We start from the raw sequence: 144,179 nt of genomic DNA, 5'->3' as shown, positions 1-144,179 counted from the left end.
TGTTAATATGCGTGAGTTGACCACAGAAATGTCTAAAGACAACATAATTCTTTTCTGTTGTAAATATTTAGAATACACTAATTGTCACCCACCACGGTGTGATTTCAGATAAACTGACTAAAAGATTTCATTACCTTTACTTCTTCAGTGTGTGTGTATGTGCGTGTGTGAGTGAGAGTATTAAAGTGAACTTTGCATAATCTTCATAGTCTTTTATGCATAATCACCTCTGTATACTTCTCATCCCTCCACCCATAAGACTTTTCTCTCCTCCCTTAAATCTGTCTCTCTACACTCATTCTACTTATATGTAAATCTATATTTTATATGAAAAAGGAAACACATAATACTGTGTTTCTAAGTCAGACTTATGTTATTTTACAAGATGATCTCTAATTCCATCTACTTTCTTGTGATAGTTTTCATTACATTCTTCCTTACAACTGGATGAAATATTATTATGTGACTTTTGATCTAATTGTCTATTGGGTACCTAACCTTGTTTCATATCTTGACTATTTGGAAACTTACATTTTCTTTAAAGTTGATCATAGATATATGACAGCCATATTCCTGAAAAGGTACATTATTTAGTCTCTACCCGTTTTTCTCATTGAATAGCTTCATCTTGAAGTTAAGAAAATTGAATTTGAGACTAATGACCTATTTTTAGAAATCTTTAAGAGACAATAAATAGCATGCATGGTGATAATGGAAATCTATTGTGTAACCCAGCATCTCAACTAAGATTATTAACGTTTTGGCCAACAAAATACGCATAAACAAAGATAACCTTGGGAAAAATCAGTCAATATGGCCACCCTTTTCAAAACCAAATGAAAATGAAACAGCACATCTTCGGAAGAATAGGAATATTGTGTCTTAAAATATAACCATGCACTTTTAATGTAAAATGGACAAATAAATATAAAAAAATAGCTAGCAGCCAAATGAGCATAGGCACAAAGACCAAGCTGCACAAGTCCAACTGCCACTCATACGTCAGCTTACTTTAATGACTCTTAATATAAAAAAATTACTGATGTGTCCTGAGGATTTCATGGACTCAGCAAGTATGCTGGACAATGTAACTAGCTGGGATTCCTGCTCTGAATTGTTCTCTGTTGGATTTCTAACTCCAATCATACCTATAATCATTTTTTTCTTCTTCCCTTTAAGGATTTGTCTCTATTTTGTGATCCATCCAAATAGAGAACTCAAGAGTTTCAATATTAGCACAAACTAGCAAGCATATAGAAAGCAAACTTGCAAATATTCACATACTCTCTCTCTCTCTCTCTCTCTCTCTCTCTCTCTCTCTCTCTCTCACACACACACACACACACACACACACGCACACACACATTGTTACCTACACATTCACTTATACCCCCACACAATCATACACAAACTATTTCAATCTCACACTGACATAATCCATCATGCATATGATCTCATAAAACGTAAACTCAAGCACTCACATAATTATATCCATTATACTATCATGCATATATGCACACATATACACACACTCACACATGCTACAGATACACATTCACACTCATGCATACCTTTATTTGCTTCCTGAAGAGCAGATAGTCAGAGAAGAACAGAAGGAATTGACAGATAAATACAAAAAAAGAACTAGATAAGAATGCAAAGCAAGACTTTAGTCATATCACTTACCATGCATTCTTGCTCAGCTGCCTCATAGAATAATGACTCAAAGAGTCATTGCAACAAGCTAATGAGACTAAGCGTATTATGATATCCCATCAACTACACACAGAAAAAGAATTTGTTCATATTAACTATTAACAGTATTGCATCACAGTTCTGAGAACAACTTAAAACCTGATCCTTATTGACAGTCCTCTGTTTATTTTCAATGTTAGCCAACTTTTCTTTTTTCTCTCTCTACTGTCTCCACACTTTTCTTTCACTTGCTCATACTAAGAAGAAGATGGGGGAGGGGACTCATTTTGAGCATTTCTATCTTTCTTATCCATGTTAAGAAATCAAATGTTGAAATTTCTCTATCTCCTTCTTGTTTCTCATTGAGAAGAAGGGTGATATAAAAATTTGGAAGAACTTGATCAAATGTGCAGGCAGAACTCCATCGCAGTCTAGCAGCAGAGGAGTTTGAAAAGGTCTCTTTTTCCAAGTTATGCAATCGCATATCCTTTCTAAATAATATCCCCAAATTTATGGGCCAGGAATACTCTAATTTTTAAAGTCAGCTTAGTCTATGAATTGAAATAAAGAATAAAAATGGATCTAAATGTCAACATATTTTTCTGGGTGTTTCTATGAAATTTGAAATGAAGAAGCTGATTTCTACCTACTACTTGGAGATGCTGCTATTGACACTAAAATTGACAATGGAGGGTCTTTGAAATTCTGATCAATGTACTAACACAAAGAATATAGTAATAGTAGTACATATTCACACAAACAAATGAATGTGTTTATGGATACTGTGTCTATCCAAATTCATGCAGGGCACCATATATTTATATTTTGAGGGGTGGTTCATTGATGTGTCTGTATTTTGGGAGGGACTCAAGTGATTCAAATTGTATCTAAATTTGTGCGTGGTCCTACACTCCAGATTAAATACCTTGGCCAAAATAACTTTTAAAATGGCAATAATTTGTTCTAGTACTTGCAGAACCTTGGCAAATGCTATACAGAAGAGTGTCTGAGCTGAATATCTATATTTACAGAAATATTTGAATGCACAATGTGAACGTTTGATTGTTGATAATTAAAACAGACTTTATGATCACAGTCAAAAGTCACAGTGACCTACTGTAATCCGCTCTAGCAATCCATAGTGTCCCAAACAATCAGTGTTCACAACCCAGGCCCAGTCTCTGGAAATACATTCCTTCTGTGGATCAAGTTTCAGGTGTTAGATAGCAGCACACTTAATGTTTTTAACCCAGTGTCCCTGAATTTAAATGCTAGCTCTGCCCCTTTGATAGCTGTGAGATGTAAATAAACAACAACACAGTTGAATGAGGATTGTAAATCCTGAGATCCTCATTCCTGATACCTATCAATAATTCTTTAAAATAATACTTAAAATACTTTAAAACTATAAATAATATTTCAAACATTACAGCACCTCAATCTCATTCTAAAAGTTCAGTAAGTGAAGGTTTTTTAAAAAATATTTTGTATTTAGTGAGTGAGGGTGTGTGTGTGTGTGTGTGTGTGTGTTATGTGTCCATATATATATGCACTTATGTGAGGGTGCCAACAGAGGCCAGAAGAGGATGCCTCACTGGACCTGTGATCTGGACCAAGGTAGATACCAGAAAACAAACTCAGGTCCTCAGGAAAAGCAGCAGTCACTCTTAACCACTGAACCATCTTGCTAGCCCTGAAAAATGCTTTTAAAATAAGCTGCTAAATTCTTAGCTAACTCTCAAAGCACTGCGGTGTGCAATTAAAAATTTAAATGTAAATATATAGTGGAACATATATTAATACATCTAGAGTTTCCCTCTCAATTTCCTTGAGGGAAAATATACAATAATTTTCTGCTACATTACGCAAAACATCCAGCTATTGATTTAGGCAGGAGAGGTCAAGGCAGGCTGTGCTGGCTAGATTTATGTAACTTGACAGAAGATAGAATCATTAAAAAGGAGAGAACCCCAATTTAGAAAATGTTCTGGCAATGGGGCATTTTTTTCTTAATTAGTGATTGATGGGAAGGACCCAGCACATTATGAGTGGTGGCTTCTCTGGGTTGGTGGTCCTGGGTTCTGTATGAAAGCAGGCAGAGCAAGCCATAGGGAGCAAACCAGTAAACCCGCTCTCCATGGCCTCCCTGTTTGAGTGTCTGTCCTGGCTTCCTGCACTGATGGACTCCAATATGGAAGTGTGAATCAGATAAACCCTTTCCTCCGCACCTTCATTTTAGTCATCACAGCAATAGAAACATAACTAAGACATAGTCCTAAAGAATTACGCAGAATAAATCTATGAATCAAAGTTGAATAGAATAATACAGATGCATGGGAAAGTTATGGAAACTACAGGTCAGAAGCTAGAGAGGTGGTGCGGAGAAAGATGGTCGTACATGTGTAGGAGACATTTTCATGTCACATCCCATACCCAGATCTGTGAGCTGATGCAGTTGCTCATAACTTTCCCCTCCTCTTTTCTTTTTCAGGCCCTACCACATTGGGTAGGTCCTAGGACACCATGTTAGGCCGTCAATGTGGAGAAGCATCCCTAATCTGCTTTGCTTAACTTACAACCTTGTTCAGAATCCTTTCTTTTGTCTCTTGATATGATGCAGTCCTATGGAATTCATCACCTCTAAAGGCACTAATTTCACTTCATTTTCTGGCTACACAGTCAATTTTGAGTATCAGTGCTATAGAGATTACTGCCTTAGTCAAGGTTTTATATAAGTAAGATACAAGTTTGAATTTCAAAATCATATGTGACAAAACAGAGGAGGACATATTGTACAAATACGGTAAGTATAATATCTGATCTAATCAAAACATGTCATACTGACTGTGGTACTTGGTAGATAAATTTATACAATTTTAATGTATTTAGAAAATAAAAACAGTTCAAATCAGATGCGTTAGTTTTATTCTGTTGGGGGGTGGGGTGCAAAGGATAGCTTCATTTAATCATTCAAAAATGTAGACATATGTCAAAATATATCAGCTAAGCGCAGATGCTCCTGCTGGTTATCCTGGCCCTCAAAGCTGGGACTGAAAAGCACCCTAAGTTCAAACCCAGCCTGGGTTACAGAGTGAAGCTGAACACTTTTTAAACTTTCCATTCATCATTTTAAAATGACTATGTTATATTAATCATTTGTATTGTTGAGATTCTCACTATTGATATATCCAAAGTAATTCGCAGGAGAGTCTTGAATGAATACCTACACTCTCAAGTTCATTGTTACACTATTTATAATCATGGCACTCCAGTATCCATGAGTATTGATGGATAATGAAAATCAGATATGTATACAGATCAAATGCTATGATGTAAAAAGCAAAATATGTCCTGTGTTAGTGAGCTTCTGTCATTAGCTTTGTGCAGTGGCAGTATCATAGCCAATGAGGTTTATCTGAGGCGTCATTGTTGCTAATCGAAGACTTTTCCCAGCCACTGTCATTATACCGAAATAGTTAAGATGATAAACACGGAAGCTTGCTTTATGTGGATCATGGCTTTAGAAGTTCAAGTATATGATTAAAGATGTTTAAAACTTTAAGTCAGTTGATGGACAGCCCATGATGTATCGAGTCCATGGCATAATAAAATTGCTTTCTATCATGAAATAGAAAGTAAAAAAAAGGCACAATGACTCTAGGGGACATAATCCTAGTAACTTAAGGACCACTTTCCAGACCTCACTTCTAAACCCCAATAGCATCAGTGTGGAGACCAGGCGTCTGATACACAGCCCTTGGGAGAACATATATTTTCCAAACTATGGTTCCAACATCTATATGGATAACCCTAGATACCATTGCACTAAGCAAAATAACTCCTGTATAGAAATACAAATATTATATCATTTTTCCTAGATACAGAATTATAGATTCTGTTGTAAGGGATTAGAAAAAGTGTGGTGTGTTGGTAAAAGGTAACACAATTATAGTTAGAAAGAATAAAGTATCAATAGGTTTATTGTACCAACAAGAGGACGATAACTAATTATAATATAGTATCCTTTTAAAATTATAAAGAGTGGGTGTGACTTGCATTTGTCACAAAACATGATAATTATGTGAGGGAATGCATTTGTTAATTAATTAAATTTATTAACCATATGTCTACTTCATGTTGATAAAGTTAAAAATATACTGAGCTGTCTGTAAATTCTCTCTAATTTGAAGAGTTATTTATTGCCAACAGTGCTATATCTTTAATAAAAGGTCTTTAAAACACACAGGGAATTATATGTATTTCCAGGTATTTTCCAACAGTATATTTATTGTGTTAAAGAAAGTTTCTAGACAGCTAGCATTTATTATAATAAGATTTTCCCTAGATGGTAAAGTCAGAAGCTTGACTACAGGAAATGAATTATTAACCAGTTACTGTGTATTTGTTGAGGTATTACGCATACCTTCCCCATCTGTCATTTCATATACCTATGTCTTACCTGTAGAGCAAACTTTGCTTTTATCAAACTCAGCTGGGGATTATTATATCAGTTTTAATGCCTCTAAAACTATACAAAGTGTGAATTTATATCACGAGTGGAAAATCTGAGAATTGAGGACATTTTCCATGTGGCAGTCTCATAAAACTATCACATTTAACAAACAACTTGAATTCAAGAGAAATTTTCAGAAATCTTTTGAGCACATTTGCAGCCTTAGGAGGAAGTGCTAATATGGAATCTGTCTGTTCTGCTGCAGCTGCTTGATTTATGAAAGCATAAACAACTGTGACTCATTCTGAGGAAGTCATAATTACCATATGGAGTACTAAATGTACAGACACTTCATAAGGACCCAAGCAATGGCTTAAATTATAGCCATTATGCCATGCCCACTCCCAAATCCTACTTTAATCCCCACTGCAGGAAAACATTAACTCCACTCAATACTTTTCACTATCAATTTCACTGCATCTTAAGAATACATATATATATCATATATCCAGACACCTAATAAAATAGTTAAGTAAAAGCTGACTCACTAGGGACAATTTAAGTGACTGTTCCCTCAAGTGTTTGATAATGATAGTGTCCCATGTCACTCTTGGTTCTATGTTGTGCTGCCAAGTAAGAATGCTATGAGATTGCTTTTAGGAGTGGCTTTTGATGACTCTACAATGGACTGAATAGGCAAGCAATATGTTGTGATCAAGACATTTGAATGAAACCATAACAAGCATTGTCATCCTAAAAGAAAAGAGAGCTTTGGAAACAGAGATGGAATCGTAAAATGAATACAAGGAAAAACAAAGGAAAGAGAGATTGTGTTAAAACTTCCTATCACAGAAGAGCAATGGGGGAGGGCCATATTGTATATACAGAGCAAAATTAATGATGTGATAAAAAATCAACCATCTAAGTTAGATTCTTTAGGAGAATATTAGAGACATATTTTGCAAGACATTCTGATATGTATCTGTTGATTAGATTCTTTTTGCAATTATACCTATAAATGCATATTCATGGTTTAGGCAACTTTTTTGAATAAATGTATTTAACATGTTTCTGGCTAAATGTTTAGTGTGAAAGGCTCAACACGGTTCATTATTCTGTGACACAAATTATCCTATTTTCTCTGTAATCTATCTGCATAAGGTCAATTGGCATTCTCTATTAGAAATTATTATAGGGCTGAACTCAAAGCAAGGCTAAGTGAATCACAAAAGGGGGAAACCCAGTTTCAGAAAACCCAAATACTGTCCAGGTATCCAGGTGGTCCTCAAGTGCCTGTGAACACTGCTTCTTCCAGTTGGCATGAACATCTGTTCCACAATGAAAGGCTGTGAAGAAAATGACACAAGTGGTAGGCACTGACATAGTCAGGAGAAAGGAAATGATTTATTTTATATTAAAAATTGTTACTGTTGCCAAAATAAAAGCACAACTTGAATATGCCTCTGTATGACTTATATAACATATGTGTGTTTAAGAGAAAGATTGTATATTTTTATTAAATCATAACACAAAAATACAGGGCTCTGAAAATCTAATTAGCACAATGAAGAAAAACAGGAGACCTATAAAAACTACACTCTGAAATATGAGTCAGATTCTACCAAGAATTTAGAATTAGAGGAGAACTCTCCCCTCAAAAAAAGAATATATTTACTAAATTGTTCATTTCTCAGCTACAATGTATGAGAAAGCTGACCAGCATTTATGAATTTTAAATTAAACAAAAAATCATTGGAGACTATGAATATTATAAATTATCTGCATAATAATTTAAGAAACTAATGGTTAAATTAGAAAATAGATTATGTAGCTGAAACTGACTACATTTCAGCATTTCCAATAGGTTCATGGAATATAAAAATAATCCACCTGTGAGTTGATTCTCTGTTCTGCCTATTGTGATCAGTGCTTCTTGAATATGGAAGAGAAGATATTACTTCAAATTACTGATTTATTTTCTTTTGAGTCTATACTTGTATTCCTATGGACATGGGATCATGCCTCATTCATATGTTGGTATTTTAACTTTTAAGTAATTTCCACATCTCTGGGCCAACTAGCATTTTTATGAAATAGACAGGTTTCCTATGGAGCATGTATATCTTTTATGCTTGAGGGAAGTCATTCCAATATGGGTGAAATAGTAATTGGAAAAGCCTTCAGCTCTTCAATGACCCTACTGTGTCAGCCCGTAGGCCAGTACTGTGAGACCAGCCTGCTGTCAAAATGGCGAGGAGGTCCAATATATGAGCAGTATTTAAGAGCTTGAAGCTACAATGACTTCCTATTATGGGGTTTTAGTACTTATCCTCCTCAAGGAGACTGGAGAGAGTCTGAAGCTCAATTCTCTTTTCTTCCTCCAAGAACAAAATATTTTTCTCTGCAATGTGTTGTTTGGAATGTGTTGAAGGATTATGTAGATAGTGTAAAACTGTCATCAAGTGAGGGATGGGGTTGCCATCCCACAGTCACAACTCTGACCCATAATTGTTCCTGTCTGAAAGAATTACAGGGATGGAAATGGAGAGAGGCCTGAGGAAAAGAAGGTCCGGTGACAGACCCAAAGTGGGATCCAGATCAAGGGGAGGTCCTAAGACCTGACACTATTAGGGAGGCTATGGAGCACTCACAAAAATGGACCTAGCATGACCGCACTCCTGAAGATCCAACAAGCAGCTGAAAGAGTCAGAGTCAGATATTTGCACCCAGCCAATGGACAGAAACTGCTGATCCCTGTGGTTGATTTAGGGCAAAGCTGAAAGAAGCTGAAGAGGAAGGCAGCCCTGTAAGAGGATCACCAGTCTCAATTAACCTGAGATGTCTCAGATTCTGGAATACCAACCAGGCAGCATACACCAACTAATATGAGGCCCCCAACACATATACAGCAGAGGACTACCAGGTCTGGATTTGGTCAGAGAAGATGCTCCTAATCCTCAAGAGACTGGAGGCTCCAGGGAGTTTAGAGGTCTGGTGGGGTGGGGGTGGGAGGTGGGGGCATCCTTGTTGCGACAGGGGGATGGGGAAGAGGTATGGGATGTGGTATGGGAGTGGGCCTGGAAGGGAATAAGATCTGGAGTTTTTTTTTTTTTTTAATGTCTTATTTTCTTGTTTATCCTTCTGTTAGTGTGATAGCTTATCTTTTATGGTAAGTTCTAATAATGGGACTTTTCTTGTGTAGTTACATAACTGATTCTGGGACAGATATGTGCTAGAGAGGTCTACTCTATCATCTTGCTGGCATCTGTGATCTGAAAACTGACCTTTGGATACATAATAAACTACAGGTATGAGCCAGTCCCACCCCATTTTTCACATGTGAAATATTCCATGTGCAAGAAAGCTAAAGTAGCTTTTTTTTAATTAGATATTTTCTTTATTTATATTTCAAATTTTATCCCCTTTCCTCATTTCCCCTCTGAACCCCCCCATCCCATCACCCCTCCCCCTGCTCACTAACCCACCCACTCCCATTTCCCTGTCCTGGCATTCCCCTACACTGGGGCCCTTCACAAGACCAAGGGCCTGTCCTCTCATTGATGTCCCACAAGGTCATCCTCTGCTACATATGCAGCTGGAGCCATGAGTCCCATCATGTGTACTCTTTGGTTGGTGGTTTAGTCCCTGGGAGCTCTGGGGGTACTAGTTGGTTCATATTGTTGTTCCTCCTATGAAGCTGCAAACCCCTCAGCTCCTTGGGTCCAAAGTAGCTTTTCTAAGCCATGGCACTTAAAGTGACCAAGAAGGAAGTCAATTTAGAGGATTCTGGTGATAGCAAGCAGAGAATTTTCTTTATAACAGTGTAAGAAATGAAAATATGTTATGAAAAAGGTGACTGACATCATGATCCTAGAATGAGAAACTAGCTCAAAATTTGGGCCTGGCAAGCAGGAGAAGGCAGCACAAAGCACCTGAAATTTGAGGGAAACATTGAAATCAATGGCACATCGGAGCATATCAAAAGAAAACCAAACAGGGAGTTACAATTGACTCCTCTCGGTGAATGAAAGAAACATAAAGGGTTAACAGGTAGCTGAAAGAAACATGTTGGATAAGTTATCTTATGTATCTCACGAAAAAAATTATCAGTAAGGAACAGAATGCGTTAGAAAGTCATTTTGTTCTTTGAAGGCCTCACTTTGATGTTCAAAAACATTGAAAGAAATGAGAAGTGAACAGAATGCTCAAGACAAAATATTAAAATTATCATTCCTTAGGTATGGTAAAACATCAAAATTATCATTCCTTAGTTATTGATATTGTAAAACATATTAAAATCATCATTTTTAATTATTGATACAGTAAAACACTAAACAAAAATCTTAGTTATCACGAACAGGACTGTCCAGATGATTTAGTGGAAGAGGTACTAATCTGGATGCCTGATGAGCTGAGTTCTAATCCGGAAACTCACATAGTGGAAGGAGAGACCAATAATTACACAAGTTATTGATTTATCTCTCATATGTGCCATGGCACACTGTAAAGGAGTTTTAATACAGCAACATAGCTGCTCTGGCAAGGGATCACATCCAAAGACCTAGGTCTCTATGATCCAGATAGAATGACATACACATTTAATCCCTCAGGTTGAAATAAAGGCATGCCTTTAGTATACACCTTTAAATTCCAAATAATGAAAGTAAAGTTAGTTTGTAGAAGGAAGTAGCCATGTTTGAAAATGACATCCAATTGAGGCAAAAAAAAAAAAAAAAAAGTGATGAATCAGAATGAGTCAGAGAGAGAATACTCCCAACTCTAAGAAGAACAGCAGAGGAAAGAAAGGTAACTTAACAGAGTAACAGAGAGAGGGGGAAGGGGAGGAGGAAAGGGAGGGAGACAGACAGAAAGACAGACAGAAAGACAGAGAGACAGGAACAAAGACAGACATACAGACAGACAGGAGTGGGGGGGCGCGGTTACAGAGACAGGTTGCAGATAAAGACAGAACAAGCTAAATAATGAGAAAAAGCCAGGAAATTAGAACAGATTGCCTGAGTTAGTTTGAGGCCAAGCAGAGCAATTCAGTCAGAAAGCCAAGAGAAGCCAGTTTGAATCAGTTCATCCTGGAGAGGAGTTTGAGCCAGAACATGAATTGAAGCAACTAGCCAGAGTTTGTAAAGAGCTAGTAAGAGTGTGTTTATTCAGCAGTAAACCTCCGAGACAACAATTGCATCTGGCAAATAAAAATTACACTTACAGCACACAAGTGTATAAATTAATTATTAATTAGATAAAGAGATAAATGTTCAAAATAAAGTCTTAATTATAATATTTTTAAGATGAGATGTTCTGAATCATTCTGAAGTCCATTCTTCTCCAAGCTACCTGGTATCCCATGGACACCTCTCCTACAGTACCTGTTCTAAGATGTTATAAGTCATGTTACACACAGAGACCCTGTGTCCAACTTTCCTTATAAATTGTTATCACCGTGTAAAGCTTGTAGTTACTATCTCACATTATAAAAATAAATTAAACTTTAAGACACTATTATAATAGTAGTACTAATAGCACTATTATACAGTATGTGTGACATACACTGTCATGAGATGTCATATAGAAAGATGCGAGAACAAGTGTTTTCCAGTGTGAAATAGCAGAAATAAGGTTGTCAGAATTGATGCAATTACTTCCAAGGTAAGGAAAACAACTGTAAACCAGATTTTTCTAATGAAAATTACCAGTTGGCAAGGCAAAGCTCAGGAAGACAGGAGGTTGCTAATATATTAAGCATTCATTCAATGTCTGGTAGTAATTAAGAAAATAAACAGGATCCTGAGGCAAATTAGCATCACCAGTTAAACTTTCCCCCAAACTCATTTATACATAAAACTAGTGCTGCCGCATCTAGAAAATGATTCACAAAAAGGGTGCCAAGTATTCCTGATATTGTCAAATGACAGAAAATAAAACAAACTAACAGAAAACAAAAACAAAACAAAACAAAAAACAATATTAAAACAACAGATGGGTGAAAGATGTGAGCCTGGTACCAAAAGAGAACTAATTCTAAATTTTGTCACAATTTTAAGCAAAAATAGATAAATCAATCAATCAATCAATCAATCAATCGATAGATAGATAGACTTTTGAAAAAGATTGAAACTTGTTTCAAAGTTTAAAGAGTACAATTACCTTCTAAACGTATTTTTAAGGTAAATGGCTATTTATAAATATGGGCTGTAACAGAAATCCAAATTATTATATTTAAACTATAAGCATTCAAAAAATTAAATGTAATGTAAAGATGCTGTTTAGAAACACATTTGAATGCTGTTTTGATTGTAGTATGTACAATGTAATAAAAATTCTTTTATGTAAGTTATAAAAGGGGTGAATTATAAAGCTCATTAGTAACTCTTTTAAATTGAGGAAACATTTATCTATACAAGTCATATTTCCTCCAGAGCAATAGTCAAGTTTTGTTTTAATCTGCGTGCCATAAAATTTATTGTGCACTGAATTTTTTCTACAGATCTAACCAACAGAGAAAGAAGGGTACAATTCAAATACTAAGTAAGCATGGAAAGGTGTTCTATCTCCCACCACAGCATCACGCATCCTCCTCCCAAAGACACAGGCATGCACTGTCAAGAAAGTATGCTCAAAACCAGGAACATTTTTATGTGTTTTTCAAAGTGTTCTATTAAAATCAAAGAACCAGAAAGGGAGAATAAAAATTTTCCAGTCAACATTTTCAATATGATGTTTGTTCAACAAATAAACAGTGAGGTCATACTAGGTAAGCAACTGAGGTGGGGGCAGGTGGTGCATCATCCTATTCAGGGTATCGAATCGTAAAGCAAGTAGGAGATGTGCCTTCTTAGAGTCTGTTCTAGGCTGGAGATCCCAAAAACAAGCACTCATATACTACAACATATTATACTATGTGGCTGTGTTCACTGACACAAAGAGCCTTAAATGCTGTGCCAAAGGAACTGGAGTTTAATGTATGGGCAGTTTTACAACAGTAAAGTGACTGCCTCCAGGATATAGTCTTAAACCCTAAGTAAAATGAAGTGCAAGGAATGGGGCTGGTTATTTGAGGAACTTGACATTGGAAGACCAGTTACAAAACATCACTGAAACGATGTACAATAAACAAGATTCTCTGAAGTGCTTGGCTCTGGAAATGAGAAAGTTTTTTCAAGAAAGTTTGAAGAGCTTACTAGTGCTATTGTCAAATGAATGATGAAGAATTGACCTGCGTAAGAAGTTATGAGGTTCTCAAGTTGATATAGAGGAAATATCAAAGAAAAAATGCTCAGTTTGCCTGAAAAAAAGTTAATATTTCACTGAGAAGGTACTTGCAGAGGTTTTAGTTACAACTCTAATATTAATCGCGATAATAGGGGAGCAAATATGAAAAATGTATATATTTAAGGAATTGGAGCAAAAGCTATTAAGGCAAGGCAAAAAGCTAAAGAGCATCAAGTATTCCCGCATGCAATAAAGGCGTTGAAAAATAAATAAACTGAATCAGATATTTTGAGGAAGAAAAGTATTCAAATAAAATCAGCAGCCTCCAATTACGAACCCTACATTCCTATAACATTTATGACATTTATTCATTCAAAACTTGTCTTGCATCTGCTTTATTTTGTTGATTTTAATAAAAATCCCAATAGTTTGATTTTTGCCAAAAAGACTCAGGAGCCAGATGCTGGGGTAAGACACTGCTAGCTCAGAGAGACAGAGAAAACACCCAACAGACATTCCTCTACAGCCCATGTATCAAAAGGATACAAGGATGCCAAGGGAGATGCCAAGCTCTCCTTCTCAAAAAAAAAAAAAAAACTCCAATTAAATGTCCCTTCCTTCTACTTCCTGTCATCCAGTGGCTTGCTCTTGGCCTATGGTAGACTTTATTTAATCCTGCTTACAATAAACAGAAAGCTCTTGAATTAAAGATGTCGTGGTTTGAATTTGCTTAGTCCATGGGGAGTGGTACTATTAGGATGTGTGGCCTTGTTGGAATAGGTGTGGCCTGGTTGGTTGAAGTGTATCACTGACAGACCCTTCTCCTGGCTGCCTGAGGAAGACAGTCTTCTCCTGGTTCCCTTTGGAACAAGATAAGATGTAGAACACTCTCCATGGCCTCTTCATGCCTTCCAAACCAATATCACCTTGGTGATTCTTGCACATTAACAAGTACAGCTGCAGCACAAGGTACAACCTGGGCTATCTCCGGAACACAGCTTCTTTGTGCTCTCAGAAAACACTTTCCACTGAGATTTTACCTCAGTGGTGCTGGTCTCTTCTTAATCACTGCTAATTTCTTAGATCTAGCTAACCAGCATTAATTTTCCCAGTAGTTCCTTCTATTTTTGAATCTAAATCCAGAGCCACATGGTCAAAGCTGCTAAGTTCTGCTGTTGCTGGAGCTGAGACATGCTGCCCTTGTTCTATTATATTATCATCAGCTTTCTACTTTCCAGCTCCTTCACTGCCTAAGCTTAGCTGTAGACTTCTGTGTGGTGCATGCCTAATATGCAGAATCATCAGTAAACCAGGCCCTAGTCTTCTCTTTCTCAGTCAACTGATTATAGAGAACACCGCACGAGCTTGGGTGCATGCTTGGGAGCAGATGGCTTTATAACAAGAATAGGCATTTGGACAACTTCTTCATGTAATTTGTGCTTTCAGGTCCTGTTTGGGTCTGATCACATATATACCGCTTCTATTTGATAACAGACTGCTACTGAGCACATCCTACTTTATGACTTGGAGGATCTGAAAACACCCAGCTCATGATGGGTGTTCAGATCGCATGGGAACTTGGTATCCTCTTGTCAAATGGTCAGATTCCACTAAGACCAAGAGCAGGTCAAGAGCTGTTTTTCAATGGGAGAGTAGTTGTTTGCAGTTGTTTCACAGCAGCCTGGATCTACACAAAGCTAGCAGCTTTCTAAGTCACTTTGTAAATGGGCCTGAGCAACACACCCAAGTGAGGAATGTGTTTTCTCCAGTCCAAAAAGACCCAATAAATGATGTGATTGTTTTTTGCTTGTGGGAGGGGCCAGGTGCAATAACTCATCTTTCACCTTAGAAGGAATGTTTCTGAATGCCCCACACCATTGGACTCCTAAGAATTTTACTTGGTTAGACGGTCCTTGAATTTTGGTTGGATTTATTTCCCATCCTCTGATACATATATGTGTCACCAATGAGTCCGAAGCAGTTGCTATCTCTCCTCATTTGGTTCAATCAGCATAATGTCATCGATATAGTGTTCCAATGTGATATTTCATGGAAGAGACAAACAATCAAAAGCCATTCTAGTTAAGTTATGACACAGGGCAAGAGAGTTAAAATATCCTTGATGCAAAACTGTAAAGGTATACTGCTAGCCTTGCCACCTGAAAGCAAATTGCTTCTGGAGGTCCTTATGGACAGGTACTGAGAAAAAAGCATTTGATAGAGCAATAGCTGCATATCAGGTGCCAGGAGATGTGTTAATTTGCTCAAGTAATGAAACTACATCTGGTACAGCAGCTGCAATCAGAGTTACGACCTGATTTAGTTTTCAATAGTCAACTCTCATTCTCCATGATCCATCTGTCTTCTGCACTGGCCAGGTAGGAGAGTGAAAGGGAGATGATGTGGTGGGAGCTACCACCCATGCATCTTTCAAGTCCTTGATGATTGCACTAACTTCTGCCATTCCTCCAGAAATATGATACTATTTTTCATTCTCTATTTTCTTTGGCAGAGACAATACTAAAGGTTTCAATTTAGCCTTTCCAACCATAAATCTCCTCACTCCACTGGCCAAGGAACCAATGTTAAGAATTCTGCTAACTTCTAAGTGTATCTATCATAATTATACATTCTCGAACTGGAAAAATAACCATAGGATGAGTTCAAGGACCTACTGAGCCTATTCTGAGTCAGACATCACCCAAAACTCCATTAACAACCTGGCTTCCATAAGCCCCTACTTTAACTGGAAGCCACAATGTTTCTAAGGATATCCCAGAATCAGCATCAGTTCAGAACTAATATCCAATAAATCTTCAAAATTGTGACTATTTCCTTTCTCCCAATGTACAGTTACCCTTGAAAAAGCCCATAGGTATGGAAGAACTGGAGAAAAACTAACAGCAAAACATTTGGCTTAGTTTCTTTTGATGTGAAGAGACAACATGAACAAGGAAAATCTTATAAAGACAACATTTAATTTGTGCTAGCTTACAAGTTCAGAGGTTAAGTCCACTATCATTTAGGCAGGAAGCATGGAAGTGTCAAGGTAGGCATGGCACTGGAGAAGAAGCTGAGAGTTCTACATCTTGTCCCAAAGAGAACCAGGAGAAGACTGTCTTCCAGGAGGAAGGTCACTCAGTGATACATTTCCTCCAACAAGGCCACACCCATACCAACAGGACCACACCTCCTTATAGTGCCACTTCCCATGAGCAAGCATATTTAAACCACCACAGTGGTTAAGGCTGAGCCACATCACAACTAGAAACAGGTTTCTCCAATAAATATCAAAATCTCAAGGTTCACAGTATGATCAAACATGCTACAACATAATTTCCCTAAACAAAATTTTTTACCTTGGTCTCACCATAAGTTACTGACAGGGTAATATCTCACCCATTTTAGTAAGCAACACTTTACTTACAGTCTACTCTATGCTTCAAAAGTCTCTTGAGAAAATTGCCCTGTGTTTAGGAGACAAACTGACCTGCAGTAATCACTGAATAATCATGAGGGTTAAAACAGAATAGGTGCCCTGCAGGTCGCTGGTAGTGGCGGGTGGGGATAAGCTTGTTCTGCCTACAGGGATATGACTATGACTGACCATGACCTTTATGTTGCCTCCTGGGACTCCATTTTTCTCTCTTTTCTCCTCTGGAAGGTGACCTTCTGTCTTTCTTCTAATATATTCTTCTTCTTCCTCCCCCCACTTCCTCCTCCTCCTCTGCCTTTCCCTCTCACCTCCTCTTCCCATTTATCTTTTCCTCCCTCCACCTGCTCACCCGAAGCCCCTAGGTGCATCCAACCTCTCACACCAAACAAGGATGGGACCCCAGGGTGGAGGGAGGTTCCCTCATGCTATCTCCACACCTGTGCCCGCCTCTTCCCCCTCGAGGTTCCTTCGGGGGAGGGAGGGGCAGTAGTGGGGGTTAACACCCCCCAAAACCTCTGTCTTCCATTTTCTGGTACTCCCTCTCATCCATGTCCCTCTTCCCACCTCAAATCCCCAAATTCTGGCCTCTTTCAAGGGCCCGTTCTCCCCCTTGGACAGATTGGGGGGGGGGGGGAGTGGAGCAGGGGAGGTCGCCAGAAAACCGCCCATCCCACTTCCTTTATTAGGGGAGGAGGGCGAGGTAGCACAGTGTTAACACACACGGAACCAGAACGGCCCCGGGGTGGGGGGAGGGGGCAGGGGAGGGACGGGGGCTTTTAGTTTGCATCTTAGGTGGGAGGGGGTTGGGAGAACAGCAGCAGTTATAACCTGTCTTTACGCAGCGATTTTTAATGAGTCTGGGGGAGGGGGGAGGGAAGCAATAAGGGTGGGGAACCGGTGGGGTGGGGGGCCTGGCTCTGTTATTTACCATGTATCATATGTAAATATCAATAAACTTTATTTCAAACAAACAAACAAACAAAAAAAACAAAAAACAAAAAAAAAAACAGAATGTAATTGTATGGTAGGGTGAGAAGTGCTCAGTGATAAAAAGCCAAAGCATAGAACCCACATGGTAGGGAGACACTATTCCCACAAGTTGTTCTCTGACCTTCACACCCATACCATGGCATGCACACACATAGACACAAACACACAAATAAATGAATAAATAAATAAATGTGAAAAGATTTAGGGAATGATATTGGTGTTAGGGATTATAGGGGAGTAAGAAGGAAAGAGGTTTGGGAAACAATAAAAAGTTAGACTAAGGAGTCTAACTGAAGTATACACGAGTCTTCTGGACCACATGAAGATTTGATTCTTATTATTCCTAGTACTAGAGAGCGTTGTTAAGCTTGGTGTAGTGTTTAAGGTCTCTGATCCCAGTACTTAGGGGCTGAAGCAAGAGGACAGTGAGTTCCAGGCCTGTCCTGATCACTTAGTGAGTTTCAGGCTAAATTGAATTTCTTGTCTCAACAGCATGTGTAGGCTTTGGGGTAGGGGTAGAGAATCAGAAAGAAGAAAGACAGGGCAAGGGAGTTGGGGCTTTAAAAATAATCTCATTGGTCTGCTCAAATGTTATAGTAAAGGAATCAGAGCCATGAGACTGCTCAGGGGGGCTGGTGGTTTTCTCACAGACAGCTGAATGTGGATCTGCAGAACCTACCTAAAAACCAGGTATAGATATTATAATCTCAGGGCTTGGGAAGAGGAGGGTGAAGACGAACAGATACTGCGTCTCCCTGGCCAGTGAGTCTAGCCAAAATGTTTAATTACAAACTCGGTAATAGACCCTATCTCAAAAGCAAGCTAAGAAGCTAGTGGTGTTTGATGGTTGCTGAGGGAGTGCAAGGCAGTTTTCTTAGGATTTAACTCCTGACAAGCTGCCTGTGTTCCAGCGGATGGACCCACACAAATGCACATACCAAGGCACTAAGAAGAGTCAGCGGCTTTCAAAAGGAATACAGGAAGCTAGAAAACAAAAGTGGTGCAAAGTATAGGATTTGGAGAGAAAGGAGTCAGGGGTAAAATTTTAAAAAATAAAATAAAATAAAGTGTTTTACTTGTATAAGAAATTTTCAAATGTAAATAAGTAAACTAATTTTTAGAAAGGTAGAAATTTACAGAGGAAGACACAGATACCAATTCTCTTGCCTCTACATAATAAACACTCATGTTCATGTGTATATGCTGCACACAAGCACACCCAAATGTGTGCAGACACACACTTATACTACACACACACACACATACACACACACACCATATCATTAGAATCCACACATGCTTAAGGTGTTCATCATTATGTATGGCCACTTTATCTTCATTTCACAATATATTTTCTGGTCCAGAATTTTATTTCATAGAAGTATCAGTTTAAAAAGTCAAAAGTTCCTTTAAATATTACCCATGTCTTTAATATAAGTTGTTACTCTGAAGCCTTTAGCTAATGAAAATCTACACATAGTAATTTTGAAATCCTACCAAAAAGATCTATGCCAATATATGCAACATATTCTTACAGGTTACCCAAGCTATATTTAATAAAAATGTAAATGCCATAAAGGTTTCTAATAATTCTGCTTAATTAAAATTTTACCCTTGTATAATGAATTATGAGGAAATATTCCCTTATTTCTTCTGACCCACACCAAACTCCATGGCTTTCTCCTCACCTCTACCTCGATCTTACTTATTAATAAATTATTTGTATTTCTGACAAGGTAAATTAAAACCAACATCTTATGTTTTTCTGCCCTCCTTTTCACCCTTAACCTGGACTTGGCAACCTGACAGTTGGAAGTGAGAGGAATGATGTCAGCTCTTCTCTGAGCTTTCAGTCCCTTCCTTTCAATTTCCTCTCATGCTGCACTCATCTTCAGTTACTTTCCTTGGCTCGTGAGAGAAAGTAACCAGCATGATGGGACAAATGAGGCTTGCAAAGGGTTGAACCTTCAACCCTTTAAGCCAACACTTGAGCTCCTAAGGTGAATTTCAGAACAGCTCAGGGAATTCCAGGGCTGAGTACCAGATTTTAAAGTAATCAGGAAAGGTGATATCTTGATGTTGTCTTTTGGTTGTTTACTATCTTCATTGAGTTAATCACATTTTCACTTCCCGGGTCTACTGTGATGACTGAAGTGTTGTGTTTCTTAAGTTGCGACATCCACCTGTGGCAGGTTTAATGCTAACTTGAAGCTCTTCTACAACATTTGTAATTCTCAGGATATTTTAAATTCGTCTGAATGTTATAACTTCTGTGCACATGTCCTTAAAAACTATTATATCCTTGAAGTGAAGAGCTGTTCTTCACAGGGGATGCTCTCTGCATGACTGTGCTGACTTTGCTTTTGAGCTGTGGCTTTGGCATGCTTTGACCTTTGTCCTCTTTCTCTTTGCTCTTAAGGAGAACATAGCTCATTCCTGGCCTCCCTTTCCATATGGATTCTGTGAGGGAAAATGATTCTTCCAGGAGAAATGTTTTATTCAGTACCAAAATCATCTTAAAAATTGCTTGTTGATTTAATTACAAAGTTGTGACACTTGCTTCCTGACCGTATTTCTCCCTCTCAGCACGCCTGTTGCCCATTCTGCATGATTCCTTAGAGGATGATCCTCTACATTCCATCAATTTGATTATGTTTTCTTCTGCATGTTGTTATTAGAATATCGAATGTTCTGTGTGATGTGAATGTCCACATATTTAGTTCTATTATTAGTTAATTAAGAGGTTTATAGAATGTTTTTGATCATATTACCCCATCTGACACAACTCTTCTCAAATTCAGTCCCCTTTCCCTAACCACCTAACTTGGTGTTTTGGTTTTGGCATTGGGTTTGGGGGATTGTTTGTTTGTTTGTTTGTTTGAACACTTCAAGACCAATTGGGGTGTGGTCTTTTTGATCTTCTACTACAGAGTAGTGAATTTGCCAGGGTCTATACTCTTAGAGAAACTATTCTTTTTCTGACAAATACTATTTGGTGATCGCTTCATGTCTGGGAGTAGGATTGTGTTGCAACTCTGTGCTGGGATTTGCTCTATCTTGGGTTTACCCAGGTTTTCTGCATGCTCTATTCAGGAGAAGTTTCCTTGCAGGCATGAACCACCTCTGGCTCTTACACTCTTTCCACCCTTCTTCTATTATAATGTGAGCCTTGGGAGTGAATGTGTAGTATACCTGTTTTCTTAGGGTTGAGCATTCTTCAGACTCTTACATTTAACTAATCCCATTTGCTTCTTGTCAGTTAATTCACATTGGCTGAATAGAATTGAGTTGTCCTTGGCCACTACTCGTCAAAAATTCTTGGCCACGACTGCCAACCACAGCCTCTGTGAATGTTCTAGAAGTAAACCAGAATTATCATGTTAACAGGTTTTTCATAGTTTATTCATTTCTTTCTTTTCCACCCTCTTCTTTCTCATTTCCCAGAACTAACTCTCTCTCTCTCCCTCTCCAACAAACATACCACACACACACACACACACACACACACATATACACACACACCACACACACTGTTATTTCAAAGTACATTACATCAAAGCAGACCCAAATGATATGTTGAGGATTGTATATACTAAAGACATCTACACTTTCTACTTTGTGAAAACCCAAGGATAGTCACTATAGGATAAATCATTCTAAAATTGAGAGCTTTTGGACATATGTGCTAGAAGCACAAAATAGTCTTTATCATCAATGCCTTGAATTCTATTTTCTTCCTTGTCCCCTGGTAAGACAGTAAAAGTAAACATAAAACAACAGTTACACCTCTGATCCATAATTGTTCTTGTCTAGAAGAATTACAGGGATGGAAATGGAAAGGAGCCTGAGGAAAAGAAGGTCCAGCCACAGGCCCAAAGTGGGATCCAGCTCAAGGGGAGGTCCCAAGGCCTGACACAATTACTGAGTGCTCACAAAAAGTGATCCATCATGACTGCCCTCCAAAAAACTCAACAGGCAACTGAAAGAGTCAGATGCAGATATTTTCACTCAACCACATCCCCTTTCAACTTTTCCTAATGGCCCATCTCTGGTTTTTTGTGGCATTCACCAATCCAGAGAAACACCCTAATAGCCACCACAATTGGCAGGTACTCAAAGTGCCCAACAGCAACCAAAGACCAGAACACCTACCCAGTAAAGATGAAATCAGATGTTTGTACCAAGGAACACTTCAAATGTCATAAGCCCAGATCTAGCACAAAAAGATAAACATGGACAGTCAAGACATATGCTTCCTGCAGAAGCTTGCAACCCTACTGTAACACTCCCTGAGAAATGCAACTTAGATAAAGCACAGAACAAAAATAGCAATTAAGACTATGTTTGAAGACCTTAAGGATATCAATAACAGCTTTAATAAAGATCATGAAAACATGATTAGAAGAAACAAACAATTGTAAGAAATAAAAAACAATTCAAAACATGGAAGTAAAATTTAACAAAAAATTAGGGAAGGTGCTTTTGCTCCTATGAACAAGTTCTCACCCACAGAACTCTAAGCAGACTCATAAGCTCATACACAAACACACAGACATGCTCACACACACACACACACACATACACACACACAGGCACACAGAAGTACAAGAGGGCTATCTGGGAACTGATTAGGAGTGGAGAAGGACAAGAGAGGGAAATGATAATTAACATAATATGATACATTGTATACACATATAAGATATTCTAGTGAGAAAAATTATGTGCCCTGCTTAGGATTACAATTATTGTGATGAAACACCATGGCCAAAAGCAGCTTGGGGAAGAAAGGATTCATTTGGCTTGTACTTGTACAACACAGTTAATCATCAAAGAAGTCAAACACAGCAGCAACTTGGAAGCAGCAGCTGATGCTCAGACCATGGAGGGGTGCTGCTTACTAGCTTGCTCCCCATGACTTGTTCAGCCTGCTTTCTTGTAGAATCCAGATCACCAAGCCAGCAATGGAAGCATCTACAATGGACTGGGCCTTCCTCAATTAAACACTAAGAAAATGCTCTACTGGCTTGAACTCAGCCTAAATTTGTGGAGGCATTTCGTCAATCAAGGTCCCCTCGTCTCAGATGAATATAACTTGTGTCAAGGTGACACAAATCTAACCAGAATGTTGTACAATTAATTTATGTTAACAAAAGTACTAAAATTTGTGTCTTCTGAGATTACTTGTATAAATGTTTGCTTCATATAAGTTACTAGTCATTTTACCAGCATGCAATTTTATCTAATTGTTCTGGTTCTTTGTTTTTGTTTTTGTTTTTGTTTTTGTTTTTTTGTTTTTACCATTTATAATGTCAGAACTGTGCTGTCCCACTGGAAATTCAGGAACATATGAATTAAAATTTATTTTGATTGCATAAATATATTATCATTTTATATACCTTATTATCCACATTTTTAATAGATGCCTTAACAAATATTGCACTTTAACTTTTCCAGGCCCCAAAATGAAAAGGAAGAAATAACAATATCTGTGATTTACCATGTGTAATGGCTATTCCTGATTGTCAACTTAACTATATCTGGAATGGACTACAATCCAGAATTGGAGGGCACACCAGTGATCCAGATCTTGAGGATGGAAGACACAAGTTTCTGACCTGGATCTTGGGATGGAGATCTTGAGGATAGTGGCCATGAAAAGTTTAGGCCCAGGCAAGATAGGACAGGACTTTAATCCCAGGAGACTGAGGTAAGAAGATCTCTGAGTTCAAGGTACATACCTTTAATCTGGTCCAATCCTTCTGCTGGAAACCAACATTAGGTCATTGGAGAAAAGAAGGTTCACTCTTCTCACCTTACTTGCATTTACTTGCCAACACATCATGTTGGAACTTACTGCTATAGAAGACCAACTGAAACAACTAGCCTCATGGGACTGAATAACTAATAGATTTTGGATTTCCCATCCACAGCTGCCTATTGTTGGCTTAGTTGGACTACAGACTGTAAGTTATCAGAATAATTCCCTTAATACATAGAGACATTACATACCTTGTGTGATTCTAGAGAACCCTAATACACTGAGTAGCCGCTGTGCGTTACAAACAGTTCGTAGGATGTCACATACTGTAGCTCATTTCACTCCACTAATAGACTCACGAAGATGGTTGCCATTTAATCCAACACTGGAGGCTCAAGTTTACACAGCCTTCCAAAAGTTATACCAGCCCTAGATAGCACAGTCATATTTCTAAAACCAAAGCAAAGATCTCCCACACATACCCTGCCTTTTATGTTCTTTGTTATATGACAAAAGGAATTTTTAAATCTAATTCTGTTTTAATTAGAATTTTATGTATGGGAATCTGTATTTACATCATTTTTACCCCTCAGTCTTCTCCACAAATCTTCTGACGTCTCCTCACAACTCCCTCTTAAGTTCATAACATCGTCTATTATCTCAAAATCATTATTGCTTCATACATAGATAAAGATACCTACAGAGTCCATTTAGCGTTACTCGTGTGTACATGTGTTTAGGGTTTACCAATAGGGACTGGATAATCTATCATCAGCTCATTCCTAGAGAAAGTGGATTCCTCTTCTCCTCAGCCATTGCCTGTAGGTTTCCATCTAGGGAATGACTTCAGGATTCTTGAATGGCTCCTTGAGGTTTCCCATTACCAGTGCTTCCATCATTTGGTTTTTACATTTCAACATTTCTGTAGTCTTTCTGAACAGTTCATATATAAACACACACACACACATGCATGCACACATGTGCACACACACACACTCAGGATACTACTACATGAACAATTTGACTTTAGTAATACTGTCATCTCTCGACACAAACTTGCTGCCCAGAAATATGAATATGTGGAACCTGTTCTTCTATCTGGTGCTCCACAATCTGTATCTTTTTATATTGGACATATATAAGTACTTCTCGATCAGTATTCTCTTTGTTGCCTAGATGCTGACATCATTGCTGCAGAGAGATATATATAAGCTAGAAAGCAATCAGGCTAATTGATACTGACAGTCAATTAGTGTTTCAAAAGGACTGACTTGTTGCTTTACACATAGAGCACATGAAAGATTCTAGTCTGTTGTTATTTTGTTCAGAGCTATATATGTTGTGGGATGGATTCTTCAGGAACTAAGCAAGTTTCTCACTGGATGCTAAATGGAATGGTTGCGTTATGGGAAACAATGTTATGATGTCATTTGAACCTGTTAGCTTGCCCATTCTAAAACTTCAGACCCACTCTTTCTAGAGCTTCAGACTAAACACACTCTGGCTCTGTTCAGGTCAAAAGTCTTCTAATCTCTGTGTTATGCTGATCCAACCTCCAACTGTCAGCTCAAATCACTTCCAAAAGGCTAGTTCTATTTGTGATTAATTAAAATTTCTTCCTGATTGCATACAGTTCTTTTAAATGTATAATCCCTTTATTGTGTAGCGAATTGAGAATATGGTCTTAAATTAAAAACAAATATTCATGTGGGTCTCTTGATATAATGCAAGTCACAAATTTCAGTAAAAAATAAATTTAAATATATAAAACATTTTGATTTTTTTGCGTGAGCATCTATCTGAGTGTCATTACCAAGAATTTATAGCTGATGTGTCTATCATTGTATAAGATTTGAGTGAGATGGAAATGTTTTATATCAATACAATGTATATAATTTTACCCAAACATATTTTAGTTTTGAAACAATTCAAGATGACAAAACTTTTCCTTTTTAGACTAAGAGGTTGAAAACTGTATGAATTTTCATTTGGGCTGATACATGATTAAATATAAAATAGTTTTATATGTTAGACTTTCTATATAATTTTATTTCAATTGACTACATGATCATGTTTTGTATTTGTATATGAAGTATACAAAATAGGATTTTTTTGTTCTTTTATTCATTTTCTGCCTACTATGAAAAGACCTGTGTTATGTTTGTTAGAGCCTATAACACAGTTCTTAAGTAGGGAAGAAGTTGTGAAACAGCTATCCTTTACAAAATAAGTTTGGCTATTCTCAAAATTAATTGCTGAGAATAATGAATTCAGCAGAAGACCTAAAGTCGAGCACATTTTTGAGCCCCTGTATGAAGGATACTGAGGAAAGAGGTGACAAAGAAAATAAACAAAGAAAAGACAAGAAGGAAAAAGAGATGAGGAAGAGAATCAAAGGGGGAGAAAGTTCCCAAGGTTAGTGAAAAGGGATATCTACAAAGCTGTCAGAGGGTCTCTGCTTCAAGATACATTACTGGTGGTGATGGATCTAAAGGTGCGGAAGGGCAGGGTAGGACCTTCAGGAAGTGCTCAAGTAGTCACACCCTGGGTGTTGCCATTGGTCTGGGTTGGACTTAGTATGATTCGAGAAAATGACACAGGAGACATTTCTTGGTAAGACAGATGGAAACAGAGCAACAATGTAAATAAATGGAAACAGGGTTCTTTCCTTGACAGAACTTTAGCCCACCTAATGTCAGTTGTACTAAAGGGTTCAGCTTAGTACATCTGTTAAAAAGAACAGTAGCAGAGAACACTGTATTTAGTCCATTTTTTTTTTTGTGGTGGTAAATACATTTCAATCTCAAAAGAGATTTATTTAACTTTTATTCTGGGAGTTAAAAGAAATCACACTGGCCCCACTAGGAGATGTTGAGTTTCCCCTCACATCACAATGGCAATACCATATGCAAAATTACAAAGAGACAAGAATCAGAGGAGTGACTAATGGGCCTAGCTCATGCTTTGGAAAAATGCTTTCTTGATAACTGTCTTAGTCAGGGTTACTATTCCTGCACAAACATCATGACCAAGAAGCAAGTTGGGGAGGAAAGGGTTTTTTCAGCTTACAATTCCATACTGCTGTTTATCACCAAGGAAGTCAGGACTGGAACTCAAACAGGTCAGAAAGCAGGAGCTGATGCAGAGGCCATGGAGGGATGTTCTTTACTGGCTTGCTTCCCCTGGCTTGCTCAGCCTGCTCTCTTATAGAACCAAGACTACCAGCCCAGAGATGGTCCCACACACAAGGGGCCTTTCCCTCTTGATCACTAATTGTGAAAATGCCTTACAGTTGTATCTCATGGAGGCATTTCCTCAACTGAAGCTCCTTTCTTTGGGATAACTCCAGCTGTGTCAAGTTGACACAAAACTAGCCAGTACAATTGACACCTTGTCAACTTGACACAAGAACACATCACTAGTAAGCCTCAACCCTTACATTCTTATTCATCCCCAAGGTCTAAATAACTTTAAACGTCCCACAGTCTTTACATATTCTCAAATTTTCAATCTCTTTAAGATATCCATCTCTTTTAAAATCCAAAGACTTTTTACAATTTAAAAGTCTCTTAACTGTGGGCTCCACTAAAATAGTTTCTTCCTTCAAGAGGGAAAATATCTGGGCACAGTCACAATCAAAGGCAAAAATCAATCTCCAACCGTCCAATGTCTGGGATCCAACTCACAATCTTCTGGGCTCCTCCAAGGGCTTGGGTCATTTCTCCAGCCATGCCCTTTGTAGCACAAGCATCATCCTCTAGGCTCCAGATCCCTTTACTCCACTGCTGCTGCTACTCTTTGTGGTCATCTCATGGTACTGGCATCTCCAAAACACTGCATGATCCCTTCAGTCCTGGGCCCCAATTGCAACTGAGGCTACACCTTCACCAATGGCCTTCCATGGCCTCTCACAGTGCTGAGCCTCAGCTACTCTACGTGAGCCCTTCATGCCTTCAAAACTAGTACCACCTGGGTGACCCTTACACATTACCAAGTCCCGCTGCAGCAGAAGTACAACCTTGGCTATCTCTGGAACACAGCCTCTTTGTGCTTTCAGAAAACACTTCCCAGAAGATGTCACCTCAATGATGCTGGTCTCTTCTTAATCACTGCTAATTTCTTATCTCCAGCTAACCAGCATCAATAGTCCCAGTAATGCAAAATTTTTGCTTTAGTAGTTCTGGTATCTTGTTAATCACAGCTGATTATTCAGCCCCAGCTAACCAGAACTACAGAATCTTCACAATCAAAACAGCAATGGCCTTGAAAAGAGTCTTTAATTTTCCCTCTGAAATTTCACAAGCCAGACCTCCATCTTCTGCATTGTTCTCAACATTATCTTCCAAGCTCCTACACATCATCTGACAGAGCTCCTAACAACGAATGGATCTTCAAGCCCAAAGTTCCAAAGTCCTTCCACAGTACTCCCCGAAACATGGTCAGGTTGTCACAGAAATGCCCCACTATACTGGTACCAATTTGTCTTAGTCAGGGTTTCTATTCCTGCACAAACATCATGACCAAGAAGCAAGTTGGGGAGGAAAGGGTTTTTTCAGCTTACAATTCCAGTATTGCTGTTTATCACCAAGGAAGTCAGGACTGGAACTCAAACAGGTCAGGAAGCAGGAGCTGATGCAGAGGCAATGGAGGGATGTTACTTACTGGCTTGCTTCCCCTGGCTTGCTCAGCCTTGTCTCTTATAGAACCAAGACTACCAGCCCAGAGATGGTCCCACCCACAAGGGGCCTTCCCCCCTTGATCACTAATTGAGAAAATACCTTACAGTTGTATCTCATAGAGGAATTTCCTCAACTGAAGCTCCTTTCTCTGTGATAACTCCAGCTGTGTCAAGTTGACACAAAACTAGCCAGTACAATAACTAAACAGAATTATATTGCAAGGACAGTGTTTTCAATGAGACAATTCTTTCCCATTGCCATATATGCCCACAATTCTCACCAATTTGTAACATCACCATGCTGAGGACCAAGCTCCTCACACTACAACTGTAGCAATCTTTCATCCCTAGTCTGTGGTCTAGTCCTTCATTCTTCATCATCCCTCAGGGAATTATGTGAAGTCTGATCATCCTGACCTGTCTTGAGGAAGAATCCTACTAGGTTGATTTAGTCAGAATGTCACTTACCACTTCTCATTTTATACATAAAAAATAATCATCATGAAGCTGAAAGAATGGCTCAGTAGCTAAGAGCACTTGTTCTTTCAGAAGACCCAAGTTCAGTGCCTAGTATCCACATCGGGCAGCTCACAACCAACTGTAACTCCAGATCCAATGGATCTGATACTCTTTGGCTGTACACCATCTGCACACATGGGATGCATAATCATATACTTATGCACACATACATAAAATTAAAACATAATTCTAAGGAAATAACTATTAAACTGAGTAGTACTTGAAAGTGTTGTCAATGAGTTATAAAGAAATAAAGCATTGTTTATTGTATTGTATATATTTTTAAACATCAGAATTTGGGGGTACTTTACTTGGTGGCTTAGGTTTCTTCAGGGAAATGGACTTTTTACTAATCATTTTATTTACTTACATTTCAAACGCTGCCCCCCTTCCCTGTCCACAAACACCCCTCCATCCTCTCCCCTCTCCCCTTTGCTTCTAAAAGGGTACTCCCCAACCCCTCCTACTGCTGCCTCACCCCTCTTACATCCCCCTTTACTGGGGCAACAACAGGACCAAGAGCCTCACATCATATTGATGTCAGATACAGCAGTCTTCTGCTACATATGTAGTGAAATCCATGGACCTACCCCTGTATACTCTTTGGTTGGTGGTTTAGTCCCTAGGAGCTCTGTGGGGTTCAGTTAGTTCATAGCAACTTTATTCATAATAGCCAGATCTGGAACAACCCAGATATCTCTCAACTAAAGAATGGATACAGAAAATGGATCTATATAATGGAATACTATACCGCTATTAAAAATAAGTACATCATGAATTTTGCAGGCAAATGGATGGAACTGGAAAAAAATGTGAATGAGATAATCCTGACCCAAAAAGACATGCATGGTATATACTCACTAAAAAGTAGATATTAGCCATAAAGTATAGAATACCCATGATACATCCCACAGACACAAAGAAGTTAAACAAGAAGGAATGCCCAAGCAAGGATGCTTGCATAACACTTAGAAGGGGAAACAAAATAGTCATAGTAGACAGAATGAGAGGGGAAACTGGAGGAAAGAGAGGAGGGGAAGGAAAATGAGGAGGCAGGATCAGATACAATGAGAGACAGGAGAGAGGCACAGTTGGCCAGGAGAATGAATGGAAATCTGCAGCTGCCTGGCACGAGGAGAGAAGAGAATCTATAGGAAGTCCCAGATATCCATGATAGTGAAGACTATTAGGAGTCAATTCAAGTGACCTTAGCCAAGATGCCCAACAGTAAGGACATGAAACCTGAAAAGGTCACCTCCTGTAGCCAGACAGGACCTCAGGTGGAAGGATAGAGACACAAACCTACTCACTAAACTTTCAACCTAAAATTTATCCTGTCTAAAAGAAATGCAGAGATGGAACGGAGACTTAGGCCAACCAATAAATGCCCAAACTTGAATCCCATCCCATGGGCAAACACCAATCCTGACATTATTAATGATACTCTTTTATGCTTGCAGACAGGAGCCTAGCATAACCGTCCTCTGGGAGGTTCTACCCAGCAATGGACTGAAACAGAAGCAGATACCAACAACCAAACACTTTACCAAGGTCAGAGACACATTTGGAAGAGTTGGGGAAAAGACTGAAGGCCCAGAAGCAGACAGAAACCCCAAAGGAAGACTAACAGTGTCAACAAACCTGGACCCCTGGGAGCTCTCAGAATCTGAGCCACCAACCAAAGAACATACAAGGGGTGGAAGGAGGCCTCTGAGCACATATGTAACAGACAAGAAGTTCAGTGTTCATGGCTTCCCTATCTGGCCTCAGTGGGAGAGGATGTGCCTAATCTGGCACAGACTTGATGTGCCAGGGAGGGAGGATACCCAAGGAGGGGCATCCTCTCAGAGGAGAAGGGGAGGGAATGGGGAGAGGGGATCAGTATGGGAGGGACTTGGAGGGGGCACAGCATCTGGGTTGTAAATAAATAAATAAATAAATAAATAAATAAATAAGTAAGTAAATATCATTTTAATATGTTATATAAAATTTCTGAGATTTTCTTTGCCTCAATTCTCTTCCTTCTCCTTTCTAAGAAGGAAATTACTGAATTTGAGTTTTCCATCTTTAATTCCTCCATGTTCCTTTTCAATCCTTATCTTTGATTCAGTTCCTAAAATTACACTCTCCACCCCTACTACTTCCAGTGACCAAAGGCTTGAGTGATTCCAGAAAGAGATAAATGTCTGAATTTTTTCAACGCGATAGAGAAGAAATCCTACTGAATAAACACATTCGTTTGACTCATAAAGTTGTCATCAATTTTAAACCATATCCATAAAGCTGAGATTTCCCAGCATCTCCAAGATGTTCCATATACCTCAACATTATAAAATTTATGTAGCCAACTGCACAAGAAATGTCCTTCTCCAACACAAACACTCGACCATGCTCCCTATCTTACTCTTGTCATAACACTTGTCATTTATGGGCATCCTCCACATGGAGCTGAATTTAATCAATTAGAAAACTTAGCTAATTTTAGAAAGCAACTCATGTGTAAGGAGACTGATCCAAGTAATTTATTCTCTACCTGCATGGCTGTTAAAAGTATGAAATATTGAAATTGTTTTCTGAGGATATAGCTCAATTGGTAGAGTGTTTACCAGTACAATATAAAATCTGGTGTGGTGATCTTAGTGTTTCAGAGCTGCAAGCAAGCAGGTTGAATAGATGAGTTTGAGAATAGTCTGAGTTACTTAAGACAGTGCCTAAAACAAACAAACAAAAATCATGAAATCCTAGAATTTGAACATTTCTTCTTTTGCAGAACTCACTTTGTGTACTACAAAATACCATCAGCAAATAATAAAACTACATGCCCTGCTCTTGATTCTACCTCAATAGAGAGCCTTTCCTCTCAACAATATTCTCCCGCACCACTTCAATCTTGCACAATGTTCCTCTACATGTTCAAATTTTCATTATATTCACAGTCTGAACTCAGAGTTACATTCAGAACATCAACTTAGAATCCAAGCCTGGAAGTGAACTGGAAGTTCAAGAAGGAACTCCCAAAGAGCTCACCAACCTATCTATCAACCACTACTCCCTGAAATGTCATGCAAGAATCCCAAACACAAAGTTCAATTAAAAACTTCAATTACTTTCCTCCCTGCCTATCTGTTCAACTATTATAAGTTCTGCCATGCAGATCTAGGATCAAGCAGAATCTCAGTCCTAGAAAAATGAGTGTCTCCAAGACTAAAAACAACGCATCATTCAGCCTGAAATATTGGGAGAACAGAAAAAAACAAAGCAAAACAAAGATCAAATATCTATACTAAGAAACACCACAAACATCCTAATTTCACATGTCTGGATCCCATTGCAAAATAATAACAACAACAACAACAACAACAATAATAATAATAATAATAATAATAATAATAATAATAATAATAATAATAAATAAAACCAGAGAGAAAACCAAAACATAACAAAACAAAACCAAAACCAAACAACAAAAACACGAACAACCAAGACAGTATGCCTCCGGCAGAAACCAGCAGGAACACTTACTATAATAAATACTGAGAAGAGGCAACTCAACTGAAGCACAAGACAGGGACTTCAAAAACTGCAATTATAAATATTCAAAGAATTTAAGGAGGATATGAATGAAGACCACAAAAACACAAATAGATGAATGATGTAAAAAAAAAAGTTCAGGATAGAAAATGTAGTTTAACAAATAGAGTCAATAAATAAAAGCTAACTGAAATTAACTCAGAATTAAAGCCTCACTCAGAGGGTTGGATAAAATAGAAGGAAAAACATCAGGTCTTGAAGACAAGGAGAGAAATGGATCACTACACCAACAAAAAAATGTTAAACCTAAAATTCAAGAACAAAACATTCAGAAAAGCTGGACTACTAAGAAAAGACCAAACAAACAATTAATAGGTGCAGAGGGAAGAGAAGACCCTAAGTCAACTGTAGAGGAAATATTGTAACAAAATCATATAATAAAAAATTTCCCAGTGTAAAAGATGTAATGCCTTTCAGTGTGCAAGACCCATACAGAACACCAAACAAACAGGATCCCAAAGAAATGCTCTGTGATACATTATAAATGAAATACTAAATTGACCAGACAAAGAAAGTATATTAAAATTGACAAGAGAAAATAACCAAGTCATATATAAAGACAGGTTCATTAGAATACTACCAGAAGTTCAGCTGGGATTCTGAAAGCCAGAAGGCCCTAGACAATGTTCCCTAAATGCTGAAAGACCACAGATGCCAGCCCACACTACTATATGCAGCAAAACTATCAGTAGCAACCAAAACATATTTCATGATAAAAATAATTAATAAATTTATGCCCACCAATCCAATTCAACAAAGGCACTAGGAAGAAACTGTCAAGACCCAGGCATAAATCTAAGCACCTATAAAGATTTAATTGTTTGGTTTTTTTTTTAAAGATTTATTTATTTATTTTAAGCATACAAGTACACTGTAGCTGTTTTCAGACACACCAGAAGAGGGCATCTGATTCCATTACAGATGGTTGTGAGCCACCATGTGGTTGCTGGGATTTGAACTCAGGACCTCTGGAGGAGCAGTCAGTGCTCTTACCTGCTGAGCCATCTCTCCAACCTTAATTGTTGATAAAGAAGCAAGGAATACACACTGAAAAAAAAAAAAAAAAGACAGAATCTTCAACAAATGGTGCTGGTCAAGCCACAAGGCTGCGTGTGACAGAATACAAATAGATCCGTACATATCACCCTGCACAAAGTTCAACCCCAAAAGGATCAAAGAACTCAATATAAAACAAAACACACTCAATCTGATAGAAGAAAAAAATGGAGAAAATGGAGACTTTCTCTTGGGCTCAGGAAAAGACATTTTGACCAAAACGCGGATAGCTTAGACACTAAGACCAACAATAAATGAATGGGATGTTATAAAACTGAAAAGCTCCTCAGTGGCAAAAACCACCGCAACCCACACAAAGTAGCAGTCTAAAGAATGGGAAAGATTTTTACCAACTACATGTCGGAAAGAGGATGAATATCCAAATATATATAAAGAACGTAAAAACTAGATGCAAGAAAACAAAGAAACAAAACCATTAAAAATAAGATACAGACCTAAAGAATTCTCAAAAGAGTAAAGACGGATGGCTAAGAAACACTTAGATAAATGTTCAGCATTCTTAACCATCAGAGAAAAGAAAATGGAAACTACTTTGAGATTTAATTTTACACCCATCAGAATGGCTAAACTCAATAACACAAGTGACAGCTCATTCTGTCAAGGATACAGGGTAGTAGGGGAAATATTTATCCATTGCTGGTGGAAGTGCAAACTTGTGCAGCCACTATGGAAATCAGTATGGCCATTTCTCAAGAAGATGGAAATTAATCTATCTCAAGAACTAGTGGGGCTGGAGGGATGGCTCAGAGGTTAAGAGCACTAACTGCTATTCTGAAGATCTTGAGTTCAAATCCCAGCAATCACATGGTGGCTCACAACCATCGGTAATGAGATGTGACGCCCTCTTCTGGAGTTTCTGAACACAGCTACAGTGTACTTACATATGATAAATAAATAAATCTTTAAAAAAAAGAACTAGTTATATCACTCTTGGGCACATCCTAATAACAGATCCTAGAGACACTTGCTCTACCACATTTATTACTACATAGCCTGGGTTGGTCATATATGACTTTAATCCTAGCACTCAGGAGGCAGAAGCAGGTGGAATTTTACCCAAGCACAACTCTTTAGAGCTACAAAAACAGTTTGCCATGTAGATATGCATGACAAATGTGAGAGTAACCAGTCACTTTTTAAGGCAGATTTAAAGCCTGCTCCATCATATGGGACATACTTTAAGAACTTGAGACTAGATAGCTCATAGGCCCCAGGAGAAAAGACATTACAAGTATTCTACAAAATGTATACACCAATAAAATGACTTCTAAAAATATATTGTTATGCCCATAGATCAGTACATCACTCTACCCTCTTCTTGCTGTAGGTGGCAGTCAACACAGAAACCCAGAACTGGACAATATGTAGAGTGAGAGATTTTTAATGTTAAGCCCTAATGAGATGTCTAACACACCCTACCCTTCAATACTCAGGGGTTCTATGCAAGTAAAGATACAGAATGATTCTAAGAGCTAGGGGTGGTGAGTAACTTCAATGAAACATTTTTTTAAACACAAGGAAGTTGAATTTATGAACTCAGAGGAACTATTGCATTAGGCACAACTCCTGTACAAGCTCAAGCTCAACCAGTTCCCAGTACCAATGAGGAAAGTGGGCAATATCCCTACCCACCCCTCATCAAAAAGCTCTTTACAAATGATAAATGCTGAGAGGAAAGGGAAAAACAGCTATCTTCAGTGGAATGACACTGGGTATGTCAACCACACATCAGGGCAGGTCCTATCCTCAGGATCAGCTACAAAGTAAAGTAGGACTCATTGGTTGGTTGGTTGGTTGATTGGTTAGTTGGTTGGTTGGTTTGAGGTGTGGTTGTTTTGCTTTATTTTGTTTTAGCAGAGAGAAAAGACACGTATTTGGGTTGGTAGGAAGATGAAGGCAGATCTAGGAGGCACTAGGGGAAAAAAACAAATATGATCAGGATAAGTTGTGTCACTTTCCCAAAGAATGATTTAAAAACAAAAGTGAAATGAGAAAAGGAAATTTAAATAGGGTTAGAGAGATGTCTCAGTGGTTACTGACACTCTCTTCTAGAGGACCTAAGTCTACTTACAGGCACCCACAATTTAGTGTCTCACACTAGACTGTAACTCCAGCTTCAGGAAATTCAAGCCTCTGGCTTCTGAAGGCACTTGTACTGATATGCAGAAACTCACACCCAGACATAGACAATAAGTAGGTTTGAAAACTGAATAATACAATCAAGAGTTATGAGAAATACGATCATTTTTTCTTTCCTTTACTTACTGAAGACTTTGTGATGATGTATGTAAATTTCTTCTCCTCATCCTGTAGCAAAACTTAAAGCAGTGTAGCTATAATGAATTGACTCATATGGAAATCATTTTAAAATTTTACCTAACTTATCTAATATCACTATACAAATTTGTAAAGCAACCCAGAAAGATTTGAATTCTAAGTCTCTGTGCTTAGGGAATGAGTAAGTAAATAAAACTAAAATACAATTACACATTTGTTTCTCCAGCATGCCAGTTTATATTGATTAATACAACTTCACAATAAAATTCATAGAAAAATAAGTATTTACAAACAAATGCTCCAAATCAATACATGAGTTATTTTTGACTCATGTCCTTGACCTAGAAACTTTACTCCCCACTCCTCCCCACCCCCAGCAGTTCATAAGCTTTAAATACAAAGATCTCTGGATCCAAAAATGTCAAAAGATTATTTTTGTATGTTGGAAAATTCGATCCATGCCTCTTAAAAATGTAGAACTTGTTTGCCTCTAATGCTGAGCTCATTTTGGAATGGCTTCGTGTTAGCTACAAATAACCGTGTTTCCCCCTAGCAACCAGGCTCTGTTTGAGCACAAGCTTTTTAAGACTTTCTTTCACTGACTTTCCCCCTCCTTCTTTGCACCCACCAAAAACCCTGGCATCACAATTTTAGGAAGGGGGGATGGAAATGAGCAAGGGGATGATGAGAGTGGAGAAAGAGAGGGAGGGAGAAACTTTCAAAATCAGATAGTGCAGTGTTCAATGGATGAAAAGCACGTACATTCTCTCACTTGCTTAATATGTATGCTTAGGAATGATGTCATCACTAAGCTACAAGTTTACTGGGTATAAAGACATTGACCGTCTTGTCCTTGTGTTCGTTTTCTGTATATAAAGAGAAAAAAGAGGAGAAGATTGAGAATGAACCACCTGTAAGTCTCTTGTCAATATGTTGCTACAGCAATCAAAATTCTTGGAATCTAAAAAAAAAAAAAAAAAAAAGACAGTCTCTGCTCCACACTTTGTCTCCATATTTCCTCCTATGAGTATTTTGTTCACCCTTCTAAGAAACCCTGAAGCAGCTACATTTTGGTCTTCCTTCTTCTTGGTCTTTGCATGGTCTGTGAATTGAATCTTGGGTATTCTGAACTTTTGGGCTAATTTCCACTTATCAGTGAGTATATACCATGTGTGTTCTTTTGTGACTGAATTATCTCACTCCGGATAATATTTTCTAGTTCCATCCATTTGCCTACAAATTTCATGAAGTCATTGTTTTTAATAGCTGAATAGTATTCCACTGTGTAAATGTACCACATTTTCTGTATCCATTCCTCTGTTGAGAGACATCTGGGTTGTTTCCAGCTATTATAAATATGGCTGCTATGAACATAGTGGAGCATGTGTCCTTATTACATGTTGGAGCATCTTCTGGTTATATGCCCAGCCAGAGCCTGACAAATGCAGAAGCTGATCACTGGGCTGAAAACAGGGTCTCAGATGGAGGAGTTGGAGAAAAGACTGAAGGAGCTGAGGGAGTTTGCAGCCACATGGAGGGAGCAAGTGTCCATTGACCAGACACCCAGGAGCTCCCAGAGACTAGACCACCTACCAAAGAATACACATAGAGGGACCCATAGTTCCAGCTGCATGTGTGCTGGAGGATGGCCTTGTTGGACAAGTGAGAGAAGAGAACCTTGGACATGAGGGTGTTCAATGTCCCAGTGTAGGGGAATGTTAGGGAGTGAAGACAGGAGTGGGTGGGTGGATGGGAGAACACTCTCATAGAGGCAGGGGATGGGGGTGGGATAGAAGGTTTCCAAAGGGGAGACCTGAAAAGGGGAAAACACTTGAAATGTAAATAAAGAAAATATCAATAAAAGATATGTAATAAATTTTTTTAAAAAGAGACAGATGTCTTTATTTCTATCAACATGCTATACATAGGAAAGGAAAATGTAATATTTATCATTTCATTATTTAAAATGTGAACTGCCAGCCAGGCGTGTTGGTGCATGCCTTTAATCTCAGCACTTGGGAGGCAGAGGCAGGCGGATTTCTTAGTTGGAGGCCAGCCTGGTCCACAAATTGAGTTCCAGGACAGCCAGAGCTATACAGAGAAACCCTGTCTCGAAAAAACAAAAAAAAAAAAAAAAAAAACTACCCTAAGGTGGCTCTGAGCCCCAGTTCTCTGTCCTCTAATGGGTATTCAAGCCCCTTCAATATGACACTATTTCATTCCCATTAATTAAATAATTATACCAACCACTGTCTTATAACCTGTGACTGGATGTGTTCATTGACAAAGCAGTGATTAACTTTTATAACGGTGCTCATCCTGTTCTGCAGTGTATTTGAAAAGATAGTGTTTTGTTTTTTAATAGGATTGATTGTAGCCAAAGGGATGGAAGAGCAATGGGAACCAGGAAAAGACCCAGAAGTATTAGCTCAATGTGTTCAGGAGGCTGTCTATGCCCAGTTTGCTCCATGCTGGGAATCTGATGACACAACACTATGAATAAAGACAATATTAAATCTCAGTTTAAATAATACAGGAAGAGTAAAAAGTAGATAATTTTAAAAAGTGTCCATGCACTCGCAGTCTTCTTGTGTCTCTGAAGTGCTGGGATCAGTCTTCCACACCATCCAGGTTATGAAAGACTAGACTGGATGTTACCAAAAGTTAACAATGTGAGAACAAGACTTTTAATATTTCGTTTTGCTATTGGTTTAGTTTTTGCATATGGTTGGCCACCTGGCTTTAATCTTTCAGTGAACATATAGGTCTATAGAGTGTCCTGATTCTCATCATCCAAAAACCTGTCCCCAGGTTGGATAGAATTGGTAAATACCCTTTCAAGATCATCCTGTCTTTGCCTCCATTCCTCTATAAGGATGGGATGAGCATTCTCTTCAACTCAATCATTTACAACTGTTTATATTCTCAAATACTGCAATGAATAACCTTTTCCCTATAATGTATAGAATAAGAACACTAATATAATGACAAATATTAGTTTCATTAGCATGATTCTGACTTCAGTAACAATCTCTCAAACAGGTTTTATAGCTTGAGAACAAACGCCCAGACTCAGGGAAGACTCATAGTCATGTATTAACATTTTCACATATCTCGGCTACTTGGTTTCATTATGTAAATCTTCAATATAATACGAATTTACTGATACAATATTGGTGAAAATACTTTTGATTTACCTATGTGGTTCCCAAGGTGTAGCTTCACATTGGATATGATTTGTAGTTGTAACACAGCAGCTGTCTGTGGTACACTGAAGGATTAAAGCTGTGACCATGAGCTATGGAGTCACACCCATGAGGTTAAACAATACAAAATGATCAGCTCAGCACAGGAGAGCATGTTTCTTAGGAATGCTTTCTTAGAGAAGTAATTTATTCACATAAAGGAGATGTTACTTTTTGCCAGAATATTTGAATGTTCACTTACACTTTTTTATAATTGATTATACATAATAAAGTAGAAATAGTAATGCAAAACATTAGTGTGCATCATGTGTATAGCCTGAGTTCATGACCCTGGCAGTATAGTTTTGAAATATTGGAATGTATCTGCTTTTTTATGGAAATAATTACAATTTGGCTATATTTTATCACATATGGTATACTTAAAGAGTTAAGCAATATTAGTCACCTGTTTTATATTATACTTGTATTACTTAGAACACAAAATATTTTACAGATCATATTTTGTTATGACTATTGAAGAGCTCTGCCTACCATGTTACTGCTGTAACCCAGGAGTGCTCCGTGAGAGTGGCAGAGGCCCCTTGGGAACGCCTCACATCGACATGGTATTCCAAATTGCCAGATTCTACATTTGGATATGTATGATTTTGCTGCAAAAAAATGTTGAAGTCCATGCAGCCAAGCAATTCTTGTGGCTGCCCATCAGGGGAATCTGTGGATTATGGGTTTCTACTCTAGGGCTGGGACTATTTACCTGTCAAAGAACATAAGAAAATAAACTCAAACTGCCTTTCAAATGATTACTTTTGAGAGGGGATTCTATCTGTATGGAAGACCTTCAGCCAAACAGCTGATGAACTACTAAACATTTACAACATGTTAGGAGGCATAATATCATCTATATAAAAAAAATTTAAAAGTAAGCAGGAATCCTCCATAAAAATAGCATTGTCTTTCAGCAGAGTCCAATAAAACCTTATTCTATTGGTCAGAATTGCCTCAAGACAGACTAATGCAGACACTTCTCTTGAAGAGACAAGTCACATTATCACTACTCTTGTATAAGTTTCTTTTATAACTCCGAATGAAAACCTGTGAAAGATAACCCGTTAACTTGGTTTGAAGTTGTCAGAAGACTAGTACAGAGATGTATGTGTGCATGCACATATGTGTTCATATATGTGCACATGGATATATGCTTATAGCAGTCAAAAGTCAAGCTTGGGTGTTATTCCTCAGGTGCTGTCCAACATTATTTTTGAGAAAAGTTCTCTCCCTGGGATCTTGGATGATCAATTAGGCCAGGTTAGCTGGCCAGCAATTCTAAGGGATCCACATGTGTCCGCCTCCCTAACACTAGAATTACACGGTGTGTGCTACCACATCTGGATTTTTTTCTGCCAAGCATGGTCCTCTTGTTTGCAAGGTATCACTTTACTGGCTGAACTGTCTCCTCAATTTCCTAAATCTCCTTATTTGTCAATAACCATTTCATATTATTATGTAAAATCTATGTGCAGTAAATTTCATTAACTGCAAAAATGCAAACATACTTTTTCTTATTTGTTGCATACACTACATTCAGTGAAGTGATATTTTTACATAAAAATAAGCACAGGGAACTGGGCAACAGACAAAAGGCAGAAAAACAGTGAAACACATCAGAACCAAAAAATAAATAGCAGTAAGTCCCTGGCTTTTCTTTTTCACCCCATGTAAAGTAGACTTCGTGCATAAGAAAGTGGCAATACAGAAGACACTAAATGGTTTAGGAAACTCCAGAAAAATTAGAATCATTCATCCTAATAAAAAAAATATAAGCACTGGCAATCCAGTTATGGTAATTGATATGTGGAAGTAAAAACTTACTGAAACAGTGGTAATATCATCAGTCGTAGGTTGACTGAGAAGTCAGAGCCTGCTCTGCTCACCATCTAGTTCTAAGGAGCCGAGTTCACCCCAGTAAGTACTTTACGACCTCTAAGGCTCTGAGGCACTCACACACCCACACTCTATAGGGAACATTCTCCATAAGTGCTGTTGTATTAGTTGTATTAATTTTCTTCATAATACTCTTCTTTGTTTTTACCTTATTTTTGTTAAAACAATCATTTTAATTACGTAAATAAACCCACATTTAAATTGGGTAAATATGTGAGTTCAAATACAGATCCTAGCATACATAATAAATGATATGGAAATAAGTATTTGGAAAGGCATAGAATGATTTTTGGGAAATCTGCCTACAATGTGATAATCTACTTAGGCTGATCAGCATCTTCATGGGGACTGAGCTTCTTATTCTTTAATCTGTTCCCCTAAACCCTCTTCCACCTGTTGTTTGTAGACACAGAGAAATGAACTTGCAAACTCATGTTCACACACATGTATACACCACATATACAAATATTAAAGTCTAATTACAAATAGTTGCACCCTAGGGATTGCACAAATTACAGTGATTTAAAAAGACCTAAATAAATAGTTTCATTTCATAAAATGTTTTTAAACTGAGAACACAAGAATTCAATTAAAATGTAATGTTTCAGACAATATGCAGAAATGCTATGATCTGACTCAAGATTTCTGAACAGTTCCTTTAATAAAAACCTAAACTTCCTTAGCTCTGCTGATCAGACTCTACCCATCTGGCTCAGAATCTCGCCATGATCCTCCCTGCCCATGCTCTGCCTGACCATTTCCTGACAAACAACCTAGGTTGTCTGTCGTACAGCTAATTCCTTCCTTCTTAAGTTTCCATTCCTCATTTGTTGCTTCAAGAAAGTTCACATGCCAGTATTTTATGGGGTATCTTGACTGTGTTTGTCAACGTCAGTGCATATAAATCTGAACTACTTTTCCAAACTAGAGCAGACTCCACACAATAACCTCTACCTTCTCTATGGTCTTTACTCAGATGTGCTTCTCCAGGAGCAATCCCCATAGTCTACACACACTGATCAAGGAGAAATAGAAGATAGAGAAGATTTTGAAACGGTGGATATGACAACACTAACAACAGGTGTGTGCTTTGTGCACATGCTGTGTAGAACCCTGCAGTAAAAGTAGACAAGACTACTTTCAAAATTATTTTTAGGTGAATGCATAAGAAAGAGTGAACAAACTATGTGAAAGAAAAGATACAAACTGGCATGAAACCTAAGAGTAAACATGCTTGTATCATTATGTGGGGGAAACTTCTAAAAACACACAATTTTAAGGTGACACGTTTGTATGCAACATCATCACAATCCTTCATATAAATAAGAAGCACTGAAATATTTAACAATCAATAACTTAGAATGAAATTCTTGTGTATGCTAATGAATAGAATGAGTGGGATTTTCATTCTAATGACGATAGAGAATGCAGATGAAAGATTCCTACAGAACTTCACCACGCTTCCTTTATTTCAGTCTCCCTGGTGTTCTTTACAAAGTTTACAAGTGATGTAGAGATCAAATTATGATGCTTAGATGTGATCAGTCATCGTTCAGTGGCTTCAGGACTAGTCTTCTCTGCTACAACAAAGAAACCAATGAGCAAAGAAGCTTGACAAATGCACTTAAAGTATTAACATTATTTAAGAGTAGATTGAGTCATGCTAATTAAACAAAGAGCATAAATGTCCCCACTGTTTGGCTATGCATTAAAGCTGAAGTCTCTTTGTTCTCAAAAGTCTGAACCAAAAAGATCATCGAAAAGACACGTGGCTACCAAGACAGTGCATCGGATACCATAATCTTCAGTGTGCTTTAATTTCATCTTGATTAACTTAAATTAAATTTATATTTTGCCTTCCTTTTAAGATAGGCAAATCTGGTACAAATATTTATTTTGGTCATACTTTATACAGTCTGACAGAATTTAAAGACATTGTGATTTATAATTTCTGCTAATATGAAGCTAGGGCTCAAATGATCATGACATTGTCCTAGCAGATGGAAAGAGTAATTTAGCCAGCAGACTAGTAATAATTTGATTTCCCAAATCCAATGACTCAAAATGTAAATGTGTTCACTGAGAGATTACGTGTGAAGGGAAGGAGGCTTGAATCCCTGGCAACAGTTATCTTCAGATCACACGTTTCTCTCCCTACTCCAAAACACTTCTCAAATTATTCCATATATGTTATCCATCAATTTAAGCACCATATCTGGACTGTATCCAGAAGACCAAACTCTGTCTTCTCAAAATGTTTTCTAGTGTGTTAAAATTACAAAAGAGAAAGAAAAATATTTTGATGTTAAGTCATATAGCAGGAAGGTTTTCATTATGTTTATTGTTTGTAGTGCCAGAACCCAGAACCTTGAAGCATTTTATCAGCATGTAGAGCTCACTGATAAGGTATGGGGGAAAGGGAAAAAAAATTGTATATTGTTGGTAGGGATATAGACTGGTCTAGCCACTGTACAAATCAATATACAGGTATCTTGGAATTTCAGATTACAACTTTCATATGACCATGCTATACTGTTTCTAGGTGTTTCTCAAAAACTCAAAATCTATACACAATGAAGAAACATGTACATCTATCTATCTTTATCCAAATTACGGAATTAATCTAGGTAGCTATCAGTGGGTGACTAGTAAAGTACATGTGTTTGCAGGAAAATGACTAGAAGACAATAATGGGAAGCCTGATTTAGAAGGGCAAGTGTGTTTTCCTTCATACACATGATCTGGGGGGAAAGAGACATGAATGCAAAAGAGGGACTACAGGGGAAGGAAGAGGATTGGGCAGAGGACAGAGGCTCAGGAGCAGGCTACGGAAGGGTGAGGATCGGGATGAAATGACACATGCATGAAAACATGAAATGCAGACTTTCCTATACTTCAGCAGTCCTGCTACTAAACACATAAAAGAAGAGTGTTCATTTTTGAAAGACAGAAGTAGTTTGTTTTCTCAAGAAGACAATAAGCCATTTATGATTTAATCCATTCTACAAACTTATCAACTGACCAATTTTCATAGCATTTGATATTTAAAATAGTTAATAAAATTTTAGTTAGCATATTTTAAATAGTTTTGAATTTTTTCATAAATACTCATAAGTGACAAACTAGAATAGTTAAACTCTCCATACACTGTGTACGTTAATTTAATAAAATAGTGTTTCAAGAGTGCTATAGCTGGGTCTTCAGATAGGTGTATTTCCACTTTTCTGAAGAACTGCCAGATTGATTTCCAACTGGTTGTGCCAGTTTCAGTAGAGCGATGGAGGGGTGGTCTTCTTTCTCCACATCCTCGCCAGAATGTGCTGTCACCTGAGTTTGTGATTTTAGCCATTCTGATTGGTGTGAGGTGGAATCTCAAGGTCATTTTGATTTGCATTTCCCTGATGACTAAGGACTTTAAGCATTTGTTTAAGTGCTTCTCGGACATTTGAGATTCCTTGTGTGAACTCTCTGGTTTTATACCCCATTTTTTGATTGAGTTGTTTGGTTTTTTCGAGGTTAGCTTCTTGAGTTCTTTATATATTTCAGATATTAGACCTCTATCAGATGTGGGGTTAGTGATTTTTTTCCCAATCTGTGGGCTGCCGATTTGTCCTATTGACTGTGTCTTTTGCCTTAGAGAAGAAGCTTTTCAGTCTCATGAGGTCCCATTTATCAATAAAACTGCCTCACCCTTAAAGAAATCCCCAAGTTTCTGCAGGTAAAGGTCCAAAAACTCCTGTAGGCGGAGTTTGAACTCCCGTTTTTTGGGATAATACTGCATGAGTGGTGGACCCTAGATCCAATCCTTCACTTTCTGGGGTTGCCCTGATAAATTCTAAACAGATTTCCTTGGCTGGGCAGAAGCTTCATGGCCTCATAAGCTGCTTGCTGTGGGTGTCTCGGGGCCTAAGACTGGCCCCTCTTTTTGTTTCCCAACATGGGATGACCCTGAATATCTGTCATAGTTTTACAGTCTCTGGCCCTTCCTGCATCGAGGACAAACTACTGGGGCATAGCCGGATTGCCCACTCTATTCCTAGGACAACCATTTTTAAAATGACCCAAACTTCCACACTTAAAACATGCGTTATTCTCTCATTTCTGTGCAAGCATTCCTTGCACAGTGCTTCCTTGCAAAGCAGCGGCCAAGGCCAAGCCCTGATTATATGAAAGCCCAATCTCTGCACAAAGACAAATCTACCCCTGCTAAGTCTGTCTGTCCTCTGTGTGGCCAAATAGAGGTACTACACGCTGCATTAGCATTCTTATAAGCCAATTGTGTAACAAAAGGATTTCCCATTTGAGAATCTTCCAAGAATTCTACTAGCTGCTTTCAATAGCCTATCCACAAAGTCCTGGAAAAGCTCACCAGGGCCCTGCTGAATCCTGGCTAAACTTCCACTGAGATCCCCTTTAGTCGGTAACTGATTCCAAGCGCTTTGGGCAGCCATTGCAACCTGAGCATACACTCCAACAGGAAACCCAAGCTGATTAGCATTGCTTTCATATTGATTTTCTCCTGAAAGCATATCAGTATCCCAATCTGGGTTACCTGTCTGAGCATTCTCTTCATGCCATTCAGAACTCCAAAGTAAAAAATCTCCTCCTGACAAGGGAGCCTAACATAGAGTCTTCCAACCTTGGGGGGTTAAATTTGACTCCATCACAGTTTCCAATAATGCTTGTGTAAAAAGCTGTAGGGCCATACTGTGCCACAGATGTTTTTAACTCCTTTATCACCGTGAACTCCAAAGTCTGATATTGTCTGACTCTTGTTCTGCTGGTCAATTATCTCAACTACAGGAAAAGCTAGCACATCAGATGTATCCTGCCCTTTCTCTCCAGCCTGACTACAGCTCTTTCTAGTAGTATACCTCAGAATAGCTGTTCGTCCCTGTATTTGACACCTTTTTTTGTTCCTGTAGCTCATTAGTCAATTTCTGCAACTTAATTTCAAACTCTAATTTACTTAGTTGCATGTCCATTTGAGTAGCATCTCCTACAGTAGAGGCCATAGGTGGAGCAGAAGGTTCACAAGTAGGCCAATCCTCAACATAATATTTGGTGGCTCCTTTTTCTGAATGAGCTTCCTCATCTAAAGTTAGCTCATCATTAGGATCTCTATACCTTTCTAATTTAGGGTTGAGAGGACCCTTGTCTGAGAAAACCCTCCTTGGCAGGCGTTCTTCCTGAGATTCTTCAAGCTCTCCCTGGGCACTGTCTAATGCCTGTGAGGTCTCTTCATCTTTTATAAGTGCCCAGAGGCAGAGGGTGAAATTATCTGCCTGTGTGTTTCTCAGAGCTTCTCCAATTCTCTTCCAGGTTCTCTTATCTAAAGTTCTTCTCCTGAGAACCATGGGCAGCAAGAATCTATCTGATCTGAAAAGTCTTCTAACAATTGTTCTTCAAACGCTACTTCTCTCACCTGAAACAGCTCTTGAAGGCTGCGGACAAATGACTGTTTAGAATTTTCTGACCCCATTTTCCACTGTCAACCCCTAAGTGGAATCAGTGCCGGGTCAACGCTGTCCCAACTTAGCCCATATCCTTTCGCACCTACAACAACAATTTCAAAACGATGAAGTTTAAAGCTAGCATGAATACAAAATGTTGCTTACCGTGCCTAATACCATCTTCTTACTTTTCCTGTGGAGCTCCACCAAGACAGCGTTCCCTCAGTTGGCCTTTCCATATTCAATCCCATGTTCAAGGCGCCATCTGTAGCCACCCACAGCTACAGGAACTGGGTTCCTGAAAGGGAGGCTGGGCCTGTGTGGAAAGAGAAATACAAGACCAAGACAAAAATACTGGTCAAGGCCCAAAGTCTACTTAAGAGTCTGAGCTTATAAGGGGGAAGGCCCATCCCCAGCCACACCAGGCTCTTGATCACCCAGGCTGGTGAAGACAGGTTCAGCCTCTCAGCGGGCAGCAGCATCTTGGAGAAAACCCGCACAGGTGGCAGAACAATAGATTTATCTAGGTCAGAAGACTCCACCCTAGGTGGGCTAGTTCACAGCTGCAGAACAGGTCTAAGCCAGCCTGCTCAAGGCTGGGGGAGGCTACAAACTACATACATAAAATATTATTGGAGAAAAGACAGAGACAATAATACTTGAAAACTCAACATCACTCACTCCCTGTTTGTATAGACAGAAAATCAATACCTGAGTTGAACTACATTAGAACAAAGGAGCCTATTCGGCATTTAAAGAACATTTTTGTCCAACAGAAACAAAATGGGACACTCTTCCCATTGGTGCATGGTCCATCATCCAGAACAGATCAAAGGTCAAGGCTTCATTAATTTTATTTTCAGTTAGAACAAGAATCTTCTCAGGCTACCATAGAATAAGTAGAACATGAAGAACAGTGGGAAAAGTAAAAATGTATGGGACTTACATAACATGCTTCGAAATGATCACTGTGTATTTCAGAATATAAAGGAGAAATAAAAGCCTTGAAAAGTTAAACATCAAAATGTAGTATTAAGCCAGGCACAGATACACATACCTGAAGTCTCAGCATCTGGAAAAGGTGACTCTGAGTTTCAGGACAGCACATTGGCTAAATATTCTACTTAAAAATATATTAATAGAAAGGGTTATAGGAATAAATGTACTTACCAAAAATAGATTTGAAATAAACCTTACAACCTTACAATGCATATAAAATATTTACTGACTGAAAAACACTGACTGGATATTGAAGGAAATAAAATCCAGAATGTAGATAAACAAAAGTAAAATGAAAGATATACATGATCAATAAAACAAAACTGGTTATTGATAAGGTTGGCAAGCTTCTACATATTAGTTTAAAAAAAAAAGAAATATGTAGAGAACTCAAGAAGGTGGACTCCATAAAATCAAATAAACCCATTAAAAATGGGGCTCAGAACTGAACAAAGAATTCTCACCTGAGGAATACCGAATGGCAGAGAAGCACCTGAAAAAATGTTCAACATCCTTAATCATCAGGGAAATGCAAATCAAAACAACCCTGAGATTCCACCTCACACCAGTCAGAATGGCTAAGATCAAAAATTCAGGTGACAGCAGATGCTAGAAATGAAGTGGAGAAAGAGGAACACTCCTCCATTGTTGGTGGGATTGCAAACTTGTACAACCACTCTGGAAATCAGTCTGGTGGTTCCTCAGAAAATTGGACATAGTACTACCAGAGGATCCAGCAACACCTCTCTTGGGCATATATCCAGAAGATGTCCCAACCGGTAAGAAGGACACATGCTCCACTATGTTCATAGCAGCCCTATTTATAATAGCCAGAAGCTAGAAAGAACCCAGATGCCCCTCAACAGAGGAATGGATACAGAAAATGTGGTACATTTACACAATGGAGTACTACTCAGCTATTAAAAAGAATGAATTTATGAAATTCCAAGGCAAATGAAGGGACCTGGAAGGCATCATCCTGAGTGAGGTAACCCAATCACAAAGGAACTCACACAATATGTACTCACTGATAAGTGGATATTAGGCCAGAAACTTAGGATACCCAAGATATAAAATACAATTTGCTAGAAGAACGAAGAACGAAGTATGGACACTGTGCCCCTTCTTAGAATTGGGAACAAAACACCCATGGAAGGAGTTACAGAGACAAAATTTGGAGCTGTGACGAAAGGATGGACCATCTAGTGATTGCCATATCCAACCCATGATCAGCTTCCAAACGCTGACACCATTGCATTCACTAGCAAGATTTTGCTGAAAGGACCCAGATATAGCTGTCTCTTGTGAGACTATGCCGGGGCCTAACAAACACAGAAGTGGATGCTCACAGTCAGCTAGTGGATGGATCACAGGGCCCCCAATGGAGAAGCTAGAGAAAGTACCCAAGGAGCTAAAGGGAACTGCAACCCTATAGGTGGAACAACATTATGAACTAACCAGTACCCCAGAGCTCTTATCTCTAGCTGCATATGTATCAAAAGATGGCCTAGTCGGCCATCACTGGAAAGAGAGGCCCAATGGACTTGCAAACTTTATATGCCCCAGTACAGGGAAACGCCAGGGCCAAAAAGGGGGAGTGGGTGGGTAGGGGATTGGGGGAGTGGGTATAGGGTAGCATTGGAAATGTAAATGAGGAAAATACCTAATAAAAAAATGAAAAAAATAAGAACAGAGGCAGATTAAATTGTCAGAGACTGTTTCATTATAAGAAAGAGTAAATGGAATACTTGTCACTTCTCTACCAAACATACTGTTAAACATGCTCTGGACACATGAAAAGCAAAAGGGGCAAGTGAGTAAGAGAATCTCCACTAGCTGAAGCGAAATAACAACTAAGGTCTGATGCCTGAAACACACACATCCCACCCAGGGACAATCAATCAAACCACAACTTCCAAGGCAATTTCCAGATTTTTTTTTCAATGTTATTATTTTTTTCTTTTTCTACTCGTTTCCAAAATTGACTTGGATATTAATGGTCATTTTGATTCCCCAGAATATATTTGGTACTGAGACTAGATGGAGGAAAAGCTGAAGTCAACAGGCTTAGTTTTATTAAAGAATGACTGAAGTACTCATAAGCCCCTGCTTAGCACTATATACATATGTGCAGTCTGACCTCTGCTTCCACAAGGAGCCACGTTACTCAACTACTCTTGGCCTTCCTCACCTTTAAATAGTTACAACATTAACTCAGAGCCCTATAAAACAAATAACCCTAGGTATGTCAACCACTTAAACACTGTTCAGCACAAAAAAATACTGATGAAATTTATAATAATTATCCAAAATCAATATAATTCTCTAGCTTGCATTTACAGTAAGAACTGCTAAATTAATATATACCTATAGTATATAAGAAAGTATGGCACAAACTTGAAATCAGGATAGTCTGAATTTGGTTTTCCAGGTAAATTTGAGTATTAAAAAATTTATACATTTGTTATTACTTTTAGCTTTTAACTCTAACAAACTGTCATCAACGCCTAAGCCAAAATAAGCAGTTGCTTTGAACAAAGTTTCAGATATTAAAATATATGCATTAACAACTAAAAAAAAAGAAGAAGAAATATAGTGATAACCAAACAAATAACATCCAAAGGGGCAAAAGAGGTACCACCACCATATAATATGAGCAAACAACTTTATAAATTTAAAGTAATATTACTTTACATATCACCAGATAGTCTAAACTATTTTCTAAACCTCAAAAATATGTATACATTCTCTATGCTAAAACCTATTATTTATTAAAGAAACCTGGAAGGAACACATACCTGGAGTGATATTCCATGCTGGTGAACACTCAAAACTGCTATCAGTTCACAAATTGACTCCAGTAACATCAGTTGCTCTTAAGCAAAGTTTCATGCAGAAAGACCAATTGTATACAAAATAATATTGAAGTAGCGACACCTCCAGTGCAACAATAATTGAGACTTTAACATCATTCCCTTTCATATGGATGAAATCAAACACATGGTTGTTCATTTAAATTTGATATAGGGCATTCACTACTGGCAAACCTTTCATTATTAGAGCACTTAGTTCAGATTCAAGGATAAAGTCTTAATGTTCCTAAGTAAGTTAATATTTGAACTGAGGAATAAGAATCTGGGAAATTAAATTAAGACTCAAAGTAGAAGCAGAAGCAAAATAGAAAAGAAAAAACAAAACATGATTCATAGAAGTTGCGTAACTTATACAAGGGAGAAATCAGACAATATTTACTTACTTTGAAATAAATTTTTCAATACATTAAAATGAACGTATTTCTATACTTACTTTTTCATTCATCAAAGCAAAACTATACAATGACTCTAAGTGCAACTGAATTTATTTCTAGAACTTTAGACAGACATAACATTCAAATTAGTTGTTCATATCAAATGATGACTCGTAATGGACATGTTGGAAAAGGATAGGTTTTTCTTCTACTCTTTTTTACTATTTACTTACTATTTACTATTATTTATATTGATTTTATGTACTATTGTTACAAAAATAATTTTTCACTTTTATTTTATATGTATGAGTGTTGGCCCACATGTATGTATGTGCATCTTGTTTGTGTCTGGTATCTGTGGAGGCCAAATGAGGGCACTGTAACTCCCGAGAATGGATTAAGAATGGCTGTGAGCAGCCACGTGGTTGCTGGGAACTGAACCATGTCACTAGCAGGAGCAGCCAATTCTCTCCCTGCCAAGCCATCTTTCTGGTCCCTTGGTGATGATTTTCGAGACAGCTTTTGATCTAGTACCCGACAAAGTAGTCTAATATTTATATATCTGTGTATATCAAATAAAGATGGCACAGAAATAAGATTATATTTCAAATAAATCTATTACAGTCATATCTTTGCTACAATACTCTATAATCTAGCCTATTAAGATTCATGGGTTAAGATTAATAAAATACCTACGTCTATAACATTTGTTCTCTCTAAGTGAACTCATGATTTGACTATGACTTAGGTAATGTTCATCACCTCATGCTGAAATCTACAATGTAAAGAAGTACACATTGCATATTAGTATAGAAAAAGAGGGTATAATTTCTTGTGATCCCCCATTCCCTGGCTAGGGGAACCTGGTGGGAAAAATTAGAGAAGACTGTAAACTACTATCAAAGGGCAAACCAAGTGAGATGACACGTTGAATAAGGGCTTAATATGAAGTAGTGATTACTAGATAAAGATACTGTCAAAGGCTTATACTGACTGACAACTATTAAATCGCGATCTTATCTACCAAAACATGGATAACAAAGCACTGTACACTGCAAACAGGTTACATTGCATGCATTTGGAGCCAGTATCTTTTCAGGAATGGAAGCTTGACAAATCAGATGTGGTCTAAAGAATCTGTGAAGAAATGCACATTTACTGTAGTTTTCTTCCTAACATCAAGATATCATTTTAAAATCTTTTGTTTCTAGAACAAATTGTAGAAGTCCATTTCAATATTGCTTTATCCCTTTTCAATAATTATCACCAAGCAAAATGTCACTCTATAAGACCTAAATCAATAAAGAAGATTTACTCTGAAATATATGAAATATGTAGGACAAAGCTGAGTGCAGTAAAATATGATTAACTGGCAGGACCTTTAATACTCAGTCTTTTAGAAGATTAGCTAACATGCATAAGTTAATTGAATATTAAAGGTAACAATTGAGAATGAAACCTGAATTTTCAGAAAGGTATTCTCTTCTTGACTGCTAAGAAGGTCAATCTAATTTTACAATAACATAATATTTACTTTACCTTGAGGATATCAGAAATAGGACCTGAAGCATGAGGAGCATGTCACTGATTCTTAACATTCATTGACTTGCACAAGCTCTGTGCAACATTTACTAAGCAAAACTGCTGTGCTTAGAATTGATTCTGCTGTCTCAGACACACTAGGTCTGAGAACCTTCTTGGTTTTCATTTGAATGAACAGTTTCCTAGTTAAACACATTGAACTTGGGCTTGGATCAATTTTAAAAAATCTATGGTGTCTCTTTCTTTTTAGAGCTCACAAAACAGAGTTAAACTCCATTTATCTATTCACTTGCCATGGTGGGATCATTAGCAATGTAGTTCTGATCTGACTGAAGAAACAGTGGGAACTTGGCAAAGAAAAAAAACAGGAATTCTCTATGTCCCATGTTTGCGTCCCTGATACTTAGTTCTTCTGAATATGTCTGGAAGTTGCCAACCTTCATCTATTTGTCTTTGCTGCGCTGTATGAAGAAAAGTCCTCTCTTCTCCAGGGTTTCATGAAATATTGCTGAGTCTTATGAGGCGAACACTCAGGTTATGCAAAGAAGGCAGCTTGATTACATTTAAAGAATTTTGAGTGGACGAAGTTGGGAAGTTCTTTTCACAATTTTTAATGATGCTACTTAAAGTGAAAAAGATTTAGAAAATAAAATATGTGATATCATGAACATATAAACAAACTACTTTTAAGATATCTATCCAATTTTATAGCTTCTAATAGTATAATCATGCCTATAGCCACACCAATTGGAATGAACCCAACTTTGTCCAGTGTGACCCATGAATCCTTTTTTATGTGACATAGTCAAACTAAAAATAACCAGTCTTGAATTACCAGGTGTCAATAAAAACACTGATATGATCAGTTAGATTTTTCACTTCAAGAAAATCACAGTTCTTAAGCAGAGTGTCTGTCAGTTACTTAGCCCTACTGTGACTACAGACCTTAAATAGTAACATCGTCTTCTTTTCCACTCATGGCCTTATTGAATGTTATCAGAGGTGAATCCGATGAGCTAATTTACTATTTATGTTACAAGCTACTTTTAAATTTTCATTTAGTGATATAATAAAAATAATATGAAATGCTCATAAGACAAAGAACCAGCAAAAGGGGGCAAGGAAATGTGGACACAATGTTAAAAGATCAACTCATCAATAAGAGAAAGAATAGAAAATGCTGAATCCATTTGTAGAAGATGGAATCAAGAATTTGTAGAAGTAATAAGAAGGTCAACATGAGTTAAATTACCACACACATTATCCTCCTAGACTCTAAAACACAGAGAACTGCCAATCAGTGAAGAGTAATCTCAGGTTCTCACCTGTGCAACCTTTCTATTCCAATGAGGAGATAAAGACAAAACCAAATGTCAAGTATTCAATATGGCCTCTGCCTGGAACACAACAGGATGATGGAGACTGATAATGTAATTTATGACTTGGACTGAATTAAGGGGAAATATTTGATGGATGTCTATTACTAAACATTTTCTATGAGTTGAAGTAATACACCAAAATGTCAAACTCACTATGCCTATCAGATAGATTTCCTAGAACACATTGATATCTATGAAAAGATGAAAGACTACAAGTATGAAAACAAAAGTTTTGGCTAAAGATCTACTTTCTCTACACTGAACGACTCTAACAGTGCTAACATAAATCAAAGAAATAAAGGATCATAAAGATTAGTATGATAAAAATAGATCAAGTAATGCCAATTTCTCATTTGGCAAATATGTGTTTATACTAATGGGCCAATGCAAAAGGGATCACATTTAAGGTATGAAACTCATTGTGTGTGTGTGTGTGTGTGTGTGTGTGTGTGTGTGTGTGCGCGTGTGTGTAGAAGAAATTGCTAGGTTTTTTTCCAGGTAAAAGTATGATAAATGGAAATAGCTAATAGATACAAATTTGCTTGAAGGAAAATAAAAGCAGGCGATAGAGAATTTCCTTAAGATACAAGCATCTAATGAGTGAAAGCTTCTAGAAATCTTTTACCTAATAAGGAAAGGGTATGTAGTTCAGCATCTCAAGGTATCTGCACAACATCACAGGTCAAGTCAAGTTGGTAAAAATAAAGTCATGCACTCACACTCAAATAGTGAGTACATCCCATATGTAGGGCACTGTACCGAGTCTTAAATTACACTGATATTTTAAAGATATAGACCTCCTCTTTGATATAGGCATCCACCAGTTTATTGGAACAACCACATGAGTAAAGATTTAAAATGTCAGAACATAAATGTAATAATAAAGACAAACACACACACACACACACACACACACACACACACACACATAAGATACCCTGGAAGCATGCCATTCAATCTGGAAGTAGAATGCAGCTGTTTTACCAACTCTAAAAGATATTGTAGAAATCCTATCACATCAACCAATCATGGTTGACTTTGAGTCATTTCTTTCTTTAGTGTGTACCTCTATAAACATGCTTATGCAATGCCATACACACAGTAAAAGGGTTTTCTCCCCCTCTGACTCTATCAGTTGTAAGATATTTGAGGGTGAAAAGTCAGTTTTACTCATTTGGTAAGCTCCAGACTTCTTGGAATATAATAGTCTCATAGAGATGTGTAAGTTGCACAAACATAGTTAAGACTTGAAGTGAAGTTTTTATTTTTTTTCTGCACCATTATTGGATAGCAAGAAGCTTTAAGACAAAAAGTTTAAAGAAAACTTGGTCAATGACATCAGCACCTGTGTGTGTATGTGCATGTGACATACCAGCTATATGAAGAGTATTTGCATTGTGTTAGGTATTTTACAAAACTAAAGATTTATGATACAAAAGGCTATATGAAAATAATATGTCCTGTGCTATGCGCCTCTATCCTCTCAAACTGCCATTCCATAGACATGGATCAGGTAATGCAGTTTGTTAGGCCAAGTCAGCAGTTTTCAAAGAACTCAACTCATCTAGTTAAAAGGTGCACCAAAATTCATAGAAAAGAATTCCAGAAGATTGCCAAGGCCATAGCAATAGCACCTGCTCCTAAGGGGATTCACTGGCTCCTTTGTGAAACTGATCCATATCCCCATACATAACACTGTTGCTGGGGCTGGGACCTTTCTCATCATGGGCACCAGTGAACAAAAGAGGATGCGACAAATTCATGAAGTGAAGCATTGCCTGTAAAAACAATACTGAAATTTTATATAAGATGAGTCATCTCAGAGCTTTGTGTTCACTGAAACAAATACACCATCAATACTCCATGATGACTGTTTTAGAGAAGTAAAATATTATAAATACTTAAGGCAAAGTCTTGTTCGCAATAGAGTTGGTGAGCATTTTCAAATTTCATATATGTGTGTGTGTGTATGTGTATATATGCATATATATGTGTGTGTATATATATATATCCCTTAACAGCATAATTCAATATTTTAGTTTATACGCGATATAAGTGTTTCTGCTTCTGTGACTTTTTTTAAAGAATCCTTTGGAAATACAAGTCTTTTACATCCACAATTTCCTACCTTGAATTGTAAACATCGTAGAAACAAGCTCCTAGCAGCAGGTGCCAGTACCTTCACAGCTGTTCTTTCTCTTACAGCACCTCGGGATGTGGTGTTGGGCAACACACCAGCCTAGGAAATAGCTCTTACTTCCTGTGATATTAACACTGATTCTAAAGACAAGAACAGATGTTCAACTAGAAAAAAACCTATTGAGGTGTAGGACTATGTTTCCTCTGGTGCTTCCATTTACTCTGACCTTCACAATAGACAGATGTAACTTGCTCCCAACAGAAACACTGACTCCGAGCTTTTAAGAGTACAAGCTAATGAGTTGAGAACCTTGCTCAAGGATTCTTTCACTAAAAGACTAATTCCATTAAGCATCCCAGCCCATAGATAACAATGGTCCTCTCTGCCTTGTTCTGTTTGGTGCATGCTGGCTTAGTAAAAAATTAAGTCACTCACTTGTAGCACAAAATGTACTGTAATAACAGAAATAATGGTGAGAGAGAGGTTTATTATTGTTTCCTGTTCAAAGTATTGTAATTCTTCAATTTATTATCTGTCTTTTTTTCATGATAACTTGATAACAAAGATATGCTATTAACAAATACTTGGGACCATCCAACTCAGAGAACAGCAAGAAAACCAGAATTGTACAACTAAATGATATCTTCTAATCATTAATCTCCATGTTTAAGAAAGCAATTAAAGGATGTGAGCTTCGAGATCATTCTTCGAAGGTTCTTTGTGGGGTAGCACCTGTAATGCTATTGAAGAAATTTGCGGAATTTAGTACAATCTCATGATCCCCAACAAAAATGTTGCTTTAATATTTAATATCTTATAATTACTTGAACATAAGACACTTCAGCTTGGCTTTGATTACAAAATTGTAAATGCCCACAGAACTATAGAACTCACTATTATTGCTATATACATCTTTAAACAGTAAATAACATTTAGGATTAATTATCTCAAGAGTTGTCCTTACTCATAAAGCACTATACAGCAAATAGCCTGCTCTCTCTTTCTCCTCTCCCCCCTCCCCCTCCCCATTTTCTCTCCTCTCTCTCTCTCTCTCTCTCTCTCTCTCTCTCTCTCTCTCTCTCTCTCTCTCACACACACACACACACACACACACACACACACACACACCACATCTGGTAGAAACAATTTATTATCATATTATATACTCTAGATTTTTGTTTGGAATGGGGTACATAAACAAAAGAAAGCCCTTTAGTGTCATTTAGATGTTGTTAGGTTCCAATAAGATAATTAATTAGGATCTATTAATTGTATTCCTCAGAAAGCAATGAAATAACATTGGAAAATACTTACTAGGCTATAGATATATATTCCTTCAAAAAATGAAAGGCAGAGCACAGCCCCACAACACCCAGAAGCAGCTCCACTCCCAAGTGCTCCAACATACCCAGGATCAGAGGATCAGATGTGAGGAGGACACAACATTTGTCCCCAACACTGGGAGTAATAAGGACTGGTAGGAGGACCCAGGCATGCAGAAACTCCACCAGACCAGTGGCATGGGGTTCCTTCCCATCTGCCTGGGGCAGCGCCCTGAGCAAACCTTGGCCACAAACTCCACAGGCAGCCCTACAACACCCAGAGGCAGCTCCACTCCCAGGCGCTCTAACATGCCCAGGATCAGAGCAGCACAGGATCTAAGTAGCTTGGTCATACCAGGATCTCAGGGTCTCAGAGGCAGCTTGACTCCCAGGAGCTCAGACTCACCAAGTATCTCAGGATCTCAGGATCCCAGAATCACAGGCTCACAGCGACAACTTGACTTGGAGGAGTTCTGACACAACCAGGATCACAGTAAGGACAGGCTCAAGTCAGACATAGCCAGGGCAGGTAGCACTAAAGATAACCAGATGGCAGGAGGAAAGAATAAGAACATAAGCAACAGAAACCAAGGTTACTTGACATCATCAGAACCCAATTCTCCCACCTTATCAAGTCACAGATACACCATCACACTGGAAAAGCAAAATTCAGATCTAAAATCACTTTTCATGATGATTACAGAGGACATTAAGAAGGACATAAATAACTCCCTTAAAGAAATACAAGAGAACACAGGTAAACAGCTAGAAGCCCTTAAAGAGGAAACACAAAAACCCTTTAAAGAGTTACAGGAAAACACAATCAAACAGGTGAAGGAATTGAATAAAACCATCCAGGATCTAAAAATGGAAGTAGAAACAATAAAGAAATCACAAAGGGAGACAACTCTGGAGATAGAATACCTAGGAAAGAAATCAAAGGCCATAGATGCAAGCATCACCAACAGAATACAAAAGATGGAAGAGAGAGAATCTCAGGTGCAGAAGATAACATAGAAAATATTGATACAACAATCAAAGCAAATGCAAAAAGCAAAAAGCTCCTAATCCAAAACATCCAGGAATTCCAGGACACAATGAGAAGACCAAACCTAAGGATAATAGGAATAGATAGAAGAGAGTGACTATTCCCAAATTAAAGGGCCAGTAAATATTTTCAACAAAATTATACAAGAAAACTTCCCTAACTTAAAGAAAGAGATCCCCATGAACATATAAGAAGCCTACAGGACTCCAAATAGACTTGACCAGAATAGAAATTCCTCTTGTCACATAATAATCAAAACACAAAATGTGCTAAACAAAGAAAGAATTTTAAAAGCAGTAATGGGAAAAGGTCAAGTAACATATAAAAGCAGACCTATCAGAATTACACCAGACTTCTTTCTCACCAGAGACTATGAAAGGAAAATCCTGGGCAGATCTGATACAGACCCTAAGAGAACACAAATGCCAGTCCAGGCTACTATACCCACCAAAACTCTCAATCACCACAGATGGAGAAAACAAGATATTCCATGACAAAACCAAATTTATACAATTATCTTTCCACAAATCCAGTCCTACAAAGGATAATGGAAAACACCAACACAAAGAGGGAAACTACACCCTAGAAGAAGCAAGAAAGTAATTTTTCAACAAACCCATGAAAATATAATTCTTCTTCTAACAAGAAACCTAACAGGAAGTAACAATCACTTTTCCTTAATATCTCTTAATATGAAAATTAATATACCAACATATCCTAATCGATTGAAATTCAAAAATATGAGTAATTAGAAATTTGTTGGCTATCATCCCATGGTCTCTCTAATTTGGTAATGGGAGAAATAGGTCCAATATTGTACAATCCATGTACACTTTCTGCTTGTTTGTACATGATATGGTCTTGCTGTGTGCCACATAATGGTCTTAAAATCATGCTTCTCCTATCTCAGCCTCTCTATTAATAGGATTGTTTATTTGATGTTTTATACTATATTATGGTTTTCAAAACACCTTATATATTTCAAAATTATTTATACAGCCAAAAGAAATGTAGGTAATTAATTTGGGAGGTGGCTTGAAAGAGAATAGCAAAGATTGAGACTGAAGGTTTTGCTTGATATTTATAATTATTATGTCAATTTTGAAGAAGAGGACTTTATAAGTTACTTTTTTGTTTGTTTTGGTTTTGGGGGTTTTTTTTGTTGTTTTGTTTTGTTTTTGAGACAGGGTTTCTCTGTGTAGCCCTGGCTGTCCTAGAACTCACTCTATAGACCAGGCTGGACTCGAACTCAGAAATCCACCTCCCTCTGCCTCCCAAGTGCTGGGATTAAAGGCATGTGCACCACCGCCGGCCTATAAATTGCCCTTATTCTGAGAAGAATACTTTTCAAAATCATCACAGCCAATGAACCAGAATCTTACTCTCACCTAACATCTGTGCCACCCATCAAGCAGAACCATTGTTCATTGAAACAGTTGATGAATGACTACATGGATAGACAATCTTAATACACACATCATTTATTAAATGAATGTAACCTGCTCCCTGGAAGCTGAGAATGACTAAAATCACTCAAGTCAAATAGCTTTGACTGTAGCAGGAAATCTGTTTCCAAAAACCATGCCTACAATTCATTCCATGGTACTGCAGAACTGTCAACTCTTAGCTTATCTACTATGGAGGTAAAATCCTTTGGTGATGTGAGGGACATTCAAGTACAGCCTTATTACAATGAATTCCAATGTCTAAAAACTGTTCTTATTTTGCGTCTATACTACAGTAAGAGCCAAGATTTTAAGCTCTACTAAAAACAAAACAAAAATATAAACAAACAAAAAGACTATGTTCATTTAAAAAAACTAATAGTGACATATTATTTTAAAATACATAGTTAATATATTTGGAGTTATTTAAAATTTATATTGAGAAAAACATGTGTTTTCAGTATTGCTGTAGACAAACATCTACATAAAACTGTTCAATTGATTGTTCTTTTATATCAAACAACTTTTATAATACTCATTTTTATTGGTACAATATTCTATAAATTTTAAAGAATATGATAAAAATGAAAGGTACTGCAGGTTTTGAAGGGGGGCTCTCTGGGAGGAGTTGGGGTATAAAAGGGAAAGAAGAATGTGATGTAAGCCTATTTACTCAAAATGTGTTTTTAAATGTTAACATATTAAGATAAATTGAAATTATGTATCTTTTCTAATCATAATGCAATAATACTTAAATCAAAAATAGAAATAATTATTGTATCAATTTTGAAGAAGAGGACTTTATAAGTTAAACATAAAGCATTACAATGAAGCTATAAATAGTACCAAATATAAAAGGCACAAGGCACAATTTAAACAAACAATCTTTCTGTCTGAATTAGAATAATACAAGCTTAAATTTTTTGTAAGAGTATGTTGGGCAGTGGTCATAAACACATTTAATTGTGTGTGTGTGTGTGTGTGTGTGTGTGTATGTAAGAGTATATATATATATCAGTGGGCTGGAAAAAAATGACTGTGTGTAATGAGTGAAAACCTGAGTTCAGGCACACACACACGCACATGCATGTAAAGTAGACCCAGAATCTTTTTCAAGATCACCTCACTTTCAGCTGGAAAATTAAGTGAATCATCGTAAAGATATAGATATCAAAATACTGTTTACCCTTGTAGATGACTAATGTCAGAATTGTGCATAGGCAAAAATTAACCCCAAGTTACACAAATAGAAGTGAGTGCTTTGATTGAATAACGCATATCAAACTGAGTGCATGAGTTGGATAATCATAGTAGTCAACAAGTAGGTTATAAATAATGAGTTATTTATAAAAATAAGACATGAAATAAGACAGAAATAAGACATGACACTAAAATCTCCATTCTAGAGAAAATACTGTGGAGGAGGAGGAAGAGCGATGGACACTGTCACAGACAGGAAGAGAATAAATAAGTTGTTTTAACTATTCATAGCACATTGGCCAAATCTGGGCCTTTTTATTCTTTGTTAATTAACTTTTAATTTGCAAAGAGAAACCATATATTCTTAACATTTCCACTTTTAAAAATGTGAGGAGCAGGGAGCACCACCTTGGTTCCGGGACTCCACTGAACATAGGAACTTAGTCTGCACAGGTGAGAGTGTGCACCCCAGAAGCTGACAGCTTCTGGGACAGGCGGGAGCCACAGAGCCTCTGAGGCAGCGCCCTTTTCGGGCCGCAGATCTCCGGCCACCCTCCCGGCCAGAAGAAAGGTGTCCACCTGGCTCGGAAACCCTGTGCCTCAGGAGCAGCGGGCACCATCTTGGTTCCGGGACTCCGCCGAACTTAGGAACTTAGTCTGCACAGGTGAGAGTGTGCACCACAGAAGCTGACAGCTTCCGTGAGCTGTCAAAGCAACACAGCTTCTGGGAAAGGTCCTGTTTTGGGCCTTCTTCTCCGGCCAGGAGGAGGTCCAAACACAAGATATCTGTGCACCTTCCCTGTAAGAGGAGAACTTGCCAGCAGAGAGTGCTCTGACCACTGAAACTCAGAGGAGAGAGCCTGTCTCCCAGGTCTGCTGATAGACGGTAACAGAATCACAAGAAGAAAAATCTCTAAACAGAGTCAATTATAACAACTAACTCCAGAAATTACCAGATGGCGAAAGGTAAACGTAAGAATCTTACTAACAGGAACCAAGACCACTCACCATCATCAGAACCCAGCACTCCCACTTCGCCCAGTCCAGGGCACCCCAACACACCCGAAAAGCTACACCCGGATTTAAAAGCATATCTCATGATGATGGTAGAGGACATCAAGAAGGACTTTAATAGCTGACTTAAAGAAATACAAGAGAACACTGCTAAAGAGTTACAAGTCCTTAAAGAAAAACAGGAAAACACAACCAAACGGGTAGAAGTCCTTACAGAAAAACAGGAAAACACATCCAAACAGGTGATGGAAATGAACAAAACCATACTAGACCTAAAAAGGGAAGTAGACACAATAAAGAAAACACAAAGTGAGACAACGCTGGAGATAGAAACCCTAGGAAAAAAATCTGTAACCATAGATACGAGCATCAGCCACAGAATACAAGAGATGGAAGAGAGAATCTCAGGTGCAGATGATTCCATAGAGAAAATCGGCAAAACAAAAAAAGAAAATGGAAAATGAAAAAAGATCCTAACTCAAAACATCCAGGAAATCCAGGACACAATGAGAAGACCAAACCTATGGATAATAGGAGTGGATGAGAATGAAGATTTTCAACTCAAAGGACCAGCAAATATCTTCAACAAAATTATAGAAGAAAACTTCCCAAATCTAAAGAAAGAGATGCCCATGAACATACAAGAAGCATACAGAACTCCAAATAGACTGCACCAGAAAAGAAATTCCTCACAACACATAATAATCAGAAAAACAAATGCACTAAATAAAGATAGAATACTAAAAGCAGTAAGGGGAAAAGGTCAAGTAACTTATAAAGGCAAGCCTATCAGAATTACACCAGATTTTTCACCAGAGACTATGAAAGCCAGAAGAGCCTGGACAGATGTCATACAGAAACTAAGAGAACACAAATTCCAGCCAAGGCTACTATACCCAGCCAAACTCTCAATTACCATAGATGGAGAAACCAAAGTATTCCACGACAAAAACAAATTCACACATTACCTTTCCACGAATCCAGCCCTTCAAAGGATAATAACAGAAAAAAACCAATACAAGGACAGGATCGTCGCCCTAGAAGAAACAAGAAAGTAATCCCTCAACAAACCTAAAAGAAGACAGCCACAAGAACAGAATGCCAACTTTAACAACAAAAATAACAGGAACCAACAAATACTTTTCCTTAATATCTCTTAATATCAATGGTGTCAACTCCACAATAAAAAGACATAGACTAACAAACTGGCTACACAAACAGGACCCAACATTTTGCTGCTTACAGGAAACTCATCTCAGAGAAAAAGATAGACACTACCTCAGAATGAAAGGCTGGAAAACAATTTTTCCAAGCAAATGGTAGGAAGAAACAAGCCAGAGTAGCCATTCTAATATCTGATAAGATTGACTTCCAACCCAAAGTCATAAAAAAAGACAAAGAGGGGTACTTCATTCTCATCAAAGGTAAAATCCTCCAAGAGGAACTATTAATTTTGAATATCTATGCTCCAAATACAAGGGCAGCCACATTCATTAAAGAAACTTTAGTAAATCTCAAAGCACACATTGCACCTCACACAATAATAGTGGGAGACTTCAACACACCACTTTCACCAATGGACAGATCATGGAAACAGAAACTAAACAGGGACACAGTGAAACTAACAGAGGTTATGAAACAAATGGATCTGACAGATATCTACAGAACATTTTATCCTAAAACAAAAGGAGATACCTTTTTCTCAGTACCTCATGGTACCTTCTCTAAAACTGACCACATAATAGGTCACAAAACAGGCCTCAACAGATACAAAAATATTGAAATTTTCCCATGCATCCTATCAGATCACCAGGAACTAAGGCTGATCTTCAATAACAAAATAAATAATAGAAAGCCAACATTCACGTGGAAACTGAACAACACTCTTCTCAATGATACCTTGGTCAAGGAAGGAATAAAGAAAGAAATTAAGGACGTCTTAGAGTTCAATGAAAATGAAGCCACAACATACCCAAACTTATGGGATACAATGAAAGCATTTCTAAGAGGAAAACTCAAAGCTCTGAGAGCCTCCAAAAAGAAACTAGAGAGAGCACACATTAGCAGCTTGACAACACACCTAAAAGCTCTAGAACAAAAGGAAGCAAATTCACCCAAGAGGAGTAGAAGGCAGGTAATAATCAAACTCAGGGGCGAAATCAACCAAGTGGAAACAAGAAGAACTATTCAAAGAATCAACAAATCGAGGAGCTGGTTCTTTGAGAAAATCAACAGGATAGACAAACCCTTAGCCAGACTCACTAGAGGCCACAGGGAAAGCATTATAATTAAAAAAATCAGAAATGAAAAGGGAGACATAACAACAGATCCTGAAGACATCCAAAACACCATTAGATCCTTCTACAAAAGGCTATACTCAACAAAACTGAAGAACCTGGATGATATAGAGAAGTTTCTAGACAGATACCAGGTACCAAAGTTGAATCAAGATCAGGTTAATGATCTAAACAACCCTATATCCCCCAAAGAAATAGAAGCAGTCATTAATAGTCTCCCAACCAAAAAAGCCCAGGACCAGATGGGTTTAATGCAGAGTTCTATCAGACCTTCAAAAAAGATCTAATCCCAGTTCTTCACAAACTATTCCACAAATTAGAAACAGAAGGGCCCAGCCGGAGGACAGTGATCTGCCCTGCAGGGAGCGCCATCTTGGCTCCGGGACTCCGCTGAACTTAGTCTGTACAGGTGAGACTGAGGACCACAGAGGCAGACAGCTTCTGGGGCAGGCAGGAGCCACAGAGCCGCTAAGGCAGCACCCTTTTGGGGCCACAGACATCCGGCACCCTCCCAGCCGGAGGACAGTGATCTGCCCTGCAGGGAGCGCCATCTTGGCTCCGGGACTCCGCTGAACTTAGTCTGTACAGGTGAGACTGAGGACCACAGAGGCAGACAGCTTCTGGGGCAGGCAGGAGCCACAGAGCCGCTAAGGCAGCACCCTTTTGGGGCCACAGACATCCGGCACCCTCCCAGCCGGAGGACAGTGATCTGCCCTGCAGGGAGCGCCATCTTGGCTCCGGGACTCCGCCGAACTTAGTCTGTACAGGTGAGAGTGAGGACCACAGAGGCAGACAGCTTCTGGGGCAGGCAGGAGCCACAGAGCCGCTGAGGCAGCACCCTTTTGGGGCCGCAGATATCCAGCACCCTCCCAGCCGGAGGACAGTGATCTGCCCTGCAGGGAGCGCCATCTTGGCTCCGGGACTCCGCCGAACTTAGTCTGTACAGGTGAGAGTGAGGACCACAGAGGCAGACAGCTTCTGGGACAGGCGGGAGCCACAGAGCCGCTGAGGCAGCACCCTTTTGGGGCCGCAGACTTCCGGCACCCTCCCAGCTGGAAGACAGTGGTCTGCCCTGCACTGAAGCCCTCTGCCTCAGGAGCAGGGAGCACATCTTGGATCCAGGACTCCATTGAACTTAGGAAGTTAGTCTGCACAGCTGAGAGTGTGCACCACAGAAGCCTACAGCTTCTGTGACCTGCCAAAGCAACACAGCATCTGGGAAAGGTCCTGTTTTCCGCCTTCTTCTTCGGCCAGGAGGAGGTCCAAATGCCAGATATCTGTACACCTTCCCTTTAAGAGGAAAGCTTGTCAGCAGGGAGTGCTCTAACCACTGAAACTCAGAGGAGAGAGCCTGTCTCCCAGGTCTGCTGACAGACGATACTCAGAATCACCAGAAGAACAACCTCTGAACAGAGACAACTATAACAACTCCAGAGATTACCAGATGGCGAGAGGTAAACGTAAGAATCCTACTAACAGAAACCAAGACCACTCACCATCATCAGGACCCAGCACTCCCACTTCCCCCAGTCCAGGGCACCCCAACACACCGGAAAAGCTAGACCTGGATTTAAAAGCATATCTCATGATGATGGTAGAGGACATCAAAAAGGACTTTAAAGAACTACAGGAGAACATGGCTAAAGAGTTACAAGTCCTTAAAGAAAAACAGGAAAACACAACCAAACTGGTAGAAGTCCTTAAAGAGAAACAGGAAAACACATCCAATCAGATGATGGAAATGAACAAAACCATACTACACCTGAAAAGGGAAGTAGACACAATAAAGAAAACCCAAAATGAGGCAACACTGGAGATAGAAACCCTAGGAAAGAAATCTGGAACCATAGATGCAAGCATCAGCAACAGAATACAAGAGATGGAAGAGAGAATCTCAGGTGCAGAAGATTCCATAGAGAATATCAGCACAACAATCAAGGAAAATGGAAAATGCAAAAATATCCTAACTCAAAACATCCAGGAAATACAGGACACAATGAGAAGACCAAACCTACGGATAATAGGAGTGGATGAGAATGAAGATTTTCAACTCAAAGGACCAGCAAACATCTTCAACAAAATTATAGAAGAAAACTTCCCAAATCTAAAGAAAGAGATGCCCATGAACATACAAGAAGCCTACAGAACTCCAAATAGGCTGGACCAGAAAAGAAATACCTCCCGACACATAATAATCAGAACAACAAATGCACTAAATAAAGATAGAATACTAAAAGCAGTAAGAGAAAAAGGCCAAGTAACATATAAAGGCAAGCCTATCAGAATTACACCAGATTTTTCACCAGAGACTATGAAAGCCAGAAGATCCTGGACAGATGTCATACAGAAACTAAGAGAACACAAATTCCAGCCAAGGCTACTATACCCAGCCAAACTCTCAATTACCATAGATGGAGAAACCAAAGTATTCCACGACAAAAACAAATTCACACATTACCTTTCCACGAATCCAGCCCTTCAAAGGATAATAACAGAAAAAAACCAATACAAGGACAGGATCGTCGCCCTAGAAGAAACAAGAAAGTAATCCCTCAACAAACCTAAAAGAAGACAGCCAAAAGAACAGAATGCCAACTTTAACAACAAAAATAACAGGAAACAACAATTACTTTTCCTTAATATCTCTTAATATCAATGGACTCAACTCCCCGATAAAAAGACATAGACTAACAAACTGGCTACACAAACAAGACACAACATTTTGCTGCTTGCAGGAAACTCATCTCAGAGAAAAAGATAGACACTACCTCAGAATGAAAGGCTGGAAAACAATTTTCCAAGTAAATGGTATGAAGAAACAAGCTGGAGTAGCCATTCTAATATCTGATAAGATTGACTTCCAACCCAAAGTCATCAAAAAAGACAAAGAGGGGTACTTCATTCTCATCAAAGGTAAAATCCTCCAAGAGGAACTATCAATCCTGAATATCTATGCTCCAAATACAAAGGCAGCCTCATTCATTAAAGAAACTTTAGTAAATCTCAAAGCACACATTGCACCTCATACAATAATAGTGGGAGACTTCAACACAACACTTTCACCAATGGGCAGATCATGGAAACAGAAACTAAACAGGGACACAGTGAAACTAACAGAAGTTATGAATCAAATGGATCTGGTAGATATCTACAGAACATTTTACCCTAAAACAAAAGGATATACCTTCTTCTCAGCACCTCATGTTACCTTCTCCAAAATTGACCAGGTAATTGGTCACAAAACAGGCCAAAACAAAAATATTGAAATTGTCCCATGCATCCTATCAGATCACCATAGACTAAGGCTGATCTTCAGTAACAAAATAAATATTAGAAATCCAACATTCACGTGGAAACTGAACAACACTCTTCTCAATGATATCTTGGTCAAGGAAGGAATAAAGAAAGAAATTAAGGACTTTTTAGAGTTCAATGAAAATGAAGCCACAACATACCCAAACTTATGGGACGCAATGAAAGCATTTCTAAGAGGAAAACTCATAGCTCTGAGTGCCTCCAAAAAGAAACTAGAGAGAGCACACATTAGCAGCTTGACAACACACCTAAAAGCACTAGAACAAAAGGAAGCAAATTCACCCAAGAGGAGTAGACGGCAGGAAATAAACTCAGGGGCGAAATCAATCAAGTGGAAACAAGAAGAAGTATTCAAAGAATAAACCAATCAAGGAGCTGGTTCTTTGAGAAACTCAACAAGATAGATAAACCCTTAGCCAGACTCACTAGAGGGCACAGGGAAAGTATTCTAATTAACAAAATCAGAAATGAAAAAGGAGACATAAAAACAGATCCTGAAGACATCCAAAACACCATCAGATCCTTCTACCAAAGGCTATACTCAACAAAACTGGAGAACCTGGATGAAATGGAGAAGTTCCTAGACAGATACCAGGTACCAAAGTTGAATCAAGATCAGCTTAATGATCTAAACAGACTTATATCCCCCAAAGAAATAGAAGCAGTCATTAATAGTCTCCCAACCAAAAAAAGCCCAGGACCAGATGGGTTTAGTGCAGAGTTCTATCAGACCTTCAAAGAAGATCTAATCTCAGTTCTTCACAAACTATTCCACAAAATAGAAACAGAAGGTACTCTACCCAACTCATTCTATGAAGCCACAATTACTCTGATACCTAAACCACAAAAAGACCCAACAAAGATAGAAAACTTCAGACCAATATCTCTTATGAATATTGATGCAAAAATCCTCAATAAAGTTCTTGCTAACCGAATCCAAGAACACATCAAAACAATCATTCATCCTGACCAAGTAGGTTTCATCCCAGGGATGCAGGGATGGTTCAATATACGGAAATCCATCAACGTAATCCAGTATATAAACAAACTCAAAGACAAAAACCACATGATCATCTCGTTAGATGCGGAAAAAGCATTTGACAAGATCCAACACCCATTCATGATAAAAGTCTTGGAAAGATCAGGAATTCAAGGCCCATACCTAAACATGATAAAATCAATCTACAGCAAACCAGTAGCCAACATCAAAGTAAATGGTGAGAAGCTTGAAGCAATCCCTCTAAAATCAGGGACTAGACAAGGCTAGACTTTCTCCATACCTATTCAACATTGTACTTGAATCCTAGCCAGAGCAATTCGACAACAAAAGGAGATCAAAGGGATACAAATTGGAAAAGATGAAGTCAAAATATCACTCTTTGCAGATGATATGATAGTATATATAAGTGACCCTAAAAACTCCACCAGAGAACTCCTAAGCCTGATAAACAGCTTCGGTGAAGTAGCTGGATATAAAATTAACTCAAACAAATCAATGGCCTTTCTCTACACAAAGAATAAACAGGCTGAGAAAGAAATTAGGGAAACAACACCCTTCTCAATAGTCACAAATAATATAAAATATCTTGGCGTGACTCTAACTAAGGAAGTGAAAGATCTGTAAATAAAAACTTCAAGTCTCTGAAGAAAGAAATTATAGAAGATCTCAGAAGATGGAAAGATCTCCCATGCTCATGGATTGGCAGGATCAACATTGTAAAAATGGCTATCTTGCCAAAAGCAATCTACAGATTCAATGCAATCCCCATCAAAATTCCAAATCAATTCTTCAACGAATTAGAAAGTGCAATCTGCAAATTCATCTGGAATAACAAAAAACCTAGGATAGCAAAAACTCTTCTCAAGGATAAAAGAACCTCTGGTGGAATCACCATGCCGGACCTAAAGCTCTACTACAGAGCAATTGTGATAAAAACTGCATGGTACTGGTATAGTGACAGACAAATAGACCAATGGAATAGAATTGAAGACCCAGAAATGAACCCACACACCTATGGTCACTTGATCTTCGACAAGGGAGCTAAAAACATCCAGTGGAAGAAAGACAGCATTTTCAACAAATGGTGCTGGCACAACTGGTTGTTAACATGTAGAAGAATGCGAATCGATCCATTCCTATCTCCTTGTACTAAGGTCAAATCTAAGTGGATCAAGGAACTTCACATAAAACCAGAGACACTGAAACTTATAGAGGAGAAAGTGGGGAAAAGCCTTGAAGATATGGGCACAGGGGAAAAATTCCTGAATAGAACAGTAATGGCTTGTGCTGTAAGATCGAGAATTGACAAGTGGGACCTCATGAAACTGCAAAGCTTCTGCAAGGCTAAAGACACCATCAATAAGACAAAAAAACCACCAACAGATTGGGAAAGGATCTTCACCTATCCTAAATCAGATAAGGGACTAATATCCAATATATATAAAGAACTCAAGAAGGTGGACTCCAGAAAGTCAAATAACCCCATTAAAAAATGGGGCTCAGAACTGAACAAAGAATTCTCACCTGAGGTATACCGAATGGCAGAGAAGCACCTGAAAAAATGTTCAACATCCTTAATCATCAGGGAAATGCAAATCAAAACAACCCTGAGATTCCACCTCACGCCAGTCAGAATGGCTAAGATCAAAAATTCAGGTGACAGCAGATGCTGGCAAGGATGTGGAGAAAGAGGAACACTCCTCCATTGTTGGTGGGATTGCAAGCTTGTACAACCACTCTGGAAATCAGTCTGGCGGTTCCTCAGAAAATTGGACATAGTACTACCGGAGGATCCAGCAATACCTCTCCTGGGCATATATCCAGAAGATGTCCCAACCGGTAAAAAGGACACATGCTCCACTATGTTCATAGCAGCCCTATTTATAATAGCCAGAAGCTGGAAAGAACCCAGATGTCCCTCAACAGAGGAATGGATACAGAAATTATTGTACATTTACACAATGGAGTACTACTCAGCTATTAAAAAGAATAAATTTATGAAATTCCTAGCCAAATGGATGGACCTGGAGGGCATCATCTTGAGTGAAGTAACACAATCACAAAAGAACTCAAACAATATGTATTCACTGATAAGTGGATATTAGCCCAAAACTTCGGATACCCAAGATATGAGATACAATTTGCTAAACGCATGAAACTCAAGAAGAATGAAGACCAAAGTGTGGACACTGTGCCCCTTCTTAGAATTGGGAACAAAACACCCAGGGAAGGAGTTACAGAGACAAAGTTCGTAGCTGTGTTGAAAGGATGGACCATTTAGAGACTGCCGTATCCAGGGATCCATCCCATAATCAGCTTCTAAACGCTGACACCATTGCATACACTAGCAAGTTTTTGCTGAAAGGACCCAAATATAGCTGTCTCTTGTGAGACGATGCCGGGGCCTAGCAAACACAGGAATGGATGTTCACAGTCAGCTATTGGATGTATCACAGGGCTCCCAATGGAGAAGCTAGAGAAAGTACCCAAGGAGCTAAAGGGATCTGCAACCCTATAGCTGGAACAACATGATGAACTAACCAGTACCCCGGAGCTCTTGTCTCTAGCTGCATATGTATCGAAAGATGGCCTAGTCGGCCATCACTGGAAAGAGATACCCATTGGACTTGCAAACTTTATATGCCCCAATATAGGGGAATGCCAGGGCCAAAAGAATGGGAATGGGAGGGTAGGGAAGTGGGGGGCGGTATGGGGGACTTTTGGGATAGCATTGGAAATGTAATTGAGGAAAATATGTAATAAAAAAAATAAAATCAACATACAAAATCAAAAAAAAAAGAAGTTAAAAAAAAAAAAAAGAAACAGAACGTACTCTACCCAACTCATTCTATGAAGCCACAATTACTCTGATACCTAAACCACACAAAGACCCCACAAAGATAGAGAACTTCAGACCAATATCCCTTATGAATATTGATGCAAAAATCCTCAATAAAGTTCTTGCTAACTGAATCCAAGAACACATCAAAACAATCATCCATCCTGACCAAGTAGGTTTCATCCCAGGGATGCAGGTATGGTTCAATATACGGACATCCAGTAATCCAGTATATAAACAAACTCAAAGACAAAAACCACATGATCATCTCGTTCGATGCTGAGAACGCATTTGACAAAATCCAACACCCATTCATGATAAAAGTCTTGGAAAGATCAGGAATTCAAGGCCCATACCTAAACATGATAAAAAGCAATCTACAGCAAACCAGTAGCCAGCTTCAAAGTAAATGGAGAGAAGCTTGAAGCAATCCCACTAAAATCAGGGACTAGACAAGGCTGTCCACTCTCTCCCTACCTATTCAACATTGTACTTGAAGTCCTAGCCAGAGCAATTAGACAACAAAAGGAGATCAAGGGGATACAAATTGGAAAAGAAGAAGTCAAAATATCACTTTTTGCAGATGATATTATAGTATATATACGTGACCCTAAAAATTCTACCAGAGAACTCCCAAGCCTGATAAACAGCTTCAGTGAAATAGCTGGATATAAAATTAACTCAAGCAAGTCAATGGCCTTTCTCTACACAAAGGACAAACAGGCTGAGAAAGAAATTAGGGAAACAACACCCTTCTCAATAGCCACAAATAATATAAAATACCTAGGCGTGACTCTAACTAAGGAAGTAAAAGATCTGTATGACAATAACTTCATGTCTCTGAAGAAAGAAATGAAAGAAGATCTCAGAAGATGGAAAGATTTCCCATGCTCATGTATTGGCAGGATCAATATAGTAAAATTGGCTATTTTGCCAAAAGCAATCTACAGATTCAATGCAATCCCCATCAAAATTACAACTCAATTCTTCAACGAATTAGAAAGGGCAATCGGCAGATTCATCTGGAATAACAAAAAACCTAGGATAGCAAAAACTCTTCTCAAGGATAAAAGATCCTCTGGTGGAATTACCATGCCCGACCTAAAGCTGTACTACAGAGCAATTGTGATAAAAAAAACTGCATGGTACTGGTATAGTGACAGACAAGTAGACCAAAGGAACAGAATTCAAGACCCAGAGATGAACCCACACACCTATGGTCACTTGATCTTTGACAAGGGAGCTAAAACCATCCAGTGGAAAAAAAAGACAGCATTTTCAACAAATGGTGCTGGCACAACTGGCTGTTATCATGTAGAAGATTGGCAATTGATCCATTACTATCTTCTTATACTAAGGTCAAATCTAAGTGGATTAAGGAACTCCACATAAAACCAGAGACACTGAAACTTATAGAGGAGAAAGTAGGGAAAAGCCTCGAAGATATGGGTACAGGGGAAAAATTCCTGAATAGAACAGCAATGGCTTGTGCTGTAAGATCGAGTATCGATAAATGGGACCTCATAAAATTGCAAAGCTTCTGCAAGGCAAAAGACACCTTCAATAAGACAAAAAGACCACCAACAGATTGGGAAAGGATCTTTACCTATCCCAAATCGGATAGGAGACTAATATCCAATATATATAAAGAACTCAAGAAGGTGGACTCCATAAAATCAAATAACCCCATTAAAAAATGGGGCTCAGAGCTGATCAAAGAATTCTCACCTGAGGAATGCCACATGGCAGAGAAGCACCTGAAAAAATGTTTAACATCCTTAATCATCAGGGAAATGCAAATCAAAACAACCCTGAGATTCCATCTCACACCAGTCAGAATGTCTAAGATCAAAAATTCAGGTGACAGCAAATGCTGGCGAGGATGTGGAGAAAGAGGAACGCTCCTCCATTGTTGGTGGGATTGCAAGCTTGTACAACCACTCTGGAAATCAGTCTGGCGGTTCCTCAGAAAATTGGACATAGTACTACCAGAGGATCCAGCAATAACTCTCCTGGCCATATATCCAGAAGATGTCCCAACCGGTAAGAAGGACACATGCTCCACTATGTTCATAGCAGCCTTATTTATAATAGCCAGAAGCTGGAAAAAACCCAGATGCCCCTCAACAGAGGAATGGATACAGAAAATGTGGTACATTTACACAATGGAGTACTACTCAGCTATTAAAAAGAATGAATTTATGAAATTCCTAGGGAAATGGATGGACCTGGAGGGCATCATCCTGAGTGAGGTAACCCAATCACAAAGGAACTCTCACAATATGTACTCACTGTTAAGTGGACATTAGCCCAGAAACTTAGGATACCCAAGGTATAAGATACAATTTGCTAAACACATTAAACTCAAGAGAACAATGACCAAAGTGTGGACACTTTGCCCCTTCTTAGAATAGGGAACAAAACACCCATGGAAGGAGTTACAGAGACAAAATTTGGAAGTGTGATGAAAGGATGGACCATCTGGTGATTGCCATATCCAGAGATCCATCCCATGATCAGCTTCCAAATGCTGGCACCATTGCATATACTAGCAAGATTTTGCTGAAAGGACCCAGATATAGCTGTCTCTTGTGATACTATGCCAGGGCCTAGCAAACACAGAAGTGGATGCTCACAGTCAGCTATTGAATGGATCACAGGGCCCGCAATGGAGGAGCTAGAGAAAGCACCCAAGGAACTAAAGGGAACTGCAACCCTTTAGGTGGAACAACAATATGAACTAACCAGTACTCCGGAGCTATTGTCTCTAGCTGCATAAGTATGAAAAGATGGCCTAATAGGCCATCACTTGAAAGAGAGGCCCATAGGACTTGCAAGCTTTATATGCCCCAGTACAGGGGAACGCCAGGGCTAAAAATGGGGAGTGGGTGGATAGGGGGTTGGGGGTGGGGTATGGGGGACTTTTGGTATAGCACTGGAAATGTAAATGAGCTAAATACCTAATAAAAAATGGAAAAAAATGTATATCCATTGTGGGATGGTTAACTAGAACTAATTAGCAAAAGCATTACTTCACTTATTTCCTGTGTTGAGATCACTAGCAATATTCTGTAGTGTTTTTAAAGAAGAGTGTAACATTGTACTTAGCTACATTCACTGGTTTTAAATGCATCGTTTGAATTTATACCTCCTAAGGGAATTTTTGTATAACTTAGGAAACATCTGCCTAACCTGAACCTTGACCCCAAATGCTCTGTTCTGAGTCCTCACTTGTTAGTTGACTACACAGGACTATAAAGCATTTTCTACAAAAAGTATTTAAATGTCTTCATTTTTAAGAAGATAAAACAGAATAAAAACTTCACATATGCAAAAGCTAGCTACATAACTACAACTATGAGCAAAATTTTCTTGAAATGTATTTTTTTAGTGGAATTTAAAGTAAATGTTCGATATACCAAGACTGACAAATATAGATACATATGCTCTAATAAAATTTCCAGAAAAAAATTTAATTGAGAGAATTGCCATTCTCATGAAATAAACAGTACATTAAATAAGAAATTGCTGTAATAAGCTCTACTAAACATTGATAAACTTTGGTATCTTTAGGTTATCACTAAGAAAAAATAAAGTGAAAAAATGTTGTCAAAATGAAGAAAAAACTATATGCAGTCTTCACAGAAGAATACATTTACACAAAGATTAAATTAACACTACATGAGGTGCAGAGACATTTCCCTATAATGTAGTCAAAAATATATAGTCAAATAGCATGAATAATAAAAGTAGTTTTGATTTGAATGGACATTCATTGGAAGTGCTTCAGTAAGAAGGGAGAGAAAACAAATTAATAATTCAAATAAAGTATTACCACACAAAATTAACATTTAATTAGAGTTCCATTTTAATTGAATACGTTACCAGAACACAGTTGATTAGAAATTAAAAGCAGCCAGGTAGTGGTGGCGCATGCCTTTAATCCCACCATTTGGGAGGCAGAGGCAGGTGGATTTCTGGTTTTGAGGCCAGCCTGGTCTACAGAGTGAGTTCCAGGACAGCCAGGGCTACAGAGAGAAACCCTGTCTCGAAAAACAAAACAAAACAAAACAAAACAAAACAAAACAAACAAAACAAAACAAAGAAATTAAAAGCAAAGAATCATTTTAAACATGAACAAACACAATTCAAAATTATAAGAAATTAATAAAGATATCTATTTTTAAATTAAGATTATTTTTGTTTTTTAAAAATATAATCATAGCATTTTCTTATGCCCTTTCCTCCCTCCAAGTCTTCCAATGTATTCCCTTTGCTCTTTTTCAAATTCACTGTCGCCTGTTCTTAAGTGTGTGTGTGTGTGTGTGTGTGTGTGTGTGTGTGTGTGTGTGTGTGTGTGTTCCTAATAAATAGTACAATCTAAGCTCAGTCCTTAAAATACTTGTGTGATTTCAGGGCTTAATCTTTGTATAAGTTTGATTCTTTGCAGCATGTTTTAATGTACAGAGCAGAATCAAATAAGTGATAAAATTAATGTGTGTAATCCCAAATGCATACTTAAAAAGAAAAACAAACTGGATTTTAAATATATATATATATATATATATATATATATATATATATATATATTTAATTCAAAGATAAAAGAATGAAAGATCAAACACAAACTAAAAAGTCTCTACATGGGGAGGGAAGCCACAATGATAATAGCAGGAACAAACCCAGTAGGAAAGAGCAATAATTAGGGTGGTAACAGGAAATAAAAGCAACAGCTGTTTCTTTGAACATGCCTTCTAATAAGCTATACGAGAAGAAAAATATATGTATATAAACAGTTCTGGAAATGAAAAGGTTACATAATTATAGATGTGATCCATATCTAATAACCAGTGAGATTATTATACTTGTTTCACTAATGAAATGAGCAAAATATGAAATAACCAAGTTGTCTCAAGCAGAGCATAAAATTCAGGACATGGGAGAGACAATGTCAGCTGGCTCGACACCCCCATTATTTAAAGTATAAATCTAAAATTTCTGTGCACAAATTTTAATCATAATGCGCTCCCTACTTGGATTTCTAGCCTCATTTTCTCTCAACCCAATTCATGTCCTTTATATCTCTGTCACTACAATCTTTTTTCATAATTCCTCAATATGAGTCAGGCCTCCCTCTGCAATACTATGAAGTTTCAAATTTATAAACCATAGAGTGAAGAATATCCATTAGGGAGTTAAAATATGAATGTGTCATCACAGGAAGCTATGGATATTGTACCATCACAGGATGCGATGGAGAATATACCATCACAGTATGCGATGGAGAATGTACCTTCACAGGATGCGATGGAGAATGTACCTTCACAGGATGCGAGGGAGAATGTACCTTCACAGTATGCTATGGAGAATGTACCATCACAGTATGCGATGGAGAATGTACCATCACAGTATGCGATGGAGAATGTACCTTCACAGGATGCTATGGAGAATGTACCTTCACAGGATGCTATGGAGAATGTACCTTCACAGTATGCTATGGAGAATGTACCTTCACAGTATGCTATGGAGAATGTACCTTCACAGGATGCGATGGAGAATGTACCATCACAGTATGCTATGGAGAATGTACCATCACAGGATGCTATGGAGAATGTACCATCACAGTATGCTATGGAGAATGTACCATTACAGTATGCTATGGAGAATGTACCATCACAGTATGCTATGGAGAATGTACCTTCACAGTATGCTATGGAGAATGTACCATCACAGTATGCTATGGAGAATGTACCTTCACAGTATGCTATGGAGAATGTACCATTACAGTATGCTATGGAGAATGTACCATCACAGGATGCGATGGAGAATGTACCTTCACAGGATGCTATGGAGAATGTACCATCACAGGATGCGATGGAGAATGTACCTTCACAGGATGCTATGGAGAATGTACCATCACAGGATGCTATGGAGAATGTACCTTCACAGGATGCGATGGAGAATGTACCATCACAGTATGCTATGGAGAATGTACCTTCACAGTATGCTATGGAGAATGTACCTTCACAGGATGCGATGGAGAATGTACCATCACAGTATGCTATGGAGAATGTACCTTCACAGGATGCTATGGAGAATGTACCATCACAGGATGCTATGGAGAATGTACCTTCACAGGATGCTATGGAGAATGTACCTTCACAGTATGCGATGGAGAATGTACCATTACAGTATGCTATGGAGAATGTACCTTCACAGTATGCTATGGAGAATGTACCTTCACAGTATGCTATGGAGAGTGTACCTTCACAGTATGCGATGGAGAATGTACCATTACAGTATGCTATGGAGAATGTACCTTCACAGTATGCGATGGAGAATGTACCATCACAGTATGCTATGGAGAATGTACCTTCACAGTATGCTATGGAGAATGTACCTTCACAGTATGCTATGGAGAATGTACCTTCACAGGATGCGATGGAGAATGTACCATCACAGGATGCTATGGAGAATGTACCTTCACAGTATGCTATGGAGAATGTACCATTACAGTATGCTATGGAGAATGTACCTTCACAGTATGCTATGGAGAATGTACCATTACAGTATGCTATGGAGAATGTACCTTCACAGTATGCTATGGAGAATGTACCTTCACAGGATGCTATGGAGAATGTACCATTACAGTATACTATGGAGAATGTACCTTCACAGTATGCTATGGAGAATGTACCATCACAGGATGCTATGGAGAATGTACCTTCACAGGATGCTATGGAGAATGTACCTTCACAGGATGCGATGGAGAATGTACCATCACAGTATGCTATGGAGAATGTACCATCACAGGATGCTATGGAGAATGTACCTTCACAGTATGCTATGGAGAATGTACCATCACAGTATGCTATGGAGAATGTACCTTCACAGTATGCTATGGAGAATGTACCATTACAGTATGCTATGGAGAATGTACCATCACAGTATGCTATGGAGAATGTATCATCACAGGATGCGATGGAGAATGTACCATCACAGGATGCTATGGAGAATGTACCATCACAGTATGCTATGGAGAATGTACCTTCACAGTATGCTATGGAGAATGTACCTTCACAGTATGCTATGGAGAATGTACCATCACAGGATGCGATGGAGAATGTACCTTCACAGTATGCTATGGAGAATGTACCATCACAGTATGCTATGGAGAATGTACCATCACAGTATGCTATGGAGAATGTACCATCACAGTATGCGATGGAGAATGTACCTTCACAGTATGCTATGGAGAATGTACCTTCACAGTATGCTATGGAGAATGTACCTTCACAGGATGCGATGGAGAATGTACCATCACAGTATGCTATGGAGAATGTACCATCACAGGATGCTATGGAGAATGTACCATCACAGGATTCTATGGGGACTGTGTCAAATGAGTATCTAGATCATGAAACAGAGATTGTGGACAAAGTAGAAATTAACTAGCAATGAAAGGCAATCTTCTTAAAATAAGATATTACTATAAATTAAAATGCAAACTGTGACATTAAACCGACAAAAGTGGGATAGATAAGGATTATGTTTCTCTTTGTGTATCCATGAGTGATATATAACTGTCTGTCCCTGACAGGACAAGTCTGTATGTCTGATCAAGATAAACTGGTATAGAACCAATTTAGAATGGAATAGTAGTTTTTGAAATGCTGCCTAGCAAGGTTAAGAAAAAATAATAATGATAGTAGTACTATGCAGATAGACAACTGAATAAAATCTAGTTCAAACCAAAGTAAACTGAATCTCCTAAGAGTAAGAATTGATCATATGAAATGAGCCATGTCTTAGAATGAGTATGTATACTTTACTGTATTTCGAAGTGATAAATACAATGAATGATATAGTCAAACCTGGTCATTGCAAACCAAGTCACTAGAGGTCTCAGGTGAAGATGATTGGAAAGAAAGCATAGAGTCATCACCAACAGTCAAGCTGAAACTTGTTGCTCACTCATCCAGGGAGGATGAGAGGGCTCAGCATACTCCAATGACCCAGGACAGTATAGCCACACAGGGTCAGGCATCATCACCCAAACTTTCATGACTAAAGAATGGCAGTTTTGTAAAAACTTGTGAAATGAGAGTAATCCCCTTTTACTGTTCCCTTTTCACCTTTCGGGGTGGGTAGAGAAACACCCAAAGAATGTTATCTTGAGGAATCTCAAACATGAGAGCACAAGCACAGGAGCAAACTAGCTTGGTGCAGAGAGAATGCCCATCTTCCCCTTCCTACAGAACACACATCAGAATAGTCAAGACCCATTCCCACAGACCACTTGTTCTGTGCTCTAAATTCTGTCTTTGCACAGTGTGTATGCATGTGTGTGTGTGTAATTGTAATTAATTATAGAAAAAATTGATTACAGAAGTTAAATTTGTATAAAATTTTCTTGCATTTGACTTATGTTCATAAATTTAAGGTTTAAAAGAAATGAGCTACAAAATATTTCTCTTTTAATGTTACTAGTATATGAAGCTATATATAATAAATTCCTCAAGGTGTAAAGAGGTGTTCTAATCACTTTTGTACTAAATTTCACAAATTAAAAAAAATATATATCTTGTGTTTTGGGCCAAGGCCCTAGGACTTTGTTTAAATTTGCTACATGACATGTTGAATATCTCAAGTAGGATGAATTATAACAAATTGTGTCACTGTTGGAACAACCATTTGAATATGGGAATGAAAATCCCAATTGTGCAATTCAGATCTTTAGCCACAGGTGCAGGGAATGTTTCTTGTCTGTTTTTTTTTTTCTTTGCACAAATACCAATTGTTTTACAGAACAAAATGACTACTAAGAGGAATAAAATCATAGTTGGCATCAGCAATGGCTGCTGAGATGGCTAAATTGAAACTCCACAACACTTGGGACTACCTTGGCTGAAAGTACCATAATGAAAGCATCACAGCTGGACAAGACATTAAGGTCACTGGGGCCAGACCTCAGCCCACTTTAGGAATGTACTGCTCCATGTTCCTGACAGATGATTCTCTGAGCTCCAACTAAGGTTCAGTATCTCAAAATAATAATAATAATAATAATAATAATGTTCTTTGAATTTGGACACATGAGGAATAAATTGAATTTCATTTCAATGTCTATCAAAATTTCTATCATTACAATTTTATCAATTCCCCTTAATTCTATCATGAATAAGAACCAGTAGAAATACGTTTTACAGAATAAAACTTCACACACACATATACAGAGAGAGAGAGAGAGAGAGAGAGACAGAGAGAGACAGAGAGAGACAGAGAGAGACAGAGAGACAGAGAGAGAATCAAGATTTCTTTGAACTAAACATTCCAAATTTGTAAGCTATTCACATTTGGCATATATCCCAGAACCTTCACAATCCCCATGTTTTTGCTACTCAAGTTTACCCATTCCAAACTTACTTTGAAATGCAGCATACATATATACAAATTGCATCCAGAAGTAATTTCACTAGTAAAAAAGTGCTGAAACTATTAATTTCTAAGTATTAAACTATAGGTCAATACTAATCACCCTAAATACAAATACAAAAAGATCTATTATGGTTTAATCATTGCTGGCTTATATTAACCTATGAAAAATAAGAAGGGCCGGGCGTGGTGGCGCACGCCTTTAATCCCAGCACTTGGGAGGCAGAGGCAGGCGGATTTCTGAGTTCGAGGCCAGCCTGGTCTACCGAGTGAGTTCCAGGACAGCCAGGACTACACAGAGAAACCCTGTCTCGAAAAACCAAAAAAAAAAAAAGAAAAGAAAAAAAAAAAGAAAAATAAGAAAAAACCTTCTGCACAGAAAATATTTTATTTTTAAATGTATGTTTACTCAGTATACATAATATAATCTCATGCATTCCATACATAATTGCAATATCAGGCTGGATTGTACAGTTAGAATAGCTTGTTGGAAAGGTTAGAGAAAAGAGTCTTATCGGTAGGCATATAGGTTTGGAGGACCCTGGCCAAAGCCTAGAGCTCCTTTTTGATACAGGCAGGGGAGGCCAGACTACACTCAGATAATGGTTATAGGACTAGGTCTGTACCTAGAGGGTTGTGGGGTAAGTATGGATGATGTCAGAGGGACTCACTGGTCTAGACCACATAATTTGATCATGTGGCAAATCTGAGTACCAAGTTGCATGGCTGAGGAAGCATAGCCCTTTTCCTTAATTTTAAGTCCCCATGTCAGTGTCTCTATGATTCATGCATTCTTCCTATTGATACTTTTTGAATGACCATATAAACAGCTGGAGTTGGTATTTATATAAAAACTATAAAGTAGACTCTCTTCATCTCAGCTTATTATTTCTTAATGATTTTCTTGGAGTTTAATATTGAGGTTGGAACATGAATAATATTAAGTAAATTTTCAGTTCTTTATTTATATGGGAGTGATTCTAAACCTTCCTAAACTTAAGACCCTTTAATACAGACGTTCATGTTGTAGTGACCCAAAACCATAAAATTATTTTTTGATACCTCATAACTGCAATTTTGCTACTGTTATGAATTATAATGTGAATATCTGATATGAAGGATGCTCTTAGGTGCCCCATGTACATTTGACCCCAATGGGATCACAATGCACAATGCACTACTATATACAAACAAGTGGAGCCAGTGAATTATGGAAAAACTGAACAACTGAAATTCAAGCATTTTGCATAAAAGTGTGTGTTCTGACGAATTTCATGAACCTATTTCATGATTCCTGCCATTGCTATCGACCATGTACCTATATCTGACAGCTTTACCACTGAATAGCTCACCACTCACAAGATAAGAAGTATACTTGTTTATGCCTTTGCTTCATAATTACATATCAACTTGTGTATGCTTTACAAATATCATGCAGTGGATGCAAAGTTGATTTTTACAGAGTTACTATTCATAAATCTAATAATTTCCACAAGTCTAGGACACACACACACACACACACACACACACACACACACACACACCAGCCAAAGTAACTAAAAGTAGCTTTTCCCTCTCTAAACATCTCTCTTCCTTGTCGCAATGTAGACAGGAACTGCACTGTACAAATATCATTTCTCCCAAACCTCTCTTCTGAAAATTAAGAATTCTGAATCTATGACCTTTGTGATCCTTTTAGTAAATTCAGAGGCCGGCCACCCAGTAATTTGTTTCTGGAGAGATGTGCAAACCTATGTTTGACTAAGGCCATTTCCTTCAGGCTTGGACAGTCTCTTAAGGACCTATGTGTAAGTGGAGGAACTTGGCAGGGTATAATGCACATCTTAACTAAAAACAAAGACAGATGTTTGCAGACTCATTCTTGATTAATCACAAGCAAGAAGTCAGCCAAAGTTAACTCCAGATGTGCTCCACACATGTCCCTGTTTTTTATATGTAAAAGACAAACCTGTCTCAGCTATTGGCACAGAAAGACTGTGCCTGTCTTTGGCATCCCCTCAAGAAGTATGGACCTTACCTGTCATTGGTTCATGAATCCTATCATTCATGCCCTGTCTTAGGTTGATCCACCTCTGAGAGAATCCTTCCCATCTGTTTTATCTATAAGAGGCACTTTATCAGTCATGGAGCAGAAAGGTTTGCCTTTCTTAGGTTGTCATTCGAAAACACGGCTCTTACCCATCCTTGGCGCATGAATAATCTAATACTCATGACCTGTCTTAGATTGAGAACAGTTTCAAGAGGATCTTACCCATCACTGACTACAAACTTCTGCTAGGGAAGACATTGGATCTTGAATTTAAGTAACAGTGCTTTAACATTTGTGAAAGCTCTGATGATACCTTTCAAAAGAACAGGGAATAGACATGCCATAAAAAGGATCATAAAGCCACATCCTGCTATGCCCAATAAAAGAGATGTAAATAAGAACAATGAAGGAAAAATACCCTGTAACTTTTTTAAAAATATGAAGCAATGTCAAAAGGCAAAGGCTTTGTATTTCTTAAACTTACAACTTCCTTATGCATGGCTAACACATATAAATATGTATTAGTATTATGCCATATACCTTGAAGATGCCTTCTTACTTTGGTCTAATTATGTTGACTCTCATTATACATTTTTGGAGTAATACAAGTCCATAGATATTGAGCATAGCATTCCAAATGGTTTCTGATTTTCATTCCTTGCACCTCATCTCCCATGATCTGCACTATATCATACAAGAATATGCATCTTTTCTTTGTTCTAGCTGTCTATCCAAATCCTCTTGTATGCTCAGGGAATTTCTTGTATTTTCAACAAGATGATTAACAAAACTCGCTGTTGTACATCTTGTGCTAAAGCTAGTGGAAAAGTGGTAGTAGTGGCTTTAAGTGTTATGAGAGTAACAATGCTGGACAAACATACATTTGTTCCTTACCAGAGTGTGAACGAATTCTTCCAATATTTTTAAACCTTTTTCAGATACCAGGGTTCAGATAAATTTATAGGAGTCATAATAAAAGATGGTTGATGTACTGCCATTACAGAGTGACCATAATACAGTGCAGAAACACAATTGGAAAAAAGATAAAACAAGAAACATTGAATTCATTATCAGTGTCAATAACAAAGGAATCATTCCCATTTAGTAAAAGATTTGGTGGGGTAATGCAGGATGTTACACTTACCTTAACCACAGAACCTGCTCCATTTTTATCCAAAGCAAATATAACATCATGCAAGACAGCTACCAATTTTCAAATATGTCTATGAAAATGTCCAGAACCAGTCCTCCAAATTCCTACTGTCATTTCCTTTTGTCCAATATTGGATTGATTTCCAGACCAGTCCATGGTTGAGTCAGAATAGACAGACACATTAAAGGAAAGAAGAGGCTCATTATAACAATTTCTCCATTTGATTGATTTTTTTGAAGACAGGCTCCACAGTCTTCATGTTCTCTGTCCTTCAAGGCCTAAAAACCTGATGCAAGGCAGCTTGTCCAATTTGAAATATCGGCATTCCCATCTTAACGGGAATTTGCACTACAGTTTTAGAGATATTCTTCTTCCAAGTCTCAGGGTGCACCGAAATGCATGCAGCATTGGTACATTTTCTAGCAAAACAAGTAGGTAGGCCCTGAGACATAGCAGTGTAATTTATATTTTTGGAATATTTTTAACTCTCAGACCAAGGGAATCCTAACAGATGAGTATTATTACACGTCACAAGTACTTCTGGCCTTGCCTTACAGATGGATGTAGCAAAGGTGAGTCAGTAACATGTTCACAATACAGCTTCCCTATCAGCATCATCAGGACACTAAGCAAGCTCATGTCCAGCATCATTTTTTGGTTTGAGCATTAGCATGGCTCACCAATTACTCTGGTAGCCACCATGCTCCTTCAGCATCTTGTGGAAAAACACACACATGCCCTCTCCCCCATATTAATACTGAGTCAGAATCATTCCATATGCCAGTAAGCAGGTCCTTCCATTTCACCTGTACATAAATACACCTAGTTGTAGGTAGCCATAGACACTCAGCAGCAGAGAGTTCTTTGGCAGCATCCAAGGTCAAAAAATTCTAAATAAAATTCTGTGGTGAAGGAGTATACAACCCCCCCTTTTTTATATTTTGCAACTGAATTTTTAGAGTTCCATGGGATCATTCCATAATTCCCTTTCCTTGAGTACATAAAATTATATCATATAGATTATAACTTACATTATATATATAATTCATGTTTTAACATATATAATTAGTATTTAATGTATATAATTTTATATAAAGTATATAATTAATATTTCATGAATATGATTTATATTACTGTATATAATATAGTAAACATACAATTTTATTTAATGCATATAACTAAGACTTAATGAATATTATTTATATTAACTATATAATAACATATATAAATCATATTCAATGAATATTTTATATTTAATATATAATTTATATTTAATGTGGATAATTTATATATACACATGCATGTATAAATATGTATATAGTTATTAGGATGGATCATCTTCTGATGACATGTGAATAAAATATACATTTTATATACATGTTTCAATGTATATAAATTCTAACTTGGATGATATATATTATTTATATTTGAGGCCAACTGCTAGATTGGTTCAGAACAAGCAGATGTACTTACATAAAGCTAGCTATACAGATTGAAAAGATGTTTTTAGTATGATGAGAAGCAACCTTAAGCTTATATTCAAAAGACAACCAAAGGGGAATTAAAAGCTTGTGACTTAATTGTAAACTGTCAATTTTCCACTAACTTATCAGAACTAACTTATCAGTTGATCAATTTTAAAATTCTGAACTTTGAAATAACAATAGCATGTGGGGAGAAGATGAAATATTCCTCATTTTTTATACTTTAAATCATTTCTTTTATTACTATAACTTGCACTTATATACCTTAAAACATCTTCTTAGATCCTTCAACATTTATTATTTGCATTTACCAACCATAAACATCTTTCATCCGAAGCATTTTTTTTATTTCTAGATCATCATCATCTATGTTCCTTTATATCCTCTCACCTTCATCACTTGCATTTATCATTCTCAAACATTTTCCATTAACATGTTTTCTTGTATCTTAATCTGCTGTATTGGATCATAACTCACCTATACCAGAGCTCACAAGTCCATAGAGAAGAGCACCATTGCTGTCTCTGCCAACTCCCAACAAGGGAGGGGCAAGAGCAAGCTCTGTCTGACAGCCACTCTGAGATGCTGCATCCTCTCTGTGACAGCTCCTCCAGCGGCACATCATGCTCCTCTGCCTCCTCAGGGGTTGGTAGACATTCCAGTGGGGCCAGGAATGGAGCCAAGAATAGGACCTACAGGAGACCAACCCCTGCTGTCACTGGCCTCTGCTGGGCACACCTCCACAATAGCAGTGTGCAGTGACAGACTCTGGGAACTGCTTAGTTTTATTTTCCTTCTCTGAAACCCACTTCTCTCTCCTACCCCTAATCAAGGTCAAAAGACTAAAAGTAACTACAGGCACTTTACCTAGTCTATGCACATCATAATAATCTTGAAATCTTTCTCCAACTTTCTCCCAGATTCCTAAATTTATTGTACCTCCCCCAGGAAACCAAGGACAAACCTTCTCTACAAAATCTAAAAAACTGTGTAATAGCTGTTGCTCTACTTTAAGCATTTGTATAACAAATATACGGCTGTATCCAATTCCCTTTTTAAAAAAATAAATTTTCATTTTCTCTCTCCTTTTTTTTTCTTTTTACAAGTTTACTTACTTTTTCAGAGCTCCCTTATCTGTGTTTTCCTGTGGGTTTTCTCCCAAAAGTTATTCACCAGCTGCCAACACTTTTACTTTTCCTGAGTGTATCACTGTGTTCCTGGTAGTTGAGCCCCATGGTGCTACTTCCCAAAAAACCATGACTAGGAGACTGAGTATGATTATAGGAAAGGCAGAAAGAAAACACAAGAGACAGACATGGGAGCGCTGCTGGACAGACCATGACAGCAAGAAGTGTATTTTCTCAGTGTTAAAGGCAAGTAACAGAAAACATGACCAGTTCCAGGAAGTTAAACAATGATCACAAATGCTTACATGGCAAGCTTATGGTACACAATACCTATGTTTGACTAAAGCCATTTCCTCCAGGCCATTCCTCTCAAGGACGTATGTGTAAATGGAGGAACTTGGCCCGATATAATGAACATCTTAACTAAAAACAGACAGACGTCAGCAAACCAATTCATGATTAATCACAAGCAAGAAGTCAGCCAAAGTTTGTCACTCATGCTCATTAAAAGGGAACCTACAAAGACTAATGAAAGCAAAACATTCTTTGCTTCCTTATTATTTCCCTTCGGTTGCTATGATAAAATATCAGAACTGAAAGAGCTTTATATGAGAAAGAGGTTGTCTTGTGGTTCTAGAGGGAGAGTCTAGAATGACATGTAAGGTATGGTAGCAAGTGTCCAGAACAAGGAGATGAGAGATTATATCTCTATCCACACAAATGAAGTAAAAAGTGTAAACCGGGAATGGAACATGGCTATGAACTCACAAGCCCAACCCCAGTGGCATCCAGTAACAAGGCTCCAACTTATAAAGGTTCTACAACCTCCCCAAACACTGCCAACACTGAGTAGCAAGCATTCAAATGCATGATCCTATGAAATACTTTTGTGATTCTAACCATTACCATTTCCTCCATGTTCTCAGAATGATACATAGAAAATTCATACTCATTTATGGTTATCTTTCAGGGAAGCAATTGTTTTCTCCTCTTTTACATACCTGACTGTAAAATATGAATTTGTCCTCACAATATTAATGTTGCTTGATAATATTATCATGGTAGATGCTACTTCATAGAAGAAAAGTCTCTACTCTTCAGTAGCCACCTACAATTCAGTGGGTTAGCTGCTAAGAATTCATTGTTTAAAGGAAGCTACGAAACGCCCAAGGTTAAAGCTAGGCCACTTTCTCTCATCAAAACCCATTATTGTTTCTGTTCCAGTGATCAACCACCTTCTATATTTCAGTCAGCTAAAATGTCAAGAGTAGGCAGAGCTATAGCTAATAATTCCCTGTAAGCATTCCATAATGATATACTTGTATTTATTTTTATTAGTTTTATTTTTCTAATTTCGGGTGAATTTTTTCTCTAAAAATGAAAAGTTTATATAAGGAAGGAGAAACTATTAGAAATAATCATATATCCCCGTGGAAAAATACACTTATTTTTCTTCAGTTTTTATCTGTATGCTTGCTAAATGTATGTAGTGCAATGCAGGATTTTTATCACCTGCATAACCTTTGTGTTCCAGTGTAGCAATTAGAGCTTTTTCACCAGTAGACTGAATTTGTCTTGTTGTCAGCTGGGAATTAGCCAGAAAGGAATTTCTCCACAATACTTATGTCATCTCTTGCAGTAACTCCTGCCACATGACTTTTAGCCCAATTGATCTGACTGTGACTTCCAAATTTGATAAAACCACCACCCCTGATCTATGGATATGATCATATTCCTTGTAACTAACACCTTGGTCTAAACCTTAAATAACTGCCCTAAGCAATGGAGAAATTCTTCATATATCAAAAATACCCATTGATCTCTCTGCTATATTGAAATCTGGAGGCATTATTACAAAACTACAAGAATCAAAAATATAATACAATCAACTTGTTTTTCTATAATGTATATCCCAGGGAATCAAATACATCTATATTCCAAATATTTGCTTTGAAGAAGGAAAGAAAAAGGAGATAGGCAATTGGTATTATATTTATCTTACTGCTTTTTATAAAGAAAAAGACAAAATCATTTGGGTCCCAATGATATGCAAATTTTCAAAAAAAGTATGAAAAATTCTATAGGTTCTATAATGTTGTGATAGTTAAATATAAACTCATAATTATTTTGCTAATTTTAAATAGTCCTTTGCACTTAAACAGGAATCATGGTGCTTTCTAGTTCTAATTCAGTTTAATTAAAAAAAAAATCCCATTAATTCTCAAAACCAAAGACTATTAGGAGTTGGTCTCATGTTGTGTATACATATTCTAAATTCTGAACCCTAAGATCTGGCTGCCCACAGAAGAGTGGATTCTCACGTATAAACCTTGTTCACCAATTTAAAGCTTTTGGCTAAATAAAAGTGGCTATAGCCAATTACTGAGAACAGAGATAGGCAGCGCTTCAGTTAGCAGGCTGGGAGTCACATGTAGGGACCATGAGAAGAAGGAAAGAGAAAGGAGGAAGAAGGAGAATAAGAAAGAGGAAGAAGGGAAAAGAGTAGGACAGGGGTCACAGGAGGTCTCCATTAGATGTAATGGACCAGGAGCATGTGGCCAAGTGAAATGCCCTGCCCACTGAGACAGATTGATTGAGCAGAAATAACTCAGGCAAAACTCAAACAGCAAGTACATGGGGAGCTCGGCTGGGAATTAGCCAGTCTAGGAAAAAGAAAAACAGATTAGGGATAATTCTCCCAGTAATTGTGCTAAAACTGATTAAATAAATCTACTGGGACTCAGTCTCATTTATTCATGAGCTAGATAGGGATAGAGATGAATATTTTCCCTAAAAAATGCATTTACAAAAAATATTTTAACTAGAACTCATTAGATACTCTATGAATAAAACTAGTAGTACCAAGATATCAGAAGTATCTGAAACTGGCTTTGATTACTTGATTGTGTTAGTCAGACAAAGGACCTCACTCGCACAGAGTGGAAAAGCACAGCAAACTGAGAACAAAGGATACACCAGAGCAGTTCGTTCCAGCAACACACTAATTCACAGCTAAGTATATGTGAGGGTCAGGTGTGCTATCCTTTGCAAACGCAAAAGTACTCCAGTAAATTCTATTAAATATACTCAAGAAACGTTCACTCCAAATGCAATCATATTTGATGCTGTGTTTTTTGATATAAAAAGAAGACCATAAACTGAAATCTCCCTCCCCGATGAAAGAGACGGGGAGGGGGGAAGAAGGAAGGAAGGAAGGAAGGAAGGGAGGGAGGGAGGGAGGGAGGGAGGGAGGAAGGAAGGAAGGAAGGAAGGAAGGAAGGAAGGAAGGAAGGAAGGAAGGAAAGAAAGAAAGAAAGAAAGAAAGAAAGAAAGAAAGAAAGAAAGAAAGAAAGAAAGAAAGAAAGAAAGAAAGAAAGAAAGAAAGGAAAAGAAAAGAAAAGAAAAGAAAAGAAAAGAAAAGAAAAGAAAAGAAAAGAAAAGAAAAGAAAAGAAAAGAAAAGAAAAGAGAAAGAAAAGAAAGAGAGAAAGAAACATCTGTTTGGCCCAAAAGAAGAAAACAATTCCCCTATGACACATTTATAACCAAGAGGAAATCATGTCCCCCAAAAGAACTGAAATGGAAGCAGAAAATGCAATTGCTAAATAAAACTCTGTGCATAACAAATGGACATTTATGGATGCTCTTTACAACTACCACAAAAGTTCCAACATACATGTTTATATTAAATGTCACCTAGATACAGGGATATGAGGTATATTTTATGATATGACTTGAACATTTTGGAGATGATAGGTAAATTAAATGGCAAAAAATGATGTGTATTTAAGGTACAGATCTTACATCTTTATCAATTAGGCTAAAATAAAAGCATGCAAAGCAACTATAACCAAAGGTGTTGCTAAGCCTGGATCTGCCTCAATCCAGAACCTAGAACTTAACATATGCTATCACCGCAATTGTTTGTAATCTTTGTTATTACAAAAAATTGGTAGCAAGTACCAAATGCCTCTCTAGCCTAAAGTGATTCAAATGGATTTCATGATTTGACAATGACTTAAAAGTCTCGAAATATATAAACTCAGCACATTTATTTAGAAGATGTATTTTAACTACTCTATTCTGATATAAAAATATCTATACACGGTGTTCACTTCTAAGTCAAAAGTGATTTCAACTCAGTTTAATTGTATTGGAAACAGTTAAATCTTTAGCGCATTGACTATTTCCTTGTTATTTCCCTCAGTCATATCTGCAGTTATCACGTGGTGTTCCAGTCTCAATTCCTGTGGTGTACCTTTCTCTTAACTTGTCATAACTTGAAATGTTTCTGAATGTTAGGCTTTCTTGTCAACCAAAAAGAAGGTTTATCACACTGTGACAAGCTTGAAGCATGAAACATATATAACCCATGGGATGAAAAGTTTTAAGATGATTTTCTCTAATAAAATAGTCCTTTTTTAGTTAAAAAATTGCACTCCTAAGACAGCAAGATGCATCAGTGGATAAAGGTGCTTTCACTGTACGTGTGGCTGCCTCATTGTAACCCTGGAACTCACATAAAAATGGGAAATGAGAACAGACTCCACAAAGTTATTTTTTACCACAACACAGGCACTGTGGCATGTTTAGTCCCACATACACAAAAAATAATTTTTAAAATATTAAAGAGATAGAACTCCAATTTGTTAAGATAACCATTTAACTATTTATTAGTGTTATTGAGCAAAGAGCCATTGCTTAGAATTTCATCAGGATACTCACAAATATATTGGAAAAAAACACGTATAATAATAGAGGAGTGGAATTAATGGTAGGATGTGTATATTAATAATTTCCATGCTATTACCAATGGCCATAGAAGATTTTGTGTGAATAATGACAGTAATACAAAATAATTATGTGGTCAATATTCTAATATTCAGTATAGTGTAATTAAAGAGAACCAGAACAAATGCAACTATATCTGAGAAATAAATAAATAAATAAATAAATAAATAAATAAATAAATAAATAACTTGAACTGCAGATGTTATGGCTCCAAACCAGCAGAGGTCACATTCAAAGTAAGAAAGCTCCCTGGTGGCCAGAACTGTTGAACGCATGTCCTGAGACCAACAGACACTAAAGCAGACATAATGCTGGCATTTTTGAGAGAGACAAAACAATTTCCAAACACACAATTCAGACTTCTCTGCTAGCTTTACCTGAATTTAAGATCATTCATCATAGAATGTCTCGAGTTTGCTAAGAAAAATAATAATTTTATATGACTTAAATAAAATTGGTTTTCTTTCATGTTTTTAATAATTTCATAATCATGAAGAAAAATAAGGGGAAGGATTTCTAGGGGCTTCTATAGGCGATCCATTCATAGAGGCTTTATGTAGATGAAGAGCTCAAAACAAACTTCAGTACATACTTACGAAATACTCAGAGAAGCAGTACATTTTCTAGATAGTTCTTCCTGCCTATTCTGTGCCACAGTAGATGAGGAATGTTTCTGTGAGGGCATTTTAAAATATTTTTATTAATTCTTTGAGAATTTCACACAATGAATTTTGATCATATTCACCTTTCTCCCTCAACTCCTCCCAGGACCACTCCCACATCCCTGACCACCCAATTTCTTATTCTCTCTCCTGTTTAACCCCTCAAGTCTAGTTTGAGTTAGTCAACCACTCTAGGCATGGGAACCTTCCCTGAAGTACAGTTATCCTCCCAGGATCGGGAGGAGGGCATTACACCATTAAAGAAAACTGACTCTCCCACTCCAGCAGCCATCAGTTGCCAAGGTCTCCCCAGTGGTGGGTGGAGCTTCATGCCCATCTTCCTTTTCCTTCTGGGAGTCTGGATTGCCTGAGATTACACAGATCACATGTGTGCTGTCTTAACTGCTGTAAACTTATGTGTGCAATTCCTGCGTTGTGTCCTAAAAACAGTTTCCTTGGAGTCTTCTGCCACCTCTGACTCTCACAATGTTTATACTCCTGTTCTACAAAGATGCCTGAGCCACAGCGAGAGGTTTGTGATACAGATCTCCCATTTGGGAATGAATGCTCCACAATCTCTTATTTTCTATATATTAACCAGATCAATATTAGTCTCAGTGTTAACTGCCATTCATAACAAGAATGAGAATTGGGAAATGTACTGATCTTTAGGATAATTAATAAGTTATTCTGGGACATGTTAGCAATATGTTCATTTATAAGAATAATAATCGAAGGGTCTCCCCTAGGGCTCATGATATACCTAGCCACGGGTTCTAGGCCTTATGAGTGGTAGCAGGTATGGATTCCATCTCATGGAGAGGGACTGAAATCCAATTACAAAGTGGTTGGTTATTCCCACAAAATTAATGGCACACCTGTACTGCACACCCTAAAATACTATTTCAGAATATGCTGTAAAATTTCAATTAAGAAATGTTTCCACTAAGATTTTTGTTGAAAATGTAGTGCATCAACTTAAAACTCATTTCCCTTCATTTATACATGTTATGTGTGTATGTGTATACACACCTCAGAAAGGCATAAAGTACTATAATAACTATAGTTGATTTTGTTATGACTTGATTTTGGTTTGGAGCCATCTTGCTAGGCGGTTCTAGGCGGACCTAGAACCCATGTTATAGCAAACAATAGCCTCAAAGTCAAGACCGTTCTTCTTTAGTTTCCAAAGTGCTAGGATTCTAGGTGTGCCACTATGATTCTAGTTAAACGTTAAGCATTTCATGATATTTTATCTTTTTTACAGTTTAATCAATAACCACATTGTGTGTGTGTGTGTGTGTGTGTGTGTGTGTGTGTGTGTGTGTGTGTGTGTTCACATGTGCCTGGGTATATATATGGATGACAGCATATGCACACATATGCAAATTCACCCTGTCAGCTGGCTTGCTCTGAGGAACAACAGCTTCTCTCAGTCTCAAGAGGTACAATTATAGGATGGGCGCCGTGACTACGATCATTAGCACAAGTTCTGGGGAGTGGGACTCTGAACCTCACATTAGCACAAGTGTGCTTTGTGTGCTGCACCATCTCCCTGGCCCTCTTACACACTTTATATCCTGAAAATAGTTTCTAAGGCCATCGACTCTTCTGATTGTTTCATTACAAATTAGCTCAAATATTGAAAATGTGTTCTTGGGTGTAACCTCCCAACATTGGAACTGAACCGACTGTAATAGGATTCCAATTTATGTTCCATCTAAGGAATCACAAGTAGAATTTTTGGGGGGACCTGGATATTTAACTACGTCAGTTATTTGAACTTTATAAACTGAAAATGCCATGTGACAACTGAAAACTAAATCTCTCCACCCAGAAATTACTTTATCTCAATTCTTTCTGAGAATTTCAAGAAGACAACTATGATTTGGAATTTTTCTAGGAAAAAAAAAAGAGAGAGGTGGTAGGTGAATTCAATGTCAGTAGCAAAGGGAACTCTTAGGTGAACTACAATAATGAACTTAGTTATAGAATCCTGTGAACAAATTGAAATCAGATTTAAAATACCACTTTTTACTACTGGTTTGAAACTTTCTTTTATATGATGACATATTTTGATCCTAGTCAGTTGCCATTCCCACCCTTTCTCTCCACCCACTCCTGAGAATCCATTCCTTCCCCCCCACCCAATTTCTACTGCTTTTATGCCTTTATGTGTGTATGTGTACACCATGCTGATTTAAATAAAGGTTATGTGCACGAATAAGGTAGAGTTTATGTACTGTGACATAGACATCTGACCAGTGGCTGGCTTTCTCCTCATAGCTTGCACTCATGCTCTCTTACAGAACCCAGGCCCACTACTAGCTGGCCAACAATGGACTAGGTCCTCATTTATCAATCTCTAATTAAGGAAATGCCTTACAAGCTTGCCTGCCTGCAGCCCAACCTCATGGATGCACTTTTCTCCATTAGGGTTCCCTCCTAACGACTCTAGTCATTGAGAGGCTAGATGATTAGTCTAGAGGACTTGATAACTCTAGCTTGTGTGTAGCTGACATAAAATTAGCCAGCACAGAGACAAAAATGACACTTTCCTAGAAATGACTTTCCATTACATAAAAACATACATACATCCTTGGGAATTGATTTAGACAACAAATATGATGCTTTTTGCCAAACAAAATATCTAGTTGCTCTCTCAAAATCCCACCATTCTGGGGATTGGAGGGATGGGTCAACCATTAATTGCTTTGCTCTCCGTGCTCAGGCAAGTTACCAGAACTCAGAGTGTGGCTCACAACTGCATGGAATTTCAGATGCAGGCGATTCGGAAACCTTTTCTGACCTCTCAGGTACCTGAATGCATGTGGTGCATATACATACACTCAGGCACACACACATACACATAAAATAAAAATAATTGTAAAAATATTCCCAACAGGAAACCTAGTGAATCCCTTCACTTGGAAAGCTAGGGAAAAACTGATAAGTTCCAGGATGCACTGTAGTAACATTGTGCCTTGGAAAGCCAGAAAGGGAGGGAGGGAGGAAGAGAGGGAGGGAAGGAGGGAGGGAGGGGGAAGGAAAGAAAGGAAGGAAGGAAGGAAGGAAGGAAGGAAGGAAGGAAGGAAGGAAGGAAAGGAAGGAAGGAAGGAAGGAAGGAAGGAAGGAAGGAAGGAAGGAAGGAAGGAGAAAAGGAAAAGAGAAAAGCCACCACTCTCACTTCCTGTTTTTGTAACAGCTATGCTGATATCAAAGGTCTTCATCTGCCTGTCATTTACCCCTTAGTTCTATCATATAACTAAATGACTTCTTCTTTTAGTGATCAGAACACTAAATATGTTTTTCATACATGTGAGTGAAGTATGTATAAAACCATACATGGATCATTCTTTTTTTAAAGACAGTCAAAGGAGGCATCTTTGGCATCTTCATGTGCAGGGCAGAGGTATTACAGATGTTTTCAGCTGAGGAGGGTCTTTGCTGGAAGGGGATAGTTCTGGGTCATTGAAAAGAGGTCCTCTAGTCACACAGTAGGGAGAGTCTTAAGTTAACCAGCTACAATGGACCAGGTGATTGCCATGCTGTGTCCTAAAGTGACTTGAAAAAAATTATTAGAGGGCTCTAAATAAATGATTTGGTTATAGAGCAGAACTGAGAAGGTCGGAATGGGGTGTGGGGGTGGATGTGTGAGAGACAGTGGATGATGAGATAATGTGGGCACAGAGTTGATTCAATGGGACAGTGACTGGTCCCATTGCCAGGATTGTTGCATCAAAGGAAGAAACTGGAGAAAATACAGGACCCAAGTAAAGAATTGAGTCTGCCCTCGAGTGAAAGGGATGAAGGTCACTTTTAGCCAGTTTCTCCACAGCATCTAAAAGGTCTTTTTGCCGATGCAGTCACAGATGGAGCTGTTGTGAGGTGAGAGGTACTATGAACACTTATGTGGAACATTCAGTTTAGCTATAGGGCTAAGTTCAGTAAGTAAAATATTTAAAAGACCTGGTGAAAACAAGTATGAGAATAAGGAGGAAAGAAGGGATCCAGGGGAGGAGCCAGCGTGTGGGAGGGTGGGGGATAGGAACCAGAGTGTGTGCCACGAATCCTGCCCTTCAAAGAATAATAACAGAAAAAAACCCATACAAGGAGGGAAACCGCGTCCTAGAAAAAGCAAGAAGGTAAAACATCAACAAACCTAAAAGAAGACAGCCAAAAGAACAGAATGTCAACTTTAAAAACAAAATAATAGGAAACCACAATTATTTTCCCTAATATCTTGTAATATCAATGGACTCAAATCCCCAATAAAAAGACATAGACTAACAGACTGGCTACACAAACAGGACCCAACATTTTGCTGTATACAGGAAACCCATCTCAGGGAAAAAGATAGACACTATTTCAGACGGAAAGGCTGGAAAACAATTTTCCAAACAAATGATCTGAAGAAACAAGCTGGAGTAGCCATTATAATATCTAATAAAGATTAGTTAGGGAAGCAGAAACCGGCCTGAGTAGGGCCACAGGCCTCATCCGGCCGGATCAGCACAGGGGTAGCTTGAGCGCAGGGTCGCCTGACACCCGCCAGCTACCCACGACCCCCGCCACAGGATTTTGAGACTGCTGGTGAGTGGAACACAGCTTCTGCTCCAGTCCAATCACGCGGGACCTGAGACTGCTTTGGTTGGGGAGGCAGAAATCCGGCCTACGTAGGGCCACAAGCCTATTCCGGTCAGAAAAGCACCGGGGTAGCTAGGGCGCAGGGTCGGCTGACATTCGCCAGCTACCCACAACACCCACCACAGGATCTTAAGACTTCTGGTGAGTGGAACACAGCTTCTGCTCCAATCCAATTGCACGCGGGACCACAGACTGCATTAGTTAGGGAAGCAGAAAACCTGCCTGAGTAGGACCACAGGCCTCTTCCAGCTGGACCAGCACCGGGGTACCGTCAGCTACCCACGACCCCCGCCGCAGGATTTTGAGACTGCTGGTGAGTGGAACACAGCTTCTGCTCCAATCTTTAAACAGTGACAACGATAACAACTAACCCCAGAGATTACCAGATGGCGAAAGGTAAACGTAATAATCTTACTAACAGAAACCAAGACCACTCACCATCATCAGAACCCAGCACCCCCACTTCGCCCAGTCCAGGGCACCCCAACACACCGGAAAAGCTAGACACGGATCTAAAAGCATATCTCATGATGATGGTAGAGGACATCAAGAAGGACTTTAATAACTCACTTAAAGAATTACAGGAGAACATGGCTAAAGAGTTACAAGTCCTTAAAGAAAAACAGGATAACACAATCAAACAGGTAGAAGTCCTTAAAGAAAAACAGAATAACACAATCAAACAGGTAGAAGTCCTTAAAGAAAAACAGGAAAACACATCCAAACAGATGATGGAAATGAACAAAACCATACTAGACCTAAAAAGGGAAGTAGACACAATAAAGAAAACCCAAAATGAGGCAACACTGGAGATAGAAACCCTAGGAAAGAAATCTGGAACCATAGATACGAGCATCAGCAACAGAATACAAGAGATGGAAGAGAGAATCTCAGGTGCAGAAGATTCCATAGAGAACATCAGCACAACAATCAAGGAAAATGTAAAATGCAAAAAGATCCTAACTCAAAACATCCAAGAAATACAGGACACAATGAGAAGACCAAACCTACGGATAATAGGAGTGGATGAGAATGAAGATTTTCAACTCAAAGGACCAGCAAACATCTTCAACAAAATTATAGAAGAAAACTTCCCAAATCTAAAGAAAGAGATGCCCATGAACATACAAGAAGCCTACAGAACTCCAAATAGACTGGACCAGAAAAGAAATACCTCCCGGCACATAATAATCAGAACAACAAATGCTCTAAATAAAGATAGAATACTGAAAGCAGTAAGAGAAAAAGGCCAAGTAACATATAAAGGCAAGCCTATCAGAATTACACCAGATTTTTCACCAGAGACTATGAAAGCCAGAAGATCCTGGACGGATGTTATACAGACACTAAAAGAACACAAATTCCAGCCCAGGCTACTATAACCAGCCAAACTCTCAATTAACATAGATGGAGAAACCAAAGTATTCCATGACAAAACCAAATTCACACATTATCTCTTCACGAATCCAGCCCTTCAAAGGATAATAACAGAAAAAAACCAATACAAGGACAGGAACCACGCCCTAGAAACAACAAGAAGGTAATCCCTCAACATACCTAAAAGAAGACAGCCACAAGAACAAAATGCCAACTTTAACAACGAAAATAACAGGAAACAACAATTACTTTTCCTTAATATCTCTTAATATCAATGGACTCAACTCCCCGATAAAAAGACATAGACTAACAAACTGGCTACACAAACAAGACCCAACATTTTGCTGCTTACAGGAAACTCATCTCAGAGAAAAGGATAGACACTACCTCAGAATGAAAGGCTGGAAAACAATTTTCCAAGCAAATGGCATGAAGAAACAAGCTGGAGTACCCATTCTAATATCTGATAAGATTGACTTCCAACCCAAAGTCATTAAAAAAGACAGGGAGGGACACTTCATACTCATCAAAGGTAAAATCCTCCAAGAGGAACTATCAATCCTGAATATCTATGCTCCAAATACAAAGGCAGCCACATTCATTAAAGAAACTTTAGTAAATCTCAAAGCACACATTGCACCTCATACAATAATAGTGGGAGACTTCAACACACCACTTTCACCAATGGACAGATCATGGAAACAGAAACTAAACAGGGACACAGAGAAACTAAGAGAAATTATGAATGAAATGGATCTGGCAGATATCTACAGAACATTCTATCCTAAAACAAAAGGATATACCATCTTCTCAGCACCTCATGGTACCTTCTCCAAAATTGACCACATAATTGGTCACAAAACAGGCCTCAACAGATACAAAAATATTGAAATTGTCCCATGCATCCTATCAGATCACAATGGACTAAGGCTGATCTTCAATAACAAAATAAATAATAGAAAGCCAACCTTCACGTGGAAACTGAACAACACTCTTCTCAATGATACCATGGTCAAGGAAGGAATAAAGAAAGAAATTAAGGACTTTTTAGAGTTCAATGAAAATGAAGCCACAACATACCCAAACTTATGGGACGCAATGACAGCATTTCTAAGAGGAAAACTCATAGCTCTGAGTGCCTCCAAAAGGAAACTAGAGAGAGCAAACATTAGCAGCTTGACAACACACCTAAAAGCACTAGAACAAAAGGAAGCAAATTCACCCAAGAGGAGTAGACGGCAGAAAAATATCAAACTCAGGGGTGAAATCAACCAAGTGGAAACAAGAAAAACTATTCAAAGAATCAACCAATCAAGGAGCTGGTTCTTTGAGAAAATCAACAAGATAGATAAACCCTTAGCCAGACTCACTAGAGGGCACAGGGAAAGCATCCTAATTAACAAAATCAGAAATAAAAAAGGAGACATAACAACAGATCCTGAACATCCAAAACACCATCAGATCCTTCTACCAAAGGCTATACTCAACAAAACTGGAGAACCTGGATGAAATGGAGAAGTTCCTAGACAGATACCAGGTACCAAAGTTAAATCAAGATCAGGTTAATGATCTAAACAGCCCTATATCCCCCAAAGAAATAGAAGCAGTCATTAATAGTCTCCCAACTAAAAAAAGCCCAGGACCAGATGGGTTTAGTGCAGAGTTCTATCAGACCTTCAAAGAAGATCTAATCCCAGTTCTTCACAAACTATTCCACAAAATAGAAACAGAAGGTACTCTACCCAACTCATTCTATGAAGCCACAATTACTCTGATACCTAAACCACAAAAAGACCCAACAAAGATAGAAAACTTCAGACCAATATCCCTTATGAATATTGATGCAAAAATCCTCAATAAAGTTCTTGCTAACCAAATCCAAGAACACATCAAAACAATCATCCATCCTGACCAAGTAGGTTTCATCCCAGGGATGCAGGGATGGTTCAATATACGGAAATCCATCAACGTAATCCAGTATATAAACAAACTCAAAGACAAAAACCACATGATCATCTCGTTAGATGCAGAAAAAGCATTTGACAAGATCCAACATCCATTCATGATAAAAGTCTTGGAAAGATCAGGAATTCAAGGCCCATACCTAAACATGATAAAATCAATCTACAGCAAACCAGTAGCCAACATCAAAGTAAATGGTGAGAAGCTTGAAGCAATCCCTCTAAAATCAGGGACTAGACAAGGATGTCCACTTTCTCCATACCTATAAAACATTGTACTTGAAGTCCTAGCCAGAGCAATTCGACAACAAAAGGAGATCAAAGGGATACAAATTGGAAAAGATGAAGTCAAAATATCACTTTTCGCAGATGATATGATAGTATATATAAGTGACCCTAAAAATTCCACCAGAGAACTCCTAAGCCTGATAAACAGCTTCGGTGAAGTAGCTGGATATAAAATTAACTCAAACAAATCAATGGCCTTTCTCTACACAAAGAATAAACAGGCCGAGAAAGAAATTAGGGAAACAACACCCTTCTCAATAGTCACAAATAATATAAAATATCTTGGTATGACTCTAACTAAGGAAGTGAAAGATCTGTATAATAAAAACTTCAAGTCTCTGAAGAAAGAAATTATAGAAGATCTCAGAAGATGGAAAGATCTCCCATGCTCATGGATTGGCAGGATCAACATTGTAAAAATGGCTATCTTGCCAAAAGCAATCTACAGATTCAATGCAATCCCCATCAAAATTCCAAATCAATTCTTCAACGAATTAGAAAGTACAATCTGCAAATTCATCTGGAATAACAAAAAACCTAGGATAGCAAAAACTCTTCTCAAGGATAAAAGAACCTCTGGTGGAATCACCATGCCGGACCTAAAGCTCTACTACAGAGCAATTGTGATAAAAACTGCATGGTACTGGTATAGTGACAGACAAATAGACCAATGGAATAGAATTGAAGACCCAGAAATGAACCCACACACCTATGGTCACTTGATCTTCAACAAGGGAGCTAAAAACATCCAGTGGAAGAAAGACAGCATTTTCAACAAATGGTGCTGGCACAACTGGTTGTTAACATGTAGAAGAATGCGAATCGATCCATTCCTATCTCCTTGTACTAAGGTCAAGTCTAAGTGGATCAAGGAACTTCACATAAAACCAGAGACACTGAAACTTATAGAGGAGAAAGTGGGGAAAAGCCTTGAAGATATGGGCACAGGGGAAAAATTCCTGAATAGAACAGTAATGGCTTGTGCTGTAAGATCGAGAATTGACAAGTGGGACCTCATGAAACTACAAAGCTTCTGCATGGCTAAAGACACCATCAATAAGACAAAAAAACCACCAACAGATTGGGAAAGGATCTTCACCTATCCTAAATCAGATAAGGGACTAATATCCAATATATATAAAGAACTCAAGAAGGTGGACTCCAGAAAGTCAAATAACCCCATTAAAAAATGGGGCTCAGAACTGAACAAAGAATTCTCACCTGAGGAATACCGAATGGCAGAGAAACACCTGAAAAAATGTTCAACATCCTTAATCATCAGGGAAATGCAAATCAAAACAACCTTGAGATTCCACCTCACACCAGTCAGAATGGCTAAGATCAAAAATTCAGGTGACAGCAGATGCTGGCGAGGATGTGGAGAAAGAGGAACACTCCTCCATTGTCGGTGGGATTGCAAGCTTGTACAACCACTCTGGAAATCAGTCTGGCGGTTCCTCAGAAAATTGGACATAGTACTACCGGAGGATCCAGCAATACCTCTCCTGGGCATATATCCAGAAGATGTTCCAACCGGTAAAAAGGACACATGCTCCACTATGTTCATAGCAGCCCTATTTATAATAGCCAGAAGCTGGAAAGAACCCAGATGTCCCTCAACAGAGGAATGGATACAGAAATTATGGTACATTTACACAATGGAGTACTACTCAGCTATTAAAAAGAATGAATTGATGAAATTCCTAGCCAAATGGATGGACCTGGAGGGCATCATCTTGAGTGAAGTAACACAATCACAAAAGAACTCACACAATATGTATTCACTGATAAATGGATATTAGCCCAAAACTTAGGATACCCAAGATATAAGATACAATTTGCTAAACGCATGAAACTCAAGAAGAATGAAGACCAAAGTGTGGACACTGTGCACCTTCTTAGAATTGGGAACAAAACACCCAGGGAAGGAGTTACAGAGACAAAGTTCGTAGCTGTGATGAAAGGATGGACCATTTAGAGACTGCCGTATCCAGGGATCCATCCCATAATCAGCTTCTAAACGCTGACACCATTGCATACACTAGCAAGATTTTGCTGACAGGACCCAAATATATCTCTTGTGAGATGATGCCGGGGCCTAGCAAACACAGGAGTGGATGTTCACAGTCAGCTATTGGATGTATCACAGGGCTCCCAATGGAGAAGCTAGAGAAAGTACCCAAGGAGCTAAAGGGATCTGCAACCCTATTGTTGGAACTACATGATGTACTAACCAGAACCCCGGAGCTCTTGTCTCTAGCTGCATATGTATCGAAAGATGGCCTAGTCGGTCATCAATGGAAAGAGAGGCCCATTGGACTTGCAAACTTTATATGCCCCAATATAGGGGAATGCCAGGGCCAAAAGAATGGGAATGGGTGGGTAGGGAAGTGGGGGGCGCTATGGGGGACTTTTGGGATAGCATTGGAAATGTAATTGAGGAAAATATGTAATAAAAATATTAAAAATCAAAACAAAATACATAAAAATAAATCTTTAAAAAGGAAAAAAAAATCTAATAAAATTGACTTCCAACCCAAACTCATCAAAAAAGACAAGGAGGAGCACTTGATAACCATCAAAGGTAAAATCTTCCAAGGGGAACTCTCAATTCTGAATATCTATGCTCCTAATACAAGGGCAGCCACATTCATTAAAGAAACTTTAGTAAAGCTCAAAGCACACATTGCACCTCACACAATAATAGTGGGAGACTTCAACACACCACTTTCATCAATGGACAGATCATGGAAACAGAAATTAAATACGGACACAGTGAAACTAACAGAAGTTATGAAACAAATAGATCTAACAGATATCTACAGAACATTTTATCCTAAAACAAAAGGATATACCTTTTTCTCAGCACCTCGTGGTACCTTCTCGAAAATTGACCACATAATTGGTCACAAAACAAGCCTCAACATATACAAAAATATTGAAATTGTCCCATACATCCTATCAGATCACCATGGACTAAGGCTGATCTTCAATAACAAAATAAATAATAAAAAGCCAACATTCAAATGGAAACTGAACAACACTCTTCTCAGTGATACCTTGGTCAAGGAAGGAATAAAGAAAGAAATTAAGGACTTCTTAGAGTTCAATGAAAATGAAGCCACAACATACCCAAACTTATGGGACGCAATGAAAGCATTTCTAAGAGGAAAACTCATAACTCTGAGTGCCTTCAAAAAGAAACTAGAGAGAGCACACACTAGCAGCTTGACAACACACCTAAAAGCTCTAGAACAAAAGGAAGCAAATTCACCCTAGAGGAGTAGACAGCAGGAATCAAACTCAGGGGCGAAATCAATCAAGTGGAAACATGAAGAACTATTCAAAGAATCAACCAATCGAGGAGCTGGTTCTTTGAGAAATCAAGAAGATAGATAGACCCCTAGCCAGACTCACAAGAGGGCACAGGGAAATCATCCTAATTAACAAAATCAGAAATGAAAACGGAGCCATAACAACAGATCCTGAAGAAATCCAAAACACCATCAGATCCTTCTACAAAAGGCTATACTCAACAAAACTGGAGAACCTGGATGAAATGGACAAGTTTCTAGACAGATACCAGGTACCAAAGTTAAATCAAGATCAGGTTAATGATCTAAACAGTCCTATATCCCCTAAAGAAATAGAATCAGTCATTAATAGTTTCCCAGCCAAAAAAAGCCCAGAACCAGATGGGTTTAGTGCAGAGTTCTATCAGACCTTCAAAGAAGATCTAATCCCAGATCTTCACAAACTATTCCACAAATTAGAAACAGAAGGTACTCTACCCAACTCATTCTATGAAGCCACAATTACTCTGATACCTAAACCACAAAAAGACCCAACAAAGAGAACTTCAGACCAATTTCCCTTATGAATATCGATGCAAAAATCCTCAATAAAGTTCTCGCTAACCGAATCCAAGAAAACATCAAAACAACCATCCATCCTGGCCAAGTAGGTTTCATCCTAAACTACTGATAGCTACAGTTTCAACAGAAGCTTCAACAATTGCAAACAAAACCAAGGTAAAGGGAGGAGAATCTAGCGTTATGCACAATGTCATTTGTACCCTCTATAAACAAGTTTTCTTACTACTTATTCTCAAGGTAGAGAACCTTTCAGGGATGTTACATTTTACTCTTCTCTGTGTCACAGAGTCAGGTAGCCAGCCTGATCCAGTCAGAAACTATGGTACAAACTTTAAAACAAACAAGCTTAAGTCTGGAGCATATGAGCCAAATATGAACTCCAGAGCCTTTTTTCTTTTCCTTTTTTAATGAAGTAGAATAGTATAAAACAATTTTTCAATATTATTCATACCTAATAGACATTTGGATTCCTGTAGGACTGAACTCAGAGATCTGCATATTTCTCTGAGAGATCTGAACCAACTTGTGTGTGTGTGTGTGTGTGTGTGTGTGTGTGTGTGTGCGCGCCCACACATGTGCATGCATTCAAACAGGAACAGACAACCTGAAACACTTTTACCTTTTAGCTATTGGAGATACAAGCAAGATTTTCAGATTTGGAGAGGCAAAAACACATAGCAAAAGAAGCATAAGGCAAAGGTATTCTACACTATCTCAGGAATAGATGGAGGCCCAGCTGAAACAGAATTGGGCATACTAGCTCTGGGTATGGTTATAAGCCACAGACTTTAAAAAGATGTAAGTGAACTGAGAGTTTTGCAAGGGAAGAAGCCCTCAGACCTTGCTGCCATTCTTTCTTGCTTTATTGTTTAAATCAGTTTAGATATTAAAAATGTAAAGTTCTTAATTTTGGCATTTCACATGGCCAATGAAAGTTTCTCCGAGTTTTTGGCTCTGGGTCAATGGAGAACTCCAGGCATTCTTGACCAATTAGCCATTGGAAATCTTTTGGAATCTTTGACCAGGTGAGTCTATATAGGGAATTTGACGTTGGTGAGGGACAAAGGCAAAACAGAGGTCAATATCCAATTGCTTGGAGCATCCTCTAGGTCACGAAATTACCAAATGCACCTTGAAAGTAATGGGGTGTTCCTAGCCCTTAAAATTCCAGGGTTTAAAACCTCAAGGCCAGTATTGTCCAGTATAAAGCCTTCGACCAAGCAGGTCGGTCTTACAAAAGAAACTCCCAGTGAGACCCCAGATTTAGTAGGCCTCTGAGTTAGACCCAAAAGATTATATTGTCCTAGCATTTTGCTATATGACATGTGAGATTTGGTCAAATAGTCAAAGGGTGGAGACAGAGAGAAAGAAAAGCCTTCCTGAGAGAAATGGGTAGCCAGAAGATATTGTCTCAGAAAACAAGATAGAAGATTCCTGAGGAAAGACACCTGAGTTAACTGCTGGCTTCAGTAAGTCTTTCTCTTAAAAACAGCATTGAGACACTAGGAGTTAGATAGATTCCCTGCTAGGATGACTGCTAAGGAGAGAGGCCGTGACTAGGTAATAAAGGTGGCAAACTTCCAAGATGGCTGGCTTCTTCCTCTCCCTCCTGACCTGAGACAAAACCTGGCAACCTAAAACAAAAGCCTTGTGAGCTCTGTTTCTCTGCAGGCAGAGCCCCTGGTGATGGACTGGCTCAAATTCCAAGCCAGACCAAAGCATGTCACACAATTGTGGAACAATTAGCCATCCTATTGATATAGTCCAGGGGTATTTAAGTGGTACAGTCTAGGGGTCCTGATCAGGTTAGTATTCTAGGCAGGAAAAAGCTGAAGCAAAACAGGTACCAACTGAGAAAATCTCAAGCAGTGCAGATAGAATCAGTGGCCAAAGGAAGGCACTTACTGGGAGTGAGAAACATGAAGAAAAGAAGAAAAGATTTCTACAAAGCACAAGGGTGGGGGTGGGGGTACTCCAAAAGCCAAAATATCCTGGCTAGCCCATTTTAAGAATTATTTTTCTTAATTTGTTTCACTGTTTCTCCTCAAACACTTTATCGTTACCATTAAGTAAAACAATGTTACTTTCAGCCAATGACCCTTTGCCAAGAAAACTGTTCTCATAGCTATAGAGAAAAATATCTCCATACTCTAAAAGAAAATGACTTCTGATCAGCTTTTACCTGGAACATGTACAGCTGTGTACAAACATATAACTAACTATACCTTTCCATGTGCACTGAACTCAACTCCATGTATGTTGTGTCTAATTTCTTCTACAGTATCTACACTCATTCCATGGCAACTTCAAGCAAGATAAAAATATTTCAAATTCAGTGCCAAAAACAAACAAAACTTGCTTTTAGGCCAAGAAGATCTAAGTGAATCAAGGCTGGTTTTGCAATCAATCAAATTTCATTTCCTATGGAATTTCCCTCTTTTAACTTTAAATGTTCTTTTTTGGTAAATATGGTATTTTTTTTTCATTTTTGCTTCCTACTTTCTACATTAAAAAAAATCTCTGAGACAGGAATTTTGGATTCATCAGTTGTTCCTATGACAAAGTGAATAAACAACAATGAGTGAGGGGGTTCTCAGAAAATGTCAAGGGACCCCTACCGAGTCACAGGCCAATGAATAGCACACCAAGTGACCTGTCTGAGGCAATTATTTTCTCTCTAACCCCAGAAGAAAGAATATCACAGCCCATTATGTGCTTTATCATTTCTCTGACAGTTTTATCTTTTCATGGCCCACAACTGATGAGAAGTTTACTTTTTCTTCCAAAAGACCAGTAGAAAAAGAGGAAGAGCCTGCACCATTTAGAGATAAGAAATTTTACACCGCACATACAAAAAGGACAAAAACATAATAAAGAAAATGATAATGGAGGTTTACAAAAGAACTTCACCTCAATAAAGGCCAAGCCCTTGTCACAGCCGGCGTCAAACTTGATTGACAGGACAAATCTTCCCTGTTGGAAAAAAACACTCAGGCAAACCTGATAGCCTAAGATCTGATCCGTGAAAAAACAACAACAAAAAAAAGTTAATGTCTATGTGGCCGCTATTTCTGTCACAACCTCTTTAAATAAAATAGATACATTCCATCAAACGCAAAGCACTGGCTGTGCTAGGCATGGTCGTAAGTTGCCATAGCCAATACTATATTGTCATTTATGAAATGTTTATTTCCAAAGAATGAGAGGCTTTTAGGCTTATCAAAAAAATTATAGGATACACTACAAGTGTCCTTGTAACAACTATAAAAGGAGAGAGACCAATTCCGGAGCTGATTAAACAATGCTACTCTGAAAAACCGAATATGTTGTTCTTTTAAATATGAAACAAAATGCAAAAGAAATGAGTAAGAAGTCTTTGAAACCTAATAGATGTTTTGCATAGGTAGCTTTTACAGATACTACAAATCACATAGCAAGCCCTGAAAACTAGATTTTTCTTTAGTTTAAAGATCATGAGGCTATCTAAGTGACTAGGTAGCCATTCTAGAGCTGTATCTTTAATAGAGACACAGAATTAATTGTGCCTACATGCTCCTACCATTTCCTTAAGAGAAGTCTCTCAGTTTGAACAAAGTTATCACTGTAAACAAACCACTCAAATCATTGCTTTATTACCTCTATAATCATAACCTTGCCCTTTTACACTTGCCCCTCTCTGTACAAAAGATTGTATTTTCTTTTAAATCCTTTAAAGCATCCTGTCTCCCAACTCTGCCTTCTCATCCTCTCGAGGAGAAGGAAGGACAGTGAGTCACCTTTTCTACTCTATAATCCCTCTGCTCACAGTGCATGCTCAGCCCTCCTCCACCTTGCCATTCATGATTTATAACTCTACACTTGCTTTAGCCTCAAGCTCCACACCCTCCTACTAACTTCACACAAACCCATCTACCCCACAGTCAAGACTGAGTGTGCATGTATCATCTTCTCTGATTTTCCTCCCACTGCGATCCTGAAACCAGGAAATAGCATCAGATTCTCTTCTGCTGGCACAAGCATGACCAGCACCATTACCTCCACTGTGTCCTTTAACCTCCAGTTCTGCTACCTCGTGTATCTCCCCAACTCCACGATCGTCTCTCATACATCCAGATTCTTATCCAGTTCACTCATTATGCATTTGATCTCGTTCAAATTCATTCTCTTTGTAGCGCTCTTTCTTAAACTATGACCTCTAAAGATTACAGTTCTTAATAGCAGCATACCTTTACCTTGTTATAATCCCCCCCCCCAAAAAAAAACAAACAGAGCAAAACAACAACAAAATCCACTCCATGGCTATGACTAGCAATGTGTTTATAAGAACAGGCTCAGCTAGCCCTTGTTGCCTGATATCTGTAACTCATTTACCATCAAATTCAAACCTAAACACACTTTCTCTAAGTTCCTTGAAAAGATCACATACTTTTCTATATTGGTTCTTGACAAACTAGACACCTTTTCTGTTAATATGATTATTCACTTATTATTATCATTATTATTTTTTTCATCTTCGAAACCTCCCTGGCAGAAGTATTATCTGAACCTCAAACTTGGGACTTTCATATCATCATGAAAGTAACACTATTTTATACTTCATTCTATTTATTCAAATTGTATCTGCAAAACCGCAGAAAAAAAAGCATGCATTCATATACATGTGTGTGTGTGTATATATATACAAAATCCAGCAGCCTGATTGTGAGGCATATAGTACACAAGACATTGGCATCAAATAGATGAAAATTTCAAGCCTGATGTCTCAAATATGAATTTTACTAGTATTTTTTTACTTAATTATCTCAAGGATAAAAATAACACAAATGCCTAAATCTAAGGCTATTTTGGAGGAGTTTCAAATAAGCTCATAAATTTTTAGTTGTCTATCATTATTAATTCAAAAAGGTTACATACAAAGTGGTGGGCAGTTGTTTCATTTCAGAGTTTACCAAAAGCCAAACTAGTGACAACAAAGTTCTTCTTCTCTGTCATAATCTCTGATTTCAATAGAAATAAGAAAGCAGATTAAAATAAATTTAAAATGTTTCTAAAGTTTGATTGTATTAACACGTCACTCCATTTTGTCGTTCCTACTCAGACTCTGCCTGTAACAACGGGTTGGTTCGGCCTTCCAGCTTGGAAAGATGAAACAGATTGGCTGCCAGTTGAGTGGAACACAGCTTGACCTATTCTTAGCCACTTGGCAGAAGCAGGGATATCTGTGTGGTTACCATGGCACTGGTGCTGCTTGACTGGATGGTTAGAGTTACCTACCCAAGCAATCAATGAAAAGGATCTGAGTCAAACCCCTACAGAGTCCCTCATATCAGCAAACTATGGCAAATCCTGCCATGTATCAGGCCTGGGAAATGATTGTCAAAGTAGCACATTACAGTGAGGAACTGGAAAAGTAGATTTTAAGTAAAGGATGCTATTGCATCTGACCTAATGATTATGTCATATCCATTTATATCTTGTTGATTAATGATGGCAAATGGATTTTCATTGCTTATTTCCTCAGGTTTCTACATCTGGAGAGTAAAATAGATGTAGAACTATGGGTACAGATATGGATGCAGATATGGGTGCAGATATGCAGATGGCTTCTTTTATCCATTTGCCTAAACTATCATATAGTTTCCTGATGTGCTTTGCTTATACATGCTACTTTATGCTCATATTTCTACTTAAAGTTATCAACTTTCAAAAGCTTTACTCCTAGAATTCACACTTACTGTTCATTTATTACAAAAATAAGGAAATAGTTTAGAAAAATATCCAATACAGAGTTTCCTGGAAATTTTATTAACAGCAGTTTCTAAGTATTTTACTTTTTAAAAAATTTAGTCTAGGGCTTAATTTAGTCAGGCTAAAGTTATTATGAGTGTCCTTCAATAAAGCATAAATGTAAAGAAAATCTACAAATGCATAGCTAGAAATTAAATATATATCCTTAAGATTCTTTTAGAACAACTCATTCGTGCCACTTAGTATGTAACAGACAGTTTCATCACATAAGTTTCTGAACTTTTACAAATAATTTCTTCTACTTACACACCAAATGTAACTGTTTCATAGGACTTTACAACTTCATCCTGGTCCATGCACTTCATCATTGTACACAAGCCAGATTTGAATGATTGTTGTTCACTCTAGTGCCATCCTCATGTTTAGAAGAGATGCACACCAAACACTGACTCAATGCCAAACGTGATGGTAAACAGGTCCACTAAGTAAGTGATAATAGTTACTGAGAGCTCTTGCTGTTTTACTGCAAACAGACCATCAGATCGAGTTCAGTTCACATAAAAAAGTTACCCCAAACAAATCATGATGGCTGGCAGCCTTGGTAAACATGTAAATGAACTTGATAGCCCTCTCTGCTTAGAAAGTTCATGGTAACTACTCTCCTGCCTACTTTATTTGTCTGGGATTGAAATGTCAAGAACTTTGCAATGGAGCCATTAGCTCCTAAACTACTAATTCAGCCAAACACGTATCACAGTATCGGTGCAGTACTGAAAGTATCACATGTAAGGACCATAAAGCAGTCTGGAAAACATACTACAGAACCTAAGGTTTGTGAACAATGATGGATAGGATTGCTAGACGGAAGCATTATTGGATGTCCACAACTATTTGCCACCGTTATACTAAAACCATAAAGAATCGACATGACAAATTATTGTATTTTAAGTTACTGAGAAATAATGAAAAATTTTTCTTTGCTTTCTAATATGTCCCCTCTTTTCCAACTTTTTATACCTTTTCTAATTAGCTTCTATATTCGGTGCTTGAAAAGGTTTGATTTAGTTTCTCTAATAGTCAATAGTTTGACTGATGAAATGTCAACAGAAATACACACACACACACACACACACACACACACACACCTAAGGATGCCTGCACATGCAAACATCCTTAATCTTTTTTATAAATGTGACCTTCTGGATATCTGACTACCCTGACATATATAACCCATTTCTAGTAAATTTCTTTATACCCTGAACACAGAAAGTAGTAACTTGGTATTTTTATAAAATAAATGTTTGAAGCACTATCACTTTCTTGAATGTGACAGTTTTCTTTTATTGCTTCAAAAAGATAATATCCTTTCAAAAAAGTAACATGAAAACCAACTACTATGGTAAGCATGGTAAAATTTAATGTATATATGTATCATAATATATATATTATATATTTGTATATATATGAAACACTAAAGTGCAGTTGGCCTGTAATGGGGAGAAATACCCAAAGTAGACATCAGACACTACGAAAAAAGACAAACAACCCTCTACAAGGAATGGGTTACCACATCTGAAGATGCTAACCAATGGGTTCCCATAGACCCCTCTATAAAATATAAAATATGTAGACCCATATACTACAGGCTATTTGCCCCTGATATAGGTTACCCTCTATAAAATGACTTGCTGAAGACACTATATTCGTGAATCAAGAAACATGGAGAAATTTCACTGGTACTCTACTAGACATTTCATCCCTACTGGATAGCTTTGAAAGTGCTGAAAGATGCTATGCACACTACTGGGAGAAAACATAAACAGCAATGATACCTAGCTGTGAATCCTACAGAGCTACAATAATAATCTGCGTGAGAAGATAATGTCTATTAGTGTGACATGAATGTTACTCCAGTAACCAACCAAGTTTTTTTATAGTTTTGTATGTTTATGGGTGTTTTGCCTGGATGTCTGTGTACCCATGCATGCAATACCCTTAACATCTAGAACAGGGCACTGGAATTACTGAGAACAGAGTTACACATGGTTGTGAGTCATCATCTGGGTACTAGGAATTGAACCTGGATCCTGTGGAAGAGCAGCCAGTGCTCTTATCCACTGAGCCATCTCTCCAGCCCCAAAAAAGAAACTTTATTTTAAGGCCTGCTCCGTGATCTGGGACTGCTTTATGAAGTAAGTAAACTTAGAAATAAGCGTTCGATTCTCTCCAAGTTTTATGATAGCCAAGTCGTCCTTATTTCCGTGACTCGGGCTGCTCTCTACCCTAGATTGCACCCTGCTCCCCATAGGAGCATCAGTTACTTTCTCTATTAGTCAATATTTTGAGAGTCACACACATCTCAGGCATGGGGATGGGGCTGTGTTTGAAATTCACTGGGTTTGCAAGTGATTTAATACCTTTAAGACTCACTTTCAATTGTCAGCTTCTATAAACCAAACACAAACCTATGTAACTTAAACGCCGTGTGATTGAAATTAGATGATGCCTGTGAATAAGGATAAACATTATCTAGCTCTTTAGTAAGGGCTTAATACACATTAGCTATAATTATTACATTTTATTTTGAAATCAAGAAAGGAGACTCTAATCTTTCTATAATTAAGATATGTGTGTAATTAAAAATTGTTAGGCCTACGGCTGGTCTCTCGGCACAGTTATTAAGAGCCAAGTCTTGGGAATGAGCCAGGCTTAGGGCTGTTTGAATCTTTAGCTCTGCCATTCACTCATCAGGTAAACTTCAAGTCATCACTCTGCTTTTTGAGTTTCTTTTCCTCATTTTAAAAGGGAGATTCCATCAGATTGTTGTAAGGATTAAATGAGGTAGTATATGAAAACCATAAAACTTGTATATTTAATACTGAGTATATGCTCAATTTTTTTACTATTAAAATTGGTGTTGCTCTGACAAGTCTGGGGAGTTGTGTTTTAAAACAAAGTGTATTCATAAGGTAGACACTGGACTCTTGATTGGTGCAAGAGTGAGGGCCTAGACTTCCATGGAATCACACAAGGAAAAGTCTATTTGGGCTGTACAGAAACATTCTAAGCATCTCTATATGCATTTATTTCTAGAAACAACTTATTTTTTTAAAGAACATCTCAATTGTGTTTTCCTAAATGGAAGAGCTCTGAGCTAAATCAAGATAGAATATTGTTATTCTAATTTCTTCCCTTATAGTTGAGTGCAGGTGATGATCCTGGTTTAAGAAGACTGAATTTGCTATGGCTTGCTATGTCCTGTAGATTTTTATGACAGATGATTTTCCATAAAATCATATTACATTCCTCCTTTTCTCCCTTCACTGTGGTTAGTCTGTGCTGGTCTCGGAAAATAAAACTGTAAACTTAGAGGTATATTCCATGTCAATTTTACCAAGGATTAGCACCTAGAGTCATCTTCTGTATGTTTGCTTCTGAGGAACCAACTAGAGAAGCCCTAAGGATAATCCAATGAACACTGTGTCACATTGGAAGGAGATAAAGTTTTTTGTAACCAGGTGATTATTTGGAGATCAGGCTTTATCCAAATCATAGTGAAAATGCTCAGAACCAGTAAGAACAGTTCTAAAATAATCAATGGAGATACCAAAGCCAAAGCAATTATGATGGAACCATTTATGGAAATGTACTAAATTTTTCAAAAACTCAACAGAAAATATCTTCAAACCTCCTAGGCACTTTTCTGAAATAGATCTTTAAAAATTACATTGTAAATGAAGGAATAAAAATTACTTATACTCAATAAAATACATGTAGTGAATAAGTTTTCAAAACTATAGATTGAAGACAACATTTCTTAGCATGAGTTCAACACAGACATTTATAGATGTGTCTTTTTAGAATGCCTTAATTTGGTATTGCTTTAAAAAAAAAAAAGAGTAAAGCTGAGACTGAATATGTCCTTTAGGAGACATTTAAACACACTGTGGCATAGCCTTCTAAGTTAGCTAAACAATTTTCTCAGACCACTGATATAGCCCACACGTTTTCAAAAAATCAGGACACATTATAAATGTAAATCATGATACATGGTAAATTATTCCTGTATAACTCACTAGCAAGAACTAAGCCAAAGTTAACAGATGTGTTCTCAGTTTAGAAATACCTTTAAGATGAACTCTAATAAAATGATATATGGTATACAATAGGGAGTATCAATTTTATCATTAAAACTTCCCAGTGTTTCTAGCAGTTTTATCTATTACATATCCTCTGCATACTCAAATAGAATCAGTTTGCAAGATTATTAACCAGCTGCCTCTAACTCCCACTGCTGTGACTTCCCCCATGGTAATTAACCTGTAATTGAGCTAAGATAAACTTTCTTTCCCTTTCTCAGGGCATTTTTATTATAAATTCCTTGAGAATTACATACAAAGTATTTTGATTACATTTTTCTTTCATTCCTACTCCAACTCTCTCCAGAACTTCCTCCTACCTGCCCTCCCCTAACTCAGTGGCTTTTTTCTTTTTATAACAACCCACCAAATCCAGTGTGGGCTATTTACATATTCTACCATATGGGGCAGTCCAACAGAGCATGGCTGCCCTACCAAAAGCCACCACCTTGAAGAAAACTGACTTTCCCTCCCCGAGAAGCCACCAACTATGGTTCCTCCGGTTTGGTTTTGTTGGAGGAGGGCATGAGCCCCTTCCCCAGCCTCACTAAAATGTCGACTGACTTCATCTGACTTCATCTTGTCTAGGTCTTGTGGGCACCTGCAGCTGCTAGGAGTTCATGTGTACAAAGCCACTGTCATGTCCAGAAGGCAGTTTTCTTCTGGTTCTCCCTGACCTGGCTCTTACAGGTTTTTTTCACCACCCTTTTGGGATGGTACCTGAGCCTCAGGGGAGGGCAGGGTATTAAATAGAGATATCTCACTTGTGGCTGATCCCTCCTCTTGGAGCGTTTTATCTTAGCAAAAGAATTCAGCTACAACAGTATTATTATTCCAAAGGACCATTATAGCTAAAGGTCCACAATACTGAGACAACTTAATGTTATTTTCTGAAGGAAATCAATTAAAAAATATTTTTCCTAAGTCATTCCTTCGTTCTAAAATATAGCTTCAGGGGCAAGCATTTTGGAAGCTTGGGAAAATATTTCTATCACTTATACAAAATCTGTACATTTAAATATAGCTTCTAAGAAACTTCCTTTACTACACACAGTCTATGGCTCTCTAGTTTTCCCTAATCTTTTGAATCACATTCTTTCCTTAAAATTATACATTGCACACATTTTTTGATATAACTGATGTTATATGGTTTTTTGATGTCTCATAAAACCTATTTTCTTTCGTGCAGGTGGTACTGTGTTTGTGCCAGGAGCCCCTGGGTGGCCATGTTGCCTATTCAAATGTAAATTATGTATGAAGATGGCAGAACAGGCGTGCAGACACTGTTGTAAGGACTCACACTGAACAGTACTCCACAGTCTACGGACAAAGGACGGAGTCCTCTGCTGTTTATGGATTATTAAAGCACAAATCTCATCAGAGAATGTCACTGACTGCTTATCCCATGAAAGCAAAGCATAACATGAGACTGAGGAAAAAAAATGAGAAACTGTGGATAAGTTTACAGCTAGAGCTCCAAAGCACAGATGGAGAAACCAGGTGAGCTCAGTGGACAGCACTCTCGGCCTTTCTCATCCTTCTCCGAGTTAAGGTCTCTTGTTTGCTCCAGTTGAAGTCAAAGCCTTACTTTTTGCTTTTTAAAACATCGCCAGTGTTGTTACACCACATTTCTCACCCTCACCAGTAACCTGGAAGTGTTGCCATCTGAGCTCCAAGTAAGATCTCCTAGTCACCAAGTCCCTGAGTCCTAAGCAATGCTTAGCTGTAATATGTGTGGCTCTGTTCCCTGCCATTTCTACAACTGTTCTACACTTGTCTCTTAACTTGACCTATTGTTCACTTTCTTTAGTTGAGCTTCCAATGAGCAGCAGTGAAACAAAAAGTAAATAGAGAAAAACTGAAGTCTTTATTTTGTTTTACAACAGAGAGAGAGAGAGAACAGGGAGATATGGAAAGGTATAGATGATAAATATGTGTATCAACATTACAATTGGAAAATGAACCATGAAGTTATAGATTAATGATAAACTGTTAAAATGAAACTAGTAATCTTAAATACATTCTTTAGTACAGAAAAATGGCTTTGTATTATGAATCCTCATTTTGTATAGGTATACAAATTTGTTTGATCCAATGTAGTGGCTTGCACAACCACATGTGACCTATAGATACTAATGGTTAGATAACTGATGCTAGTTTTCCCCTAAGAAGGGACAACTACAAATTGATGGACATTTCTATTTGTGTTTCCTTATTTTCTTTCTTTTTTGGCATTTTTTATTAGATATTTTCTTCATTTACATTTCAAGTGCTATCCCCAAAGGCCCCTATACCCTCTTTCCTCCCTGCTCCCCCACCCATCCACTCCCACTTCTTGGCCCTGGTGTTCCACTGTACTGGGGCATATAAATTTTGCAAGACCAAGGGGCCTCTCTTTCCAATGACTAGGCCATCTTCTGATACATATGCAGCTAGAGACACGAGTTCTGGGGATACTGGTTAGTTCATATTGCTGTTCCACCTATAGGGTTGCAGACCCCCTTCAGCTCCTTGGGTGCTTTCTCTAGCTCCTCCATTGGGGGTCCTGTGTTCCATCCAATAGATGACTGTAAGCATCCACTTCTGTATTTGCCAGGCACTGGCATAGCCTCACAAGAGACAGCTATATCAGGGTCCTTTCAGCAAAATTTTGCTGGCATATGCAATAGTGTCTGCATTTGGTGGCTGATTATGGGATGGATCCCTGGGTGGGCAGTCTGGATACTTCATTATTTCTTAGAATAGGGAACAAAATACCCAGGGAAGGAATTACAGAGAAAAAGTTTGCAGCTGAGATGAAAGGATGGACCATTCTTATTTTCTTTACATGTTTCTATATCATTTCCAAACTGTGAAACTTAGAATGCACTCACATTATGTTTTCTCTTGCAATCCTGTGGCACTGTGATTTCTTGCAAGGCAGGCATGGTGCTTTCCTAGAATGGTAGGTATGTCCCCATCAAGTCCCATACCTCAGATCTCAGGGAATTCCCTCAAAAGAGGAGGCAGAAAAGGAGGCAGAAAATGTGTAACAACCAGAGATGAAGGACACCAGAAGAGGCCCTCTAAATGAACCAAGCAAAGCTCACATAAACTTAGAGACTAAACCCCTGAGCACAGGACTTATATGGGTCTGGACCAGGTCCTCTGTGTATATGTTATAACTTCCAGCTTAGTGTTTTTACGGGATTCCTGAGTTTGCAAAGGAGTGGGCCTCTGATGCTTGTACCTATTCTTGGGGTTCTTGTCCTTCTGTTGGGTTGCCTTTTCAAAGTTCAATGTGACGATTGTTGGCTTTTTTATATTTTATTTTGTTATATTTTGTTGTTATCTCCCAAAAGTCTTTTCTTTTCTAATGTGACAGAAAGAAATCAGATCCAGATGGGAGGGGAGATGGAGAGGAACAGGGAGGAGGAGAGGAAAGGGAAACTGTAATTGGGATATATTATGAGAAAAAATAATCTACTTTCAATAAAAGGGAGAAAAAAACAAAACTATTATAAAAAAGTATTAAACACCTTAAATTTCAAAGGTTATCATAACTCAAAGTAAAGACAATAGTTGGAAGACTGAATCAAAGTGTTCTTCCACTTTGTTGTAGAATACAACATATTAACTTTGGAAAAAAATTATGACCCCAGTACATAAACTACCTTACATGTACTGCATCTTTTAGTATATACACTAAACTTGTGATGATACCAAATATTTCTATAACATCTTGAAATCTTTACAAAATTATTTAGAAAACTATTCACAAAATTACGTTCAATTTGAACTTTAGGAAGTAGACTAAGGTTTTTATTCCAAATTTTTCTGTTTCAGAAAGTTGAAATATTAAAATGTACTCTTTATATCCTATGATCTAAAGATAAATGTGTAGGAACTAAGATATTAAGAACAGTATATGGGGTTGATTTAATATGTAGTAGAGAAAAAACTTGCCATGTCAGTTACACAAATGTTCAATCATCAATTCTAAAAATTGGATTAAATCAATACGTATATTTTCTGCACAAGAGTAGTTAAATAATTAAAAAGCCACCTTACATTCATGTGAATGAAATGCAGTAAGTACCTGCTCTTAGGTGTTTGGTCTGACACCCGTTCCTAATGCACTCTTGTGTTCAGATGATCAGCATCTTTTTAACCATGCTGTTTGCAAGTTCCTAATGACTTATTCTGCTTTGTAACATAGTGACTATGTACAATATAGATGTATGCACATATCTAAATTGGATGTATCTTATAGGTACATATGCATATGCATTCTCCTCGGTCAATGGCAAGTTTCCCCTTATACTCCATATCCCCCTTTGCCTCCTTACATTTCAACACCTCACATATTTCCCTGAAGGCAATATGAAATCTTGCCCATGATTAATCTTGGCCATGATTAGTTGCTGAAACTAATACATGGTGGCAGCAGAAAGTCATTAGCTAGTCCAAGTTTTGGCCTAAGATCAACAGTGCTGGTTATAATCTACATCTTGGTAATGACCTGGATTTTGTTAAGAATGAGAAGAGCCAAAAATCAACTAGAGTGGCTATAAACAAAAGTTTGAGATGTGATTGATGCAAAGTTCCCTTTCCACTCTAACCCCATGCCTATTTAGAAATCATATACTGCCCAAGGCTATGGGTAGTAACTCAGATTTAATACAGAGCCCACTTCCAATTGGTAATGCTCTGTTTATAAAGCAAAAGAGTGCAATGAAAAGAATGTTAAACGAGAGGTCAGGAAATCTGTAGCCCTTCCCAGGTATTTCAAGTTCACATGCTTTTCCTGAAAATTACCATACACAAATGCACATATGCAGGGAAGAAGATGATGCAAGTCACTCCCTTTGACCTGAAGGAGCTTACACCCTGTTAGGAGAAACTGGAGTAGCTACTGTTAACCTCCCCAGTTTCCAACATGGAAACGAAAACTATTAACTATCTCATACACTTCATAGGTGAACTGTAATATACGTGCGGAAAGAGGGACCTAGCCTAGAGAAAATACATCCTACAATGAAATCCCACTGGATGGCAATATCTGCGTCCACAGTTTTTGTCACCAAATGCTATTTGAGTGACTACACTGAAAATGGATCAATAGTTGATGCTGATTTTATTTTTCTACAAATTATTTCTTGGTTGCTTACATTTCTAACAATAATTTTATTTCCATGAAACTTACTAGACACATATACTACATACATAAAGAGAGAAGAAAGGATAATACAAAAGCCATAAATAAGAAATATTTACCAAAAAGCCAAGCTTGCTTCAGAATACTTGTCAACTGCCATCAGATGAAAATAAAATTTGAAAAAAATTAAGACTGCTTGAGGCATGAAGAAGAGATGGGAAAAGAAAGGGATTCATTAAAATTATAATTTTTTCTTTTTTTATCCTTTCCCCTGAAATTTCTAATGAGAAGGTTACACTGATGGCTAATCCTTCTAGAAAGTTAGCTGAAGAGATTTCTACAATCTCTGAACCAAAAATATCTGTCAATCATCGACTACAGGATGCATTCATGGCACTACTGTTCACAGAGCCTTTGGGACAGAGGCAAAGAAGAAATTTTGTACTTATTGTTCTATCTGATCTACAATGCATTAAATTGATATTGAAGTGTGTAATATCAGCCAAGCAATCTCAGCAATAAGCTAAATAGAAGTGGGACAGAAGTTCTCTTAGTCAGGGTTTCTATTCCTGCACAAACATCATGACCAAGAAACAAGTTGGGGAGGAAAGGGTTTATTCGGCTTACACTTCCATACTGCTGTTCATCACCAAGGGAAGTCAGGACTGGAACTCAAACAGGTCAGAATGCAGGAGCTGATGCAGAGGCCATGGAGGGATGTTACTTACAGGCTTGCCTGCTTCCCCTGGCTTGCTCAGCCTGCTCTCTTATAGGACCCAAGACTACCAGCCCAGAGATGGTCCCACCCACAAGGGGCCTTTCCCCCTTGATCACTAATTGAGAAAATGCCTTACAGCTGGATGTCATGGAGGCATTTCCTCAACTGAATCTCCTTTCTCTGTGATAACTCCAGCTGTGTCAAGTTGACACAAAACTAGCCAGTACAGAAGTATACACTGATAGCTGGAGACAGGAAGGGAAAATTTGGATGTGGTTACTTCATAAGGAAAATAAAGCAACAAGGAACACCATGATGACACAGTATCTACTACCAAGAACCAGCATAAAAGAGAAATTATGAACAAATGGAGATAAGGTAATCTGTCAGGATACTACTATTTCATAACATTTCTTGCTTAACTGCCTAGTTTGAAGGAAAGACCCCTGCTACTTCCTGGTAATTTCAGAAGGGTCAGGCAGGAGTCCTGCCATATAGGGTTACGTAGCAAGACAGTGACTCAAAACATCCCTCCAAAAAGCCCTTCAGCTATGGCAGTTGTTCTCAGCCTTCCTAATGTTGCAATCTTTTAATACAGTTCCTCATGTTGTGGTGATTCCCAACCATAAAATTATTTTCGTTACTACATCGTAACTGTAAGTTTGCAGTTATGAATCATAATGTAGTAAGGAGAGAAGAAAAGATAATACAAAAGCCACAAATAAGTTCCTTTACCAAAAGCCAACCTCACATGAGAACACTTGTTAACAGACATTAGATGAAAGTAAAATTGGAGAAAATTAGGCTACTTGAGGGGCAAAAAATGAGACAGGCAAAAAAGGGGGGGGGGTCATTAAAATTACAGTTTTTCCTACCCATAGGTTGAGAAACCACTGATCTACAGAATTGCTTGAGAATATTATAGTCCCATTTAGCAATTTATTCTGCATGGACTAACTGCATAATCAACTGATTGATTTATCACATTTGATTGAAGAACCTTCGAGATATTGAGTTACCTGCCTAACTATGGCTAGTATATAGTAGACATACAGACTACTAAACAGGCAAATGGAAGGAGTAAATAAGATAGAGAAATAACATCCTGTGAGCTGAGAAATATGTAGAGTTGGGGCATAGATGAACAAGAGAAAGACAGTAAGGCTTCCAGCGAGCAGTCATATATAAGTTAAGCTCTGGCATGTAAAAGTTAATGAAGAGAGCTAAAATTTCTTGGGGGAAAAATATTTAAGATTTGAGAGCAAGAACAAGAGAAATAAAGGCACTGGTAAAGGTGGCTTTTTCTGGCTAGAGTTCAGAATTCCAGTTTTCACATATTCAGAAAGGAAGCAAAACTAGACAGCAGGCTCCAGGTCAAGAGCCTTGTGAGTCATGCCAAAGGAGTTTGGAAGCTAAAGAGCACCAGAAAGCCAGTAAAGGATTGTAAGCTGACTAGTGACAAAACAGGAACTGGAGAGTGACTCTGCTGGTAGGGATGAAGAGGCTGAAGGAGTTATGCAGCTGAATTAACGTGGAATAAAAAGCACAATGAATATTGCTACAAATAGCATAAGCAAATGGAAACATGATACAAACGAAAGCAATCCATCTTAAAGGGGGTGCGTGATAGATGAAACTAGGCTAAATAAATATGTAGGACACAAGTGGTAGGTGTTACAAGCAATAGGAAAGACCTCACACACACACAATGAGCTTAGGCTAAAGAGAAGGCTGGAATGACAACAGAGAAAAGAGAAGGGTACCTTTACACATGCTAGAGAAATGCTTTCTTATATGTGTAGAAAGAAACAAGACAGGCCAGAAATAATGCCAATGGAAAATACACATTGTCATAAATTTTTCTCTAGTAATTAAATTTTTGTCCAGTAACTAGCTTTCTATATAAAAATTTTAAAATTATTTTTAATTCCCAGTAATTAAGTCATTGATTACAAGAAAAAAAAAAGGCTAGAATGAATTTGACAAAGTTAGCAGTGCTTTTAGTTTCTGCACTCTGAAAAGAAAGTGAATTAGACTAGCCAAGAAGAATTGTTGGACAGCTAGGATCTACTCAAAAGATAGAACCCGAAAATGCCACCTTTCTGAGGCATCTATGGGGAAAGTATAAAAATTTGGGGTATTCACTAGACTCCATTTGAACATGGTAACTCCTGAAGATTACTTTGACAGTGGGTAGGAATGAGCAGAGCTGCCTGGAATAAACATGGGGGAAAGAGCAATGGAATTAAGAGGCAAAGGTTAGAGTCTGTGGAGTGCAGGGAGAGAGGAAAGCCTGTAGGCACTGCACACAGACTTCACAAACACAGTGATCTTGGCAGCAGTATCCATTTTACCTGTGGTTACATGATTCCAGGTAGGGCCAGACAGGACACCTGCAAAAGTATGCATACATATAGGATACTGAAACTTTTCTAGCAATCTTCATCAGTACAGAGCATGAAAAGAAATATCATATTGGAGTACTTTTAAGGTTTCAGATCATCTGGACAACGATGTTAAAATAAAACACAATGATCCTGGCCAGATACAAGTAGAACTGTCAGAAGTCTGACAGACGAGAGAATAGAAGACTAGATAAATGGCTTTTAAAAGAATCTGAAAGTGGAAATAAACGTTTGTATATGTACCAAAAACAATCACGTATAGAAATACGGGGGGGTTCAAAATACTTGTTTGTGAGGGGTGCTACAGCATGCATGTAGAGTCAGCTCTTTCCCTCCACCTTCACTTGGGTTCTACAAATCTCACTGTGACAAGCACTTTCACAATGGGAGCCGTACTGCCACCTCCAAATGTAGCTTTTCACCGTAACTTTGTAAAAGACAAAGGACTCAAAACGAAAATGTAAGCTAGCACAAGTCACTAAAATAGGACAGACAGGGAGATTATAATACTGCTTGTGTTTTTTAGACTGTCCAACTATAATAAAAATCACATTATTGTATCCTTTTAGGAAGCAACGGTCTATGGCACAATGGTCTATTTGCTTTTTTTTTTTTTTTTAAACATAGTATTTTACTATTTATATCGCATTTTGCCAGATCATGTTAGGTAACTTTCAGAGAAACTTAACCTGGTTAAATGGAAATTGACCCACATCCCAGACCAGTTTATTGAAGGATGAGAGATTCCTGGGCTACACACTAGAAACTGATAAATGACATCCTTCTCAGAATTGACTTAAAAGAAAAAACCACTTGAGTCCTGATAAGGCAGAGATACTGGTTACTAGGCTCAGATTCATTGTGAATAAGTTGCTGAACTAGGACTTTGTTTCATTGGTGACATTATGCGTAAACATACAAAATTTTAGTTAATAAAATTATATTGTTACTATAAGAAAATACTGGTGGGTTTTCTTTTCAATCAGTAGTTTTGTGTGGATGTAACTATTTACTTAGTAGAATTTGTTATGGCTCTATATATCCACAGTTAATGCTCAACTGTGTTTATTACTTATGAGAGACTCTCTGCTGACTTCCACCCATTTGAAATATTGAATTGAAGGGTTTATAGACAAGATATAAATCATATACTGTGTGCTTACATGGTATTGTGAAGGCACTGACTCAACAGTGTCCTGATACAGAATGCCAGGCATTATAGCTCCCTGAGGAAAGTTGGTGAAATCAGTTGAGCATAATTTGAATTCTTTGCTTCGTTAATTATCATGGCTCCAAAGTGGCCTACTGTAAAAAGGTTTCTCAGCAAACTGCTTTCCGAGCTGTGGGCAGTTTGTAGGAGTTATAGTTCTTTTACACTCCACACAGGTTCTCTTTGTTTACCCGCCTCTGTCTTATAGGTGTCGTTGCACTTTAGTTTACAAGCAACCCTGATTCATAAGCAAGCTACAGCGATGACTTAAATAGTCTTCCAGTATTCTCGAGTGGGTCTGAATGTGCGCATGAACTCTTTGTTATCTTAATAAATATATCCATCAGTTCACTGTGGATAAAGATTTAAAACACATAAGCCTCTGAGTCCTGTTACCCAATATCTCTCTGAAAGCTCCCAGGCCCCAGACTGATAATTACCACACCGTATGCCTGTTGCTTCGCTCATTATCTTATTATCTACTCTTAATATCCTTAGCAATTAAGATCATATCCAGTGTGTCTGGAGGAAGGGTGACCTGGACCAGACTTCCTAAGATGTTATCTGCTGCAGGCACTGAAGCTGTGATGAGAATCTGATGAAAACAATATTGAAAGGGGGAAAAAAAAAGCTACTTCAGTCTTTGTTCCAGGGAAGAAAGAGAAACTGCTGGGAGTTGTTGTTGTTGTTGTGTCAGCTATATATACTATTATTTGCTCATTTGTGTTAGCTCATCTACATTGAAAGTAAGCCTCCCAGAATTTCTTGTTTGCTTCCCATTCCTTTAAGTCAAAAAGAGGTGCTCCAGGTGACATCAGAAGGTGAAACCCAAGCACTGTCCCTTCATACGGGGAGGCCAGTTCAGGACATCAAGCACCACTACAACCTAGGCCTGTTGTCTCTATGAGGCCGGCTCGGCTGAAATGGGACACGGGTCACAGGAGGAACTGTTCCTCCCACTGGATCCTCCTGCAACTTCTCTGAATCCTGGGCCAATGTGGCCCGCTCTGTAGCATCACCTTTAAGTCACCAGGTATACTGATGAGCTATCTACATCCCAACTCACACTTCATGTCATTTAATTTGTCCCAGCCGTGCTCTGAATGTTCTTATTTCTCTGCCAGCCATGTTGACTTCAGTCCCAGAACCTAGTATAGAAAAACAAGTTGATATAACAATCTACTCCACAATGTATAAAATCAAACCAAACGATACATGACTTCCTCCTTATCACTCCTAGTGACTATTTCTCTCACTCAAAACTGACTAATATATGAATTTCCACATTTACTAGGTGATCAAATTTAATAAATTATATAATAACCTATTTCATATTATCTATTGAAATATAGCTTAATAGAAGACAAAACTCTATATTTAATGCTTTAAATTTTTATTTCTATCCAGTAAACATTGCTTAAATTTTTGTCAGTAGTGGTAAAATATCAATATATAAAATTACTGGAGCCGGGCGTGGTGGCGCACGCCTTTAATCCCAGCACTTGGGAGGCAGAGGCAGGCGGATTTCTGAGTTCGAGGCCAGCCTGGTCTACAAAGTGAGTTCCAGGACAGCCAGGGCTACACAGAGAAACCCTGTCTCGAAAAACCAAAAAAAAAAAAAAAAAAAAAAAAAAAATTACTGGAAAATATAAAATTAAGATGCTACAATAGAGTTCAAGACACGCCCACTCTCTCATGTTGACTACAGGCTAGTGAAATCAGAACAGAGCTAATAAACTTACTTATAAATGTTTTCCCTAATTTTATCCACACTAGCTACTGGTATAATGCTTAACACATATTTAAATTTGTTTTTTTTAACTGGTTCCTTACCCAACAGGAGATAAAATATTTTAAGTGTAAAAAAGAAGGCAGGGGGCGGGCGAGGGAAACACTGAAAATTTCTGAAATACCTTACAAGAGTAACAGAGATGGAACTCTGGCATGTATTCTATGATTCCCTGCTTTCATTTCTGTTGTATATAGCCTAATGTGATGAGGTAATGGTATATCTAATACTGAGTCACCTGATGTCACTTAATAACCCAAATTACAAGAGACACTTGTTGCTATGGCAGAATACAAAGCTGAAAGGCCCACAGATCACCTGCAATCCAGTTTTTTTTAAAATGAATATTGACCCATAACAAGGCTTCAAAGGGTACTCTTAAAGGAAAGTTGTGCAAAGAATGAAGTGTGTTGCTATTGTGCACCTATAAAGCACTACAGAAACACCTGGCAAACACAGAAGTGGATGCTCACAGTCACCTATTGGATGGAACACAGGGCCCCCAATGGAAGAGCTAGAGAAAGTACCCAAGGAGCTGAAGGGGTCTGTAACCCTATAGGAGAAATATGAACAGCAATATGAACTAATCAGTACCTCCTGAGCTCATGTCTCTAGCTGCATATGTATCAAAAGACGGCCTAATCAGCCATCATTGGGAGGAGAGGCCCTTGGTCTTGCAAAGATTATATACAGGGGAACGCCAGGGCCAGGAAGCAGGAGTGGGTGGGTTGGGGAGCAGGGCGGGGGAGGGTATAAGGGATTTTCGGGATAGCATTTGAATTGAAAATAAAGAAAATATCTAATAAAAATTGTTTAAAAATATATTAAAGTAAAGAGGAATCTATGGCAAAATTATTCATACGTGTGACTAATACTTTATTCAAATGATTATAGAAAATTTGAAGAGTTTCTTTTCCATTAGGTGGTATAAAGTCTACACTAGTCAACTCCAAGCTAGAATCTAACTTTTCTTAAGGTAAGGGAGTCTCTAAATAATGTCAGTTACAAATTTAGCTTACAGATAGTGAGAACATGCACCCCAGTTATACCCCATACTAGAAGACAGATTACAAAGTTCATCTGACTTTATCAAAAGCTGAGATTATCACAGTAAATTTGCAAGAAGGCAATTAAATATATAAGTCATTACAAACTAATGACATTTCAAACTGTAAAAAATATAACAGGTATTGGTAACAAAATAAGGAAAGCAATACAATTGAAAAACTCAAGACTTAGCTTAAGAATAAATGAAAGTAAAAAGACTGCTTTAAATAGATTCCCAGAGAAAAAATAAATACAAGAAATAGAAATGTAGAATTTAATACCCCATTTCTACCCATTACTGCAGACTGAGTCTTTTCCCAGTCTATGAGATATCCCGGAAATTGTAATAAATTCCATTTATTGCTTAACTTGTTTCAGTTGGTTTTCTGACCCTTGAAATAAAAGTAATTATCATTAATAAAATCTATTGGCATTAGTTAGGGAAGCAGAAACCGGCCTGAATAGGGCCACAGGCCTCATCTGGCCGGATCAGCGCCCGGGTAGCTAGAGTGCAGGGTTGCCTGACACCCGCCAGCTACCCACGACCCCCACTACAGGATTTTGGGACTGCTGGTGAGTGGAACACAGCTTCTGCTCCAGTCCAATCACGCGGGACCTGAGACTGCTCTGGTTGGGGAGAGAGAAATCCGGCCCACATAGGGCCACAAGCCTCTTCCGGTCAGAAAAGCACCCGGGGCAGCTAGGGCGCAGGGTCGGGGGACACTCGCCAGCTACCCACAACACCCGCCACAGGATCTTAAGACTTCTAGTGAGTGGAACACAGCTTCTGCTCCAATCCAATTGTGCGCAGGACCTGAGACTGCATTAGTTAGGGAAGCAGAAAACCGGCCTGAGTAGGACCACAGGCCTCTTCCAGCTGGACCAGCACCGGGGTACCGCCAGCTACCCACGACCCCCGCCACAGGATTTTGAGACTGCTGGTGAGTGGAACACAGCTTCTGCTCCAATCTTTAAACAGTGACAATGATAACAACTAACCCCAGAGATTACCAGATGGCGAAAGATAAATGTAATAATCTTACTAACAGAAACCAAGACACCTCACCATCATCAGAACCCAGCACCCCACTTCGCCCAGTCCAGGGCACCCCAACACACCGGAAAAGCTAGACACGGATCTAAAAGCATATCTCATGATGATGGTAGAGGACATCAAGAAGGACTTTAATAACTCACTTAAAGAATTACAGGAGAACATGGCTAAAGAGTTACAAGTCCTTAAAGAAAAACAGGATAACACAATCAAACAGGTAGAAGTTCTTAAAGAAAAACAGGAAAACACATCCAAACAGATGATGGAAATGAACAAAACCATACTAGACCTAAAAAGGGAAGTAGACACAAAAAAGAAAACCCAAAATGAGGCAACACTGGAGATAGAAACCCTAGGAAAGAAATCTGGAACCATAGATGCGAGCATCAGCAACAGAATACAAGAGATGGAAGAGAGAATCTGAGGTGCAGAAGATTCCATAGAGAACATCTGCACAACAATCAAGGAAAATGGAAAATGCAAAAAGATCCTAACTCAAAACATCCAAGAAATACAGGACACAATGAGAAGACCAAACCTACGGATAATAGGAGTGGATGAGAAGGAAGATTTTCAACTCAAAGGACCAGCAAACATCTTCAACAAAATTATAGAAGAAAACTTCCCAAATCTAAAGAAAGAGATGCCCATGAACATACAAGAAGCCTACAGAACTCCAAATAGACTGGACCAGAAAAGAAATACCTCCCGACACTTAATAATCAGAACAACAAATGCTCTAAATAAAGATAGAATACTAAAAGCAGTAAGAGAAAAAGGCCAAGTAACATATAAAGGCAAGCCTATCAGAATTACACCAGATTTTTCACCAGAGACTATGAAAGCCAGAAGATCCTGGACGGATGTTATACAGACACTAAAAGAACACAAATTCCAGCCCAGGCTACTATACCCAGCCAAACTCTCAATTAACATAGATGGAGAAACCAAAGTATTCCATGACAAAACCAAATTCACACATTATCTCTCCACGAATCCAGCCCTTCAAAGGATAATAACAGAAAAAAACCAATACAAGGACAGGAACCACGCCCTAGAAACAACAAGAAGGTAATCCCTCAACAAACCTAAAAGAAGACAGCCACAAGAACAGAATGCCAACTTTAACAACAAAAATAACAGGAAACAACAATTACTTTTCCTTAATATCTCTTAATATCAATGGACTCAACTCCCCGATAAAAAGACATAGACTAACAAACTGGCTACACAAACAACACCCAACATTTTGCTGCTTACAGGAAACTCATCTCAGAGAAAAAGATAGACACTACCTCAGAATGAAAGGCTGGAAAACAATTTTCCAAGCAAATGGTATGAAGAAACAAGCTGGAGTACCCATTCTAATATCTGATAAGATTGACTTCCAACCCAAAGTCATTAAAAAAGACAGGGAGGGACACTTCATACTCATCAAAGGTAAAATCCTCCAAGAGGAACTATCAATCCTGAATATCTACGCTCCAAATACAAAGGCAGCCACATTCATTAAAGAAACTTTAGTAAATCTCAAAGCACACATTGCACCTCATACAATAATAGTGGGAGACTTCAACACACCACTTTCACCAATGGACAGATCATGGAAACAGAAACTAAACAGGGACACAGAGAAACTAAGAGAAATTATGAATCAAATGGATCTGGCAGATATCTACAGAACATTCTATCCTAAAACAAAAGGATATACCTTCTTCTCAGCACCTCATGGCACCTTCTCCAAAATTGACCACATAATTGGTCACAAAACAGGCCTCAACAGATACAAAAATATTGAAATTGTCCCATGCATCCTATCAGATCACCATGGACTAAAGCTGATCTTCAATAACAAAATAAATAATAGAAAGCCAACCTTCACGTGGAAACTGAACAACACTCTTCTCAATGATACCTTGGTCAAGGAAGGAATAAAGAAAGAAATTAAGGACTTTTTAGAGTTCAATGAAAATGAAGCCACAACATACCCAAACTTATGGGACGCAATGAAAGCATTTCTAAGAGGAAAACTCATAGCTCTGAGTGCCTCCAAAAGGAAACTAGAGAGAGCACACATTAGCAGCTTGACAACACACCTAAAAGCACTAGAACAAAAGGAAGCAAATTCACCCAAGTGGAGTAGACGGCAGGAAATAATCAAACTCAGGGGTGAAATCAACCAAGTGGAAACAAGAAAAACTATTCAAAGAATCAACCAATCAAGGAGCTGGTTCTTTGAGAAAATCAACAAGATGGATAAACCCTTAGCCAGACTCACTAGAGGGCACAGGGAAAGCATCCTAATTAACAAAATCAGAAATGAAAAAGGAGACATAACAACAGATCCTGAAGACATCCAAAATACCATCAGATCCTTCTACCAAAGGCTATACTCAACAAAACTGGAGAACCTGGATGAAATGGAGAAGTTCCTAGACAGATACCAGGTACCAAAGTTGAATCAAGATCAGGTTAATGGTCTAAACAGCCCTATATCCCCCAAAGAAATAGAAGCAGTCATTAATAGTCTCCCAACTAAAAAAAGCCCAGGACCAGATGGGTTTAGTGCAGAGTTCTATCAGACCTTCAAAGAAGATCTAATCCCAGTTCTTCACAAACTATTCCACAAAATAGAAACAGAAGGTACTCTACCCAAGTCATTCCATGAAGCCACAATTACTCTGATACCTAAACCACAAAAAGACCCAACAAAGATAGAAAACTTCAGACCAATATCCCTTTTGAATATTGATGCAAAAATCCTCAATAAAGTTCTTGCTAACCGAATCCAAGAACACATCAAAACAATCATCCATCCTGACCAAGTAGGTTTCATCCCAGGGATGCAGGGATGGTTCAATATACGGAAATCCATCAACGTAATCCAGTATATAAACAAACTCAAAGACAAAAACCACATGGTCATCTCGTTAGATGGGGAAAAAGCATTTGACAAGATCCAACACCCATTCATGATAAAAGTCTTGGAAAGATCAGGAATTCAAGGCCCATACCTAAACATGATAAAAGCAATCTACAGCAAACAGTAGCCAACATCAAAGTAAATGGTGAGAAGCTTGAAGCAATCCCTCTAAAATCAGGGACTAGACAAGGCTGTCCACTTTCTCCATACCTATTCAACATTGTACTTGAAGTCCTAGCCAGAGCAATTCGACAACAAAAGGAGATCAAAGGGATACAATATGGAAAAGATGAAGTCAAAATATCACTTTTTGCAGATGATATGATAGTATATATAAGTGACCCTAAAAATTCCACCAGAGAACTCCTAAGCCTGATAAACAGCTTCGGTGAAGTAGCTGGATATAAAATTAACTCAAACAAATCAATGGCCTTTCTCTACACAAAGAATAAACAGGCTGAGAAAGAAATTAGGGAAACAACACCCTTCTCAATAGTCACAAATAATATAAAATATCTTGGCGTGAATCTAACTAAGGAAGTGAAAGATCTGTATAATAAAAACTTCAAGTCTCTGAAGAAAGAAATTATAGAAGATCTAAGAAAATGGAAAGATCTCCCATGCTCATGGATTGGCAGGATCAACATTGTAAAAATGGCTATCTTGCCAAAAGCAATCTACAGATTCAATGCAATCCCCATCAAAATTCCAACTCAATTCTTCAACGAATTAGAAAGTGCAATCTGCAAATTCATCTGGAATAACAAAAAACCTAGGATAGCAAAAACTCTTCTCAAGGATAAAAGAACCTCTGGTGGAATCACCATGCCGGACCTAAAGCTCTACTACAGAGCAATTGTGATAAAAACTGCATAGTACTGGTATAGTGACAGACAAATAGACCAATGGAATAGAATTGAAGACCCAGAAATGAACCCACACACCTACGGTCACTTGATCTTCGACAAGGGAGCTAAAAACATCCAGTGGAAGAAAGACAGCATTTTCAACAAATGGTGCTGGCACAACTGGTTGTTAACATGTAGAAGAATGCGAATCGATCCATTCCTATCTCCTTGTACTAAGGTCAAGTCTAAGTGGATCAAGGAACTTCACATAAAACCAGAGACACTGAAACTTATAGAGGAGAAAGTGGGGAAAAGCCTTGAAGATATGGGCACAGGGGAAAAATTCCTGAATAGAACAGTAATGGCTTGTGCTGTAAGATCGAGAATTGACAAGTGGGACCTCATGAAACTACAAAGCTTCTGCAAGGCTAAAGACACCATCAATAAGACAAAAAAACCACCAACAGATTGGGAAAGGATCTTCACCTATCCTAAATCAGATAAAGGACTAATATCCAATATATATAAAGAACTCAAGAAGGTGGACTCCAGAAAGTCAAATAACCCCATTAAAAAATGGGGCTCAGAACTGAACAAAGAATTCTCACCTGAGGAATACCGAATGGCAGAGAAACACCTGAAAAAATGTTCAACATCCTTAATCATCAGGGAAATGCAAATCAAAACAACCCTGAGATTCCACCTCACACCAGTCAGAATGGCTAAGATCAAAAATTCAGGTGACAGCAGATGCTGGCGAGGATGTGGAGAAAGAGCAACACTCCTCCATTGTTGGTGGGATTGCAAGCTTGTACAACCACTCTGGAAATCAGTCTGGCGGTTCCTCAGAAAATTGGACATAGTACTACTGGAGGATCCAGCAATACCTCTCCTGGGCATATATCCAGAAGATGTCCCAACCGGTAAAAAGGACACATGCTCCACTATGTTCATAGCAGCCCTATTTATAATAGCCAGAAGCTGGAAAGAACCCAGATGTCCCTCAACAGAGGAATGGATACAGAAATTATGGTACATTTACACAATGGAGTACTACTCAGCTATTAAAAAGAATGAATTTATGAAATTCCTAGCCAAATGGATGGACCTGGAGGGCATCATCTTGAGTGAGGTAACACAATCACAAAGGAACTCACACAATATGTACTCACTGATAAGTGGATATTAGCCCAAAACTTAGGATACCCAAGATATAAGATACAATTTGCTAAACGCATGAAACTCAAGAAGAATGAAGACCAAAATGTGGACACTGTGCACCTTCTTAGAATTGGGAACAAAACACCCAGGGAAGGAGTTACAGAGACAAAATCCGTAGTTGTGATGAAAGGATGGACCATTTAGAGACTGCCGTATCCAGGGATCCATCCCATAATCAGCTTCTAAACGCTGACACCATTGCATACACTAGCAAGATTTTGCTGAAAGGACCCAAATATAGCTGTCTCTTGTGAGACGATGCCGGGGCCTAGCAAACACAGGAGTGGATGTTCACAGTCAGCTATTGGATGTATCACAGGGCTCCCAATGGAGAAGCTAGAGAAAGTACCCAAGGAGCTAAAGGGATCTGCATCCCTATTGTTGGAACAACATGATGTACTAACCAGAACCCCGGAGCTCTTGTCTCTAGCTGCATATGTATCGAAAGATGGCCTAGTCGGCCATCAATGGAAAGAGAGGCCCATTGGACTTGCAAACTTTATATGCCCCAATATAGGGGAATGCCAGGGCCAAAAGAATGGGAATGGGTGGGTAGGGAACTGGGGGGCGCTATGGGGGACTTTTGGGATAGCATTGGAAATGTAATTGAGGAAAATATGTAATAAAAATATTAAAAATCAAAAAAATAAATAAATAAAAAAATAAAATCTATTTATCTCTCTGGATACAAGTGTTGATTCCAGAGACATTTAAGCTTTGCCAGATACTACTATGTCCAAAAAGTTTAAGACTGTAAATAGTTTTCTAAAAACACTAGTCTGTTCCACATAAAGAAATTAATATTATTCTTTTAATAACCAAAATATGTGTTTTTCGTATGCACTGGCAGAGAAGCATCCACATATAGTTACTCAGAATCTACCTCCTAAGGTCTCCTATGGGTCCCCCAGAGTCTTATCCAACCAAACCAAGCAGAGAATAAAAGGGTAGGAAAAAAATCATGAAAAGTTTAATGGGGCAAACCTAGAAAAGGTCAGTCCTTGCTCTCCCAATGGATATGACTCAGTGACAATGGTGCGTGGAACTAGAAGCAGGTCTGGGCAAGAGTCTCACTGGAAGCCATGCAGACACCAACCACAAGATTCCCGGTGACATCTCTTGACTCAGAAAAGAAAATAGCCATTTTTGGCAGAGAGCCATATATTTCACAACAAAAACGACTTTGTCTTTTGTGAAGTTGATATACTGAATATAAGTTGTAACTGAATATTAAATAAATTCTAGCATTTCAAGAATTTATGAAAGATGTATATGCATCAGCATTTGAGATATTAATAATCTTTGATTAGTTATTGGTAGCTGTATCCTCAGTAACCTATGCCAAGTTTTTTAAGAACCTAGAAATTGAAAGTCCTAAACTTGAACCTTAAAAAAAGGAACCTGAAGATGTGTTTGGTGGTAAACAATTGTAACACCAGCACTAGAGTCTGAAACAGGAGTTACCATGAATTTGAGACCAGCATGTATTGCACAGCACGTACCAAATTCTGTCTATAAATAAACTAATTAATCAGTAAGTGGATAAATAACACCCATCCCTAAACACCTCATTTATTCATACAAATCTTTGCTTTGACACTCAGCTAAATGCAGATACCATACATACAATGGAACCTGGATAAAAAATTAATGAGTCTTTTCTGCATAAAGGTGTTTCTGTCCTCTTGGCTAAAGGAGAAAAGTACAATTAGGAGTTATGAACATCCTGAAGATCAAAAATTCACTTCAAGCTAATGCCTAAGCACACCTCCGGAAGCTGTGGGAACAGACGGCTTCCACATGATAAAATCAGATTCCAGCTATCTGCTCTTTCACAAAGAACAAGATGCTCTTTCTATATGTGATTTAGCAACAATTATCAATATGAACATATCTTCATTACAAATATCCATGTGGTACCAAAACAATAAATATGAGTATTGTCATTTCCTTAAATAAAATGCACTAAAAGTACCAACATTCTAAAGTGGAAATATATAGAATATAAAATTGATGCCTTGGCTGTATGAACACAAATATAAATATAAAAAGGTAAAAACAGCTATGACACAACCTTTCTTTCTGTTTTTCTTTTTCTTTTTGTGAAACAAGGTTTCTCTGTGTAGCTCTTACTGTCCTGGAGCTCACTCTGTAGACCAGGCTGGCCGCAAACTCAGAGATCCCTGCCTCTGCCCCTTGAGCACTGAAATTAAAGATCTGTGTCAACACTACCTTTATAACTGACACTATGCTTAGTAATGGATTTGTTGAGGAGCTGCAGTCAGGACTAGGGTTGTTTGGTGATCAATAACATCAACTGAAGACAAGTGTTTGCCAGTTACTGTGCTAAGTGCTTTAAACTTCATACCATTATTATTGACAATTTACAATCAAGGAGGCTGTTATCTATCTTGCCCAAGATCACCTTACCAGTAAGCAGAGGAGTGAACTATGCACAGCTCTGTGTGACGTGGACTCTGAACTACTACTGTTGCACAAGCTTCCTCTAATATATCAGTGCTTCCTGCTCCAGACTAAGCACAGACTTAACAAGAGAATTTTATTACAAACACAACAAGCCAACTAGTACAAAAATAGAAAACAAGGATACAAATACATCTAGATATTTTTGTATTAATTTCCCTACTGGGTATTTTTAAATGATAGCTCTAAAATGCAGAATACTGTTTTCCTTCTCTGTGACACAGTTAAGACTGTGATGCTGGGTGGTATGTGCATTGGCAGCACAGAGAAGGAGCAGGCCAGCACCTTTTCCTAGGCTCCCTGAGCTGTGGCACTGCCCCTTCGGTTGTTACATGAGTCTTTTACGACACAGTGTTCTCACTGAGTATCTTTGCTCATTCCTAATAAGCCAGTTTCCTTGTCTTCAGCTGTGTAATTCACTATATACAGTTTCCTCACTGGTTCCAGAAACAAAGTAAACAATCTCATGAAGTGTTGTTCTCTGAGCACACGATTAAAATGATTGTCAAAACATAAGCTTCTGTCCTTGAAGTAATGGTTTCTGTTAATCTATTTTCTTTTAACGCGTTTGATTGGTTATTCTGTTGGCATACAAAAAATAATTTTTCCTTAAGATATTTTCATGCCTGTGCCTCACTGAACTTTTCTTATGCCTGTGCCTATAACCCTCCCAAAAATAAGAGCAATGGGAAGAAAAAGGAAACAGAGTGAAACCCGGAGCCTTACCTCTCCCCATCTGGTTTACGGTGGAAAGATGGAAAAATGAAACAAACAAGAGGTCATGCCGACAGCAGAGGACAATAGCAAGCGCGGTCCCATAACCCGGGCTGAGGTGATCGTGAGGGGCATGCTTGTAGAAACCTGTACTCCGAGTACTGTGCGCTTGCAGCATACCATGTGACATGGGTTAATGACGAAACAAGCTAGCTAGGCAGAAACTTCAGGAAGGAGTAAAGATGGAGGACAGCTTGCTCAGCAGTGATGACAGAATTACTAATCTACGTCAGATGGAAGAACGGACAGAAGACACTGTAATCACTGAAAGAATTCTCAGGCATCACACCTTCAATGAGGGAAGATGGTAGGTTAATTTTTAAACTTTTCATTGACAAAGGAAAGGTGTAAGAGCCAAAGGTAGTCATTGAGAGAATGTGTGAGAAAACTACCAAGTAAAGCAAACATTAAACTTTGTAAGAATAATGAGAATTCACAATATAAGAAAGAACAAAGTAAATCAATAGTGAAATGGGTGCTTTTATTCTAAATTTTGATATGAAATTAGACACTTAAAAACAATTTTAAACGAAAGTGCTGTTAAAAAGAAATAAGGCCCAACTTGAGGCTCATCCTGTGGAAGAGAGCCAACCCCTGACATTATTAATGATGCTCTGTTAGGCTTGCATTCAGTAACCTAGCATAGCTGTCTCCTGGGATGCTTCATTTAGCAGCAGATGCAGAGACCCATAGCCAAACATCAGGCAGAGCTGAGAATCTTGGAAGAGTTGGGGGTAGAACTGAGCAAGCCCAAGGGTCAAAGACACCACATGAAGCCCCTTGGCCCATGAGGGCTCACAGAGACTGAACCACCAACCAAATAGCATGTACAGATGGACCTAGCTCAATCCCCACCCGCACATTAGCAGCAGATGTGCAGCTTTGTCTTCATGTGGGTCCCCTAACAATTGAAGCAGGGACTGTCTTTGACTCTGTTGCCTGCCCTTGGATCCCCTTCTCCTATCTGGACTTCCCGGTTGGGCCTCAGTGGGAGAGGAGATACTTGGTCCTGCTGAGACTAAGTGCCCCTGGTTGGAGTGGTACCCAGATGGTTGGAGCTTCCCGCTTCTTTGAAGAGCAGGGACGAGGTAATGGGGGAAAGATTTTCAGGGGCAGGAGTGAGAGGATAGGAGGGAAAGGGGGTGTGATTGTGATTTAATGTTTAAAAAAATAATGATGGAGAAAAAAAACTGTGTAGTGCAAACACCTATTTATCATTTTATCGTTTTTAACATGATAGCCAAATGTACAGCCAAGAATACAGTCACACATCTACAAACAGAAGAAACTCAAAAATTAAGAATGATGACACAAATGAATACCTTTTCACAGTTACATATAACATATTCACATATTCTACCAATGAACAACTATAAATGTCTAAAAATGTAACTTGTTAATACTTGCTGCTTTGTTTTCCCAGACAACTGGGCATCACAAATGTCACTTGATCCAGGCTTGAGTTCTTGAGAGAACCAAAGACATAATGGGCTTTAAAACACCTTCTCCTGTTGGCATCATGAATGCTTCCTGGCTGATTCTGTTGGACAACAGAGACAAAGCAAGCCCTGTAATTACATCCCAACTTGATCTAAACTTACAGTCATGTAATTAATACTTCCTCTGTAAAGCAATGGAATAATTTAAAGAGCAGATATTTGTCTTTAAAAAAGAAAAGAAAAACAAGAGGGGAATACATGTACATTTTAAGTTCATGCAGGCACTTCTGGGACTCCATTTGCTAAAGGATATTGTAACTGGACTCTCAGAGCTTTCATTGTACCAGGCGATGAAAATGATACTTCCTTCCTGCTGAAGGCAATAGTGTAGAGTAGAGAAAAGGGTGACTGGAGCCTATATGTATTCCATGAGGGTTTATGAAAATGGCAAACAATCTCAACTCTTGGCTACCTGAGCCACCCTGCTACACTGCCAATGACGTTTTCAGTTTCAGGCAAGAAATTGGTGCAGAAATCTGGCACCAAAGGTTAGACCTCAACTTACTCAGTAGAAATAAAACCCTACACTCCAGGAGATTAGCATGACTTCTCAAATCCATTTACAGTTCCTAAGACTATTTCTATAGAGACATTCAAAAAGTAAATGTAGATGCTGCAGAACTTAAAAGATCCTATAAAATTGTTTTGTGATCCAACACTAGAGAATAAACTAAGACTATATATTACTTAGTTTATGATAGACTTTGTTACTAGGAATCGCTGTTTTCAAAACTTGATCCAGCTTTAAGTGTCTTGACTTTTAAAAATTGTTTATATAATATTCAGTAGAATTTAATCTTTTAAAATCCCTCTCCATTCCCAATTAAAAAATTAACCTCATCTCTTCCTTTTCAATTGTTTTTACTGAATATTTAAAATATGCAACAATGTTATAATACACAAAAAAATAATCAGATGGCAATTTCCTACTCTTACACTGACTTCTCATAACTAGACTATTTCATTCTTGACAAAAATAACATATCTAAAAGGAAATCTTTCCTGAATGCATTTCAGTTTTATCACATTATCCTGTAGGCAGCCAATGTAATACCTAATAATTTTGAATTTTCTGTTTATAAACTTGTCATCAGATCATATAAACTTGTGAGAATAATAAAGAACTTGAACAGGCACAGATTTTCAGTCCACAAATCTTCAATTTAGGTGCCTCTATAATAGTACAGGAAAAAACTGCTTGATGATGTAATTAGACTATTGTAATGATCCAAGAGATAATCTGTCCTCTTCTAAAAGAACACAACACTCACAACTAACTAGCAGCTAGTCTACTTTCAAAACAACCTGGACTCGGCTATCTTCACTCTGAGGGCTTGGCTGACTCTAGTTTATATTGACGGAGTGAACTGGTTTACCATATATTATAGAAGCTCGTAATTCCAATCTATAAATTATGACAACAAAAAAATGAAGATGTTAACATGAATCTGCATGAATACTTAAAGGCAATAAACACAATTTATGTTCCTTTAAGCATAACAATAATCTTAACAAAAGAAAAAATATTAACAGAATACATCATGACCACCCTTTTGGCAGTGGTTCATTTTGCAGAAAAATTCAGAAGAGGGAGTCCCTCTCCACTGGAGATCACTTTGTTTTTACACTAGAAAAGAGCATATGTAGTTTTTAATATATTTTTGGCTTGGGAACTCTGAAATTCAATATGTGCTCCAACTTACAAAAACTAGAAGCACAAAAACTGAACAGTGGCCTAATTCCAAGTGCATTCAGTTTTCCAGAGTTAAAACCTGAAGTGTGATCAGAACACTAAGAAATTTCTCACTAAATTTACCAAGGGAAGAGATATTTAAATTCAGCATTTTATTCACTCAAAGCATCAATTTTTACTTCATTTAATTATAAGTCTCACCTCAGATATTGAATTCACTTTAAAGTTAAGCGAACTATTACAGAATGTATGTAGAAGAGAGTAGTTGCCTACCCACGCATATAGTAAACATGTTTATTTCAATCAACTTCCTAAGAGTGATGTTAACAGGCCAATAAACACAGGAAGTCAGCTTTAGTTATATCATTTATGTGTTTCACAAGCTGTGTCCAGAACAACGTATTCCAAACTACATTAAAACATAAATTTCTTTTTTTTAATAAATTTTAATTTACATTTCCAATGCTATCCCAAAAGTCCCTCATACGCCCCCCCCCCACTCTCCTATCCACCCACTCCCACTTTTTAGCCCTGCCGTTTCCCTGTACTGGGGCATATAAAGTTTGCATGACCAATGGGACTCTCTTTCGAGTGATGGCCAACTAGGCCATCTTTTGCTACATATACAGCTAGAGTCAAGAGCTCTGGGGTACTAGTTAGTTCATATTGTTGTTCCACCTATAGGGTTGCAGATCCCTTTAGTTCCTTGGGTACTTTTTCTAGCTCCTCCATTGTGGGCCCTGTGATCCATCCACTAGCTGACTGTGAGCATCCACTTCTGTGTTTGCTAGGCCCCGGCATAGTCTCACAAGAGACAGCTATATCTGGGTCCTTTCAGCAAAATCTTGCTAGTGTATGCAATGGTGTCAGCACTTGGAGGCTGATTATGGGACAGATTCCTGGATATGGCAGTCTCTAGATGGTCCATTCTTTTCTCTCAGCTCCAAACTTTGTCTCTGTAACTCCTTCCATGGGTGTTTTGTTCCCAATTCTAAGAAGGGGCAAAGTGTCCACACTTTGGTGTTCGATCTTCTTGAGTTTGTGTTTCAAAAATTGTATCTTATATCTTGGTTATACTAAGTTTCTGGGTTAATATACACTTATCAGTGAGTACATATCATTTGAGTTCTTTTGTGATTCAGTTATCAAACTCAGGATAATCCCCTCCAGGTCCAACCATTTGCCTAGGAATTTCATAAATTCATTTTTAAATAGTATTCCATTGTATAAATGTACGATAATTTTTGTATCCATTCCTCTGTTGAGGGGCATCTGGGTTCTTTCCAGCATCTGGCTATTATAAATAAGGCTACTATGAACATAGTGGAGCATGTGTCCTTTTACCAGTTGGAACATCTTCTGGATATATGCCCAGGAGAGGTATTGTGGGATCCTCCGGTAGTACTATGTCCAAATTTCTGAGGAACCACCAGACTGATTTCCAGAGCAGTTGTACAAGTTTGCAATCCCACCAACAATGGAGGAGTGTTCCTCTTTCTCCACATCCTCACCAGCATCTGCTGTCACCTGAATTTTTGATCTTAGCCATTCTGACTGGTGCGAGATAGAATCTCAGGGTTGTTTTGATTTGCATTTCCCTGATGATTAAGGATGCTGAACATTTTTTCAGGTGCTTATCAGCCATTCAGTATTCCTCAGGTAACAATTCTTTGTTTAGCTCTGAGCCCCATTTTTTAATGGGGTTATTTGATTTTCTGGAGTCCACCTTCTTAAGTTCTTTATATATATTGGATATTAGTCCCCTATCTGATTTAGGATAGGTAAAGATCCTTTCCCAATCTGTTAGTGGCCTTTTTGGCTTATTGACAGTGTCTTTTGCCTTGCAGAAGCTTTGTAGTTTTATGAGGTTCCATTTGTCAATTCTCGATCTTATAGCACAAGCCATTGCTGTTCTATTCAGGAATTTTTCCCCTGTGCCCATATCTCCCAGGCTTTTCCCCACCTTCTCCTCTATAAGTTTCAGTGTCTCTGGTTTTATGTGAAGTTCCTTAATCCACATAGATTTGACCTTAGTACAAGGAGATAGGAATGGATCAATTCGCATTCTTCTACATGATAACCACCGGTTGTGCCAGCACCACTTGTTGAAAATGCTGTCTTTTTTCAACTAGATGGTTTTATCTCCCTAGTCAAAGATCAAGTGACCATAGGTGTGTGGGTTCATTTCTGGGTCTTCAATTCTATTCCATTGGTCTACTTGTCTGTTTCTATACCAGTACCATGCAGTTTTTATCACAATTGCTCTGTAGTACAGCTTTAGATCAGGCATGTTGATTCCCGCAGAGGTTCTTTTATACTAGAAAAGAGGTTTTGCTATCCTAGGTTTTTTGTTATTCCAGATGAATTTGCAGATTGCTCTTTCTAATTCGTTGAAGAATTGAGTAGGAATTTTGATGGGGATTGCATTGAATCTGTAGATTGCTTTTGGCAAGATAGCCATTTTACTGTATTGATCATGCCACTCAATGAGCATGGGAGGTCTTTCTCTCTTCTGAGATCTTCTTTAAGTTCTTTCTTCAGAGACTTGAAGTTCTTATCATACAGATCTTTCACTTCCTTAGTTAGAGTCACGCCAAGGTATTTTATAATATTTGTGACTATTGAGAAGGGTGTTGTTTCCCTAATTTCTTTCTCAGCCTGTTTATTCTTTGTGTAGAGAAAGGCCATTGACTTGTTTGAGTTAATTTTATATAAAGCCACTTTACCGAAGCTGTTTATCAGGTTTAGGAGTTCTCTGGTGGAATTTTAGGGTCACTTATATATACTATCATATCATCTGCAGAAAGTGATATTTTGACTTCTTCCTTTCCAATTTGTATTCCCTTGATCTCCTTTTGTTGTCGAATTGCTCTAGCTAGGACTTCAAGTACAATGTTGAATAGGTGGGGAAAATGGACAGCATTATCTTGTCCCTGATTTTAGTGGGATTGCTTCAGCTTCTGATCATTTACTTTAATGTTGGCTATTGGTTTGTTGTAGATTGCTTTTTTCATATTTAGTTATGGGCCTTGAATTCCTGATCTTTCCAAGACTTTTATCATGAATGGGTGTTGGATCTTTTCAAATGCTTTTTCCCAGCCTAAGGAGATGATCATGTGGTTTTTGTCTTTGAGTTTGTTTATATAATGGATTACTTTGATGGATTTACGTATATTAAACCATCCCTGCTTCCCTGGAATAAGACCTACTTTTTCAGGGTGGATGATTGTTTTAATGTGTTCTTGGATTCGGTTAGCGAGAATATTATTGAGGATTTTTGCATCGATATTCATAAGGGAAATTGGTCTGAAGCTCTCTATCTTGTTGAATCTTTCTGTGGTTTAGGTATCAGAGTAACTGTGGCTTCATAGAATGAGTTGGGTAGAGTACCTTCTACTTCTATTTTGTGGAATAGTTTGTGCAGAACTGGAATTAGATCTTCTTTGAAGGTCTGACAGAACTCTGCACTAACCCCATCTGGTCCTGGGCTTTTTTTGACTGGGAGACTATTAATGACTGCTTCTATTTCTTTAGGGGATATGGGACTGTTTAGATCGTTAACTTGATCCTGATTTAACTTTGGTACCTGGTATCTGTCTAGAAATTTGTCCATTTCGTCGAGGTTTTCCAGTTTTGTTGAGTATAGCCTTTGGTAGAAGGATCTGATGGTGTTTTGGATTTCTTCAGGATCTGTTGTTATGTCTCCCTTTTCCTTTCTGATTTTGTTAATTAGGATGCTGTCCCTATGCCCTCTAGTGAGTCTAGCTAAGTGTTTATCTATCTTGTTGATTTTCTCAAAGAACCAGCTCCTCGTTTGGTTGATTCTTTGAATAGTTCTTGTTTCCACTGGGTTGATTTCACCCCTGAGTTTGATTATTTCCTGCTGTCTACTCCTCTTAGGTTAATTTTCTTCCTTTTTTTCTAGAGCTTTTAGATGTGTTGTCAAGCTGCTAGTGTGTGCTCTCTCTAGTTTCTTTTTGGAGGCTCTCAGAGCTATGAGTTTTCCTCTTAGAAATGCTTTCATTGTGTCCCATAATAAGTTTGGGTATGTTGTGGCTTCATTTTTATTAAACTCTAAAAAGTCTTTAATTTCTTTCTTTATTCCTTCCTTGACCAAGGTATCATTGAAAAAAGTGTTCTTCAGTTTCCACTTGAATGTTGACTTTCCATCATTTATGTTGTTATTGAAGATCAGCCTTAGTCCATGGTGGTCTGATAGGATGCATGGGACAATTTCAGTATTTTTGTATCTGTTGAGGCCTGTTTTGTGACCAATTATATGGTCAGTTTTGGAGAAGGTACCATGAGGTGCTGAGAAGAAGGTATATTCTTTTGTTTTAGGATAAAATGTTCTGTAGATATCTGTTAAGTCCATTTGTTTCATAATTTCTCTTAATTTCACTGTGTCCCTATTTAGTTTCTGTTTCCACGATCTGTCCATTGATGAAAGTGGTGTGTTGAAGTCTCCCACTATTATTGTGTGAGGTGCAATGTGTGCTTTGAGATTTACTAAAGTTTCTTTAATGAGTGTGGCTGCCCTTGCATTTGGAGCATAGATATTCAGAATTGAGAGTTCCTCTTCGAAGATTTTATCTTTGATGGGTATGAAGTGTCCCTCCTTTTCTTTTTTGATAACTTTGGGTTGGAAGTTGATTTTATTTGATATTAGAATGGCTAATCCAGCTTGTTTTTTCAGACCATTTGCTTGAAAAAATGTTTTCCAGCCTTTCACTCTGAAGTAGTGTCTATTTTTTTTCCTGAGATGGATTTCCTGTAAGCAGCAAAATGTTGGTTCCTGTTTGTGTAGCCAGTCTGTTAGTCTATGTCTTTTTATTGGGGAATTGAGTCCATTGGTATTAACAGTTATTAAGGGAAAGTAATTGTTGTTTTCTATTATTTTTGTTGTTAGAGTTGGCATTCTGTTCTTGTGGCTGTCTTCTTTTTTGTTTGTTGAAGGATTACTTTCTTGCTTTTTCTAGGGCGTGGTTTTAGTCCTTGTATTGGTTTTTTTTTCTGTTATTATCCTTTGAAGGGCTGGATTCATGGAAAGATAATGTGTGAATTTGGTTTTGTCATGGAATACTTTGGTTTCTCCATCTATGGTAATTGAGAGTTTGGCTGGGTATAATAGCCTGGGCTGGCATTTGTGTTCTCTTAGTGTCTGTATAACATCTGTCCAGGATCTTCTGGCTTTCATAGTCTCTGGTGAAAATTCTGGTGTAACTTTGATAGGCCTGCCTTTATATGTTACTTGACCCTTTTCCTTTACTGATTTTAATAGTCTATCTTCATTTAGTGCATTTGTTGTTCTGATTATTATGTGTCGGGAGGAATTTCTTTTCTGGTCCAGTCTATTTGGAGTTCTGTAGGCTTCCTACATGTTCATGGACATCTCTTTCTTTAGATTTGGGAAGTTTTCTTCTATAATTTTGTTGAAGATATTTGCTGGCTCTTTAAGTTGAAAATCTTCATTCTCATCTACTCCTATTATCCGTAGGTTTGGTCTTCTCATTGTGTCATGGATTTCCTGGATGTTTTGATTTAGGATCTTTTTGCA

The 144,179-nt window shown here is 38.1% G+C and overlaps 1 long non-coding RNA gene and 1 pseudogene across 1 annotated transcript; one reads left to right on the top strand and one right to left on the bottom strand.

Annotated features, from left to right (window-relative positions):
- The first annotated feature begins 5,070 nt into the window (after positions 1 to 5,070).
- On the top strand, positions 5,071 to 5,200 carry LOC115029354 (U4 spliceosomal RNA; annotated as a pseudogene).
- A 37,197-nt stretch (positions 5,201 to 42,397) lies between these two features.
- Positions 42,398 to 136,891, bottom strand: LOC147001939 (uncharacterized). The gene is made up of 3 exons (XR_015044756.1): positions 136,834 to 136,891; positions 46,464 to 46,614; positions 42,398 to 42,425 (listed from the first exon to the last, which is right to left on the bottom strand). It is a non-coding gene; the product is annotated as an uncharacterized LOC147001939 (long non-coding RNA).
- Between the last annotated feature and the right edge of the window lie 7,288 nt (positions 136,892 to 144,179).

This window comes from Mus caroli, unplaced genomic scaffold, assembly GCF_978045245.1.
Source record: "Mus caroli unplaced genomic scaffold, Mus_caroli_1 scaffold_12, whole genome shotgun sequence".
NCBI classification, from domain to species: Eukaryota; Metazoa; Chordata; class Mammalia; order Rodentia; family Muridae; genus Mus; species Mus caroli.
The sequence above is the reverse complement of the archived record's forward strand: the minus strand, read 5'-3'. Positions and strand labels throughout refer to the sequence as shown.